Source organism: Ceratotherium simum, chromosome 7 (genome assembly GCF_057802395.1).
Source record: "Ceratotherium simum simum isolate JZ-2026a chromosome 7, ASM5780239v1, whole genome shotgun sequence".
Taxonomy (NCBI): Eukaryota; Metazoa; Chordata; class Mammalia; order Perissodactyla; family Rhinocerotidae; genus Ceratotherium; species Ceratotherium simum.
The window spans coordinates 4,982,694-5,126,872 of record NC_141906.1 but is presented as its reverse complement, the minus strand read 5'-3'; the positions used below and the strand labels follow the sequence as shown (position 1 = coordinate 5,126,872).

At 41.6% G+C, this 144,179-nt stretch overlaps 3 protein-coding genes across 5 annotated transcripts; all 3 read left to right on the top strand.

Moving 5' to 3' along the window:
- The first annotated feature begins 4,129 nt into the window (after positions 1–4,129).
- Positions 4,130–5,219, top strand: FIBIN (fin bud initiation factor homolog). Its single transcript, XM_004418537.3, has one exon. The coding sequence runs from the start codon at positions 4,541–4,543 to the stop codon at positions 5,174–5,176; it is 636 nt and encodes a 211-aa protein (XP_004418594.1). The 5' UTR covers positions 4,130–4,540; the 3' UTR covers positions 5,177–5,219.
- An 18,984-nt stretch (positions 5,220–24,203) lies between these two features.
- LOC147916534 (uncharacterized) lies at positions 24,204–28,803 on the top strand. Its single transcript, XM_087433076.1, has 2 exons — positions 24,204–25,776; positions 26,081–28,803. Exons 1-2 carry the CDS (start codon positions 24,628–24,630, stop codon positions 26,087–26,089), a joined length of 1,158 nt encoding a protein of 385 aa, XP_087289202.1. The 5' UTR covers positions 24,204–24,627; the 3' UTR covers positions 26,090–28,803.
- A 21,732-nt stretch (positions 28,804–50,535) lies between these two features.
- Positions 50,536–107,659, top strand: BBOX1 (gamma-butyrobetaine hydroxylase 1). 3 transcript variants are annotated; one of them, XM_014783651.2, is made up of 9 exons: positions 50,536–50,665; positions 50,813–51,094; positions 60,302–60,555; positions 61,768–61,882; positions 79,328–79,526; positions 95,731–95,836; positions 101,634–101,830; positions 105,377–105,543; positions 107,128–107,659. In XM_014783651.2, exons 3-9 carry the CDS (start codon positions 60,337–60,339, stop codon positions 107,280–107,282), a joined length of 1,158 nt encoding a protein of 385 aa, XP_014639137.1. In that variant the 5' UTR covers positions 50,536–50,665; positions 50,813–51,094; positions 60,302–60,336; the 3' UTR covers positions 107,283–107,659. The 3 variants fall into 3 exon arrangements, with proteins under 3 accessions (XP_014639137.1, XP_087289201.1, XP_087289200.1); XM_087433074.1 differs by lacking the exon at positions 50,536–50,665 and adding an exon at positions 58,879–59,009 and having other exon boundaries at positions 50,672–51,094; XM_087433075.1 differs by lacking the exon at positions 50,813–51,094 and having other exon boundaries at positions 50,608–50,665.
- The last annotated feature ends 36,520 nt before the right edge of the window (positions 107,660–144,179 follow it).

Below are 144,179 nucleotides of genomic sequence, written 5' to 3'. Positions count from 1 at the left end.
AAGGCTAAAGGATACGCAGGTTTTAAGCTAGCCAACCCTGCCAGCAGTGTATGGCAAGGATTACGTATAATCAGCTGGGCATGGGCAACAGTGTTTATCTACTTACGTACGCGACTCTGGCCACTGCTCCTGAGGGGCTCCTCTATTCTTAAGTTTACCCAGTCTCTCTCCCTGGACTTTGTCTCTAGTTTTCAGCCCTGGACTGGCTGTTGTCCCTCTTGGCAGAGGGTGCTTCTTGATTTCACTCTTCAAAGTCCTCTGTCTGGTATGTCTGTGTTTGGACAATTCCTCTGGCTCCATTTACTTTAGGCCAATCCTCAGAAGCCCACCTTAACTCTGACTCTAGCAGGCCAGCCAAAGACGGAATTGGGCACATATGAAGTGCAAATAAATACCTTTTAAAAGTGAACTAGATGAAGTACTTAGTGCAGAAGGACTGGCATGCTGGAGCTGGCTAGCACTGGCCCACGAGAGCCAGTTGTCAGGTTTCCAAGAATTTTGCAAGTCAGTTGTTAAACACAGCCATTATTAAAAATTAAGTTATTGAAACTTATAACTAAATTTAAAAAATTGCATTAACATAAAGGGAATGCATGTGTAAAACTCATCACTTCTTAATTATGTGACTACATTTTCCGATTGTCTATGCTCTCGGGGTTATCTGTACGTAATGTATCTGTATGGTGGGAATGCCACAGACTGGTGTGCCATTGCACCTCTTCCTAATTCTGCATTCACAGACGTCGGTCTTGGTGAAAGCATTTACACCACGGAAACTAGCAAATGCCACAAAGGGAGCTTTTTCTCCATAGAGCCTGCTGTTAAATACTTACCAGCACACAACTGCAAAAGAGTTGCCAGTGTCTTACAGAAGTGGTTAATGAAAACAAAGCACAGGGTAGGGGGAATATTTCTAGTTACTTCCCCAGAACCTAGTCTCATACTATCCCCTTCCCAAACAGGACCCTAAATTTCCCAGCCATGTAGTACACACGGGACCTCGCCTCCAGCTGGAGAACTTATTGTCAAGAGTCCAGTGGCTTATCCCAAACCTCTGACTACACTCAGCCTGGTTCGAGGATGAATTAATGATCCAAATTAGGCCAACTGTGGCTACTGAGGCTGATTTGAAGGACTAAGCTGTCATTCCTGCTAGGCATAAACAAGGAAGTTTGTAGCCATGGAAGACACTGGCAGCCATCTCGGAACCGCAAAGGAAAGAATGAATGCCCAAGAATGAATATAAGCTGAGGAAGTAAAACAAAAAAATGGTGAAAGAAAAACTAGATTCTGGACCAGGCACAGGCTGAAAATCTAATCAGAGACTTTCTGTAAGTCAGTGATTTCTTCTACCTTTAGTCTGATTGAATTAGACTTTCAGTTTCTTGCACCAAAATGATTTCTTCCTGATATATGACATGGGATTCATATCTTTAGATGAGGTAACTGCAGGAAAAATAAATACTCTTAGCCATTCTTATTATGACTGTGTATGTATATTTACCTGACTCTCCAATCAGAGAGCAAGCTCTTTGTAAGCTGAAACTTCTTATTGCATGTCTTTGTATCTGTAGCTAACTTAACACTGCACCCTGCACATAGCAGGGGGCAAGTACAGTCAGGTGTCACTTAACCAGGCAAATAGGGATACGTTCTGAGAAATACGTCATCAGGCGATTCCTCATTGTGCAAACATAGAGAGTACTGAAGGGGAACAAAATTTGCCAACCCAAAATGTGTCTCTTTGACATGAGGATTATTTTAGGCTGATTATTTTTAAGAAAGAAAAGACTCAGAAAGTTTTTCTTATTACTCTCCCTTGACTGCCTAAAAGAAATCATATAAGAAAACTTGTCCCACGAAGCAAGCTAGCGTAACGTGAACTAGGTGGGAGACAGGGAGGAATCCAGAAAAGCCTGTTTGCTGGGCTCCCCTCTGTGTGCTTCTGTTTTTGTGGGGCCAAACACTTATTTTCAAACATTTGCTCCTTTTCACCTACCTGTGAATTGCCTCCCTTCCTTTGAAGTCCCTGACTCTCTCCACCCCCAATATCCTCTTTTGTCTTTAGCTGAGGATGGTATTTAAGGTGAGGGTTTTGACCATTTTGGCAAGTTACTCAGTTTTCCTGGGTTTCTCCCGTGTATACACGTTATTAAAATTTTGTGTGGTTTTCTCCTGTTTATGTGTCTCATGTCAACTTAATTTGTAGAGCAGCCAAAAGAACCTGGAAAGGTAGAGTAAAATTTTTTCCTCCCCTATAGTACTTACACAAACCTAGATGGTATAGCCACACACCTAGGCTATATGGCACTAATCTTAAGGGACCATCATCATATACGCAGTCCGTCATTAACCATAATGTTGTTATGTGGTGCATGACTGTAGTAGTAAGTGCTTCATTTAGGTTTGCTTAACTGAATTGGTTAGTAAGTCAGGGAGGGATTGTGCAAGAAGTGGAGTGAATCAGAGTAAATTCCTCTTCTCTTCTTTGGCCAAGTGGCCAATTTGAATCCATCTGTTGTCATTTGTGAAGGTCCCAGGGAAAAAGGAATGAAGCAATATGGCTCTTGAGTCCAACAGGCCGGTCTCTCAACTGGAGAAGGTCGTCGTTTTCTGCTGGAATACAATGAAAATAAGCCCTAGTCTTTTAGTTAGCAAAAACACTAAGAAAACTCCTTTGGTCTATGTTTTCATGATGCCAAATACCTGGACAAGAATTAAAATGTGCAGTCAACATGTCTCAAAACGTCTACGCATGTGACACCACATCGACAAAATATCCAGTTATTTAATCAGACTTATTGTCTATCCAGAATTCTGGGTTGTTTATGTCAGTGAAAATGATGGCAACAAGTGTGACAGTCCCAGAACTGTACAGCAGTGTGGCTCTGAATGACAACAGTCCCTTAAGACTTGGAGAGGGAGATAAGTATAAACACAGGCAACTCACATGAGTGTTTCAGTTACTTTTCAAGGCAGAAAGAGGAAATAACCATGGAAATAGGACTGCTGCCTCCATTTTCCCGTTCCTTCCTGTCTTTTCTCCACAACCCTATCTCTGTCCAACGTACCATATGTCTTATTTATTTATATTGATCTAATTCTCTCTCCACTTCCCAGAATGTAAGCTCCTATTTGCAGTATCTAAAACAGACCCTAGCATATAGTAAATGCTCAACAAACAATTGTTGAACAAATGAGATAGCCTGAAGGATGGCAATTTGCTAATCAATTCTTAAATTGGAAACTAAAATGGCCTGGTGAAAAAAAAATACATTTTTTTCTAAATTAAATTAAAAGACCCTATGACAATGAGTGCCAGCTCGACTATAGTCTAACTCTGTGACTATAAACAATTTGCTTTACATTAGGCCCCTTGGTTTCTCCATCTGGAAAATGGGGATAACAGTACCAGCCCCAAATGCTTCAAAAACTTTCAAGTGCCCCAAAAAAGGCATAGCTGTAAATGTGTTAGGAAGATGCAGTGCAGGAGCTTAGCACGGAAGGTTTTTCATAAAATTAAACAATTTTCTCAGTTGTCCATTTACTTATTAAACTGGCAAAATTCCATTTTTCAGCTTTTGTTCTTATATATCCTTGCAACCATGTATTAGTCAGTTTTCCATATTCCTGTTGCTTCCAAAGTATTGTTATTATAAACTTTAATCAACTAACCCTTTCTACACAAAACTGCCATTTCCTACACTTCAAATTTGCCTTCAAAGTCACAAACTTTTTAATGATAAAAATAGACACACTCAACAAATCCAGTCAAACTGATACTTACATAAGAGTGCGAAATGGCATTGCTCCAGGATAATCACCCTTCTCCCCAGTATGTTAATAGCAAACTAGTCTTTCTGTTGTGAGAATTCTGTTATCCTCTTTCCATTTTCTCCTTCAAGCTAAAGTCTATTTTGTAAGGTCTTCCTTCCAATCTTTAAAAAGAGACCCTGTACCTTTAATAACAGAGACCTGGTGAGAGGTTTCTTTCCAAACTTGTTCCCTGGCTTCCAAGTGACGAAACCAGCTGTAATTTGAGAGCAGAGAGATCCTCAGGATATCATTAGCCAAAGGAAAAACTCGCATTCCCACCCAGTCCAGGAGTTGAAATAGTATCAGAGGGCAAGCGCCTTTCTCTCCAGCTACAGGCTCCATCTCCCAGGAGCAAGGGGGACCCTGAGAGTAAGAGTGGGGCAACAGAGCCAGCGGCCTGCCAGAGCCCTGGAGGAGGGGTCCCCCCTCCGCCCCGCGATCCCGCCGGGAAAGAGCCGGCTGAGTTCCAGCCACCGAGCCCGAGCCCGCGCGCAGGAGCGCAGAGCCAGGGTGCATCCTGCGCTGCCGCCGGCCGGCTGTGCTACCCAGCGCTGGTGCCACAGCCACATGAAGCCTGCTGGGGAGGCGGGGCCAGGGTGCAGCGAGCCGGCTGGGGCTGAGGCTGCCGCCGTCTCAGGGAGGCACTGACTCCCCAGGGGACCCCCTTCCTCTTGCGTGGCGAAAAGTCTTCTCCAGGGGCCCCCGGTCAACCTGAATATCCAGGATGGTGTTTCTGAAGTTCCTCTGGATGGGTTTCCTCTGCCACCTGTGTCAGGGCTACTTCGATGGCCCTCTCTACCCGGAGATGTCCAATGGGACTCTGCACCACTACTTTGTGCCTGACGGGGACTATGAGGAGAACGATGACCCTGAGAAGTGCCAGCTGCTCTTCAGGGTGAGTGACCACCGGCGCTGCTCCCAGGGGGAGGGCAGCCAGGCCAGCAGTCTGCTGAGCCTCACCCTGCGGGAGGAGTTCACCGTGCTGGGCCGCCAGGTGGAGGACGCTGGGCGCGTCCTGGAGGGCATCAGTAAGAGCATCTCCTACGACCTGGACGGGGAAGAGAGCTATGGCAAGTACCTGCGGCGGGAGTCGCACCAGATCGGGGACGCCTACTCCAACTCGGACAAGTCCCTCACCGAGCTGGAAAGCAAGTTCAAGCAGGGCCAGGAGCAGGACAGCCGGCAGGAGAGCAGGCTCAACGAGGACTTCTTGGCGATGCTGGTCCACACCAGGTCCCTGCTAAAGGAAACGCTCGACATCTCTGTGGGGCTCAGGGACAAATACGAGCTGCTGGCCCTCACCATCAGGAGCCACGGGACCCGGCTAGGTCGGCTGAAAAATGATTATCTTAAAGTGTAGGTGGAAGGACACCCTGCCGGGAAAGGGCACCACACCAGCCCATGGGGAGGGGGGCGGGGGTGGGACAGAAGAGGGGCTGACCGCTCCCTTCTACTTATTATTTTTTTATATCCAGATTTGCACTTGGAGAGTGATTTGAAGTCATCTTTAAAAAGGAAGAAGTGAGAGTTGAGTGGTTTTGTTTTTGTACATTATTTATGTGATTGCTATTGATTTGTCACCTGGAAAGAACAGTTGAAAGCCATGCTTCCCGCCTTCCCTAGAGGGCTTCACAGCTCTGCAGAGACACCTGTTTCAGCCACATCTAAAAGGACACAGCTTATGCATAGGGACTGATGGAACTCCCCCATCCTGGAGACGACGTGGAAGCACCCAGAGAGCACAGTGCACGGCTCCTTGCCGCCTTCGGGCTTCTCTCCTGGGCCCTGACGGTTGTGGGAGTCACCCGTTTTCAGATGAGGTCCGAGGTGCTGCTCTGCATGCCTGCCAGGGGGTGGAAGTTGCCAGATTCTTCTTCTCTTTTTCTCTCTTATTTATTAACCATGGTCTCCAAGGTTTTATTTTTAGTTTGGGTGTTTTTTTGTTTTTGTTTTTGTTTTTTTGGTAAAAGTATTGGCTAGAAACTATATGCAAATTTTCCTCTGCAGGGAGATGTCTGCGGTGCCCTGTGGGCGTGTGTAAGTTACAGTGGCCACATTTAAGAAGCCTAAGCTTTGTAGTGGTTACGTACTCGTGTTGATATGCTGGCTCTCGTTGTATGTCTGTGCCGTCAGTGCTACAGTCCACTACAAAGCAGTACACAGACTGTTGGAACTCACCCCCAAATGCCTATGACTTAGGTTACCCATGTATTCTTTCTCGTTTGGGGGTTTTGCTTCTGTTTGCTCATTGGAAACTTGTACTTCAAGTAGGGAGAATTCTAATTCTAATAACTCCTTAACTAAGTTTTTATTATTCAGCCAATAAATATGTTCTCGTACAATACTGGCTTATTTTCTAATTTATATTCATAACTTTCAAATTGCAAAGAGGGGCTGGTGCAAAAGCAAAGAGAAGGATGAGATTTAAGCCAGCTTACTTAGAGTGTATGATAAAGAAGGCAGAAGGACAGCTACATGTCTGGCAATCCTCCCTTCCCTGGCCACCCTTACCATCCTCAAGAGAAAAAAAAAATCTAGGCTGTGCCAGTACTTGATCTCTGCTGGTCTGCCTAAAAACTCCAGTTTTTCCCAAAGAATCAACTGGAAAAATTTATGACAAGGTTCATACCTTATGTGCCCTCCTAATGCAGAGGAAGTGTTCCATTCTAAGTTACAGATGTTTAATACAATGACATTTAATAATTTTGAAGCCAGGTCTATGTTATTTAGTTAACGGTTTAAAGTGTTGGAAATGCATTTTATTTCATGTCTTTCCCTGGCCAATCCTCACCCTCACTTTAAATGTACTTTCCTTTCACTCACACACACACACACACACACACACGAGAAAATAAATGTTCACAATCTACTCTTCAACAGTGAGCCATTTTTCTCTCCCACGCACGAGGAACCCAGTTTTCTATTCCTATGAAGTGTTCAAAATCCTCCTATTACCGTAGGGGAAACTGAGTTCCAGAGAGTGACTGATCCTCAGCTAGTGGTAACAGCTCCCGGTCTCTTAGATTTAAGTACAGTAGTCCTCCCTTTTCCTTGGCTTCACTTTCTGTGGTTTCAGTTACCCACAGTGAACCTCCGTCTGAAAATATTAAATGGAAAATTCCAGAAATAAACAATTCATAAGTTTTAAATCTCACACTTTGCAGGATAGTGTGATGAAATCTCGTGCTGTCCCACTCTGTCCTACCCGCTGTGTGACTCATCCCTTTGTCCAGCGGATCCTTGCTGTGTATGCCACCCTACCGTTAGACACTTAGTAGTTAGTTGGTTATCAGATCAACTAACATGGTATCAAGGGGCTTGTGTTCAAGGAATCCTTCTTTTCCTTAATAATGGCCCCAAAGCCAACTCTATTATTAGTTACTGTTGTTAATCCTTTATTGTGCCTAATTTATTAATTAAACTTTATCATAGGTATGACGTATAGGAGAAAACACAGCATATATAGAGTTTGGTACTATCCACAATTTCAGGCATCCACTGAAGGTCTTGGAAGTACCCACCAGGATAAGGGGGACTACTGTACAGGACTTTCCCACAATGCTGAGAGATGAGAGGGAGTGGCCTGAAGCCTGAACCTTTGCATAACTATCTCACTGTTTAAAATAAAAAAGAATGACATATGGAATAATACTTAAAATAATCATTTGTAGTTTCTTCCCATCACCCAGGGGCCTGCTTTCAGCTGCCTCTAGACTGGTGTGTGGGAAGAAGGGAAATGATCATTTAAAAGGGTTTCCTTCTTTATTCTATGAAAGATGAGGAAAAATAATGGCAGAGGCAAAGGAGATGATATTGGTACTCAAATGATTGTAGTTTGTAGTCATAACCCTTCATATCTCAAAACTTTCACATCGCCCACTTCACAGTGCTCAAGTCTAATCCAGAGACACAGTAAATGCCACCTCCTCGACTTTCCCCACTATAAGAGGAGGATACAGACACATGACACGAATGGAAATCTGGCTTCCTCTGCATGCTAATTTCAATCAATTGCTAGTGGTTGCATACAATATTATGCTAAGAAGGATTGTAAAGATACAGATGTAAAGACGTAAACTGTCTCCAATTCGAGATGTTTTGCATGGGTGCAGGAAGAGGAACGGTGACACATCTGCTACAAATTTGAAAATCCTGAAATAGACTCTGTGTGAGGCTCTTTCCAGTGCTAGCATTCTGATTCCCCAAAACCAGAACAAAATTATCTGACGTTGAATCATCCATTCAAGGCTAGATGTACAGCCAGTAACCCCAGAGTCTTATGTAAATGACCCCAGAGGGCAATGAGAATTTCCAGGCAGAGAGACGGAGCCGTCCGGGACTGCCAACCCAGAGGCTAGCGTCACAAGGCTCTTCCAAATCTACGGTGGAGAGCCAGCCCTGCTCAGATCTTTCCTCCCCACTTCCTCCTTATTCTTGTTAGGATTTTGTTACCCACATGGTGACAAATTCTCCTTTAAAGTCATGGTTCTTTATTTCTTAGACCATGAATTATTTTGAGCATCTGAAGAAAACTACATACTTTCTTCCCTGAGAAATCTACTTATAAAATCATCCTTACAATTTAGGATATGCGTAATTTTTATAAATATTTGTCAATCACTTAATGTGTGTCAGGCACTGAGTTAGGCTGTAGGTAATTCTGGGATCTTACAAAGCCTTGGGACTCCATCTAACCAAAAGTTTAGAAAGCCTCTCAGAGTTGAATTTGGAGTAGGAGGCATTTAGTAGTGGTAGTAGTAGTTACAATAACAACAAAATAGCTAACTTTTTTGAGAACTCAGTATTATTGGCCAGGGCCTCTGCTAAGAACTTTTGCCAGTGTTATTTCCCTTAATTCTAACAACAAACTGCGAGGAAAGTATTATCTAAACGGAATTAATATATGCCAAGAGCTTAGAATAGTGCCTGGCATAGAGTGAATGCTCAATAAATGTTACTTGTTACTTGTTAGTGCGCTCAAGTGGATCCCAAATCCTAACAACCCTGTGCACAGCAGAGCGGAACCCTGCCCTGTCTTTCTGCGCCACCTTGTCTCCTTCCAGTGCTGTATCAGACAAGGCTTCCTGCTGTTCTTAGGGTTTTCATGGCCAAGTTTTTCGGCAGTAGGTGGCCAGGGCCTTCTTCCTAATCTGTTATTATTATAACATATTATATTATATTATATTATAATTATTATTATAACTATTATAATTATTATTATTATCAATATTTTTATAACCGAGGCCTAGAAAGCCTAGGTAATTTTCCCAAGGTTAAAACTCTGTGATATCTTATATACTTCACTATGTTCTCACTTTTTAAACTAATGATTATCTAGTGGGATATATGATCAAACAAAAGAAGAACGTGGAGGGTAGGGGTCCACTGGGGCCACCAGTTGCCCACTCCAAACTTTGTCCCCTAGAAGCCAATCAGCCTCCATCCTACAGCAGTTCAGGTGTCTGACAGCTGTCAGTCACAAGCCCAGTAGCTCCTCTGGTTACAGAATTCCTCACCGACACCTTCTCTGTGTGACGCACTGTGCAACACCACTAATCCTCACCCTTCCAATCTGACCATGTGAACACTTCCATATTCCTACTTCGAAGCATTCCATAGGTATTTGTCTATCTAGAGTCTGTGGATAAATGACACCAGGCCATGTTAGCCTCTGCGGCAACCCAAGCCACGCTCGCAGACGCCAGCAGAAGCCAACAGGTGTAGGTGTTACGGACAGCCCCAGAAACTATCCCGTACTTTTTTTCATACTTTTCATTGCCTTTGAAACTCTCATTTACAACTCTGCTAAGGAAATAGGCTCAAAACTTTCTGAGAGAAACCTTGAAACTTAGATTATAAACTATTTTGACAAGTAATAAAAATGTGCGTGAAAACCGCTCAAGATACGAAGGGTAGCGTGGTCAAATTTCCTTGCGGCATTTTCCAGAAAATGATTATTAAAATCTTCTTGATAAAGAATAATACTTCGGTGTGAAATATAAATACTAAATGTGATATAAATGTTTTAATATAAAAGGGAAAACAACTGGAAACATCAGAAGTCTTGGTTAGAAATAGAATACAGACATGCAAGAAAAATTCACCAGTATAGAGAATGAGAACCTGCGAATCATTTTAGCAATTTTGGAATTGGGGTGGTCCTTAGGAATACTATTTCCAGAGTCAGGATCCTGACAGATATGTCATTCATCAAACATTTTTAAAGTGCCACCATATAGATTACCCAGGACAGAACTGGAATACAGACGTGCGGGAGCTGACGCCCAAAGAAAGAACGAGCCTGCGCGCAGCACGGGGAATTCGTGCACGTACTACGTTCTACCGGAGCTCAACGCGAGTCTACACCGCAACTGTCTGGAAAATGTAAAGCTGAGTAAATAAAATAAGGTGTTGGTATAATCACACATTCAAGAGATATAGGGGTTTCATTGTTGCTGTTATTATTGTTGTTGTTTTGCCTTTTTAATCACATTTTTTCTGACTATATAAGCCATACCTGCTGAATTCTAATAACATGGCAAACAGCAAAACACAAGGAAAATAAAGTCGTCCGTATTCTCAAAATCCCCCCACCATATGCCTACTGCTTGCACTCTGGCCTACCTTCTTTCAGTACTTTCCATAGTATCTACATACACACATTCTTCCTTAGAAAAAAGTGATATAATGATACATGGTTTTGTAGCCAATGTTTATTTTAGATGTTAAATATGCTTACTTGCATAACCCTTTTAAAATGCTTACATCTACCCGCCGTGCTTCAGGAGGCAGAAGTTCTGGGGTCTAGATCTTGCTCCACCTCGTATTAGCTGTGCAACTTTGCAACTTTGCAAAAGTCCCTTAAATGTTCTGAAATTCAGTCACTTTGTTGCAAAATGAAGCTAACAATAGCTAATATTTATTGAACAGGTACTGATCAAAATGTTTTCCATATATTATTTTATATAATCCTCCCAGGATTATAATTCAGGTAGATATCATATTTTCTGAACTTTTTGGATAAGAAACTGAGGCACAGAGGTTAAGGGACTTACCCAAGGTCTCCCAGCCAGACAGATGTGGGGGCAGGAGTCAGACACAGGCAGTCTGACTCCCGTACTGTAACCCCCAGGGATGCTTTTCCATTCTGAGGGCAGGAGCCTGGGCACAGGATTTCTTAACTCTCTTCCTATTCTAGGATCTATGATGAATGGCCTGTGAAATGAACATTTTCCTGATATGATTTCCTTAACTGAAAAAGTTCAAACCCAATTTCTCTCAAAGAACTATTTTCTCTGCTTGATTTTGTGTTGCATGAAGTATAAATTCCTTATACCTGCATGTGTCCCTCTGATTCTTTGTCTAAGAGCGGTTGGCTTCTTGCTAAATATTGCATTTTCCAAGCACTTTCACATGTATTATCACATTCGATTGTAACACATGTTTAGAGATGCTGAACTGGTCAGGATGGTTCACGGTATTCACCATTTGGAGACAGTAGCCCGACGTTCACAACTAGAAAATTATTCAGTAGAACTCTTGCATCCAGAAATAAAGATTCCTTGCCAGGCACCACTTATCTTGCAGGTCTGCCTTTCACTCAGATATTCATTCATTCAAAAAACATTCATTGAGGGGCCGGCTGGGTGGGTGGCGTAGTGGTTAGGTTAACATGCTCCGCTTCGCTGGCCCAGGGTTCAGTGGTTCAGATCCCAGGTGTGGACCTACACCACTCATCAGCCATACTCTGGAGGCATCCCACATACAAAATAGAGAAAGATTGGTGCAGATGTTAGCCCAGGGTCAATGTTCCTCACCAAAAAGAAAAAAAAATTCATTGAATGCCTATGCATCAGGTACTATTCCAGGATACAGCAGGCAGACAAAATCCGTGCCCTCCTTGATCTTCCATTGAAATGTGAAAGTTTCATGAAGTCATTAGGACTCCTCTAGTGGGGGAAGAAGTGACAAATAAACTGAAGTATAGGTAATAGAATGTGAGGCACTGATATGTACTATTTCAGATACCTCTCTGGAGAGGTATCTGAACTGAGCCTTAAATCTTGAGTAGAAGCCAAGGATGTACATATTAGAGGAAAGAGTGTTCCCGGTAGAAGAAAAGCAAGTGCAAATTCCTTCAGGCAGAGATAATTTTAAATGTTTGAGAAGAGAAAAAAAAAATGCCAGTGGGACTGCAGCAGAGTAAATCGGAGAAAGAATTAAAGAGCTTGAAGTCGGAGAGAAGAAGTGGGGCCAGGTAATGGGGGACCTAGAGGGCCATCATAAGAAATTGGATGTTATTCTAATTTCAATGCACTGGAGATCTAAGGAGAGAATATATTTGGGTATTAACTATGTAATTAATATATTTGGGTACTAATGAATAATATTTGGATGTTATTCAAATTTCGATTAATTCCTATTTGGATATTATTCAAATGTCAATGCACTAGAGGTCTAAGGAGAGGAGTGATATGACCTGATTTACACAAAAAGACCACTCTGGGAGGAGACCGTCTGTAGGCAGAAGAGTGGAGGCATGGAAGCCACTTAGTTAGGTGGCTACTGGGTCATGCCGATGAGATGGCAGAGGCTTAATCTAAGGTGGCAGTGGTCAAAATGGTAGGAACTGGCCTTGATCCTCTACCAGTATGTCCCATTATTGCTTTTGTTCCAGAAGAATGTGTCTCCCTTCCCAACCTTCTTCTGCGTGGATCCAATCCCCAACTCTTGGCTCCATTTCTTCTCTCCCTCCCCCTTTGGGTTTGATGTTAGCATTTCCTCCCTCAGATTCTTGACCATCTTCCCCACCCACAAGGAGGCTGGATATGTAAGAATGGGATTCAGCTGCTCTCTTGATTACATCAGGCAATACATGGACCCCAGCTGACCCCTCTGACTCAAAGTCCCGACACTGGCCCACCAGCCCAAGCTCTGACTACCCTACTTGATGGGCTGGAACAGACAGACCTGTGAAGGTGGAGATTCGCACTCAACCACAGGAATGCCTCATACGATCAACTATTACACACAAAAACTGTGATCGCACTAAAGTTTGGACATAGCACTCAAGTTTGGACACTAATAAACTGGACTTTGCCAGGGTCCCCAGGGTCCCCAGGATCATTTTATTAGTGATCTTAGCATGAGCATTGCATCTCTATTTATTCTGCATTTTTCTTCACAGGAGCTGTAAGTAGATAAGCTGCATCTAAATATAATACTTTTCTCTTGAGGTTTCCAGTGACTTCAGAATTTCACATTGCCTTTTATTCATAGTCAGTAAGGGCACAGAGCATCCTATTTTGACTCTAACAAGCATTTACTCAGATGGCTTGGACATTTCACCACCTCCCCTTGCTTTTCTACAAAAAACGGAAGACATTTTGTGTGTCAACAGCTTGCTGTTTACAGAGAGGAACCTGACGGCCATGATTAATGGGGTACAGCCTCCGTGCTCCAGGGTTGGCAGGAATGGCTTGCATTTTCCAGTTGTGAAGTTTCCTCCTGCAGGCAGTTAAAGAAATCTGTTTCCTGAGCTTCTTCTCTTGCTTTGATCTTTGCCCAGCTCTCATTCCAAGACCAAGCAAACGCGGGCACTCCACTCAACTTTCAAAATGCGTGCTTTGCTGGCAGTCCACTGAGTCAACCACTAACACTTTCCACATGATTCTACTACGGATTAAATTATAAAGAGCAGAAAACCTAGTGGGTTCACTTTGCTCTGAGGTGTATTTGTTCCTACCCTCCAAGTGTCAGTTTCTTCCTGCTCCGGGGTTCCCCTCCCCCTGCCTCAGCCTATCTCTCTCCCCTCCCGTTTCAGCCTCTGCTCTCCCTCTCGCTGTTGGGAGCATGGGAAGTAGAGACAGAACTCTGATTCACCTCGTGCAACTCCAATTTATTAGCTGCAGAACATAAGCAAATTCTGTAACCCCTCGGAGCCTCTGTTTCCTCCGCTGCACGGTGGGGATTATGACACAGTTGGCAGGGTTCTTGTGAGGATCTGATAAGCTGATGTATGGAGAGGACCTACTATAATACTGAGCAAAAGTAAGTGCCACCATTCCCAGCCAGTCTGGCCACGTGCAGCTCATTGAAGACCCTCTTCTAAGAAAGGACACCTGTGCGTTCTCAGGTTGAAATGAAAAGATGTATTTGAAATAAGCCTTAGTCATTCTATGTACATCCTACGAACCAGTATTGACCTCCCCACTCAGGAAGGCTCCTCAGAAGCCAAAGATATGTTCATTCCCTTTCATAGAAGGGAAATTCCTCTGCACGTGTTTACACCGCAAGCATTCCTCCCCATTCGGGCCAAGAGAATGAATGCTGTAGCAGGAAATAACAGCTAGAAACCTTGCTTACCCTTCGCTCCCAGATGTTAACAGTGCCTTCGCTTTGCACCCTGAGCTTGGGTGATGCACATGAAAGACGCAGGAGCTTCAGGATAGAGGCAGCTACCGTGAGAGAGCTCAAAACTTGGCAATGCAGCTACCAGAGAGAGAATGTTAATTCCTAATATGTAACGAGCACTAACTGCATATTTGGTCCTGGGAACCCTGGCAAAGTCCAGTTTTTAGGCTTACAAGACTGAAGGCCAGACCCCGGTTGTGATCTCAACATGGAAAGCCTTAGGGTGACAGCATGAGCCTCTTCATTAACCCCAGATGCTCACTGTGTGATTTGCTATCCCTAACTGCCTGGTTGTCCCCTATAGTCTCCAGGTCATGAGCTGGTCAATTGGACTGATCCGAGCCCTGTTTCAGCTAGGACGTAAGAGTCCCTGGGGACAGTCACATGAAGCTTGGCAGCCTTCCCGAAGTGAGAAGGCAGCTTGGTAATTCCCCAGCTGCCTGCTTCTCCCCGTGCAAACTCTATCCAGGGTCAGGGGAAGAGGCCCGGGCTCAGGTGAACAAGAACTCAAGATGGGACATGGTGACCCCTGCACACTTGCCCAGAGAAGGCTTGAATCTACCCCCTCTTCAGTACAAAAGCAGACAGTCTGGCCCAGTGAACACTACCACGTTCATATATTTAGCAAGAAACATAAAGAATAAATAAGCAATATTTCTTTTCTAATTAGGGGCATTTGGTCACTTGGAAAACTTCAGAAATAGAACAATTTTTAACTGTTTGGCTCAAACAAAAACTCATTCAGGCTTAGTAATTGGCAAAGGCCATACTAATGATAAATACTTATCCTATAATCACATTTTCCATAGACCCTCTAATTTCCAAGAGTTCTACCATGAAAAGAATCACAGTGAAAAATCTAGACTGACAGTTTACCAAAACAACATAATATTAACAGGATGTCAGAATTTATAGGGCTTTCCCATTTCCTGTGTAAAAATCTTACCATTACCAAGACACACAGCCACCACTTTGCCTTTCAATCATTGTTAACAAACTATTTTCAAAGGGGCTATTCATTTACGTTTCTGTTCATTCAACAAACATTTATTGAGTACCTAATATGTGCAGTCGCTGTACTGGATTCAAGGATAAAGATTGTAATAGTAATGATATAATAATAACAATAAAACAGTAGACAATATTTTTATACTACATGTGTGCCCAGCACGCTATTCTGAGCATGTCACATATATTTAATACAGGTCATCCTTGCAACAAGCCTTCACAAGGGTTGCTTGTAAACTGCTCAATGACCTTTTTAGAATGTCACCTAATGCCTATGCAAACCCATCTTGTTGCCTCCTCTCTGATCTCCAGTCTCACCACAGTCCTGTCTCTGGTTACCAGCCTCTCTTGATCTGGCCCATCTTGTCCTCTAATGGAACCCTAGTTCTAGAAGGACCAGGAAGTTTTTAAATGAGGAGATCAGGAGTCTTTGGAGAAAGTTCTTCCTCAATGACCCAGGGAGCTAAATAAAACAAACTTTGGATTTAACTGAGAAAGAAATGAGAGAAAATTAGCAAGAAAAAACTTTGACCCTAGGCTTAAGTTTCCAGAATTGAGCCAGCCAACCTGAGAATGAAGCCTGAGATTTCAACATTATGTTAACCTCTGCCAGGCTACAATGGTAAGAAACCTGTACTTGTAGTTACTTCCCTAGATATAGTTTGGGCCCTGAGAGCTACACAGTCTGAGAACATCAGAGCTAGAAATAACATTCACAAATGGAGAATCTGAGGTCTAGACAGGTGAAGACACTTATTCCAGGTCATATAAACTCCAGGTATTAAGGCCAGGACGTCACAGAATCACAACCCAGGGGGCCAAGCTCATCCCATTCACCTGGTCATCCGCTGCCTGAATCTGCCCTATAATGTTACAGCCCTGCCAACTGAGTAGACAGCCCATGCTTGCACTCCTCAGATTATGGGGCACTCCCTTCTCCCTGGAGGAGTGCACTCATTTGTTGGAGAGTTCCAATTCTTAGAAAGTCCTTTCATATTTTGAACTGAAATCTGTCTCCATGTGGCCTCCACCATTCAGGGACCCACAGCCCCCATTTATCTCTCCTCCATGTCAAGCTAATCAAAGACCTGGCAGCCCCTTTGGCCAAGCTCAATATCCCCAGTTCCCCTAAGGCTTTCTTCTATAACGTAAACACTAACCAAGGTCTCCCAGCTCTACTGTAGTACCAGGAAACAGGGACTTAGAGTAATTAAAAGCATGGATTTTTCAAACAGACGCACCTCTGGGTTGAATCTCAGTTCTACACTCACAACATTAATGTCCAAGGGCAGTTTACTTATTCTGACCTTGGGTTCATGTAAATTGGTGATGATGACACTCACCACATAGGGTTATTGGGTGAATAAATGAATAATACACATAAAATTCCAAGCACCACGTCTAGCACCTTGTAGGAATTCAACAAACATGTTTGAATGGATAAATGAATGAACCCCTTGTTGGATGCTTTGTATAAACTTAGCACTAATAAGGGAGTTTTATAGAATAAATAGCCAACCTGTAGAAGAACCTGTGGGGAGAGGGTCAAAGGAAGAATGAAGGGGAAAGGCCCAAATGAGAACCCAACTCTGCCACAGCTGACGGGCTTTCTGGACAGGGCAGCCTCCGCCCATCCGGTCACAAGTTTACCAGCCATCTGATGAGCAGTGTGCTCCATGCTCGTGGCACTGCTCAGTAAGGGGAGAAGAAGGAAGAGTCTTAAATTCAAATCTTTTTCAATTAATTCTGGACTTTCTCATAAAGGTCTGACCACATGCTAATTTGAAAGTCCAAACACTAAGTTATTTTGGGAAAGGGAGAAAAGGTACTTTGTATCTTTTTCCCCCCTCTACAAAAACAGCTGACCAGACTTTCCTAATTCTTTCCCAAAAGTTTCATGTTTGGGCTGAGCTCAGCCCTGGAAGGTCTCACCCTCAAGAGAAAGGCCTGAGAAAGTCATTAAAGGCAAATGAAAGCCCTGGAATGGAAATACACAGGGAAGATGGGAATTCACTTGGCTTTTTCTCCCAGGTATCCATCTTTCAATAGCAAGAAGATGAAACCAAAGGAAACCGTCTCAAGGATAACATCTCTGAAACCACTATAAACTTTAACATAGGATTAAGGAGGGACACTTGGACACAGCCTGCCTTGCATTGAATCATGGCTCCTCCGTTTGTTATCTGGGCTATCTGTGGCAAGTAACTGAAACTCCCCGGGCCTCAGTTTTCTTCTCTGTAAAATGGATATAATGGCACTATCTCATAGGATTTTGAAGAGGACCAAACGAGAGAATCCAGCTGGGTGTATGGTCTGGACTATTTCATCAGGTGTAAAGCGACGTATAGCAAGCAGTCCTCGTCCTATTAATGTGATGGGCTCAAAACCATTACCACCTTGAGTCCACACTCTTTCTCCTGTCCCTTGGCGATTTGGCCCCTCCTCCTCCTATCTTCCTCCTGGCTCTTGGTCGAAAGGAAAAAACTGCACTAACACCTTATCCACCCCACTTCTCAACAAAAAGGTTATCAAGGAGGAAGAACCACATGCGTTAGGGGATAGAGCGTGACATGAAAGGAGCAGAGTGGAGACCAGGGATGCCAAAAAGCATCCTACAGTGCGTAGGACAGCTCCCATGACAAAGAATTGGCTGGCCCACAGTGTCAGTAGTGCCAAGGTTGAGAAACCCTGCTCTATACTATGTACAACATAAGGGAGTAGTGGGACAAGAGGAGGTGGTAGTTAGATTGAGGATCCTAACTATCAGGCTAAAATTCTTCCCAAAGGCAATGGGTCTGTTATAGAACTCAAGGCACGAAGAAAGTAGAATTTTAGGAAGATTTGTATTATAAAGGTTGTCTAATGTATTAGAACAAAGAGATATCATAGAGTTCCAGGCAACCTGATGCAAAGTCACATATTTTATGTAGTATTATGGTTATAATGCTACAACATCTGGCTGAAAAGTGAAAGCATCTATCAACAGGCTAATTTTATCTCCTTGGCTTCAACACACTGGATTTCTAGTCTTTCCTTTGATTAGGGCTTCCTCTACATTTTGGCAAGCCAATTAAAGGGGATGAAGGTGTTGATTTAGTCTAACTAATAGTTTGGCATGATGTAGACAAAACATGTGGTTGATTGGTGCTTTCATTTTCCACTTGGTGGTTTTGACATGAAGGAAACATAATCATTGTTGGATGCCTGCTAGTCATCTTTGCAAACCCAGTTGATCGCAGGGTAAAATCAACTGGTCCCAAATAAAGAATTGTAGGGATGAATCTTCAACCTGAAAGGCCATTGCCGATAAGGAAAAGGAGGTCTAGAGACGAAAATGAAGAACTCAAGCATAACCTTCATTTATGTCTCCCTGTGATGACTGCTCATATCCAAATACCCTCTCAAAGTCATCTTATACTCCTGGGAAGTCTGTGCAATCCATCAAAGCATTGGATCAAGCCACATTCCCTGGACCAGGAGTTTATCTGCCTGGAAACAGGGGCTCCTTTTCCTTCATACACAAGTTACCGTCTGCTCACAAACTCAAGGGGATGCATCCACCTGAAGAGGAGGGTGGTTTTTTCATTTTTTGTTTCTTTTTTATTCATCTGCCAAGAGGGGACAGGTTATTCTAATTCATCTAAAGGAACAATATAGGCCAGTGAAGCCCTTAGTCCCTTTTATCTGCCTTTCCAAATCTTACATATCTTTCCAAACCCAGCTCATTCTATCTTCCTAAAGCCTTCTCTGGGGCTCTTGTCGATGGTGATATAATGCATAGCAACTTTGATTGGTGAAGACTACCCGGATCACTGTGTCAAGCAGGATACTAAAGTCTTATCCAACTCCAAGAAGAAAGAATTCTATGACCCATTAGCAATGCCTTTCATGATTACAAGATGGGAAGGAGGTAATATGTAAACCAAGTATTTGCTTTCCTCATCCTTTCCTGACATTTATTGACATTATCATTCATTTTTGGTACCAGTGCTAGACACTAGTGTAACGAGAGTGAGCAACAATATTACACCTGCTTTCTTAGAGCTTAAAATCTAGTGAAAAGAGTCAGTAATCAAATTACTGTCTGATGAATTAGAGATAGCCTCAATTCTTTGCTACTTCACCCATCAGAAGGTGGTATTTACTTCCCTCCCTTTGAATTTGGTTGGCCTTGTGACTTGCTTGACCAACACGCTGTGGTGGAAGTGACACTGTACCAGTTCTGGAACCAAACTTGAAAACATTTGGCAGCTCCCACCCTTGCTCCTTGGAAGCTAGCCACCAAGGCATAAAGAACATTGGGCTAGACCACTGACTGAAGGGCCTACAGGAAGAGAGACTCGGGAAGGTAAGAGGCCATGTTGGACACGCCAGAGCCACCTGAGCTCCCAGCTGAATGCAGCCACCTGAGTGACCTCCTGTCATGATGTGGAACAGGAAAACTACTAGTTGAACCCAGTAAACCCAAAGAATTGTGAGAAATTTAAATTGTCATCGTCTAAGCCACAAAGTAAGGAGGTCATTTGTTACACAGCAATAGAAAGCTAAAACACATCACATCTAAGGTAGACCTCCACTACATCCTCTTTCTATCACATTACCCTGTTTTGCTTTCTTTCTAGCTCTCATCACTACCTAAAATTATTTTATTTACTTTTCCATTGTCTGTCTCCCCCACAGGAGAAAAACTGTGAGAGCAGAGACCTTGTCTGGCCTGTTTCCTGCTGTACCCTTGGGCCTAGAACAGTGCCTGACACCGAGCAGAAAGCTCAATAAATACTTGTGGATTAAGTGAATAGACGGATAGTTACAACTGGGATCGATGAGATAACTGCGAAGCAGATGTTGCTATAGCAGTTTGTAATAAGGGATTAGACCTGGTGAGGGAAACCAGGGAGGAGAAGACTTGTTTTGATAAAATCTTCACGTGTTATTTCCAGGAGGAAAGTGGAGGAGGGACCATCTTCTTTCTAGTTATTGTTCAATCAATCATTCTCTTACGAGTGACGTGATCACTTGAAACTTTCTGTGATGACAGAGTACAGAATTGTTTTCAAATATTTTTAAAGCAACCTTATGAGGATTGAGCTACTAATTAACTAAATAGATAGGGAAGAAAATTAATTTTACAAAAATTGCTCAAGAAGGGGCTGGCCTGGTGACGTAGTGAAGGAAATAAATTATATTAAAAATTTAAAAGTTAATACCTTAGAGACAGGCACCTCCACACCCTAAGGATTCCTGGTATAAGGGGGAACGTTTATCGATCCTGACTGACTCTATTCATAGAAGACTCGCCCTAAACTGTTCGGGGAAAATTGAGAACAAGAGAGTGCTCCAGAGGGATAAGTTTGGGAGGGTCGGGGTGGAGGGGGTCCAGATGGGGACGCGTGTGTGTAACCTGATAATTGCTTCGCGCCATAGCAATTCGCGCCATAAAATGTAACTGTTTAAATGTTTTAAATTAGCCAATCATGTAAGACCGCGCCAACCTTTTCCCGCTTTATGCTTCCGAATCCTATAAAAGAGCTTGCCCCTTAAGGTTCGGGGTCGACCCCTCTGTCTCCCAAGTAGAGATACGTGTCGACCCGGAGCTCCGCTTTAATTAAAACCTCGTGCATTTGCATCAAGCTCGGTCTCCTGTGTCTGTGGGTCCGCGCTTCCCGAGACTGGAGTTGGATTTCCTTTTGGAATCCTACATTTGGGGGCTCGTCCGGGATCTGCGCGGTCACCCCAGACTCAAGACCCCTTGGAGGTAAGCCTGAGTGACTGGGTGTGCGAGTGTGTGCGGCGCCGCGAAGCATTGCTTTGGTCTCGGTATCTGGGCAGCCGCCGCTTCGGGCCGAGAGGGCCCAGCGGCTGCAGTGGCAGACGTGCTGGGAACTGCAGGCTGCAACCCTGGGGGACGCCCCAAGGGACAAGGGAGTCAGGAAAGCCTGACTACCACCTTTCAGGTAGAAAAAGAAACGGCACTCTTTTTCCCAGGGAGGACACGAAAACCCCTCCCGTCTGAAACCGCCTTCGGTTGGCTTGTACAGACACCAACCGGGCAAAGTTGTTTTTGTCTTGCTGTGTTTTTGATGTTCATTGTTCTGTTTTTGTTCGTTACGTGGACCTCATTTGACGGGATGGGACAGACTATGACGACCCCCCTCTCTTTGACCTTAGACCACTGGACTGAAGTGAGAGCGAGAGCGCACGATTTGTCGGTAGAAATAAAAAAAGGGCGTTGGCAGACTTGTTGCGCCTCTGAGTGGCCCTCCCTCAATGTGGGTTGGCCCCTGAGGGGACGTTTAATCTAACTGTTATCCTCGCGGTGAGGGCTATTGTTTTCCAGGAGAAACCGGGGTCCCATCCTGACCAACGACCATATATTACAGTGTGGCAGGATCTGGTGCAGAACCCACTCCCGTGGGTTAAGCCATGGGTAAAAGCAGAAAAACTAAGCCCCCGAGTCCTGGCGCTGCAGGATGCGGAGACACGGCAAAAATCGAAATCAACTCGAACAGCGGAGTCGGAGACCCCTTCGCCCCCGGGTCTACCCTGAGATTGAGCCTCCTCCCGAATGGCCCCTTTCTCGCCTCCCCTTACCCCTCCCCCGGTTCCAGGATCGCAATCAGGACGGAGGGCGACTGGCTCGGGTCCCTCCGCTGGAACCCGAAGCCGCCGCGGAGCCACTCCGGACGGGCCTGATACCACGGTGGCGCTCCCGCTAAGAGAGTATGGAGCTCCTGCGGGGCCCAACCAGCTGTCACCCCTCCAGTACTGGCCTTTCTCTTCCTCAGACCTATATAACTGGAAAAATAACCATCCCCCCTTTTCAGAAAACCCCGCCGGATTAACCGCCCTGATAGAGTCCCTAATGTTTTCCCATCAGCCCACTTGGGATGACTGTCAACAGCTCTTACAGGCACTCTTCACCACGGAGGAGAAAAAAAGAATCACACAGGAAACAAGAAAGAATATCCGAGGCACCAACGGGCAGCCGGCAACGATAGCTGAGGCGGAAAAAGGGTTTCCGCACAACCGACCCAACTGGGACTATAACACGGCTGAAGGTAGGGGGTCGCTGTCCGCTTACCGCCGGGCTCTAGTGGCGGGTCTCCGGGGAGCCGCAAGGCGGCCCACCAATTTGGCTAAGGTAAGAGAGATTCAGCAAGGACCCACTGAACCCCCTCCGTTTTCTAGAACGATTGATGGAGGCTTACCGCAGGTACACGCCCTTTGATCCGTCCTCGGAAGGGCAGAAGGCCTCTGTCATTATGGCCTTTATTGGACAGTCAGCCCCAGATATAAAGAGGAGATTACAAAGGCTAGAGGGGCTGCAAGACTACGACCTGCGGGACGTAATAAAGGAGGCTGAAAAGGTGTATCATAAAAGGGAGAGTGAAGAGGAAAAGCGAGAGAGAGAGAGAAGGGAGGCTGAGGAGAGGGAAGACAGGAGAGACAGGAGACGAGAAAAAAAACTAACTAAAATACTGGCCGCAGTGATAAAAGCGACAGGGCCAGATCACAGACAGTCAGGGAACCTGGGCAACGCCCCACGACCAGGCTCACGCAGACGGCAACCCTTGGACAAGGACCAATGTGCCTATTGTAAGGAGAGAGGACACTGGGCAAGGGAATGCCCCAAGAAAAGGGCCACACCCAAGGTGTTGTCTTTAGGAGAGGACGAAGAATAGCGCGGACGGGGCTCGGGCCCTACCCGAGCCTAGGGTAACCCTACCTGTTGAGGGGACCCCTATGAGTTTTCTGATTGATACTGGGGCTGAATATTCAGTACTGAAGCAACCTTTGGGGAAATTAAAAACTAAAAAGACTCTGGTTGTTGGAGCCACTGGGCAGAAACAATACTCATGGACTACTTCCCAGACAGTGGACTTGGGGAAAGGAAGGGTGTCCCATTCCTTCCTAGTGATTCCTGAATGCCCGACCCCGTTGCTAGGTCGAGACCTTTTAACCAAACTGAAAGCTCAAATAGATTTTGTTCAACCTCGGCCTACAGTATCCTGGTCCGCACCTACCACCATGATATTGGCCCTGGAGCTAGAAGAAAAATATCGGCTCCATCAGCAGCCTAAGCCTAGAGCTCGGCTCAATACCGATAAGTGGCTGATCGAATTTCCAACGGCATGGGCTGAAACCGGGGGACTAGGGACGGCTATGAGAATTCCCCCAGTCGTGATAGATCTTAAGGCCGGAGCCCTCCCGATAAGGGTGCGTCAATACCCAATAAGCAAAGAGGCCAGAGAAAGAATCCGCCCCCATATCCAGAGGCTGCTCCAACAAGGAATCCTGGTTCCTTGCCAGTCTCCTTGGAACACCCCCCTCCTGCCTGTAAAAAAGCCTGGAACTAATGATTATAGGCCGGTCCAGGATTTGAGAAAAGTAAATAAGAGAGTGCAGGATTTACACCCTACCGTGCCAAACCCATATAACCTACTCAGCTCCCTCCCCCCATCACGAAAATGGTACACTGTCTTGGACCTGAAAGATGCATTCTTCTCTCTACGGCTTCACCCAAAAAGCCAATTACTTTTTGCTTTCGAGTGGCGCGACCCTGATATGGGGATCGTTGGACAACTGACTTGGACGAGACTACCTCAAGGTTTTAAAAACTCCCCTACCCTGTTTAATGAAGCCCTCCACAGGGACTTGACTGATTATAGGGTTAAAAACCCTCAAGTGACTCTTTTACAGTATGTAGATGATCTACTGTTGGCGGCGGAAACCCCGGGAGACTGTGAAGAAGGGACCAAGCGCCTCCTGGCCGAGTTGGGTGAGTTGGGATACCGGGCGTCGAAAAAAAAGACACAGTTGTGCCAGGAAAAAGTAGTCTACTTAGGCTACACACTAAAAGACGGCCAAAGGTGGTTAACCGACGCACGGAAAAAGACTGTGACCCAGATTCCGGCCCCAACCTCCGCTCGCCAGGTAAGGAAATTCCTGGGGACAGCCGGCTTCTGCCGATTGTGGATCCCTGGGTTTGCTACCCTGGCTGCTCCACTGTACCCATTGACTAAAGAAAGTGGGAACTTTGTCTGGACTCTAGAGCACCAGAAGGCTTTTGAGACTCTAAAACGGGCATTATTAGAGGCACCCGCGTTGGCCCTACCAGATTTGACCAAGCCCTTCACCTTGTATGTAGATGAAAGAAAGGGAATCGCCCGGGGAGTCCTAACTCAAGCCCTTGGGCCCTGGAAGCGCCCAGTCGCATATCTATCAAAAAAACTGGATCCGGTAGCCAGTGGATGGCCCTCCTGCTTAAGGGCAATCGCCGCCACTGCCCAGCTGGTAAAAGATGCAGATAAGTTAACTCTGGGCCAACAGATAACCGTAGTAGCCCCCCATGCCTTAAAAAACATTATCAGACAGCCTCCAGATCGATAGATGACTAACGCCCAGATGACTCACTACCAAAGTCTGCTCCTAACTGAGAAAATTACCTTCGCCCCACCGGCCATCTTAAACCCGGCCACACTACTGCCCGAAGCAGATGATGAAATACCTGTTCACCAATGCGGCGACATCTTGGCATCAGAAACGGGGACCCGACCCGATCTGCCGGATGAGCCATGGGCTGGGGCCCCTAATTGGTACACCGACGGCAGCAGCTTTATGGCAGAAGGTAAGAGGATGGCTGGGGCTGCTGTGGTAGACGGGAAAAAGACTCTGTGGGCAAGCAGCTTGCCGGAAGGGACTTCTGCACAAAAGGCTGAGCTTATCGCCCTGACACAGGCGTTAAGGTTAGCTGAAAATAAGACTGTGAATATATACACGGACAGCAGGTATGCCTTTGCTACTGCCCATGTTCATGGGGCTATTTATAAACAAAGAGGGCTGCTTACCTCGGCCGGAAAAGATATCAAAAATAAAAAAGAGATTCTGGGCCTCCTAGAGGCTATACATTTGCCTAAAAAGGTGGCAATCATCCATTGCCCAGGTCATCAGAAAGGCACCGACCCCATAGCTCAAGGGAACCGCTTAGCAGATTTGGAAGCCAAGCGGGCGGCACTAGGACCTATGGTCCTGACTCTCCAGGGAGCTAAGGTCAACAAAACTGTCTCCGGTGGGGAACTAACTAAAAAAGAGAAAGTCCTTTCCGTTGCAGAAGGGCGAGAATATCTATCACATCTACACCGGCTAACCCACTTGAGCCCTCAGAAACTAATTAAAATTATTGAGGCCTCCCCGTACCAGGTACCAGATTTGAGAAAGGCGGCTGAGGAAATTTATAAGGATTGTAGAGCTTGCGCTCTAACAAATGCTGCAGTTACCAAATACCGCACTGGACATAGACTCCGGGGAGACAGGCCCGGAACCTTTTGGGAGATAGACTTTACTGAAATCAAACCGGCCCGGTATGGGAATAAATATCTTCTAGTATTTGTAGATACCTTCTCGGGATGGGTAGAGGCTTTCCCCACCCGAAAAGAGACTGCCTCTGTAGTAGCCAAAAAGATATTGGAAGAAATCCTCCCGAGATTCGGGATCCCAAAGGTAATTGGATCTGACAACGGTCCTGCATTCGTTGCCCAGGTAAGTCAGGGACTGGCCAGTCAACTGGGGATCAATTGGAAATTACATTGTGCTTATAGACCCCAGAGCTCAGGCCAGGTAAAAAAGATGAATAAAACAATTAAAGAGACCCTAACTAAATTGTCCATAGAGACCGGCGATAGTGACTGGACAGCCCTCCTGCCCTTTGCCCTGTTCCGCGCCCGGAACACCCCACAGGGACCCTTAAAACTTACACCCTTTAAAATCCTCTATGGAACCCCTCCCCCTTTGGCACAAATAGGGATACATGACCCTGACATTATACCTTCTATACCTTTGTCAGCCCGCTTGAAAGCACTCGAGGCCGTCAGGCGCGACATCTGGAACCAGCTAAAAGAGGCCTACCAGCCTGGTGATCTGCTCATCCCGCACCAATTCCAGGTTGGGGACTCTGTCCTTGTGAGACGACATCGGACGGGGTCATTAGAGCCACGTTGGAAGGGGCCCTACGTGGTGCTCCTCACTACGCCCACAGCAGTCAAGGTGGACGGTATAACCTCTTGGGTTCACGCCACACACGTAAAGAAGGCACCCCAGAATGCAGCAGATCTCTGGAAGGTGGAAAAGACTGATAACCCTCTTAAGCTGCGTTTGCGTCATGGGAACGGCGAGCAAGTCGTCCAATCCTAATCCCCACGCTCCTCAACTGCTCACGTGGCAAGTCGTCTCCCAGGTAAGAGATATAACCTGGTCAATCCAAAAAACTGCTTCCCCTTGGACATGGTGGCCAGACTTACACCCTGACCTTTGTAAACTGGCTATAGGAACCCCCGACTGGGATTTCATGGGTCGACGAAGGGGGGCAAAACAAGCCGGAGGATGCCACTCCCCCCATCGCAAGGGTAAACTAAAGGCATACCCCTTTTACGTGTGCCCCGGTCACCACAGACCTCGTTCAATTGACTCCTGGTGCGGGGGCAAAGAAGACTTCTACTGTAAAAACTGGGGATGTAAAACCAGTGGGACTACTTATTGAGAACCCTCCTCTTCTTGAGATTTAATCAGGGTTAGAGCAAATTATAGCCACCAGATGAGTCGGGGCTCAAAATGCAATACCTGGTGCCACCCCTTAACCATTCAGTTCACAGGGAAGGGAAAAACAATTAAAACCTGGATCAGGAATGGTCATTCATGGAGAATAAGATTGTACAAAGAACGGTACGATGATGGCCTGACCTTCTCTATTAGATTAAAAATAGAACCCCCCGCCAGCAGACCAATAGGGCCAAACGGGATCCTAGCCGATCAGAGGCCCCCTCTGTCCCAAAAATCCCCCGCCAGCAGACCGATAGGGTTAAATAGCCCCAAACCCCCCCAGGTAAAATCCATAACCCTAAATGGGGCCGTAGATATGGTCACCAGATCTGCTCTGCGACCACCATCTACACCACCTCCCGCAGTACCTACTGAGCAAAGATGGCACAGACTGTTTAACTTAGTATGGAGAGCTTACTACGCCTTGAATGATTCCAACCCTGAAATGACTGAATCATGCTGGCTATGCCTAGCGGTCAGCCCCCCTTATTATGAAAGAATTGCCACCATGGGGGTCTATAATAACACCCCAGACCACACGACTTGTCTTTGGGGCAAAGAAGGGCGGCTAACCCTAACGGATGTGTCGGGGACCGGTTCAGGACTATGCTTAGAAAAAATTCCCCCAGGCTACCAAGCTCTATGTAATAAGATTGAAGTCAGCCTTCCGACTACTCCTGGTCATTTTTTGGTACCAGGACCCAATAGGTGGTGGGCCTGCACCACGGGCCTAACCCCCTGCATCTCAACTAGCGTATTCAATTCGTCACAAGATTTTTGCGTGCTTGTGCAGTTGGTGCCTAGAATTTATTATCATACTACCAATAGTTTCGAGGATGAATTTGACCAGAGATCCAGATTATGGAAAAGAGAACCAGTATCCCTCACCCTGGCTGTACTCCTGGGACTGGGAGTTGCCGCGGGCGTAGGGACTGGCACTACGGCCTTAGTCACAAGAGAAAGGGGATTAACTGCCTTGAGCAATGCTATAGATGAAGACCTCAGGACTTTAGAACAGTCCATCTCTAAATTAGAAGAGTCCCTCACCTCCCTGTCTGAAATAGTGCTCCAGAATAGAAGAAGATTAGATCTGCTGTTTTTAAGAGAGGGAGGACTTTGTGCGGCCCTTAAAAAAGACTGCTGTTTCTATGCAGATCACACAGGGGTAGTCCGAAATTCAATGCAAAGATTAAAGAAAAGATTAGACATGAGGCAGCAAAGCAGGGAGGCGCAACAGAGCTGGTTTAAATCCTGGTTCACTAAGTCCCCCTGGATGACGACCTTACTATCCTCCCTAGCAGGACCCTTGCTGATTCTTTGTCTACTTTTGGTCTTCGGACCGTGTGTTTTCAATAGAATTACTGCTTTCATAAGAAAAAGAGTCAATGCAGTGCATGCTATGATGCTCCAACGCCATTACCAAGCTCTCCCACACAATGAGCCACTGATAGTAGACACCGAAAACTAAGTTCTAAGATTAGAACTAGGGACAAAAGAAGAAGTGGGGAATGAAGGAAATAAATTATATTAAAAATTTAAAAGTTAATACCTTAGAGACAGGCACCTCCACACCCTAAGGATTCCTGGTATAAGGGGGAACGTTTATCGATCCTGACTGACTCTATTCATAGAAGACTCGCCCTAAACTGTTCGGGGAAAAATTGAGAACAAGAGAGTGCTCCAGAGGGATAAGTTTGGGAGGGTCGGGGTGGAGGGGGTCCAGATGGGGACGCGTGTGTGTAACCTGATAATTGCTTCGCGCCATAGCAATTCGCGCCATAAAATGTAACTGTTTAAATGTTTTAAATTAGCCAATCATGTAAGACCGCGCCAACCTTTTCCCGCTTTATGCTTCCGAATCCTATAAAAGAGCTTGCCCCTTAAGGTTCGGGGTCGACCCCTCTGTCTCCTGCGAGAGATACGTGTCGACCCGGAGCTCCGCTTAATTAAAACCTCGTGCATTTGCATCAAGCTCGGTCTCCTGTGTCTGTGGGTCCGCGCCTTCCCGAGACTGGAGTTGGATTTCCTTTTTGGAATCCTACAGTAGTGGTTTAAGTTTGCATGCTCCGCTTCGGTGGCCGTGGATTCGCAGGTTCGAATCCGGGTGCAGACCTACACACTGATACCAAACCAAGTGGGCTCGCCTCCCAGTGAGTTAAATAAGACTTTACACCAGTGGAAGTTGTCTCACAAAGTACAGTGTATTTGCAGCAAATAGGAGGCCATGAGGAATCATTTCCAAAGTCATGGCATCCCCAAAGGAAAGGAGAAACTTTTATTTGGTTGGGGAATGAATATTCAAAAGGGAGAAGTGGGTATTCGTTTGCACAGGCTCAGTTGGAAAACATGCTTCCACATAATGAGGCCTAAGCTCCTCCTGGAGAGATCTTTGCTTTAAAAATAAGGCAAAGGTCATGGGCATAGCTCTTGTAGGAGGCTTCATTAGTTTCAGGATGGCTGGTGGTTGCATCTCCTTAACATACAAAAGGAAAAGAAACAACCTGGAAAAACAGTTAATTGCTTCCAAACCCACCTTTGAGTTTCTGGAGGCCCCTAGTTGGTGACAACACCACTCATAAAGCCACACTGTGGCAGCGTCCCACACACAAAATGGAGGAGGATTGGCACAGATGTTAACTCAGGGCCAATCTTCCTCACAAAAAAAAAAAAATTGCTCAAGAAAAGGTGTGAAATCTGCTCTATTCCTCTGCTGGAAATCAACAATAATGGGAAAATCTTTCTTTCTCAATTTGAAGAAATACCTCCTTCTAAATGTGAGGAAAATTTTTAGAGGTGTTGTGTTTCCTAAGCGCAGAGTCCATTTGAGAATTTCTTTACGTAGAGAAAGAAAGAGAAAGACTCCCTCTTAAAGGAGGGAGTCAATGAGAGAGAAACATGGAAAGATCTTTGTTCTCCTTCTTCCTGGAAAATGTTTCCGTGCTGGGAAAGAGGAAAGCAGAAAAGATCTAAGTTGAGTGGCCCAAAGGCCAGAGTGCTGTAGACATGTTGTTCCAGGCATGAGCGGGGTGGCGAGTACACAGCACAGACCCTTCCTTTAAAGCCAAAAAGTAAAGATAAGAAAATGAAAATCAGAAAGAGAAAAGAATAAAAACAAAAACAGTTAGGAAATAATGAAGCTGATGTCAATTTTTATGTGTGTGTAAAATATATATGGGGGTGTGGTAGAATTAAATAATTCTATTTTCTTCCTTATACTTTTATGTATTTCATAAATGTTGGTTTTATACACACACACATACAATACATATATATAAATATAGACATATATAGATACATAAGTATCTGTGTATATATATTTATAGAGGTAAATATAAATATATACACAAATAAATATATACATATATAAAGATATATGTACATACATACATGTATCTAGATACATACATATCTACGCGTATATATATGTATATATATATATTTGCATCTTGGGTCTCTATTTGTTTTTAAATTTTTCTTTAAATCATTGTTTTAATCTTTGTTTAAAGCTTAGTTTTGGCTATCTTAACAGAGAGAGAGAAATTGTTAGCATGAAAGGAGTGGAAATTCATGGTTATAAAACTCTGAGATGAGTTTGAAAAATACTATCACTCGGTATACAGAGAGACAACAGGATGCAGATCAACAAGGAAGCACAGACTCTGGATTCATTTGGGCCTTGGTTTGAGTCTTTGATCCACCACTTACAATCTCCAGAAATTGGGAACCTTATTTAACCATCTATCTCTAAAGGATAAGTTCTTTCCATTCAATTCAAAAAATATCCTGGAACCCCTTCTATGCTGGGCTCTGAGACTACAGCATTGGACAAGACAGCTAGCTGTTGCCCTCATGGAGTTTATAGTTTATCCAGGGAAAGAGACATTGGAAAATAAATTATAAGTGAGCTGAGAGGCCTCTCAAAAGATTTTCATTCAGCAAAGTTCCCTTGTAAAGTGGTTGAGAGGATTTTGTGAAATAATGCATGTAAAGTCCCTGGGACTCTGCACAGTCATAGACATTCCAGAATTTGGAGTTCCGAGCCCCCTGACCTTGAAGCAAACAGAACGTAGACACCAACACCTTCCAGACTTTAAAGGTTGATCAGAGCAACTATCATATCCACCTATTCTCCATTATAGTTCTGGTGTTCCCATTGGATTAATGACTGAACTGATCCCTCTTAAAGCTTGAATAGAAAATAAATTACATAAGTGTGTAGTTTTGCAGCACTGCCTGCTCTCTGAAGGCCAGAACAGTGTCCCCCTCACCTTTTGCAATCCCGTGGTTATCAGCACAATGCTTAAGAAATTATAAGTAGTGTAGACTGAGGAGAAAACACTGGAATGGTAGAAGTTCTCTCTCTGCCACTTCTCACCTGTAAATCACATGAGCTCTAAATGTCAGCATCCCTACTTTCAAGTGGGTTTTGAAATCTTTGCTTCTCTCACAAAACAATCAAATGAGATAACATAAGTGAAAATGCTCTGTAAACTCTGAGACACTACACAAGTTTAAAGGGGTGTTATTATGAAGACACTTTCACGCTTTAACCCCCTACAGTCTGGCTTCTTCCCACCATCTCTTCACGGAGACTCATTTCTCAAAAATTACGCATCAACTTGGCCTTAGCAGCTTTTCAGAGTTGACTATATTTGGGATGATGCTTTGTGCTGATTTGGATATATAAACCAGGATACGTATTAAAAAAGAGAACTAGAACCATTGGACAATCTCTTTCTGTTGCACATCCTCTGTCTGTAGAAAAGCCACGTGGGAGCCAATTTATCAGAAGGTACCTTGGTGGGCAAAGAACTGGATCTCTGGTAGTCCACTCTGGTGACTGGAATGTTTAATGACACCAGTGTGTCTGTTTCTAGGATAAGGATGCATCTGCCTGTGAGAAATGGATGTTTATACCATCTAATCAGGACACTCTCTCCTCTGGCTTGTGTCTCTCTGCATCTCCTTTGCTGGCCAACATCCCTTCTGAATGACACATTCTTTCTTTAGATAAGGTAATGCCTTCCATCAGGTTTTGGTCCTGTCTTACCGGCCTGGGCAGCACTCCATCTCTTTTATGTAGCTTTGCCTCTCCCTGACCCATCAAATCTACAGTGTTCGTTTTATAGTTTAATTCTAATGTGGCCATCTTATTTCACTTTTTGTGTGTTCTTAGGGGCACTTCATGGCTACCTCATCTATAACCAACAATAACGGCCTTCTAACTCAACTCTGAATTCAGCGGCCCCTTCTTGATCCTCATTCTCCTCATCTCTATGCAGCATGGCAATGTCCGCCTTGCCTGCAGCAGGCAGTTCCCAGAACCATTCCTCTTCTCAATAGTCCCTCAATTTCTTTTTGGGTAATTAGCTTCCCCCTTTGTTTTTGAAGTTAGTAGAAGGGTAATTCCTGGCTTGCAGATGCCCACCTCCCGGTATGGATCAGACTCTGGTTCATCCAGGATAGATCTGCGACCAAATCTCAACCAACCAGATGCTTTTGGGACTTTGCGGGGCAGTCATTCTCATCACAGGGGAGGAGAGAGTGGCAGTCACTACAGTACCAGCACACAGAATGCTAGTTCCTGCTGGAGATATTTGCCAAATGGCTTACGCTTCCCGGGTTTTGGGCTTCTGGATTGACATATGTGGATTGATATATGTATTTTATATACATAAAGTATATAATATATAATGCATTATGTATTATATAGTAATTTATATAATTTATTATAAGTTACATGCTATATACCACATTATATTATATTACATTATATTATATTATATTATATTATATTATATTATATTATATTATATATTGGTTTTATAAACCTTGCCTTGCTACTATCTTTCTTTTTATGGTATAATGTTTTCATTGCATTTGAGGATTTTTTTTTTTTTTTTTGGTGAGAAAGATTGTCCCTGAGCTAAGATCTGTGCACTCTTCCTCTGTTTTGTATGTGGGACACTGCCACGGCACGGCTTGATGAATGGCGCGTAGGTCTGCACCCGGGATCTGGGCCCATGAACCCTAGGCCACCAAAGCGGAGCGTGAGAACTTAACCACTATGCCACTGGGCTGGTCCCTGAGGACATTTTTAATAAATAGCTTGAGTTTGAAGCCTTGGCTTGGTAATCCTTTTGAAATCAGATTTCTCTAACACGGCTCCATTGCCAGCTATGGGATTTATCAAAACTACAAACTCCAGCATATTAACTATTTCAATACGTTATTCAGTTGTTCATATCTAACCATTTTATTAGGTCTGAGACAAACCAAATGTTAATGCTTAATACACAGTACAAATCAACAGATTCTTTGCACAAGAAAACAATAAAAGACTAATTTTCTACATCATGTCCCCTGCTCGTTAGTTCTTCAATAATATTACTTAAATTCAAGGATAATAACACTTATGCACCATTACCCATGTTTTCTCAAATTTTTTATCTAGCTTCTAAAAGGCATAAACAGGGATGCATATAATCATAACTGTTTTTATAACCTTTGATGTTTATTTTGTCATATGTCTCACAAAAATGAATATATGGCAATAAGGACAAATGTACAATGAGAAGTGTACATTTAAATCATTAGTGGTTGTATGAAATTTGCTTGTATGGCTATTTGCTTATAGGGGTGTATAAATGACAAGATAAAATAATTCCATGATTCTATGACCCCCTGAAATCCCTCCACTAAATCCATTCGCTTAAAGTAGCCAGAGGGATTTTTATTGCTTGCTACTGAGAAGTTTTAGTCTCTTCATGAAAGCAGCACAAATGGCCTTTCATCCCCCGCCCAGCACAATGTCTTTACTGAGCACAACGATATGTGCTCAGTAAAGTTCGTATGATCGACCTACTGTGTGTTAGCTATTCAGTAACCAGAGTTGAACTGAACTGAATTCAAATGAATTGAATGGGCTTTTCTCAGACCAGTAGCAACTATGAAATTAGAATATTTCACCACCATTCAGAAAATTGTGCTCACAAGATTACATTCTGGAATCTTGACAGATAAGATTTCAGCAGCTCCTTATTTAAACACTTTTTAGACAAAGTATGTGTCACCCCGTGTTACGAGGAGCTCTGGCAAGGATCTGTGAGTGAAATGCTGTTCCAAAGCGGCGGCCTGTGTTGTAGGTGGCATGTAATCGTGAAGTGACTGCAGCGATGGCAGTCCCTATTCGGACCTCTGGTTTAACCACAGACTCTGACTCAACAGCAACATTGGTTTGCAGAATCAGATGGAGGAATGTACACTGAACAGAAATTGCAGATAATAGTGTGGATTGAGTTTTTCCCTTCTGAAGCTCAGAAAAACAAAATGTTTTCTCTCTGTGTCACTGGGTTTCTATAGTACCTCCCTTATCCAGCCTTAGATCAAATCTATTTGACATTAAATCTCTCATAAAAATGAGAGATTGCAGCTGTGTTCCTGGGAAAGTCTTCTTCTGAAGCACCTTATTCAATAAGATACATTTTAAAATAATAAGAATAGGCTTTAATTTTTACAAAAATGGCCAGTATTTACGTAGCTCAAAAGTTTACCAAAACAAGACTACACGCTGACTTTGTCGAGTAGTATTTTCACTTGTTCCTGAGAATGAACCTCTCCCCTAGGGAGAACTGTCGTTGAACGCCACTAGTTCTTGCTAAACACAGAGATCTGGATTCCATCAACGAGGCCACGGAACTCGCTAAACACCGCCCCACGCTTCCACCGGGCACACATGTGCCATGCAGACAACAGCACCTCAGCAGCTTTTCCCTCCTGACCCAGTGTGTCCTTCCCCAACTTTGCAGAACACCCCAAACCTATGCTTTCTTCAAAGTGACCCTTGTATGTCCTTGAGGAAACCTCCACTGAGGGAGACAAGACACTCAAGGCACACAGGTTTCCTCTTCAGTCACTGATTACGATCAGGCAGGGAGGCTTTGGGGGCAATAATATATGGACCAGTCCAGGAAAATCACCCTGAAACAACATCTTTAAGAGAAATGGCGGGGCCAGCCCCCTGGCGTAGCGGTTAAGTGCGCGCTCTGCTGCTGGCAGCCGGGGTTCGGATCCCCGGTGTGTGCCTATGCACCGCTTGTCTGGCCATGCTGAGGCAGTGTCCCACATAATGTGGAGGAAGATGGGGACCGATGTTAGCTCAGGGCCAGTCTTCCTCAGCAAAAACAAGAGGATTGGCATGGATGTTAGCTCAGGGCTGATCTTCCTCACAAAAAAAAAAAGAGAGAGAGAAATGGCTTAGAGCAAAGCAAATCAAATCATTTCGCCACTAAGAAAAATATAAGAAACAAAGTTCAATTGACTTGACTAAAAAAACTCCAAAAAACTAGCATTGGTGAGAAGAGAACCTTTCCACCACCCCAGTTAGAGTAATGGTGGGGAGACTCCGTGTGTTTAATGGAAGAAAGGATGTGGTCTACTCTGTACCATGCATGAGTTTAACCCAGGTAGAATGTCAACCTCAAATTCCAGGAATTACAAGTGATGTAACAGAAAGACCATCACAAATTCGTTATCCATATAGGAAAAAAAATAAAGTTGGATTTCTGCCTGCCCCACAAAAATCGATTCCAGATGGATTACAGACTTAAATGTCAAAAGTAAAGATTTTAGTGGAAAATATAGGTGAATTTCTTTATGACCTTAAGGTAGAAAAGGATTTCTTAAAACACAAAATGTGCCAATGTAAGTGAAAAAATTGATGAATTTAACTCTATTAAAATTAAGACCACTTGCTAATCTGAAGACACATTAAAGAAAATGAAGATACATGGTATGAACTGGAAGAAGATAATTTCAACATGTACAACCAATAAAAGATTAATAACAATATATAAAGAACGTTTGGAAATCATAAAGAAAGTACAAACAGCACAATAACGAACAATCACAGGCCTGAGCAAACACTTGGAGGTAAAGGAAATGCGTGTGGCCAACACACATACAAAGAAAGATCCATTGCATCAGATTCTGGAAAATACAAATTACATCATAAGATACGATTTTAGACCCTTTCAATTGGAAAAATAATAAAAATTATAACAATAATGTTTGAAAATTACCAAGTGTTGGAAAGAATTTAGATGAATAGGATTGAGAGGTAAAGAAGAACTTTCCAAGACCAATCCACTGCAGGCTGATCTCCTAGGAGAAGAGCTGGCCTCCTGCAAAGCTCCATGAAAACAGCAGTGGTCAAATACTGAAATAAATTCTAGTTAACCTCAGGATTTAGACCCCAACACCCTGATTACGCCCCATGATGGACTGGTGCTTCCGCAAACATGAATACCCATGTCATGTGCAAATTCTGGTACCCTCTACTAAGAAACTTCAACTAGCAGGATAGGGCTGGACTAAAAGTTATGCTATGTCACTTTGCTGTTTTACTCTGGGCTGTGATCACATCAGGAGAGAAGCTGGAATATCCTTAATCATACAGATTAAAAGCCCACAAACCAAGAACCAGGGTCTTCTTCTGTAGTCTGACATCTGGCTATGCTAGATAACTGTGACCTACCCCATAATGGGGTGGATGAAGAGAAATTTCAAGCAATATTCTAGTTCTTATACTGGGTGGTGAGTCCTCAAGTGTTTGCTGCATTATCGAAAATAAATAATTATAAACAAATAAAAAAACAACAAAACAAATATGACCATTCATGAGCCTGTAATAAGGGTGCATCATGGCTAAAGACTATGATTAATCCAATCCTGTGCTCCTGGGTCCAAAACAAAAGGAAAAATGGCTTTATAGCTTTAACTTAGGTGGTTTACATACCTTATCTAAAATCCTAACAATAATTTGTGATGTGGCTATTTTCATATCCATATTTCACACAAAATAACAGGCTAAGAGATAATAAGTGAATAGCCCAACACTAAGCATCTAATAAAAATTAAATATCAGATTTGAACCTAAGTCTATCTGATTATGTATTAGTTTGATTAAGCTGCAGTGACGCTAGCCCCTACACTCTCAGTGGCTTAACACAATAGAAGTTTACTTCTCATTCACATAAGGGTCCCAGGAGCATCACTTGAGTCAGTGGATTAACTGTCCTCTCTGTGGACACGCAGTGGCCTAAACTCCTTCCATCTTGTGGCTCTATAACTCTCTAGATCCTCATCATTGAGTATAGGAAAGAACATGGAAGAAGACTTTAGGAGAGTTGTATAGGCCAGGTTCAGAATGACACTCATTATTCCTACTCAAATTGCATTAGAAAAATCGAAGTCACATGAGCATACTTAACCATGAAGGTGGCCGGGAAATGTGGGAAGAATGAATCTGGGTGGACAGATGGTGACTTCCACCATGGGCTCCAAATCTCATGCTCTTTCCAATGTAACAGGTTGCTTCCTGTGAAGACAAATGCCAAAGATCAAAAATGAGTTTGGAATATGACATAATGGTAGGCCATGAGCAACAAGTTCTGTGATGCTAGGGCACAAGTGCTCCCTGGTCTGATTTTGCTGGAGCATAAAAAACATATCCCAACCAAAGCCATATGAGATGCTTCCTCATTATACTCGAATCCATGGATGCCCACTAAACGACTACATTATACAAAGAGCTGGCCAACCTTCAATTGGTAACTATGGAGGAGAAACTACACTGACTGGTGTAGTGTGTGTGTTTGTGCACATGTGTGTGTCTATTTGTGCGTGTGCATGTGCATTGGAACCGATGCAGGGAAATAATGGAAACAATCATAACGTTGGAAATCAGTACATGTTGGTTGTCATCCAAGACCACCTTTCCTAAGTCTTGCTTCACAAAATATAGCTTTTTTCTTTTCTTTATTTTTGATTTTGGCCAGATAGTCAATTAGAGTCTAATATATTCAAGAATAATCAATATCTGTAGATTCTTCAAACTGAGGACTTGTAAAAGGAGGGTTTTTTAAACAAAATTAAAACTTTCTGCCAAGTGTGACTAAGTTATCAGGAGACAGTAGCAGATATTCTCTAGCCAACCATGCATGTGTCACACTAACTCAATCGGTTACCTGCTTTCATACTTTTGTAAACAATGGTGACCATTTATTAGCCACATACTGTGTGCCAATTGCTTTATATACGTTATATCATTTAATTCCAATGATGTCATCAGCAAGTTATTAGAATTCCCAATTTTCAGATGAAGACACTGAACTTATAGAGTTTAACTGCCTGAGGTCACACAGCTAGGAAGCAGCAGATCAGGATGAGAATGCAGATCTCTATGATTCCAACACCCTTTTTCTTTCCCATCAAAATAAGCAGCCAGAAGTCTATAATGTTATTCAGAGTCAATAATGTTATTCACAATGTGTCAAAAAGAATGAGGACTTCCTTATTTTGATTACTGTATCTACCTGGAGGGCTACAGCTGGTACGTATGGTAAGCATAAGTGATATCCCTGCACCCTGTACCTCAGGATGGTTCCAATTATCCACCCAGTGCTGGCCCACCAGGACACGGGGTGCCGGAAAGCTGAACAGATAATAGAAGAGATTAAGATATTCCCTTGGTTTAGTCCTCGTGGAAATAATGGTTATCCCCAGGCTCCCACCAGTTTAGAATTTTAAAGTGTGCATTTTAACCAAGACAGGATCTTTGGAACCAATCCTTAGAATTGACTCTTAGGACCCAATGCTGATGAGAAAGAAGTGACGAGTATGGTCATCCCTCAGTATCTCGGGGGGCTTGGTTCCAGGACCTCCCCTCATTCCAAAATCAGCAGATGCTCAAGTCCTTTATGTAAAGTGGTACAGTATTTGCACATAACCTAGGCACATCCTCCCATATACTTTGAATCATCTCTAGATAATACCTAATACAACGTAAATGCTATATAAATAGTTGCTATACTGTGTTGTTTAGGGAATAATGACAAGAAAAAAAAAAGGTCTGTACATATTCAGTACAGACATAACCATTGTAGGCCTTTCCATCTGCAGTTGGTCAAATCCACAGATGTGGAACCCGTGGATACCAAGAACCAACTGTACCCCATATTTTAAAAAGAGCAAAAAACAAAGGTGAGCCAGACTCTGCAAGGCGTATTTAGAAGCAGTAGACTTGGCTCTTCCAAACCCAACTGTTCTTAGCTACCTGGATCACCTTCCTTCCCCTCCCCACTACAACCTCCAGCCTAAATAAAGAGAAAGTTATAGAGCTAGAGGTGTGTAGGAGTAGGGAGTCATTGACCCTAGCAAGAGTGCTATACCTCCTCCCCAACTCGGGCTTCCTGTGGAGAAGGGAAAGAGGCCCCGAACTTCACCCCAGCTGAGTGAGGAGGGCACTCAGAGAACCACTTGCAAGCCTCGGTGTGCCTGCAACAGCGTGGACTTGCCATCTCATTCCCTGGTTAGATCTTTGCTTAGGTAATATACATGCTGATCTGCCTATTTAAGCATGGGGAAGGCACAAGAGAGAGATGGCAGCCTGGAGATGGGGGCATTGATGGTAAGACTTGGCAAAGGCGTGTGAAATTTTCAAGGTTAAGTAAACATTGCAAAAGGTAGTTGAACAGGAAATATCTTGCTGGTAACACACCCAAGAAGGCTGGGCACCCAGTGAATTGTCAAGAGCATCAAGAAGCTGTGGGATAAACTGCCAAGAGTACAAAGTGAATGGGTTCAAGAAAGTTACACTAGGGGGCCGGCCCGGAGGTGTAGCAGATAAGTTCCTGTGTTCGGCTTCGGTTCCTGCGTTCGGCTTCGGTGGCCTAGGGTTCTCCAGTTCGGATCCTGGGCCCGGACATACTCACTGCTCATCAAGCCACGATGAGGTGGCATCCCATATAGAAGCTCTACTACTCTACAACTATGATACACAACTATGTACTGGGGCTTTGGGGAGAAAAAAAAAAAAAGAGGAAGATTGGCAACTGATGTTAGCGCAGGGCCAATCTTCCTCAAAAAAAAAGTTACACTAGAAAGAATCTCCTATTAGAAAACTAGGTAGTTAGGAAACCTTGAAGTACTCTCTTTCATCCCACAATAGAGCCAGCTTGTGCAAGTTTCCACGCAGGGGCAGCAGCAGCCAGTCATTCTCAGCCAGAGACACAAAGACTACCAAGAGACGTGTAGAACTGCTGAGAACTGCTAACTTAGAGATGCTTCCTCCATACTCGAGAGACCAAGAAAAGGAAAAGAAAGATCTTTGCAGGTGCCCCAGCCCTGGGTCAAGCTGAAGTTTGATGCAGAAGAGTCAGACATAAGCAGTAAACTGAATATGACAATGAAGCTTTAAATTCAACTAGACCAGACTGGACTTCTTTGTCCCTAAAATTTACTGGAAACCTATGGAATCTGTCTAAAATAGTTTAGATTACTATATATTAGATGTCATTAGATTATTTGCAAATGGTCACTCCCTCCCCCTTGACCTCCTCCGTAGACTGGAGGAGAACGGCATGAGCCCTGCCCATCCGTGTTGGGCTCGGCTATGGGACTTGCTTCAGCATATAGGATGTCCGCAGACCTGATATAAGCAAGGACTTAAACAGCACTCGTGTGGATTGGCTGTCCCTTTTGCACTCGCAGCTTTCACCATGAGAAGAACATGTCTTAGGTGGTCACTGGTCCAAAGAGGATGGGAGACACACGGAGAGGACATGAACATGACTCATGAACTACAGCCAAGCCCAGACCAGAACAGCTGGAGCCCAGCCAACTGTCACAACAAGAGAAATAAATGGATAGGTACGAGTTAATTTAGCCGTTCTACTGTATTGATAGGTATTAGGTTGTTAACCTTTCCGGATTTTTAAATTCAGAGAGCGCTGCAATGAACATGTCTTTGCATATATCGTTGTGAGTATGAGAAATTATTTCTAAAGCTAGAAAACTAGAAGAGGAATTTCTGGGCCAAAGATATTGCACATTAAAATCCCATTATATATTGCCTAAATTCCCTGGAAAGTAACCATTTATGTGGTCACTATTTACATTCCTGTCTACTAGACACGAGGACCTGTTTATCCTTGTCCTCCTAAAGACAGGCCTTAACAATCTTTTCTAATTTTACCAAACTGAAAATAAAAAACGGAATCTCATTGTTTTAACGTCAGTGGTTGAAAATAGTAACTATTACTATATATGAATTCACGGAAATGTTTCTACAATATAAGAGAAAAAGTTGTGAACTGTATGTAATATGATCTCATTTCGTGTGCATGCGTATGAACTCACAAAAGTTTCATGTATAAATGTGTGTGTGTGTGAGTGTGTGTGTGTAGGCAAACTTTTATGCAAGTCTATACAAACATTAAAAATCTGGAAAGATATTCTCCAAACTGTTACCCCGATTCTCTCTGACAAATTTGTTTGGAGACAGGGGAGTAAGGAGAGAACTTTAGTTGTGTACTTTATACAGTTCTATTGTTTAAAATTTTATGATCATGTAAGATTTTGTAATAAAAGAAAGTGATACAGATAAAAATATTTCTTTAAATATAAAACAAAGATCTTCATTATCCAGAATTATGTAGCCATAATCTTCCTTTAATGATTTATTTGCAACCTCACTGAGAAATAAATAAATTAGTACATTCATGGCATATGTCACAATTCTTGTGTGCCTGACATTTATCATTAATGTTAACTTAGTAATATATCAAATATGGTAAGTTTAAATAAAAAATATTTTAAATATCATTTATTGATAAGGCAGTCAATAATAGTAATCTTGTTATTAATTAAAGAGGGATGAAATTTTTTAAAAAATCTCATTCTACATATATCCGTGATTGGGCTCATGAAACTAACCAAGTAATGCTAATGTACTACAAAACAAATGAGTTCCAGATTTCCATTTGTATTACATGAGGCTTTCCATCTCAATGCTCTGTGTTTACCAATTTTTTTAAGCCGTTAATGGGCCAGCCTAACTCTTTTAAGTAATCTAGCAGAAGGGTAAAGTAACTTTTCCATTGAGATGTTTTTATATCTCCAGTTTATCTAAAGCATCTCAAAATTAAAATTCACTCCTACATTTGCAAATCAAGTACACATGTCTGGATGAAGCATTTTTTAGTGGCTTTTGATATTCAAGGTGACATATTTTCTGAAGTAGGAAAAAAAGAGCATTTTGAGGAATTGAGATTTGGCTAGACAAATAATGAGCCCACAAATTATTGTTTCTCAAATGCTTTATATAAACGGTGTATTAACTCTCTTCTCCCACTGTTCAAATCATGTCGTGACTAAGGAGTTACTCTCTTTATGCCAAAAGTAGAATCAGAAACTTGTGAGCTAATTGGAAAAATAATCATGAAAGAAAAACAAAGAATGTTATAGAACCCCATAAAGCTAAGAACAAATAAAAAGTATTGTAAATACATCTGGATAAGAAAGGAATGTGAGATTTAGGATCTAGTTTCAAGTGAGCAAAATACGTTAGTATACTTTCCCAAATGCAAGTTTGCCCACAAACTGCACAAAATGCGCCATGATCTTGAAAAGATTTCAGTGTAGCACATATTTTCTTCCAGTCACATTCTAAATTCATCTTCCACAGCATGTTATCAAATCCTAAACCCACTTGCCCAGGCATATGTTTAAGTCTTTTGTTGAGTTATTCAAACAGCCTGGAGAGCACTTCATTTGTTAAACTACAAATCAGCAAACAGAATTATCTGTTACTTTTTTGAAGTAATTTGATCACTGGCTTGGTGACAAGGTTCAGGCAAGAGAAACACTCACAAGAAAACAGCCAGGAGGGTTCTCTTGACTCCCACTGAATGTCCTAGAATTTAGCCAAAGAAAATCTTCCGTCTTTGCAATCTCTTGAACCTTTGCCTTGAGACTCAGAAGAAACCCAGGATTTCAAGGTGGACCTATAGGATTCAGTGTTGATTTGAAAACCACTTGATAATCTTAGGAAAGCATCAGTTAGTTTATATCCTCAAATCCACAGGTAACATTCATTTAGTCCCATTTCCAGCTGTTTGAGTTAACCTCAGCCACCATCAGTTTGTTATACATCTTTCTAAATGTAAACACTAACTTCTGGTGGGGGCGGAGGTGGCAGAGGCCCAGCCTTTTGTAATAATGCGTGTTTGACATAACTGAGGTTAGTGCTATAGACCACCTCGTGTCTTGTGTTCAACAGGTGCTTGAAGGAATACAATGGTGTGCACACCTGTAACCAAATCGGTAGTACATGTCACCGGGTCTTGGAGGTTAAAGCTAGGAATTACTGGGAGCAGGGCTGGCCACTGGAAAGAAATATGTATATAAAAAAGCTTCTGTCTTCCTAGATGCCTCAACTTTTCCAAAACTCTAGTTACTCTCATCCAAGAGTAGATGTTGCGCCCCGCTTTTCATGTTCTGCTCTGAATGACTCCTGCCCATCTGTCTCACCTCGTCTCCTCCCTTCTCCCCTTATCCCGTGGACATCCCAGGGCCTGTCTGTTCCTCAAGTGAACCACACTCACCCCTCTCTCACACATTTTTGCCTTGCTCTTCTCCCTGCCTGGAATGTTCTTACACTGTCTCCGGTCCTTCTGTTTTCTCTGCCTGGAATGTTTCTCACCCTCTCCCAAAGGCTGGCTCTGTCTCACCATGCAGGTCTCAGCTGGAGCATTTTCTCCATAAAATTTTTTAAAAAATGAGCTTTTCCTGACCAACACAACTATCCTTTCACTCAATTTCTCTCCATCTTGTTACCCTGTGTAGTGTTTTTCACAGCACTTACCAATAACTGAAATTATCTCATTAACATATTTATTTGTTGTCTGTGTGCCTCAAAGGAATAATAGCTCATTGAGGAGCATCTTAAAGAGTTCATAGTGGGCCCTTAAAAATGCTTGTTGAATAAATGAGTAAATGCAGTCACTTTTGGTCTCTTCATTGCTACTTAGTGATGAGGAGCTCAGGTTTTGAAGTCAGAACTGCATCTGAACCCCAGCTTTGCTATCTACTAGCTTAGTAAACTTGGGCAACTTACTGTACTTCTCTGAGCTTCGGTTTCCTCATCTGTAAAGTAGGAATGATAGTATCTACTTCATTGGGTTTTGTGAAGATTAAACAAAATAAAGCAGAAAACACTGATTAGAGTGTCTGCTCCATAAGAAATGCTCAGTAATCCTTAGTGACAAAGTAGTGCTTCTCTCAAAGGACATTTACATTTTAAAAGGTCTCAGGAAGATACTAAATGTTAACCAGGAGATGCTGTGTCTCGCAATCAAGGGGACACCTACCACTGGTGTACTTTCTTTGGGCAGAGAAGAGGTCATACTAAGAAGGGAAGTGAACTAGCACCCTTCACATCACACTTTGAAGATAACGTTCCCAATGGAGAAGCCAAGAACTGTCTTTTGGATGGTGAGAGATGGTTGAGACAGGAGGTCAGATAATGCCAGAAGGTATTCTGACTGATGAGTTAAAAGTCTTCTCCAGAAGCATTTACCTGGGTGAATTTACCACAGTCAAGTATTGGCCATGCAGACCCAGAAAATGTCAGTCTCCCAGAGTTGATAACTCAGTCAGGTTGCCTTGCAAAGTCCAAACTGAAGCATAGAAACTGGAGACTAATTTGTTGAATTAGTATAAGAACTTTTAACTTTCAAATGTCAAATATTCATATTAGCCTGAGCAGTCTATTCTCTCCCACTAAGAAAAAAAAAAAATGCATGGAAGCCAAATTTTGATGTGAAAACGGCTTGGTGAGCAAGGAGAACTATTTGTGGTTCTCAAATGTTATTGGATATGTGCTATCAAACACGAGTGCATCCGTCTGTCTGCCAAATCCTTGGATGGAGCTGGAGGGATGCTACCAGCTTTCTTCTTCTAACCGCTGTTTTCTAATGTTTCTTCGCCTTCCAGCTGATTCTTTCCTTAGATATCTTGATATCATTTATCCTGTAGCTGCTGGGGTCCTACTAATTCAGCCAGGTGAGAGATGGAAGAAACTTCAGCCACTCAATTCCATGATCACTTTCTAGTACGAATTTTCTGTAATTGCATTCTCAAAACATCTTATTTTTAAGGTCTTATTACGCCTTAGTATATTCCATGTTTACTTTCTGTGTCTATTCCATGTTTACTATCTATGTCTGTGAGTTTACGCATTGAAAATTGTTAATGACTGTAGGAGTAATAAGGATTTGCACACATTGGGACTGTTCAAAAATATTCTAGTTTCCTCCTTCCAATAACATGATTGGATTGCAGTTTCCTGACTCCATGAAGGGACGCATGACATTGACTTGCTTGACTAATGAAATGAGTGGAAGTGATATGTGGTGTTTACAGATGGGGTCTTTAAATTCCAGGCATGATTAGCCATGCTTACTTTCCTCTGCCACAGCATCTGGAAATGTTCCAAGCAGTAGAGACTTCATCAGTCTTGAGCCCCAAGCTCATGGAGTAGATCCCACTGCCCACACATGATAGGCATACCATGTGTGTGAGAAATACCCCTCAGCTGTCTTAAACCACTAAGCTTCTGCCGTTATTTATATATGCACCAGAACCCAAACTGTTCTCACTGGTATAGAAATGAAAATCTCTAGAGTGTCCCTGGATGATATTTGGTTTTTCTTCAGTTTGGAAGTATTCCATATTCACCATCTATGAAATTAGATTGTTGGATCAGAAGATGTCTAAGTTTCTTCCAAACTGCAACTTACACTTCTACGTTTACTGCTAATTTTCCTGAGCTCTGACCTCAACTTGATGTCCATATCGATGAATCTGTGTTTTCACTCAGCAGCCTGTTCAGATGAGTTTTCAACACTTTTATGATGTGATCATAGGATACTCCTTTTTGGAGATCTTTTGGAGAAAGAACTGTTTTTTGATAGTATAAAGGAAGATTCCTAGACAAGATCTTTGCTATGTTTACAAGAGATTTCTACCCTAGGGCTTTGATTTTATGGAAACTAAGCTTGGCCATGCAGCTTTTTCTTAGAAATTGGTAGGTAAAACAGAGAGCTATGTGGCACTGTGAGGAGAAATGTTTCTCACTGCTGAAAAGATATTGAGGAGGGAAAAAATGGCTCATTGAGCACATGGTAGTAACATTGAAATACTTTGGGAGAAAGAAACATGGTCATGAGAAGTAAAATATCTGCTATTAGGAATTACTGAGGAAAAACAACGCTTATACTAAGTGTATCAGTTACCCACCAACGGAATATGTTTGTAAGTAACAACTATCTCGAGCAGAAATTATCACTCAGCACCAAGCTTTATTCAATTAGCCAAGCAAATGAGAGGGAGAATGCCACAGCTGAATCTTTTATACTTCCATATTTCTCACGTGTTCATCTTGAAAACTCAACACATTCCTCACAGAGGGTAACATATGGAATGACTAAATCTCAAGTATTAATTCAAAGCCATTTTTCTCTCCACTGTCCCAGGATACAAAATACAGCTGAGAACAAAGTTGGAGCATAAAACACAGCCTTTCCTCCCCTAGGCTCAGATAACAGACTTGCAGCCAAATGGAATTTTACCAAACTTTCTAAAATGAGTAACATTGTGTGAGCACTGTTCCCTTGGGAACTGAATGAAAATGAGATGTCTATCACAAAGGGTCCTCCAGGAAAAATTCTAAAAGAAATGGGCATTTGTCTTTACCTAGAGACAACTGCAGAAACATACAAACACCTAAGAATGGCTTAAACTAAAAACTTGAATTTTTCCCAAATATAATAAAAGATATTCAAATTTGTTGAATGTCTATTGTTCATTCTTTCAAGAACATTTACTGATTGTATATAAGGTGCCAATAACTGTGCTCTAGCTTTCACACAAACTGTGTCATTTGGTCAAGAACTCTGTAAAGTACAGATTAATTTCTAGATGAATGACTTACCCAAAGTCATGTAACTAGTAGGGGTTTTTATTCAAGAGGTATTTATTAAGGGTCTACTACATGCCAGCGCTTTTCTACACACTAGGGTATGCGTCATGAACCTCAGGGGGCCAAGAATGAGAGTACAAATTAAGGCCCCTATATGACATGTCTCAATATTTAAAATTATAAACAATGGTGTGCTGGATCCAGCTGTTACCAGCTCAGGAGAGCCAACTGTATGCATCTCTTCCCAAATTCACATTCAGTAATGTTGCACTGTTGGCTTGAAATTGGCCATGGTGGGAGCATTTACACCACTGCGAATGGCAAACACTACAAACTGGGCCGTTGTTGTTGCTGTTGTTTTTTCAGAGAGCCTCTTGTTAAATATTTACCAGCACACCAGTGCTTATAACAACCTGACTGTTGAATAAAATATGTTCTATCCCCCAACCTTGAAAAGTATACCTTCATAATAACCTAGAAGGCCAAGTTTGAATTTAGAATTCCCAGCTTCCTTGCTGTTCTACACCAGAATTTGGCAGGGAAGGGAGAGCCAGAACCTAGACTCCAGCCCCCAGCTTGCAGCTCGAGACCCACAGCTCTCTCCACTTCTCATCCCACCCATGTTTCATCCTGCACTGGGAGGGAGACCATGTGGACACTCCAGAACACACCTCTAAGCTTCATCTTTTTACATTCCACACACACATCAAGAGCTACCCCTGGACCACCCCTTGGGCCTACGGGTGTACGTACCGGGGGTGCAGCACAACCTCAGTGTCCTGGAGGAAGGAAAGAGAACATGCACAGACCCTGGAAGCAGACACAAGTCTCTGCCGGTCTGAGATGTCTGAAATGTCAGGGTCTGGGCTCGAGGGCATTATCCAGAGTGGAGGGACGGCATAGGCTCTGGGTGGGTGCCTCGGTCGCATAGATAAATCTCCCATGGGGGTGGCACAGATGGAGGATGGCCAGAGTAGAGCCCCTAAAATGCAGGGCTCAGGAGACCAGCCTCCACTGCCTATTCTAAGAACAGCACACAATGCAGAAGCCCCAAAGCCCTTACGGAGCTCACATTCCACTAAGAGGAGATACAATAGTTTATATATTAAATGTTTAAAACAAATTATTTTCAAGATTACATGGGCTATATTACCACCCCTCTTTTCAGCCTAAGTAAAATAATATTAATAATTACTGTTTATTGACAGCTTGTTATTTACTCAGAAATTACTAAGTTCTTGGAGACTGAATGACAATATTCAGAGTTTGACTATTGATTTTAGCTAGCAAAATGACTACTCATATTTATTTGTCATCACAACATTTGCTATCAGAAGGACTCAGGCCAGCTTCCCGCTAATGCAAGTGCTCCTTCTATACCCAGACAAATCCTTTTGCAAATTCTGGACTGGTTCGCTCCTTGCTCATGGGTCCTGCCGCCATGGGTAATAAAAGCACTTTCATGATTTACCTGAGAATTAGAAACTCATGGGCACAGAGAGCTGGTTGTTCAACATTTATCAGCACACCACCGAGTTGCACATGTGTATAGTAAATACTTCAGTATAGGCAAAAAAAAATTACTAATGACAATCACCTTTGGGAAAAGGAATTCAAAAGAGGGAGGAGAAAGACTTACTTTTCATTTAATATCTTTCTATATTATTTCTGATAATATGAGGGCAGTGAGATTATGGGCTATTTCGTTTTTCTTCTTAGTATAGAGGTATGTATAAATTATAGTCTTTTTAATATCATTAAAAAATTTTTTTGTATTTTTTAAACCTTTGTAAAATTACTAAAATTTAAACAAAAAGAGTACTACTGTCTATCAACTGTTTGTATATGGCAAGTATCCTTTGCAAATCCTATTTTTCCGTCTTCAAACTAGGAAATGGTGTAAGCAGCAGATCTTTCCATAGGTACTAGATTTCACTCAAGCTAAACAGTCCTGCCGTCTGAATATCTTCTTAGCCCAGGACAACCCTGAGCATCACCGTGAGCTAAACACGATGCAATACAAACGCACTGCCCCTGGAGTCAGCAGGTTCCAACAGCCTCCTGCTCTGGAAACACAGCCCACCTTCAGATCTCGGAGTGAGATCTTGCTCAATCTCTCCAGATCCTGCTGTTCAGACAGTACGGAAGAAGTCTCGCGCGTGATCCAGAGCATCTTTCATTCGTGCATGCTCACCCAGAATGAGGGTATCACTATATTTCTGTTTAAAATGAAAACTGAGTTTCAATGTGTTTCTAATGTCTAACGCATCGGCTGTACTTAAGTTCAATTAGCTGTATTTAACACGGAATTATTTTTGGGAACAAATTTGTCTTAAACCAAAAAAAAAAAAAAAAAAGAAACACACTGGCAGAATGTCAACATTTCTGGCTCTGGTACTGACGCCTTCTGTCATTCATGCACCACTATGGTCTCCTTTGCTCCATCTGACATCCAGAATACCACAATGTTTGTCACGTCCAGGACAGGGCACTGAGAGGCCGCTGGTGAAGGCAAGCCGAACCTGTGAGGGGCTAACAGACAGCAGAGGACCCTCAGGGAAAGGCCTATTTATTTTCAATCTTAAAAAGGCTTCTCAAAGTCAAGAGTAGGATTTGTTTGTCTGTTGTTTGTTTTCAATGTGAGAATTAATTCCTTATGTGCAGGTTTTTAAGCTTTAACTATTGACAGGTTTGTTTGTTCTCGTTTTGTTTCACTCTTCTATTAGAAACCATGTACATGCAACACATTTTTTTAACAACTTTCTTAAAATTGAAGCAGAATTTACTTAATTTATTCCAGTACTTGTGACTAAAGCACAAGGTGTGAAATAAAAATTAGTTGAGTGCATTTCTGCTATGTCCTCTGAATTTCTTAAGTATAATTAACTGACTACTTCTGGAATACCTATAACCTTAGTTACTGTGAGTTTAAAATGCCGGCAACATTCCTGAGGGCACCCGGCATACACACACCAGCCCCCACACATGGGAAACAAAACCTGGTGCTATTGTCCCTGGACACTGGGTGTCAGTAATTTGACCTGGGAACTTGGAGGAAGGAAGGTGGAAGATGGAGGAGGGGACCACAGATGAAGGGACATGGTTTAAATTTTACTGTGAAAGGAGCTGATGGGCCTCATGGAGGGAGGGGCCGAAGCAGTTCTGGAAGGGAGAGTTGTCCTGGGCAAGAACCCTGGAGGCCGCAGGAGAATCAGGCTGCATTTCTCTCCACGGTCAGCTCTTCTGCTCCTGCCTGTCTGAGCCTCACAGCTGTGCGAGTCCTTGCGGCAAGAAGTAACAAGTTGCAGGCCGAGGCCGCATCTGTGTCTTCCCAGGAAGGGTGGTGTGGGCGGGAAGAGGCCGGAGGGCTCAGGCATCTCTTTCCTGGGCTTTAGTTGCCACCTGCAGACTTTCTTTTAACGGGATCTAGACCCTGTTAGGAACTAGGACTTGAGCCTTGTCCACCAGCCCTGCCCCTGTGCTGGGCACTCCCCAGCAGAGTGCCAGGCAGCCAGGCTCTGGGGCCCTGGCACACGGCCCACCCTGGTCTTTCCCTTTTGTCGCCCTGAGGGCTGTGTGTTGTGAGTCAAGTCACTGGGCAACCAGGGGCCTTCCGAAAAGCCCCACACTCTCTGGCAGCTTCTGTGTATTCCAGCCAAAGCTGCAGAGAAAGGAGGGCACTGGGCTCAGGGGAACCCATCCCAACCTTCCTACCAGCCCCTGACAACTAGGCAAGCTCCCTCCAAAGAGGCTCACATGGAATATTCTATGGGCAAGTAGATCCCAGCTCACCTCTGCTCAGGTGGGAGCTGGTAGCTCCTCCCTGTTAAATGCGCATCTCAACGCATTTTCTCCAAGTGAGACTTGAAGGAAAATAGCCAGGGCTGTGAACAGGTGGGACAGGAGGGAACGAGCTCCTTCACTTGCTTCTGTTGCTCTGCTGGCTCAGGGACAGGGGATGGGACAGGGGAAGACTGGCCTTCCTTCCATCAGGAAAGATTCTGCACTAAGGTAGTGCCTTGCAGTGAGTCCTGGGGTTTCGTGGCTCCAGGCGCTTGTAGTAGGTCAAGTATTTTCTCTTTCTAACTGCTTCTCCTCTAGGCCATAAAAGCTCTTTTCTTTTCTTTTTTTTTTCTTTTCTTTTCTTTAACCTCCAAGCTCCCTTCAGGAACGGCTACACCTTCAGGTTGGGACATCCTTCCTCATTTGCAAACCTCAGCTGTGTGTGGGGGCAGGGCTGCAGTGGAGCTGCCAGGAGCAGAAAGAAAGGCTTCTGAGTAATAGCACTACAACAGCCGAAGGGAACCGGGGGCAGGTCGATCTGGGATGTGACGGGCACCAGGAGGCACCTTCCCCTAAGGACATTTAAGATCAAAGCCAACGTTTTCTTTCCTTGGTGTATTTTGCGTGGTTTGGAGACTAAAGCACATCTGAGAACAGGTATGATTGATCTCGATTTTCCCTTATTGGAAGAGCTTGTGGATTCAGGTCTATGGATCGGGAGTGGGTAGCATCCCATTGGAAATCCAGTCGCATGTATCTCACAGCCATGTGGGCTGCGACGGGGATGGCCCATCAGGCATTTGGAAGAGGCTTGATTTTGGAATGCAGTGGATCTGATTTCTTCTTGGCAGCTTCCCTTTCCCAATTATGCTTGGCTTAATCTAGTAGTCAAATTACTTTGCAGTCCCTCAGCTGATCCTGAAAGCATACAGAAAGGACGGAGAGGATACTGTCTAAAAAGGAGCCTGGGTGGTGGGGGAGGGAGGGTTCTGGCTGGATTCTGGAAATGTTCCCTGAATAATCCACAACCCAATCCAATACACATTGGCCCTTTGTTCAGCCCAAAACTGAAGGGAACAGGCTCTTTAGAACACTGGTCAATTAAGACCATGTGCACCCTTTCAGTTGTTTTGCTCCCTGAATGTAGCTCAAGAAGAGATATGACAGGTATTTTGAATTGATTTTATTAAAAATATAGGATTTCTTGTAATGAATATAGGTTCTGATTCAAAGATACAGAAATCTTAAAATCTAGACCCAGTACTCTGTATTACCTCAGTAAACAAATGTCTTGATCATTTGAGTTCCAATCTGAATGTGGTAATTCCATCAGAGTGAAGTTGTTTTCCTTTTTGTAATGTAGGAAGAAAGTATTTGACAAAATTTGATACTTTTTTTTTTTTGGTGAGGAAGATTAACCCTGAGCTAACATCTGTTGCCAATCCTCCTCTTTTTGCTCAGGAAGACTGGCCCTGGGCTAACATCTGCGCCCATCCTTCTCTACTTTACATGAGACGCCGCCACAGCATGGCTTGACAAGCGGTGCGTAGGTCTGCGCTTGGGATCTGAACCTGTGAACCCCGGGGCTGCCAAAGTGGAACTGGCAAACTTAACCACTACACCACCAGGCTGGCCCCTGATACTTTAAACAAGACAGCAGACGGAATAGTGAAACTGTTCAAGAGATTAGACTGGTTTTTCTAACGGTTTTATAGAATTCATTGTTCACATGAGAATATATTCATGAATTATTAAGCAGCTCAGCCAAGTTTTTTTAACTTTAAATCAAGTTAAAAAAAGAAAAAACAACCTCTAAGTTGAAGGGCCTTGGGTAGATAGGGTAGTGAGTAGAGTGTGTATGTATTCAGACGATATTAAAGTTCAGACACTACAAATACAGTCTGGCCAACCTCTACCTTACCAAGTGGAAATTAATTGATTTTTATGATTTAAAGTTTGAAATATAAAAGAATAGTAATTTTTTAATCGTGTATGGTGTAATGTCTGGAAAACTTCTTCCTGTCCTCTCCCTCCAACGACGAAATGTCAGATGGTGAAGTCAATTTACCGCCAACAATCTTGAGATTTAGCTGCTAGGTTAATCGTATGTTTTTGGTAAATTGAAATTACTGCCTAGAAAATTATTCAGCCATAGATTCTCCACGATGTAGTACTATATACTGGTCAAGATTCCTATTTCCTCTGCTTCCAAGTCAGGTACTTCACCTGTCCAAGCTCAAGATCATTTGTAAAATGGAAGTGATAGCATTGCTCTCTTAGAGTTTTCTAGAGGATTAAATATGGTTAGCATGATAGAAAGCACTAACAAAATGGCTAGAACATCGTCAGTGCTCAATAAATGGTTTTATACATACCTCGCACACATGCAGCCACACAATTTGCATTTTTCTTGTATTTTGATTGTTTTCTGACCCCACCATCTAAAAGCAGGAGGTCAAACACAGTAGAGGGCCCTGCTGTGTGACAGTGGGCTGATGGCTCACCTAAGGAGAAGACAACGGGAACCAACAGGTCCTGACATTCTCTAGTGTGAGTCCACTCTATTCTTGTCTTCCATTACAAAAAAACAGTTAAGAAATGACAGCCTTTTGTTTTGAGATGTGAGTAATCCAGTAGGTGAATAAGCCTTCTCAGGTGTATATTATTAATCTCCATCAATTTTAATTTAATATATAATAACTACGAAGTTTCCACATCAACTTCCTAAGAATCTCATCCGAAACCTATGATTCAGATTTGTTGTAATTAGCATTTGAGGAATTTTTGCACTCTCTTTTATTAGAACTAGCAAATATTCACTTTATATGCATGCACTGGACTGGTAAACCTAGCTTTGGGGCTACCTCTCCCGCTAACCAGCAAAGTGGGTTTGGCCAAGTCACACCCACCCGCTCTGAGCTTCCCTTTCCTTGCACATCAGATAAGGGTACTGAACCCAGTGATACTGTAGCTTGTTTCTTTCTGGCTCTGAGAGTTCTAGTTCTAAGTTCTTTTTATTTCCAAGATCAATGCATAAACTAACTTTCAGAGCCACTTTCTTGATTTTCCAAACACTGCTGGAGAAACCAACTGACAAAATTTGAATTTATAAAATTTTAAAAAGACAAAAACCAAACCACACTCATCACTGAAGCAGGATAATTTCTAAAACAGTTTAGCTGTGCCAAACAGGAGTCCTAAACAAACTTCTGTAACTTTGAAGGGGAAAAATGCGGTGAGTGAGCTAGGAAGGACACACACACACACACACACACACACACAGGAGTGATGGGATTAAATTAAAAGAAATCGATCCCATCAGATAGGAATCCTCCCCATCCACAGTCTGTTTTTCAGGACAGGCAAAACTCCTCCCTCCCACCAAAACCAATCTGATATTTTATAAACTAAGTTATAATTGTGGCTAAGGAGAAGCAAAATTATTAGTGTAAAGTAAATAAACATTTCCATTTTATATGTGCTTTTTAATTGAGCAAAAAGGTCCCACTGATATATACATATACATATATATATATATAGCTAGGAGTATTTACTTTTTTCTTTTTCTTTTTTTTTCTTTTCTTCAGAGAAACACAATAGTTTATCAAATAACGAAATGGCTATGATGCTTCAACAGGGCTCAATTTTAACAAGTCAAGTGGGCTAAATTGAAAAACAGACTCAACAAATCATAGTCATGTACAAGCCTATAAGTTTTCAGAAAGCATTTGCTTTCAAATACTGATGGTCCTTGATGTTTTTCTTTTTAAATTTTTATCACATTTGCCCCAGTAGAGCTTTAAATAAACCAAGAAAATTTGAAGAGGGGAACTCTTTTCCTGTTTCTCCATGGTTTAGTTTGGAGTCTGTTTATGTTTGTCATAAAGCTGAGAAAAGATTGTGGAGAGTAGAAAGGCTCCTCCCCATTCCTTCCTAGATACCCAAACAATTTAACCTCAGCAACACCCAGTCTTTCCAGTTCTTCCACGCTCTCCCAGGGCCCTTGGGCAGCCTTCCCCTGGCCAGGTCCTGACATCACCGCCTGTCTCAGAATACCCTCCTCAGGATGTCCATTTGGCCAGGCAGGTTGGGAGCAAGAGTCTCAAGTTGCCCTAATAGTGGAAATGTGCTTTCTCTCTCCAGTTCAAATCTGCTAGGTAGAGGAAGGGGAAAAAAGAGAGTAATGGAAAACTTAAAATGGCAGGTTGGAATGTAATTAGTGTTTGTTGGTGTAGACATCTGTAGGTGTGGCCACTTCAACAGTAAGTGGGACAGAGGCACAGTGCCATCATTAAGTACAGGAACACTGTTTAATGGCGGTGGAAGTGCACCCTTCAAACAATGTATCAATTAAGAATCAATGTGTCCAATTTCAAGTTTTATAAAAATCCTTTCAACCAAAACAATTTCAAACCCATTAAAGAATACATTATTGAACAGTTTCAAACCCTTTAATAAAGACATTATTGAAAATGAGTTGAGCTTAGAATATACACTGACACACATGGAACTTTGATGATAAAAATAAATGGGGGACCGGCAGGCAGCGTAGTAGTTAAGTTTGCCCAATCTGCTTTGGTGGCCCGGGGTTCAAGGGTTTGGATCCCAGGCACGGACCTGCTCACCACTTATCAAGCCACACTGTGGTGGCGTCCCACATACACAGTAGAGGAACACTGGCACAGATGTTAGCTCAGGCCCAATCTCCCTCACCAACAAATAAGTAAATAAATCAATAGATAAGAAGGATTTAGTTTTTCTTCATTGTCTTACTCCCTTGGAAAACTTAAGATGGATCCTACTATCATCTTTATTCTGGTCTCCCCTAGCCTCTCTTGTCTGCTGCTTATTTGGGTAATTGCCGTAGATTTTTCACTGAGTTGCAATGAAGATTCAATGCGTTACTGTGTATGAAGCACTTAGAACAGTGAGTGGCATGAAGAAGGCATTCGGTAAATGTAAACTCGCACTATTACTACACTTCTACTACCACTACTACTCACCTTACCGTCAAGGTAATTAAAACCAATGTTCTGATTTTAGAACCAAACCAGTTGCTCTTTCACAAGATCCCATAAGCAGGTACCACTATTCTTCCAAACTCTCAAGCTAAAAAAAAAAAAAGTCAAAAATCTAGATATTCTTTACTTTTCCTTCATATAAGGTACTAATTTTTCTGTTTTTTATACTAGAAATATTACATCTATGGTATCATATAATTCAGAGCCTCATGTTTTGAAAGGTACTTGTAAACTGGGAAGTAACCATGCATTCTGAAAAGTGCAGAATCTAGAGGTCACATCTCATGAAGAATAGTCAAAAAAACTGGGTAATTTAGAGCAGAGAGAGAATGAAGGGGACACATGATTATGTCTACAATAACTGAAGGACCAGTATCGTGGGATAAATCATCCTATGTTCATTTGAAAAGTCAAGCCAGGACCAATATGTAAATTGTATTTTAAAAGGTAGATATGGGCCCACCCCGTGGCTTAGCATTTAAGTGCGCGCGCTCCGATGCTGGCAGCCCTGGTTCGGATCCCTGGCGCGCACCGACGCACCGCTTCTCCGGCCATGCTGAGGCCGCGTCCCACGTACAGCAACTAGAAGGATGTGCAGCCATGACATACAACTATCTACTGGGGCTTTGGGGGAAAAAAAAAAAGGAGAAGGATTGGCAATAGATGTTAGCTCAGAGCCGGTCTTCTTTAGCAAAGAGAGGAGGATTAGCATGGATGTTAGCTCAGGGATGATCTTCCTCACAAAAAATAAATAAATAAATAAAAATAATAATAATAAATTAAAAAATAAAAGGTAGATATGTTCTCAGCAGAAAGAAGACGAGCTTTCAAGCTTCATATGTTTATTTTGTGTGTTGATATTTTGAGGCATCTTTTGCCTTTGATTCTTGGCAAGTAGTTTTAGCAAGTGAATAATCCATCAGTTTATAAATAGATCTAGTCAAGTACCACAAAGAATAACAAGATGAACAAAATGGGATACATGTATATAATTTTTTCTTGCTTCTATTTTGCTTGTGGGCTGTCCATCATCTGTGATGACATTTATTTGCGTTGAAAGCAGAATCTTCCCTATCTCTCTGTCTGCTTGCCACCCACTGAAAAAGCATAGCCTTGTACTAAGAGGAAAACTTGGTTGAGCTGCATGCCTGGTAAACACATCCGCACTCCCATATGGGTGTCCATATGAGCAACTGCGTTCTGTACGGCATCGCCTGATTATCTTTAATAGAGTACAGTAATTGCTCTTTTTAAGTAAGCTCATAAAAGAATTGGTTTTTTGTGAAAACAGGGAACAAAGTCATTCTCTTTCATAAAATGGTCTTTACTGAAGGAGCCAAAGAAAACTGAGGGAAATCTCAAATACGTCTTTGCAGCATTGCTCACTCCCTCTCTTCTCCCACCTCTCCTTCCGCACTTCACTCCCACTGATCCTCTCAACTAGATTACTACAAAAACTCCACACAGTGTCTCTAATCCCAGTCCTTTCACCCGCTTCCAATACCCCATACACACTGTCAGTACCATCTTCCTGGTTAATCTCCTGCCTAAAAAAAAAAATAAAAAATATCCCATTTATAGCAGAGGGAAGCCCAAACCCCTTATCCTGCTATGCAGGGTGCTTCCTGATCTGGTCTCAACATGCCTTCTAACTTCTCTCAACCAGTATCCTCCCTCATAGCCTTTACTCCAGCCAAACCAAATATCTTCTCTTGTTCACATTCCATGCGTTCAAAGCGGAGTTCCTTGGCTCGTTCCGCCCCCTCTCCTTGGAATGACCTTTCACAACATTTTCTTCCTGTGATCTAACCTATCTGTACCCAGATGAGCTGGCAAATAGAGGTTTAAGGGGCTTACTCTTCTCATGTAGAAAGAAGTCCCAACATCACTGTCCAGTACTGGCAGTGAGATCCCACAGAAGCATGGGGAGCCCAGCCTTCTTTTAGATTTTATCCTTCTGCTCGTTGCCAAATGTTTGCAAAATGACTGCTCCATCGCCATTACCACCTCTACGTTCCAGGAAGGCAGAAAAGAAAAGGCAAAATGTCATGTGGCAGCTAAGTCTACCTCCTTTTTGAAAATCTCCCCATCTAGCAATTTCCAAATATATTTCATTGGCCAGGGTTATATCACACTCTAATCTTAGCTACAAGTAAAGCTGGAAGACATAGCTGTTTACTAGTCACATGCTTGCTCTGAAGAGATCAGTGTTGTATTAGTGAGGAAGGAAAATAAGATGGAATCAATACACATTCAGCAGCATTGATCACATCCTTTAAGACTTCTTCAAATAGCCATCTTCTCTAAGGAGGTCCCCAGAGCCTCCCAGGCAGCTATCAATGCCGTTCTTGCACAGCCTTATTCCTGGTTCACTTTTAGAATTATCTCACTTTTCACCGAAGTCTGGAACTTCACAGTGATCTCTGTACCCTCCAGTGCAGCAGGCACGAAGAAGATCCTTAGTATATATTTGAATGACAACCTGATACACCAGGAGGAACAGGAGAACGACCTTCTGTGTTTAGGTGTGATTGTGCTCCACTGTAGCACAGCGTGTCCCAGATAACCTGATCCAGGCAAGAAAACTACTGCCAAGGGGCCGGGTATGGCCCACAGCCGGCTTCTGTGCAGCCCAGAAAGCGAGCATAGTTTTTACATTCTTATAGGGTTAAAAAAAATAAAACAAGAATATATGACAGGGGCTATATATAGCCTGCAAAGCCTAAAATAGGTACTGTCTGCCCTTTTACAGAAAATATTTGCCAACCCCTGACTTAGATAAAAACTTAGTACCTTTGTGCTGTCGGTCCTTGCGTGCCATGTTATTTAGGGTCTGGTTGTATTATCCCAGACTTCCTGGAACCATCACTGTCCTTTGAAGCCACACACACAAGAAACCCTGGCAGCATCGGTCCTCCTGTCAGGAAGACGGAGTGCCCGCCCCACCCCGCAGACGTCCTGGGGCCCCTCCCTGGGGCCCCGACTCGAATCTGCCAGCTAGATGCCCAGCTTGGAACTAAATTATATTCTGGGTGATTTTTTTTAGGTAATAGTGCTCTCTCATTGCTATGTAAATTATTAGGACAAAATAGATGGGAGTTCCCAAGTAGAAATAAGCATGAGGCCCAGTGATTTGTATTTCTCCTCTCTTCAGTAGATAACTTGCGCGCGATTGAGCGAAATGGAGAAAGCGATCTTTTTTTTCTTGACTCTGCTTCATAACGTGACTAAATCATCCAAGCTGATGATTTGAGCAAGTGTGTGCAAAACAGTCACCTAAAAGCTATTTTCTTTTAATGTTGTGTCAAGTATATTTTAAAGTTATTATAACAACGTATAAAATCTTCCTACCTATAAGTGCAAGAAAGGCAGGAAGCTGTTTTGTCTTGCTCGTCACTGAATGCTGCATGCCTGTTGCAGGGCCTCCTACGGAGATGGGATTTGTCAGCAGTCACTGTGCGTGCGTGTGTCTGCGCGCGTGCGCACCTGCCTCCTCTTCACCCCAAGACAATTAGGTCTTGTTTCTATTCACACGTCACCTTCTATTAACGGTGAGCTAATCTTTATATAGAAGAAGTTAAGAAGTTCTACTGCTTCCATATAAATTCTACTTTTTCCATATAAGTTCTACTTCTTCCATATAAGTTCAGAGTCCTGCAAAATGATATATGAAGAAAGTAAGATTTACAACATTGACACGATTTCTGAAGGTCAAATAGACAGTCATTAGTGGAATCAAAATCGACACTGAAGTGCTCGGTCAGTAACACCAAGGTGCCTCTCTTCACTCGATTCCTGTCCTATAAACATAGCAGGTCCTCACATTTCATGGATTTCTTAACAAAAAGACGTCATGTATTCCCAAGTAAAGTGAAGTTTCATAAAAGTACTCGGTAAAGGTTTAGAGCAAACTAACTGAAATATCAAAGCACACTCTATTAAAACAGAAAAGCTCAGAGAAAGAACCCGACAAGTTCCTCGCAGAGCCCGGAAACTTTTATATAGCCTGGAGCAAATGCACTGTATATGTAAAACAGTAAATGGTAGAATAGAAATAGCCCAAGGTACAGTACCTCTTAAAATGAAGAAATTGCATTAGTATTCCTCTCACTAGAGCAAGTTTACTAACCGAGTGTCGTGGAAGCATTTTTTTTTCCAACAGGCGCGTGCAGTTGGGCACCAGCTAAAACAGCACAGGTGTGACTGTTATACTTTCAATTGGTAGAGCATTTTTCTCCCTCAAAAAATTCCAGAGCTGGGGCCCACCCAGTGGCATAGCAGTTAAGTGTGCACGCTCTGCTTCCGCGGCCCCAGGTTCACAGGTTCGGATCCCGGGTGCGCATCAACGCACCGCTTGTCAGGCCATGCTGTGGCGGCGTCCCATATAAAGTGGAGGAAGATGGGCATGGATGTTAGCCCAGGGCCAGTCTTCCTCAGCAAAAAAGAGGAGAATTGGTGACAGATGTTGTTAGCTTAGGGCTGATCTTCCTCACACACACAAAAAAAATTACAGAGCTTTCATGCAAGCATAATTATAAAAGTGCTTATGTCATTGGCTCTGAACTTAGTATGGAAAATTTCTGTGAGAAAGACAAGGAATTCTTTTCCTCTGGATCCTGGCGCAGCACATTTGTCTTATGTACCTTTAGTCACTGTGTTTCTGTTTACAGCATTTGAAACACTCTCACCAGAGCAAAGGTCCCAGCGCTGATAAATCAGACGGCAGACTGGCAGCTCCGGGAACAGCAGAAGCCAGAGTCCACTTGAATCGCTCACACTCCTAGAGGTCAAGTTCAGGCCCGATCTGCCTGAGGCTCCTTTTAACGCTGGTTTGTCGTGGCAGGTGGCTGACAAGACTTACCTGCGAGGACCGGAAACATGCACTGTGCCATCCAAAAGGCAGAAGCGCTGGACGGGGCTCACTTGATGCGAGTCCTCTGGCAGGACGGCGCAGAGTCGCTCTACCCCGCCGTGTGGCTCAGGGACAATTGCCAGTGCCCTGATTGCTACCTGGATTCTGCAAAAGCACGGAAACTTCTCGTGGAAGCGCTGGATGTGAACATTGGTATCAAAAGCTTGGAGTTTGACAGAAAAAAGGTAATTATCTCCAAAGTCTCTCTCCCTTCTCTCTCAAGTTACATAAAGGGCTGGTCTCCAATAATTTACATAATGAATGATTTTTCATTTGATCATATACAACTATATATATATATATATATATATAACCATGCGTGTAGAGTGCTTGGTGCAAAGTAAGCGTGCTCAGCAGACGGAAGCTTCTGCTGTTATTATTACTATTTTTATTACCATTCCTACTATTTTTAGTAAAATACACAGTGTTGTTCATTATTCCCTCAGAGAGTGGCAGCCCTGGAGACACAATCAAACTGTTTCTATAATAAAAGGAATGTTCTGGGCCTCAGTTTACTCATCTGTGAAGTAGGGCTGCTACAGAACTTGTTCAAAGAGATGATGTGAGGATTCAATGAGATACTCTGGGTAAAAAGGTTTAACGTGGTGCCAGCCATGCAGTGAGCATTCAAAAACTCGTATTGATTAATATTTTTTAGTCAAATTATGAGTAGATGTGCAAAGCTTTTTCTGGGATTCCCAAAAGTGTAGCTCTCAAAACCAGACCAGATGTGGCCTCCGCCCTGTGCTTCTCTCTTCTGAATTTGCTAGGATAGTTATCAGAAGAGCAAGGTCATCCTCTCCCCACTCTTTGGTCTTCTCGACTCCAGGACTTTACTCCTGGGGACAGCTTGCTAGCTGTGTGACCTTAGAAATGGTGTTTATTCTTCCATTCCTCACCTGGAAAATGTGAATGTTAGGAGTACCTTCTCCCTAGAGCTGTGTGGGGCCTAAATGAGCTGTGTTTGTAGGGCTTGTTATACAGTATACTCTCAAAATGGCATTATTTTTATTATTATCCACCTCTTCATCATCATTACTGTTTCTGATACTCTTGGCAGGAATCTTAATTGACAGGTAACTTCAAGTCATCACAGAAAGTTTGGGGACCACAGGTTTTGAGGATATAGAACAAGAACTACAGATCTAGTAAGATTTTCTTTCTTGTGTGAAATTTGAGGGGCCTCAGACCTCAGATGGATCCCCTTGGCTTTCAATTTCCTTGTTTTCCAAAAACTTATTCTATGCTTGTGAGTATGTAAGTGAAAAAAAAAAAGCAGTTACTAATAGGATTCCCTGATTATCTTAAATAACATTCAGAAACTGAGCAACAGTGGATAACTGAAGTATATAAAAGCATATATACATATAGGTGATGTTTGCTTTCTGTGTTATAAGGTTCATATCACGTGGCCAAATGAACATTACAGTGAATTCGAAGCTGATTGGCTGAAGAAAAGATGTTTTTCGCAGCAAGCCAGAGAAAGTCTCCAAAGAGAATTGTTTTTGCCAGGTAACTTTGCCGTGGTCTTCAATGTCTTTTAAAACTCCTATGGTAAGAAATTTGCTCAGAAGCAAATTCAAACCCTTGTGCGTTGGTTAAAATATTACTGTAATTTGTGTGTAATGTTTAATGATTTACCAACACAGATCATTTGGGTGGAGATGAAAAGAAATATAGAGCAGTTCTAGACATTCTAAAGAGATAGGAAGAAAAGAAGTGCATCAAAAGAAATGTGTCCTTGTCATCTGACGTGAAACCTGGCACACGGCAGACACTCCAGAAGTGTTCGCTGCAAAAGAGCAGGTCAAACCAGAGGCAGACCAGCCCTGCTTAATGGTTTTCTCTGAGGCCACAACAACACCCAGTCAACACAGCAGGAATTCCTAACCTGGCATCCACAGATTAAATTATGTGATCCATGAACCCCACGAAACGATATACACAGCACTGAGAGTGCATGGGTGTATGTGTGTGCCCGTGCGTGCGCATGTGTGTGCATATGCATGTGTGCGTGCATGTGTGTGCATGTGCATGTGTGTGCACGTGCACACGAGCACATTTGCTTGGGGAGAGTTTATATGGATCTTTAGGAAATCTGTGACCACAAAAATGTTCAGAAAATCTGCAATAGATGGATTCGGCAGAAAAAGAAGAGTCTATTCTTGAGCTGAGAGACAAAATAAAATGAATACTAGAGACAGGTAGAAAGCTATTTTTAAAATATGACTTTTAGGAGCTAGGCAATAACAGAGCCCAAGTGGAGGTGCTGGGGAAAAGTGGGAAGTGTTCATTGTTCCCGTGTGCAGTTTGAAGATTTGTAACGTAATATTATGTGGGTCGAATGTAAATTCTAAAAAACAAGATGATTCTTATGCATTTATTCGAACCTGGACTTCTGTAAACACACCCACAAAGCAAGTTTCCCTGAATTTTCTTGTCTGTTAACCAGACATCCTGGACCACTGTCCCTTTGAGCAACTGGGCAACCTTGTTGAATTTCGTCACACCTCTTCTGAGAATTCTGGGTCATACAGCAAGACAGAGATTTACCTTACTTCTTTCAAATCTGAAATTCTCAAACACGTGTAGTAACTCTGCACGGTTTTAAATGCTAGATGTACAGCAGTTCACTGGGTGTGGAGATGTTACTAGTTAATCAGCTTGAACCACACAGGTGCACCGTGTCCTACAGCTGTCAACAGGGTATGATATTGCCCCCTTCCTGCCCAAGCAGAGGCCAGTCTCGTCAAGAACTGGGTTCCCCCACTCCCTTACTCTTACCGTTCTGACAGGGACAAGGTTTTGTTCCAGTGCTTTCTGTCTAAACCGCCAGCACCCATTTTCCTCTTTCTCTAGCCCCGTGAGCTGGTGGGATCCAGAGGGGTATCCAGGGAAGACATTTTCCCTGCCTTCCCCCCATGAATGATTGCTAGATTCTTGAAGGAGTCTCCAATTACATGACTGAGTAGCAACTGTCCAGGTCAAAAAGTGGTATCATGAATGTATTATTATTTTTTATTTATTTTAGATTTCTTCTGATACTCAAAATATTTTTCCTTAGCTCTGCCCTAATTTTGTAATCCTGTTGGATTTTACTTTAATCTCCTTCAGTTTCTTCTTTTGATTATTTCAGGGAATAAAAGCCAACTTTTTAGTATTACAGCTTAAGCTTTTAAGCATTGTAAAAGGATATGGCCACCCCTCCATTAACATTTCTCGATGATTGCAGTTTATAGCTTACATTGCTCAGTACTATCAGGCAGTAGCAAAACGGCAGTGGTACCACATTCAGTTAAGTAGTGGAAAAATCTGGTCACACTCCTAAGCAGCAGGCATGAAGAACATGAGGAGAACTGGCTGCTATTTAGACACTGGAAAATATTTTAATGGTTTAAAACAAGATCAGATTTTTAAAATATATTCTCAAGCTGTGCAGTTGGTGGGTTAAAGAAGAGATTAATGGGCCATTTTTGGAATATTGTTTTTATGGCTTTTTGCCTGCAGAATTTGATACCTTCTTTCACTGCCATTGCATATTTTCAAATATTTATACTCCAGAACATGTAAATAAACTCAGTCACATTTGTGAAAGGGTTTTGTTTTTAGTCCTCAGTGGCAATATTTCCTTTTCTGCTCTTTCCTGAGAGCGAGGAAAGCCTTTTAAAACCTGGTGTCGAGAGGCAGGCCACTTTCCCTGGATCTTCCCTTGGCACTACATGTTGAACTCAGAGATGAACGGACAAATGATAATCAGCCAGAAGAAACTCTTGTCATGGGACGGTCACAGCTGGAAGGAAGACATGGGCAATAATCACACCCTCATAAATTTCTATTCAGTTGCACATATAGTGGGCACCCATTTTGTGCTGGAAAGTCTGTAAGAAAATACCATGTTAAAAAAAAAAGACATGGATTCTGTCAGCAAGGATTTATCAAGTCTAGGAGGGGACATTAACCATGAAAACAAATAAGCATAATACGTTATTCTAAGTACATTAACGCATGCCTAGAAGGTTAATTATAACACGGAGGAGGGAGTCTGAGGAGATCAGGAAAATGTCCTCAGAAGGGAGGTAACACTTGAGCTGGGTTTTGAAGAATCAGTTTGTCAGGCAAAGAGAAAGTAAGGAAATTCTCAACAGAGAAAAAAGTTGGTAGAAAGTCATAGAAGTGTAAAATAGTGGGGTGGGTTCGGGAAGCTGCAGGTGGTTAATATTGCTGAGGATAAACTGGTTAGGCAACAGAGGAGAAGGAAGGGGCCAAAGCAGGAAGGGGCTGGAGGGCCATCCTAGGAGGCTCAGTTCTGCAGCCTTGGGCAAGGAAGCCTCCTCAGCCCAGAGCTCAGGGCTGATGGACGGTCCCGGCCATCAGATCCCGGGCTGAGTCTGCAAGGCCAGGGAAACGAGTTTAAGATCATTATGCGTTTAGGAAGAAGATTGCTTTATTTTTTTTAGAGTGCATTTTGCATTTTCAGAGTTGTGTCTTTCTGATTTTGACCAAATGCATGTAATTTCTCAAATGACTACAAGTTTGTGAATGTCTCCTTAGCTTTGTTTTTCTCTTGTTGCATTCCCTCCTCCTCCAGCACACTCCTTTGGCTCTTAGTTTGTATTTATTTTACAAAAGAGAGTGAAGTGACTGGTCTGTGTTGTAGGAAGGGCTTGGTCACGGCCATCTGTGTTGGATGGACTGGCTGGCGTTCAGAGTGGCTGGGAGCAGGGTGACCGTAGCGTGGCCTAGAAATTGTCCTGCAAGAGACACTAAACGCGTGAACCGGGAAAGGAGCAGAGAGGGTGGGAATAGAAGTCATATTCAAGGGAAACATCTATTTACAGTAGGACAGGAGGTTGCTGGCCCTGCTCTCCAACCTCTACCAACCTAAGACCTGCCCATTGAAGACTAGCATGCGAACGTTTCCAAACATATGGATGAAAATTGCAGACTTTCAAAAATATTGGAAATATGAAGATTTTTTATGTAATTGCATTTTAATTTCCATGTGAAACTGATATAATTATACACTCATTTTTGTGACTAACTTCAAGATGAATAATTCCCATAACATAACAAATAGGACTAAAATGGAAAAAAATCAACACACAATATGATCTTGTACATATGAACCTAAATATGGTTCTTTTTATTAACACTCAGTCTCAGAATGAATGCTTGTTTTTCTCTCTGTCTCTTTGAATTGGTACTGACATATTTCTATACTATTCTCTGACTTTAGTAGTATTTGTTATTGCAAATTAAGATTTCATGGTTGTACTTTGAAGAAAATCTTTTTTCCACGGAAGCAGTCTGCTTGGTTTTCTCAGCAATTCAGGGTCTGAGAAATTGCACAGTCAGAAAAGAACATCTCCCCTCAATTCAATATACCCTTCCTATAGAGGAGCAAGTCTTCACCTGTCTCCTAATCGGATATGCGACCCTTCAGTCCAGGGCTATAACCCCCTCCTTTGTTTCAAAAGGAACATGGCACGAGAGGGAGAAAAACTCTCCAGTGACCATCAGGGCCGTCTAAGTCTCTGTGCCCTGCACACGGCAAGAAAAAAGAGAGCTCCCCCTTTCTTGCAGAGGGCCATGTGTTTACTTGAAGATGGAGATTTTGTTATAGTGCAAAGAACAGAACTGGTTTGGCATAGAGGTTATTTTTACAGAGATTTATCAAAAAGAAAAAAAATCACTATTTTTTTTTAATTAGCAAGTAATGCACACAATAAATATGCCTCACTCCCATGAATATTTCGGCCCTGTCTCTAAGCCGTGCCCCATCCCTCAGCCATTCTTGAACCCCCAGAGGTGGCAGTCTGCAATGCACGTCAGGGATGGAGTCAGGGTGTCTGTTTCGCATATTAAATGGTAATTATAAATGGGCTGGGATGTCGTTTTCTTCAGGCTGCCTTAGAATGTCCCAACTGTATCGGGGCTGCCAGGTCAAATAGCTTCAGAACAGCTCTGTCAAAACAGCTGCATCAGAGCAATCAAGCTACCACATCATGCACCCAAATGTTTTCCCTTCCCAAGAAAGACCTAATCAAGATTCCTTCCCTGAGGTCAGCCAGGCTCACACTCTGATGCACAGGTGGGAGAAAAGCTCAAAGCATGTTTAAGAAGCAAGTCTATTCTGTTTTGCCTATCGTATGTGAAACAGACCTATCGACTTTCAGAGAAATGTCTTTGGGGTTTTGACGAAATGAAGACGGGTATCTTAAATGCCTGTGAGTTTATGAGTGCATATTTTGCTTCATTTTTCCTCTGTGTCGTATTCCATGTCCTATTCTTTTCTGAATTATATATCATTTATTATCCCACTCAATTTCTGTTTTGTACTTGGTAGACTCATAACCACATACTCAAAGGTAAATATTAAAGCTAAGTCTAATTTACAACTGGATACACTATAGAAATTAAAAAAAAAAGCCTGTATACTACATCTATTACTTTAAAAAATTCTTAGGTTAGAGACATTAATTATATTCTTTTTTAAAAATAATTTTTTATTACTTAACAACTTCATGAAACAAAGTATCATAGCATCATCCAATGTTAGTGCTAAATAGGACTTTGAAAATCTGGTGTCTTTAAAAAGCTGGCATCTTTAAAAGCCTTGAAAAAGTTTGAGGATATTTTTGAGAACCTAAAGCAAATCTACTTCAAGGAAAAATTATTATAGCCCATTCTCTTTTCATATTTTTTTCAGTATGCTTGCCACATCAAAAATTAGGGAAAATATACTAACTTTTCTTTACTCTTGGAAAGCAATTTTCTGTAGATACACTAAAGTAAATTTATTTCTTTTCTATTTTTTTTTTTCCAAATAGGATAAAAGCAGAGAGAACTTTCTTCAATGAGTAAAAGCTTCCGTTTCTCACAGACTAGGCTTACTTTTTCTTACAGCCCAGGAATGAGTTTTATAACATTGGCAGTTGGACTGCAAATTTAGAATTTATAAATTTAGAAAATTCCAAAGTGTGGCAATTTCAAAAAGTAAAGTTGGATTGCTCCATATGCTGGCTTCATTGTCCCCAAACCTACAGATAAGTTATAAATTTAGCCTGCCATTGTTGCTAGTGCCTACACATCAGGAGATTCACCAGCCAAAGACAGAAGACAGCTGACTAAAACATTATCACTTCTCACTTCTGGTTCCACTGGGCTTCTTCGACATGGCAGAACGTAGAACTACACAACTTTAGTTTTGGGGAAGTAAATATCTTCAGCATACTTAAATTTCTTCTTTTAAATTCCAGTCCCCAACTTTCAAATGTGCCCATGGAAAAAAATTGATTTTTTTTTTCCAATTTTCAGAAACTTTTTATATGCTTGTCGAAAAAAATTATTTAAAAAAAAAAAATGTTGACGTTGCTATTTTCACATTCTGTTGATTTCCCTAATTTCTAGCTGAGCAAGTTACATAAATAATGTTTAAACTCTATTCCATTCAAGGAATTCTCTAACTTTACTGTATTCTTTTGCTCAAAATGCTGTATTTTTCTCAATCTGTAACTTTGCTCTTAATCAAAAGAGCAGTATAGCACCGAAATTGAGTGCTCTTGACCCTAAGCCTTGCAACGTCTGTGATCTTGAGCAACTTACTTACTCCTATATGCCCCCAAATTCTTCATCTGCGCAATAGAGACAGTATCTACTTACCTTCTGGAGGAGGGCCATGTTGGGTGAAGAGCAATGTCACGTCACGTATTAACTCACTTCATCGTCACAAGGTTCCCTTGCAAGTAGTTGTCAATAAACATAGAGAACAGCACCGAGAGGCTTCTTGACCTTCTGGAACAGTATATCAGTTTAAACCAATAGGCACAATCCCTTCTCCTTGTTTCCCACTGGCTGTCAAGCTTCCATGCACATCGTCGGTTTGCCCAGAGAAGACTGGTATTCAACAGGTTATAGGGGGAAGAGACTGCACAGATTGTCCCTCTTGCCAACACCCTAGTTGGAGCCTTTTATCATCTCCTGTCTAGATTTCTGAAATAACATGGCCTCTGTTCACACACAGCTTGTACAGCTCTGCGGGGTGATCTTCCCAATGCCCACTGTCATCTCTCTTCCCCCTTGCTTTTGGTGTCTCGCTGCAGCATGATAAAGTCCCAAGTCTTCACTGGGCTTTCCAATCATCCCACGACCTGGTGCCCCATCCACAAGCAGGTGGATTCCTACTTTTGTCCAAGCTCTGCCTTTTCCCAGATCACTCATTCTATTCTCTCTGTCTGGCCAAACTTCACCTATGCATCCTGCAAGATCCAACTCACATCCCAGTGAAGCCCTTTACCAACAATTTCACCCCATAGTTATATTTATCTCTAAGCCAAACTACAAAATACAGGCAAGAAAGAAAGTAAGCCCAGGAAATAGACACAATTTCACTGGTAACACTAAAATGCAAGGTTGTAATACAACAATGGGCGCATATACATTTTTCAAAAAGGATTTTGTTGGAATTTGTCAGGAGAGAAAGTGGAAGAGTGTGGTATGTCAAGGAAGCTCTTTACCTGTGCCACAGCATCGTGTTATGAAAGGAGAACAGGCTTCGAGTCAGCAGAGCTGGCTTCGACGCTCTGCTCTGTGAACCTGACTTCCTTTCATAAGTGATCTGAGCCTGACTTTTTCCATATGTAAAAGAGGCAGTGCCTCTCAGCTGTGGGATGAAGAATAAATGGTAAATCGTAAGCGCTGTGCTTGGCACAGTGCCTGGCCCTCTGTGGACGCTCGAAGCCTGTTGGATCCTTTCTCCTCCCCTTTTCCTCCTGTTCAGAGAGCTGTGAACACAGGAGCAGAGGCATAGTGAAGAACATGTGGTAAAGACAGAAGGAGAGAGACAGCAGCATACCTTGTGCTTGAGTTCCCCTTACACAGAGAGTAATCATGTTATATTCCTGGCTGAAAACACAAGAGTGGCTTAGAGGTGAATTATTGCCATGAAAAGGATTTTAGCCACTCAGACATTGGTTTGAAGTCTGGGCCAAAATTTGACCTACCTGGCAGTTAGTTTCATTTAAATAAAATTAAGGAAGGCAGTGAAGAGACTGGTCAACTATGAACCCAATTCCAATCAGCAACTTGGAAATGTTTGCTGAAGCTGAGGTAATCAGCACGCCAGGGCAGAAGTGGCTACGCTATTACTCTGTTAAGGGTCACTACAGATGAAAATACCAGCAACCAGCACACATGTTAGATTTCATGGATGAGCTAGATACTTGGGTGAAAAAAACTCCAGACCCCAGCTAGGTACAATCTCATGACCATATAAAAGCAGATAATCCCAATAAGGAAGATAAAGTTAAGGTATCTAAAGAGATCAGTGTGCTCATACAAGGAGGAAGCAGAGTCTCTAACCTCTAACTTCAATAGGGCATAATGGAAGTTTCTAGCCCAGAGTAAATTATCAAGCAAAATACATAATGGACAACCAAAAAAAGAATTTATAAAATGACTTACTTGGAGCAGTAAGAAAAAATGAGGAAAACCAGAGGAAAGATGAACCCTCTGATGGAAGCAGACAGTCTTAGATAATCCCGCTCCACACACAGTCTTTCCCATCTTAGTTGATGACAACTCCATCTCTCCGGCATCAGAATCATCCTTGACTCCTCTTTATCTCTCAGACTACACATCCAGTGTATCAAGAAAATCGATTAGCACTGTTGTCAGAAGAACCTAGAATCCATCCACATCTCACCACCTCCATCACCCCTCTGTCTGCACGGCCAACGTCAGGTACCCCCTTCTCCCTCTATCTCTTCTTCTGCTCCTTCTCCAATCTTCCTTCTTCACGTCTTTTAAAGCATTGCTTTCTGCCAGGCACTGAGCTCAGTGCTGAATATTTATTGCTCTATTTAATCCTAACAACAACATCACAAAGGCAGCATTATTTATTATTATAACCATTCTACACATGAGGAAAATGAGGCTGATAGAAATTAAGTAACTGGTTCAAAATCAAAGAGACAAGAAGTAGCAGAGCCAAGATTTGACTAAAGAGCATCTGCTCCGTTAAACATGATTCTGCCGTCCTCCCCCTCCCCTATGTGGTCGCAGCAATGTGTGTGGGCTCCTTTCTCTGTCACTGCAATTAGCACACTGAATAGTCAGTGTTGTGTATTTGACTGTCTTGCCCACTAGACAGCTGGAATCTAGGGAAATTACTTAAATTAGTAACAGATATCATTTATTGGTCATCTACCATGCACTATGAATTCATTCAGCAAATGCTTAACGAGTGTCTGCTATGGACCAGGCACTCTTCTAGGTGTGGGGGTGCAGTGGTGAACAAAATAGAGAAAGACTCTGTCCCTAAGGAGTTTACATTTTGGTGGGGAAAGGAAGCAATACATTTACAAATATATCTACCATACATTGAGTGGCGAAAAGAACACTGACACAGGTAGGCTGGGAGATGTGGTGGAAGGGTATGGAATTTCTCTTCTGAGTCCTTCTATTTTTTCACTGAAATAAGAAGCAAAGTCGTCAGCTGAGCATGAGTAGGAGGAGGCAATGTGGGAGGCGTGAGGACAGAATGTGAGACAGTCACCGGTGGGTAAAGGACAGAGTTCACTGGAGACCAGTGCACGTGCAGCAAGATCAGCCATCACAGTGTGTTTTCCTCCAGCCACGTTCAGTTGCCTTCTTCAAGTGCAGATGTCAAGTTCTTTACAGATATCACCTCATCTAAATTTCACGGCAACCCTGCAGGTTGTTTTCATCCTGTGTTTTCCAGATAAAGACACTGAACTGAGAGAACGTGCCACTTTCTGAAGGTCACACGGGTGGGAAGTATCAGAATTCACATGTGAATCCAGATCTGTCACCTTCAAACCTTGAGTTATTAATTTTGACACAATGTCTCTATCAAATTGGACCTGCATCCTCATCTCTATATGTGCTTAATACGTTCTCAATGAACTAGCTTCGGAAATGAAGGCTTGGGTGACAGGCAATTCTTACATATTTTGGTTGATTGAAAAGTTAATATGAGTCAACAGAGTTGAGACTGCCAAAAAAGATTAATTAGATTTGGGCCGCATGAATAAAAATGTAGTAGCGAGCCCACGGTGCAGGCATAGGCCAGACCACACCTAGAGTATTATGTCTGATGCAAGCCATCAGTGCTGTTCTGGGGCATCAGCAAACTTAAACACATCACCCGAAGGAGAGCAGAGAGGGTCGCGCAGGGCTTGGGAGCCGTAAAACATGAAAAATGTGGGGAAGAAAGAGGCTATTTAGCCTTAGAAAGAAACACTTAGCAGGGTAGCTGTCTTTATACATATCTCCAAGACTGTCACATTCTGTGTGATTCTGGAGCACAGAATCAGGCCTAAAAGAAGGGTGACAAAGGTTGATTGTGCCTTAGCATCAGAAAGAAGCTTGTGACAATTGGAGGGTTAAGATACAACCCTCTTAAACAGTATGGGCCGCTCCACAGTGAGACATGTGCTGTGCAGTTGAGGGTGATGATGAAGCTGTTCTGTGACCTTTTCATGGGTGTCACAGGGGACAGTCACAGCAAGGACAGAGGGAAAACTGAATCTTAGGTTTGCCCTGCCAACTCTAAGGAAGTCTGAGGTAATAATCACCCTTCCTGACATCCTTTCTTGCTTGTTTTCCTCCAACATACAACGTTTTTTCCTGAATATCTGGAGTCAAGTTATTTGAGTGGGTATCCCAGCTCTGACACGTATTAGCTGTGTGACGTTGCGCAAATTTTCCGAGACCCTTGTGCCTATCTCCTCATCTCTAAAATGGAAACAATAGAACCTCTGTTATGGAGTTATCATGAGGATTACATGAATTAATCCCTATACAGTGCTCAGAAGAGTGCCTGGAATCATAAGTGCTCAATAAACATTACCTCTTATTTTTTCGACATTTATCACACACCACCATTTAGCATCGCTTCACTGTTTCAGGCGTTCTTGTTTTCTCCAACTAGATGTTCATTCTCGTCATGGGGCTGAGCATTTAGAACATACCAGGTGCCTACCAGTCCAAGATGAAAATGGGTTTCTCTCCTTTCAAGCAACTTGAACTTGTTTAGAAATGTCTTTTACACAATCTCAGGGAGACTTTTTGAGTTTGGTGGGATTATCACCCAGAGAAAATGTTTTAAGGATTTCTCCATCTTTTAAAATACGAAGTGTGCTCAGACACAACCTCTTTTTTCAGGCATTGCTTCTAGTCTATAGTCATTAGGAAATAAGCAAAGATTTGTTTAGGATACAGGACATATTAGTTCTATTAATCTACTACTAATGTACTAACCTACTGGTGCCCACCCTGGGCTATATACCCAGGCAAGGGAGAGAAAGGGGCAGTATTGTTGAGGAAATAAAGACAAATGTCACACTCTCCATAGTTTGCAAGGAACTTACAGTCCAGTGGAAGGGCGAGAGGAGGCACTGCTGACCCACCCTTGCTCACTTTTCCCCTTCGTCTGCTACACACCCTCTTTGCCTCAGTGACTTTGAGTTCCTCCAACAAATGAGAGTCCCCCTCTTCCTATTGTCTCTCCTCCATGGACACTCTTCTCCCTGCCCTTTGCATGACTGGCTATTCTCTTCCCCCGGGAGTTGGCTTCAATAGCATCTCTTCAGCTAGACTTTTCCTAACTGCCATGTCTAAACGGGTTCCCCATCCCACTTCCAATAATTGTTTGTCAATACAACCTATTTGTTACCCCTATAGCATTTGCTACAATGTTTATTTTTATGTATTTATTTGTTTGCTTCCTTCTTTATTCACTTTTTCCTTCACGAGGGCAGCAATCACATCTATTTTGATTCACTAATGTGATCTCTCTTGCATAGCAAGGCTTTCACCAAGTGTGTGTTGAATAAGTGAAAGATCCTTTCACATAATGTGGTAAGCACTGCCACTTAGGTGTGTATGGGTGCTGGGGGACCAGAGGACAGCCATCTCACCCACTCTTGCAGATCCTGAAGGAGGGCATTGCAGAGGCTGTCGGCGCCCCCCAGAGCCCTCAGCACTCCTCCCATACGTGCCAGCAGCTTCCTGTTGCAAGACTGCCACTCCGCTGGAGGGCCTCCCTGCCTGAGGGAGCAGGCTTGGCCAACACACAGGGCTGAATGCCCAGAGAAGCAGCCCTCAACCAATGAGGGCGCGGGTGGCCTGTGCGTCTCAGCATCCTTGCCCTTGGCTGGGACAACTCTGGAGGAGTCTACAGTGCTGCTGCACGGTCTAGCAGTGCTGAGCCCCTGCTGCCAAAAGCAGTCACCGGTTCGTTAAAACACCTCCCAGAGGCTTTCGTCCCCCCCTCCTGTGAGTGCTTCCGGGGACACCTCCTTCATAAACTGCTTGCGTTCAAATCCTCGTCTCAGGGTCAGCTTCTGGAAGATCTCAGTCTCAGCGAGGACAAGTGACCAGAATCTTGAAAGACATGTCGAGTTCACTAGACAAGAAGTAAGGGAATATCCAAGAGGGCAGGTCCCCTCAGTGCAGAAGAGGCAATCAGGCTTTATTTCCACCCAGGTGTCTTTCGTTTACTAGGGGTCAGATTTTGGTTTGGGCTGGGCCCCTGCAGGTGTTTACAGGAAAACACAGTAAGAGCCTGGCTGATCCTAAGCACATTTGATGACTATTTCAGAGCCCCAGCAAGCTCCATGCAGGTGGACAGAAGGCCTAAACTCTTGAAATAACATTGCAACCCAGCATGCTGCCCCCATGAAGCCTTCACTGAAGAGCTTCTTTGTGTCTTTTCCTTTTTTGAAATACAAGTCAGGATCCAGGAATGTGATGCTTAACCCTGAAAAGGAGACCTTGTACAAATGGTTCCTTGAAAGCCAGCATGTAGCCTGTTCATAAATTTTATGGTGTGTGAAGCACATGTTCAAGGATGTATTTATTAGTAAGGCTGTAAGTTAAATTAGAAAGGGTGGTTCATGCCTTAAATATTCCATCATTTTCCATACTGTTTATGTATCCAGACGCTAGTGTGAAATTTAGATTTTCTTTTAATGTATCCATCTGACAAATGATTTACTCTGGTCAACGTGTTTTCTTTGGGGCCCCCAGTAGTTGTGTTTTGCACCCGGATGAGACTTGGGAAAATGCTTTTAAATTACTTTTCCAGCGTTAAAGTTTCTATGCGGGTGTCATAGAATGATTTTACTTGTGGATTTATTGAAACGTAGTTTATTTCTCCCCGAAAATTAGAGTATTTTATACTCAGGATGTTATGATGAAGTTGGAAACTGGTTAGTCACAGCGTTGTCTTTGAAAGTCACACACAGAACAACCGAGTGTACGAGGAGCTTGTGTTGGGACACAGGTGCTGCGATGGGCCGTGGACCTTGGTGGCTGATTTTTGCAAAGCTCCTGCCAGGGCACACCAAATGCAAGCTATAGTTGGAAAATTGTAAACTTGGCAGAACTTAAAAGGCGTTGTAACCACCCTCTGATAGTAAAATCTTGTAAATTTGAAATGATTTATAGTATAGATTATGCTGTCTATAGTATTGACAGCCTTGCCTTACACTGGAATCTCTGTGTGAATGTAGTTAATTTTACACCTGTAAAGAGTAACACATTTATTGAAAGAATCTAACTCATTCTGTATTTTTAAAACAAAAAGTAGTGTGTGTGTGCATGTGTATGCATTATTCTATAATGGGAAAATGACTCACGTAAAAACAAAAATTCACTAAAACATGCTATAAATGCATATAGCTGTATGTAGTGTGTGCCCTAAGCAGATCCGTCTTGAATCCACAAAATAGTCAAAACACGAACTCAAAGTTTGCAAACATTTACATCTCATGAAAATGTTTTTTCAATCTCTATTTATTATATTTCCCTGCCACACAGTCACCAAAACTCTGTGGAAAGTGATAATGGCCTTAAGTAAAACCAAACAATCATGGATCACTGAAATACACCGGCGTAGATTAAAGAAGAGAAGCTAGCCAATTGTTAAGCCTTGGTTCATCTCACAAAAGGTGAATAGCCGTGTTGTTGGAGTGTTGTGCAGTGAAATACATCACAGTGTTTCTCCTGCATTTACAGTCCTGACTGGGAGCCGAGGTTACCTTGAACAATTCCAGACAAAGTGTTCCTAATTGTAACTCGCCCTGCCTTCTCTTTTATCTGGTAGATTTCCTTTATAAGGGACAGAATATGCTATGGACATTCAGACATGGGACGTAAAAATACATGTGACAACAGTCTTCCAAGGCCTCAAATGTTTATTTTATGTGTAGTTGTTAAAATTACAGACTTTGGAATCAGTTGCCTGGGTTGGACTAACCGGCTCTGCAAACTGTGAGCTGCGTGACTCGGCTCTCTGTTCCCTTCTCTATAACACGGGAGCGCTGAAGGCCTCTGTCGCACATATTTATTGTGAGTGTGAAAAGGAATAATATATGGAAAGCACCTAGCACTGCGCCTGACACCTAGAAAGTGTCAGCAAATTTTGACTATTATTATATTATTATTGGTCTACTGTGTGCAGGCACTGTACTACTAGCAGGCACTGTACTAGATTACTCACCATAATCTCATTGCAAGGTCAACAAATAACCTGCAAGGTAACCATAATTATGCCTATTTTACAAATTAAGAGATGGAGGCTCAGAGAGGAGACCAAGAAACTAGCTGGTGAGAGGCAGGACAGCGATTCACACTCGGCCTCTCTGCCTCTGTGTTCTTTATTCATGTCCTGTTTCATACAGTACCAGTTACATGTGGCTATTTAAATTTTTTTTTTTTTTTTTTTTTTTTTTTTAAAGATTTTATTTATTTTATTTTTCCCCCCAAAGCCTCAGTGGATAGTTGTGTGTCGTAGCTGCACATCCTTCTAGTTGCTGTATGTGGGACTCGGCCTCAGGATGAACGGAGAAGTGGTGCCTCGATGTGCACCCGGGATCCGAACCCGGGCCACCAGCATCGCAGCGCGCGCACTTAACCACCAAGCCACAGGGCCGGCCCTGGCTATTTAAATTTAAGTTGAAATTAAATGAAGTGAAAAATGTACTACCTCGGTTCCACTAGCCACATGCCAAGTCTCAATAGCCACATGTTGCTAGGAACTATGGTACTGGATGTGCAGACAGAATATTTCCATCACCTCTGAAAGCTCAATTTGACAATATTGTGGTTTAGATCACACTATCTCTCCAGGCTGGTGTGCTCTCAACAGGATATAAGATTTTTCTTTTAAATACTGTAACAGGGGTTCATCAATAAATTACTTAACCTTTGTAATAAAGACAACATTTGCTGTAGATGGCCGTGTAGACAATGGCTAATCCATCTGACAGTCTCTACAGAAACAAAAAACACGGCCTTGGCCAGATCACCACAGTGCCCAAGACCTAGGAGAATCTTCAGCTGTGGTTTAGACAATCTTTTTACTCAATAATAAGAACTGAAGCTGTTGGGAAATCCTAAAGCCGATGTGAAAATGCCAGACGAGTCTCTAACATCGCATCCACCTCTAATTCTCAATGGGCTGATAAGTTTCATTTGGGGCTCAATAAGCTTAAAGCTGTTTTCAATAATTTTTGAGTTTCTGGATGTAGTCTACTTAGGCGTAAGCTTTGGAAAGAGGAGACAGTGACTTGTTAGTTATGACCTTAACATTGATATTTTGCCGAGGAAATTTTTTTCCTAACTGGAAGCCAAATGACTTTTCTAGTTAGGGAGCCAATCAGCAATCTTTATGGCCCTTATCCTTTCTTTGTGCAGATCTTTTTGGTTGGTATCAGATATTACAATCTGGAGGTTTTAAATGCAAAGAGCAAAGAGGAGTGATAAATGGGAGTGGCAAAGCAAACAACCACATCACCCAATATTCTAAACACAGCCAAGCGGATTGCCTCTCAGAAAAGAGGCTCTTGCATATGAAACCAATCCTGCTTGACTTGAGAAGAAATAGTCAAGACATGAGGGACAGACCTGGGGAACTGCAGGCAAGAGAAAGAGTAGCTGGCGTCGTCAGAGGATCATTAGATAAGGGATCAGAAGTTCTGCTACCTCATGGTACCCTGCGTGTACTTCAACACTGGCATCTATCATATTGTGTTTTAGTTGTCTGCTTCCTGGGCCAATTCTCCAAAGACTATGAGCTCTTTAAAACCTACTGCCTACTACAGTGCCTTGCGACATGGTGAAATATTAGGCTTATTGAAAAAATAAACCAGCAAATAATTATTGGGTAGCTACTATATCAAATAATACCACGAACAAGTATCTTACACCATTCCCCCCTGCAAAAAAAAAAACTATAATTGTATCCCAAAACCTTCACATCTCATTGTCTGTCCTGGCTTTAGCCACTTGCTCTGGCATAACACAATATGGTCCGTATGCTGAGCTGCTTCCCTTTGCCAAGGTGGCTTGGTTGATATTAAATTCTAAGGTTTTCTCAAATGTAGAGAGCACTTAATAAGCAGTGCCAGAAAAAAGGAGCAGGAAAGGCTATAGTTTTTTCCAGTTCTGGTTAGTCCCACAGAGAGAGAAGAGTTAAGATGAGAAATTAGGAGCCAGTCGCTGAATGTAAGCTCGACTTCCTGAGAAGGTACAATAAGTCACTTGGGCTTGTGGAATGTATTCAACACTAAAGAATATTAACCTAGTCCAAAGGAATTAATGCAGCCACTAGGGAGGCCTAATTTACAGTTTGCAATTTAGGCCCTGGAAATTCTGCCTCATTATGCAAGCTGTTATGCTTAATAACCCAGAAACTTGGGCAATATATGCATTTATAGCCTGATTAGATCTTCCGACACACACACACACCTACTCACTTCTGCAAATGTCCTTATGCAACAAGCTGGTGAAAAGGAGGACATGGCTTCCTGCAGCACACGTACCTTTCTACCACTAAAGCCACTATCTGACTGCTAAGAAATCTTTTTCCACAGAAACAGCCATGTTGACATCCAAGAGGGAATGATTTCCAGTCTACAAATACTACAAGGGAACATTGACCCATTCCTCATTCTAAAACTGGGGGATCTGGGGTTGTTTTCTGTAACACGACATCTATTCCCCAGTTAGAAAGGTGGGCATTGCTCAGGATGCTATTGGGGTCGTAAGACCTCCTTCTGTCAGTTGTTAGGAAGGTTTGCCTTCCTAAGGCAAATTCTTTCCCAAAATAAGAAGAAATGAAATGGATTAGCTAGAGTTAGGTCTTTCCTGAACGCAGTTGTTAATATCGGAGTTATTGCCCTTGGCAAAATTATATTTCCTCTGTGTTCCATCTCCTTTGGAAGACCCTGGTTTGCAAGCAAATTGTTTTTTACATTTGTTTTCCTTTCTGTTTTCTCAAATGAAGGTTTTTATGAGCATTTAATCATGAGGAATCAGAGCCAAGGAAGGCATTTGACTTGATCTGCTGTGGCATTGTCACCAAAGGGTCTACACCTCCCAGGACCATGCCTTTCATCTTTTCTTTCCCATAGACAGCTTTTGCTGATTCCAGAGAACGATTTGACCCCAGAGAAAGCTTCTTATCGGGAGAAATAAGAGAAAGAAGGAGCTGTACCTGCCACGGCAGACACGGCCCCCCCCCCAACAGGCATATGCTGTTCTAGTCCACCATTCTGATTGCATCATCTGTTCGGAGTTGAGCAATATAACTTGGCTGTTAAAACACACAAGGTCTCGGCCTCGTTTCTAAGCAGTGTCCAGGCAGAGAAGCCCTAAAACGTACAGGTCAAGAGCCATCCATAATCTAAACAGCATTCTCTCAACAAACACGGGGTATCAAATAGCTGTCGCGGGTCAGGCACAGGTGTAGGCAGGAAGCAGACTGGCTTGGCTCCAGGGAAGAAAAGCCAGTAACATGGGCAGTTCTAATATTGCTGAATTCTGTGATAAATCAAAGGTCAGCTTCACCGAATTTGCCCCTTCTCTGAGGTTTTCATTGCATGTGAAAACACCGTAACCCACTCTGGTTTCTCCTTTCTTGATTCACAGAATGTCAGTACTGGGGTTCGGAGCTCCAGCTCCCGACGCTGGATTTTGAGGATGTTTTAATAAATGATGAGCACGCGTATAAGTGGCTCTCCAGCCTCAAGAAAGTCGGCATAGTGCGACTCACGGGAGCTGCTGACAGACGTGGAGAAGTTCTCAAACTAGGGAAAAGAATCGGTTTCCTTTATCTCACATTTTACGGGTGAGTCACCAAGTAGTTTGTGTTCTGCCATTATATACACAGTTTGATATGTTTCCCAGAAGGGGGACTCTTTTGACTGGAGATACAGAAATTTCTATCATGTCTTAAGCAGGAAGTCAGATGGGAAGATGAGGTTAAAAGTGGGATTTCTCTGAGAATGACTGGAATTTTTAAGGAACCTAAAAGCCCCGAGACATCAGACACAAAAGACAGGCTAGTTATAGGTGTTATGTGGGTTTGCTAGGGCTGCCATAACAGAATACTGCAGACTGGGCAGCTTCAACAATAGACATTTACTTCCTCACAGTTCTGAGGGCCAGAAGTCCAAGACCAAGGTGCCAGCAGGTTTGGTTTCTGGGGAGAGCTGTTCCTGACTTGCAGATGGCCACCCTCTCACTGTGTCCTCACACCACGTTTCCGCTGGGTACCTGCACTCCTGGTATCTCGTCCTTTTCTTATAAGGACACCAGTGCTGTTAGATTAGGGCCCCACCCTTATGACTATTTAACCCTAATTACTTCCTTAAAGGCCCCTTCTCCAAATACAGTCATGTTGGGGGTTAGTGCTTTATCATATGAATTTGGGGGTACACAAGACAGTTGATAACAGGTAGGATGGAAGACTGTGTTTCCCCAAGACTTTTATAACATATTCAGGTTTACAAACGTTAAAGTTCGTTAAAGATTTACCTCCCAAGAGTTGGCGCAAAATAAAGTTGGGCCCTGGGGAATTGAAACCAGGCACTAGATGTGTTAAAAAAGATAAAACTAACATGCAGAAAATTAAATCTGTGCACTTTAGCAAGTAACAGGAAATGCAATTGATTTTAACTTTGGAAAGAAGCTGTTTGCATAAGAATTGCCTGGAGGTAACATTAATTATGAATAATGAAACACTAACAACAGGAAACACTTACCCGGCAGTGGAGCTATGACTACATTTCTAGTCTTTAGGGTGAGGCCCTCCTGCGAGATGGATACAATTATTCTCAGGCTCATAGAGTAGAAGGCACTGGAGGTGAAAAAGACCTTCAAAACCCAAAGGTTGCAAACTGGTGACACAAAGGCTACATTCAGATATGTTTTGTTTGGCCCACATGGTGTAGAAAGAAAATGGGATTAGTTGTCAACACTTAAAAACTGGAAGATCTTCCATTAAATGTGGATCTGACTTTTCTTGAAAAATCAAATCTGGCAACAACTGAGCCTGAATCTAGCCTGCATGCTAACAGTCTGCTGGACGTAAGCAGTGGCTGCCCCGGGAAGAGAGCATATTCTCCATCTCTGCTCCACAAATCCCACCCCCACCCCTGCCTCACACCTGCAACGCCCTGCTCGCCTCTGGGTTCGCCACCCCTAATCCAGAGTAAGACGTGTCTCTAGATAATGAGAGAATCAGAAATATCGAGTCACTTGCCCCCAGTGATTTGAGCAAGTTTATTCAGGGCGGAAGACTCCTTCCTGTTTAGGCTAGGATGACCCAGCTCCCCCCTAACACCCCAAGAACTTACTTTCACCATTGGCAAATTTGTGTTGTACAAAATTTTTATCTCCCCTATGTCTGTAAGAATTTAAGCTGCCTTAGAGATTACAGCAGTAACAACAAAGGAAAAAGGAGGAAAAATCTTGAAATTCTTAAGAGCCTTAACTGTATTATTAGTTCTTTATTTAATTTTCACAGCTTTCTGAAATAGATATTATCCCCCAGTTCTGATAAGGAATCTGAAGCCCAGAGAACTGACTATAACTCAAGTTCCCACAGGTAGTGAAACTTGGAATCTGGGTCTGTCTCCTTGGTGGGCTTCCTAATCCCCCTCACTATCAGTGATATGAAGGAGGAACATGGAGAAGATTCCTTCAGGCACCAGAGGAAAACAGGAGACTTCAACTAAATCTCCTCTACGATGTTTTACTTAGTTTTTACTTGCTGACAACAGACTTTTTGTATCTATGCCCGCACATTTCACAATTTATACTGGTGGCCAAATTTGGGGGCTCTTTGTTGTAATTCCCTAACTCCCACCGCCATCCATCACATTAAAGGTCACAATCTTTGTCCTGATTTATGACTTGTGTTTTGTAGTGTTTTGTTTTCTCAAGTCCTAAAAAGGCTAACAATTTGGCCATGGATCTAATATTGTGAAATTTATTGGAATAAATACTAAAGGTTTGTTGTTAAAACAAATCAGATGCCCTATTGCTGTTCCATTGTCTTTGTCCTATACCTTTGCATCTGACCAGGAGGTTTAACCCACCCAACTCACCGTCCTCAGACGATCCCATTTCTTCCCTAAATCTCTCAAACTATCCACTGCTGCTTGCACCACTGATTACCAAGAGCTCTCCTTTATTTTGGTAATTTTTAACTCCCTACCTCAAGAACTTCCAGAAGAGAACAGTTTTGTTGTTGTTGTTGCTTTATTTTCATTTGTCTGCTGATTTGGTTTGTTGTTTGTTTGTTTGTTAAGGAAAGAGAAAAGTGAATCTTTTCCCTGATGTTATTTTCCTTTTCTGCTCCTTTCCACAGTAATGTGGAAAAGTGATATTAAAGTTTGGGTAACGTGAGATTTAAAAGAAAAAAGCATATTTAGAACAATGCTTCTCAACCTAGGCTGCACACTGGAATAGCCAATTTAAAAAATACTGACATCTGGGTCCCATCTTCAGAGATTTTTTTTTTAACAGGACTTGGATTTGGCCTGAGGATCAGGACCTTGAAAAACTGCAGGTGATTCTCCCCTGCGGCTCTGGTTGAGAGGAACGGGTAGTTCCAGACAAGGCAGGTCTTGACTGGCGTAGAACTTGGGTGCTTTACATCCTCTGAACCCTCACTATCACGTGAACTAAATGCTCCTCTTTGTGCTGTGCTAAAGCCTGGCTGTGACAGCTTCACAACAGAACCAGTCGCTGCCTTCAACAGGGTCCGTCTCATTCATAGCTTTGTTTCTCCACTGGCAAAGCGCCTTACTCTTGTTTGAAAATAATTGGTTGGTGAGTGAGTGAATGGAATGAATAAATGAAGGCCATAAATAATGGAGAAGAGGGACTGCCAAAACAGGAGGGGGATAGAGAAAGGAGAGTGGGGGAGGTTAAAGGGAAGCTTTGCTGACCATGTAGATTTTTCAAGCAGCCTGGCTTCCGCTCCTGCTTAGTGAGATGCCAAAAACAATAATAGCTTGGGGCTGCTTTACACATGACTCCCCTGGGAAACTAATCCCCACCTAGTACTTTTCCATTCAAATAGAGTCACTAGTTTGGAGAATTTGAATTGCATGAGTCTAAAATGAGAATTATAATATCTACTTTTGGTTCTTGGCTGTCATCTCCATTGTTAAACAGTTGGTTGGATAAACAAAAACAGTCGATTCCAGCACTGTGTGTAGTCTTGGTATATAGGAGGCAAGGAATAAATGTTTGATGAATAAATGCACACCTAGATGTTTTTAAAGGACGATAAGGCAGCAGATGAATGTAATAATCATTAGAGCATTTCATAACTATAAAATTATGCTCAGCTACTAAATCAAAATGGTAATAGCTTTGAGGACAAAAGTACACATCGTTTTCCACATCTGTATTTTCTCAGATGCTTGTCATTATTTTGTTGGTAAATCATCTAGATGATATTTTTTCACGCAATCAAGGCTTTCACGCAAGCCTTACTGCCTTGATGGTGAAAGATTTCCTGGGAGAAAAGAATAAGAGTTGGCAAAGAAACTCGTATTGTCAATTTTGTCAAATGTACATACATGTGGAGCAGTATGTAAAAAGATAACCTTTTCAGGAAGATTTAAACCTCTGATATGGAGCAATGTAGTTTTTACAGAGTGGGGCCAAAAGCCTCATCCTGTATCTCTGAACCCCCCACACAAAATCCATAAAAATAGCTTTCTGTCTTTTTTTTTTTTTTTTTTTTTGAGAAAGATTAGCCCTGAGCTAACATTTGTTGCCAATCCTTCTCTTTTTGCTGAGGAAGATTGGCCCTGGGCTAACATCCATGCCCATCTTCCTCTACCTTATATGTGGGGTGCCGCCACAGCATGGCTTGATAAGCAGTGGGTAGGTCTGCGCCCAAGATCTGAACTCGCGAACCCTGGGCTGCCGAAGCAGAGCACACGAACTTAATGACTATGCCACCGGGCCGGCCCCCGGATCATTCCTTTATTAAAGAAATTATCTGAATTTTATGGCATAATTAACCCAATGGGAAATAGTCATTGTAAACTATACTCTACCTGTATACTGCCATCTTTAATGATTGTCCCATATTAGGATGTTTTCAAGCATGCCTCCCACAGAGTAAATATGAAAGAAAGTGCAATCGCTGTGCATCAAACAGAAGGTCTTGATTGATGGAATCATGGCTTTACTCAGCTATGCGACAACTGTTCCTTCAATTCTACTCGGTGCAAAGCACCCTGCTGGGCATTTTGTTCTGAACTAGATGTAGGTTTCTACTTTACGGAAAACTATCTTTGGTGATTTTTGTATATGGGTGAATGTAAATACTCGAGTTGACTTCATCTAAATAATCTGGACCAATAAAAATTTCATGAAACCAAGAACAAACTAAAAGTAAGTCTGGATTTTTGGCATTGCAAATAGGGCAACATGACAGTTAATACATACCAACAGCAGTGAAAGAGCCAGTGCATACCGGAAGGGTGATGCTCTCCACATGGTGACAGCATGGTCAAGAGGGGGCCATATCCAGCTAACAATATGGCCACCAGAGAGAACGAAACCAGACTGCTCAAAATTTACGCAGGTTGCCACTGTGCAAATAGATGTGGCATTAATCAATACATATTTAATTAAGACTACGTATGCCATGCAGCCCCTCCTCCCCATCCCAAGCTAATCCAACTGAAACACAAGGCATTTTATCCCCCCAAGAGGGCTGGTATGGGACACCCACAGCTCAGTTGCTTTCTCAGTTGCTGCTCAGGGTTGCTTCCCTCCCTTCCTACTCAACACCTTCTTTCCTGCAAGCATCTCCCCTGCTTTTCCATCTCCCAGGCTTTATTCGGCCTACAGACAGCCCGACCCAAGTCCTCCTCTCCTTTTGGCTGCTTTTTGGCCTTTCTTGCCCTTCTCACTTGACCTACTAACCGCTTTCCTCCTCCCTTGCAACCCTCACCCCTACTGTATCCTCCCTCCATTTGGCAGCCTCTGCCTCTCGGGAGGAGAACCCCCTCCCAGCCTGTGCTCTGTGAGATCACCACCGGCACCTCATCCGCAAGCTCAGGCACTACAGCAAAACAACCTAAGTATTTGACTCCTCACCCAAACGAGCCAGTTTTGCATTCTGAATGGCCTATCCAGAAAGAGGTGGAAATTCTCCTCTCTCCCACATATTCATAATATCTAGTAAGGCAATTTCATTTTCTGAGGAAGATTCTGCTTTTACTGGTAATGCATGCAGTGTGGAAGAAAATGCACAGCTCTGCACAACTGTTTGTTGCTGTGTCGTGGTCATGTTTGCTGGTCTTGGTCCTGTCAGACTGCAATTATAGGACAACACTGAGAATTCAGATGGTCTTCCCTAAAAAGGCAAAATCATACTCTAAGAATTCCTTTTCTAATTTATTGGACAACTAAATAAACTGGCTAGGTTAGGATATTATTAGTTATATGAGCTCCTTTGTATGTGTGTGTGTGTGTGTGTGTGTGTGTGTGTGTGTGTGTGACACAGAGGGCGGGAGAGGGAGGAAGATTCAGCAGCATATTTTTTAAAAAATGTTTAGCTCTGGTATTGTGTATTAACTAGTTATCCTGCTAACTAGTAACTACCAGCCAGAATAACCTTTGAAAATAAGGCACGTGTATCTCATTGCCATTGCCACTGTCACACTGAGCTCCGTGCAGGCAGAAACGGTGGCCTAATCGGGATGGTATCTTCAGTACCAGCTCACTGCCTCCCACGCAGTGACCTCTCAGGAAATTTTAACGAAAAAGAATACATGCTAAGATATTGAGGACTTCCATTTGGTCAAGACACCAAAAATCCTTTCTTAGCGTTGTCGACATTTATCAGTCTTTAGTTAGAAAATTAACCTCATGGGCACCTCTAAGTGACGTTTCTTCATCAGAAAGTCAAAGAGAAGAGAGTACAGATTTCAACATTGGCTAGAAAGACGGCCTGCTTTCTAGAACAGAGCCCAGAAGTTCGGGTTTTCATCTTTCTAAGAATGTTTCATTTGCTGGCATAAGCAAGTTGCATTAATACATATAGCAAGAATTAAACTAGTAAAAATAATGAAGTGAAAATGAAAAAATATACTTTTCTGAAACAATAACATCAGAAATAAAATAAAGATGGTGAGAGACAATGAGGAAAAGAGGTAAAAGAAAAGAAACTTATGGATTTTGGTGCCAGGCAAATTTTATCCTGTGGAGATAAGCATGGAAGCTGTATAATTGCTGAATAAAACTTATACGGCTATAAACTGTAGTGAAAAAATCTAGATAAATACTGTAGAACACTTCGTTACAAAGAGTTGAGAAGAGAATTGAGGACCCAACGCCCCAGAGCATCCGTACTGCATTACTGCCCAGAGAGCTGCCCTCAGGACCAACAGGGAAACAGAGTTTAACCCTGGCTGCACCATCAGCTCTTTGGAGGTGACACGTGGGTCTAAATTTTCAAGTAATTTCACGGAGTTCTGTGGTTCTCCTCTACGAGGACTGGCTTCCCTCTTTCTACAGGAGTGTTTTAATACTCATCATGTCCTTTGAGGCCTTTGGAGGAAAATTTGCTGGAAAAATGTAAAATGCTACTACTACTGCCCAGTTTTGCATCTGCCTGAGTGCCTTGCATGCAGCTTCGTTGCATGAATAAAATAATGTCAAACAGAAAATGTTTCTAGCGGGCTGTTTGTCAAATACACCAGCCAGGCCAGTTAGGAATTAACAATATTGAAATGGCCTCTGGGGAGCTCAAGTATATGTCCGTTCCAGCATTCCCTGGATTTCTGCTCGCATTTCTGTAAGCCAGCCCAGCAGCATTTCACACATTAGATTGTATTAGAGATTGAGAGTATATGAGTGAACAATATTATTATTCTTTGGCATCTGGCCCACTAGAAATTGCTCCTACCATTAGCACTGCCTCCAAATCTGACTTTGAAACAGCTACTCGCTTGATGTACACATTACCAGAAAACATTTGTGACATGTGGGGACTGAACAGGGAAAGAAAAACAAGTTTACCCGTTTCGTTGAAGTTTCTAGCCAAGAAATTGCTGGAGAAACCCCACAGCACTTCTTAAATAAAAATGGCTTCTGAGTTATGAAAAACCAACATAGAAGCAATTCAGACTTGGGAAGAAAACAAAGAAAACTTGTCTGAGTTCTGAATTTAGTTGTAATTCCATCCTGCTTTGTAAAAAATCACACTGGTATCTCTTAATGAGTTGTTTTCGATTTAGTACTGATCACAGTGTTCGGGGGGGGGGGGAACCTTTAAAATGTGTGTTCTTGTGAGTGTTAGGGTTTCCTGAGCAGAGTAACAAGCCATGTTCTTTGGGCCATTGTGAACCCCAGCTTGTTATCAGCCAAGATCCGGTCCCTGGGGTTCCCTTTGTAATATTAACTTTCATAGTAATTAAAGTTGCTGCCAACAAAACCACTTGAGTCTGAGGTCATCTCATGAATGAAAGGAAAAATAATTTCTGTCTCATGCTCCTCTAGAAATCCCTTGAGGAAATTTATGAGACCCTAAACAGTCGGTTGCTTCTCCACAAGCCCCCTGATCCCCTTGTCTCCTTGGCTGTGCTCTGTACAGCCATGACAGGCAGCTGTTATCATAGGGATGGGAGGAGGTAATTCTCTATTCAGCACGTTTTATGTGCTAAATATTGAGCTCAGGGCTTTACAGTCGTTCTCTTGAATCTTCACAATTCTGATAAGAATCATTATCCCCATTTTAAAGGTAAGGAAAGTGAGGCAGAAATCAGGCTATGAAACCAGGTCTGCTGGACCAGCAGTTTGCAGTCTCCCTTGCACATGAGCTACTGTGGCCATGTGTTGTTCCCTGATGTCTCCCCATAGCTCCTAAGGCCATCACAACTGTCAATTGTCAAATGTGCTTCTGTTCATATTTATAGCTCAGACGCAACAGAGTGATTTGACAGGATTCTACGGAAATTTCTCCAACTCAATCATAACAACAGCACCAGAATATTCATTCCCTTCCCCTCCATTAATTTCAAATCATAGCCAACTGTTTATGCAAAGGCAAAATGACATTTGACAAAGAATCAGATAACTTGTCACAAAAGAAAATAATGTTTCACATTAAAAATCTAAACTAGCATCCAATTCCTGTTCTGATGAAATAAATTAAGCACAATTTGACCTCCCACCCAAAAAAACTACTAAATACGTTTAATGTGGAATTCTTATAAATTACTTTTTTTATTACTGTACAAAGCACTGCATTCTTAGTTTTTCATGATGAAGGTCTTTGGGACTTTGGAGCAAATCGCTATAACTTTCTTCTTTATGCTTTTAGAGGTAGTTGTCATCTTTCTGTCACTACTTGTCTTTATTTTTATTATTGGGAGTATTATTAACCTTTGAAAATAAATGGAAAAAAAAGCAGTTCTCATGGTAAATCATAATACAGATACAGAGAAATCACATAAATAGCTTAATGAATTCTTGTAAGGCAAACACTCTTCATCACCATCCAGGTCAAGAAACGGAAACTGGCCAGCAGCTCCAGAACCCACACACATATTGTAACCAATCACAAAGCTCTCTTTCCTCCCCAATGTAACATCTCTCCAGAATTTCATAATATTCACTACCTTATTTTCCTGGTTCAAAGTATCATCCCCCCAAGTGTGCACCCCTTAGCACTACAGTTTGGTTTCCCAACTTTTTAGTTTTTCGATGTCCTTTTTTCTCCCCTACGATTAGTTCTATAAGTAAATATAAATTTACTACTCAGCAGCAGTGCTGTGTTAATATATCTATTCATTTTGGTTGTCTGAAGCCCTTTCTCTTGTAAATTCCTCAGGAAGGACTCGTGGGAACAATATTCTCTGAATTGTTGCATGTTGACAGCAATTTAAGGCCTTTATACTTGAAAATCAGCTTGGCTAAATAGAAAATTCTTGGATCACAGCATCTTTAATGTCACTCCAGTTCCATTGGTAATCTGATTTTCTCCTCCTTGTAAGTAATTTGGTATTTTTACCTGGATGCCAGAAGATTTTTTCTTTCCAGACCAGTAATTTTACAGACTGTCTTGGTGTTGGTTCTTTTGGGGCAGCTTTTCGGGGAGTATATGGTTCGGTCTTTCGCTGCACTTTCAAATTTTTTTTTTAATTTCAAAAAATTTTTTCAGTTGTAATTTTTGGTATTTGTTCTGCTCTTTGAGTTTCTTCTTTTGAGGACCCCCTATTATGCATACATTAAATCTTCTTTACCTACTCTCTTAATTTGCTACTTCCTCTCAAATCCTTCTTATCTCTTGCTTTTTTTGATATTTAAATTTTTTCCTTTTTATTTTCTAGTTATCTAAAGGCATACAAATAACGTTTATTGGATCTTGCATTCTTTCTAGCTTAGTCTTCATTTTTTAATAATTTTCTTGTTTTTTTCTTTCCTGAAGATATCACCCAATTTTTTAGTATCGAATTCTGATGTAAGTTATTCGTTCATACATTGTATCATTTCATTAAAGTCTTTTGGATTCATTAGAAGTAGCTAAAACAGAAGTTTTAAATAGAAACAGAAGTTAGAAATAGAAAAATAGAATATTTTTCATCTTTTGGGGGCACGTCCTTCTGGAATGTAATGTCTGTAAGTGTGCTCTTTTGCTATTTATTCTCTTTTTTTTTATGAGACTAAACTCTAATCATTTTATGTTGCTAACTTCTATGTGCAATTTATTTTCTTAACTATTAAAGGAGGATATGATTCAGAAACCTGTTGTAACTTATGGTTTTAAGCTATATTTCAAAACCGTGGCTGAGAACATTCTAAGACCTCCTGGTTCCTCTCCTTCCCTTTCATCTAGACCTTCATTTTCCTTTGTCCTTGTAATGCTCAGTCTAAGTCTTTTCTCAGAAGGAAGCTTTCTTGTGGAAGGGAGTTTGCCCGGTAAGTTTTGGGAGTTCATGGGACCCAGACTATTCCAATCCCTTACCATGGACCTCTTGTACTCAGCTATATCGGAATGTGAAAATCCCCTCCCAGGTTTAACTGCCATTCTCAAATTGCCCTGATGCACTTTCCAGTGGATATCTGTTAGTGATGTGGGAATTTTCCAGCTCCATAAGGTACCTACTCGCTTCCCTCTACTTCTTCCTGTGCAGTTCTGATACCACATACTATGGCTTTGGAAGGTCTATCTCTATATTCACTCATTTTGGGGGCTTCGTGGACATATCTTATCACCTAATTTTGATTAGATGTTGTCCCTGAGTTTTTGGGTTTGCACTTTAGATGTCCTGCGGGGAGAATTCAGAGAGATTAAAAACTATGTCGCCGCCATCATCTCAGAATCCTCCTTGTTTACTTCATACCCTTATGCCTCACAGAGATCTCCATATTAGTTTGGTGGGCTAAGTAAGAGCAATACTAGATGTCAGAAAGATTACTACGGTCTTTCTAGTTTGTGTTTGGGGATATTAATTCTCACCAAAAAATGATATGAAATTTTTCATTTTCAGGAATGAATGCAATATAAATGAGTGTCTATAATACAAGTAAACTTGAAAAGATAATGACTTTTTAAAACACAACTCCAGCAATTTTGCAAAGTATTGTCTTCAGATAACTGTAACACTTCCCCTAGAAATAAGACGACAACAATGATTGATGACTAAAGTGTTTGTGATTTAAATATACCTAAACTATATAGCTTAGGCCAGGACTAAAGTTAACAGACAATCAGGAAACAAACACAGGTTACTATTCTAGGGTCCATGTCCTCATTCAACAAACATTTTTGGCAGTGGGTTAAATGCTACAAGATAAAGAATATGTTTTAACTCTGTTCCCTAATGTGATAAGATTTTTTTGTAAGACTTTACAAGACAATAAGGGAAGCAGAAATTTGAAGGGAAGCCAAGAAGAGTCATAGGGCAAACCTTCCCCACTCCAGCCCAGACTAGACTTCTCTCATGGCTTCTGATGGGCCATGTTCTCTCCCTCCACTGGGCCTTCTCATATGCTACTTCTTCTGCTTACAATGACCTTTACCCTTCTAGGTAAATCCTACTCAATCTTCAATTCTCCATTTAATCTTCACTTCTTTACTCTTATAACACCTTGTACTTTAGCTTTGGAAGATAAATCACACTAATTGGTCTTCCCCATAGACTGTAAGTTCCACAAGGTGCAAGTACCTTGTCTATTCTATTCACTTCTGCATCCTCAGCTGCTGGCCCATTGTATGTGTTGAACAAGAGATAATGGAAAAATAAATATCTGGCACTCTGGTGAGTGATGGCCTCTGGGAAGTCATATGTGGAAGTGTCACAACTATAGTTAGAAATAATATGCAATATAATATTCATTTGGATGGTTAACTGTAGAATTTGTTTATATTAGCTAGCAGATCATTTTCCATGTTAAAATTTAAAAAATAAAAATAACATATGAGCACTGTGTTTTGGATCCAATAAGGCAAGTAATGCTATTCAAAAGAAGGCATTCTTCCATAATCTGATGAGAAAAGTTTGCAGCAGATTGGAGATTGTAGCTGCTGGAGATAATAAATCCAGTCTGCAGTAGTGGATCATCTTTATATAAAGTAGAACTTCAAAAAAGAAAAAGATTACAGATAAATCCAGCATGATTTTCCAAGTGCGAGCCACTAACTAAAAGAGTATAAAAACTATCACCAAGAGTATAAAGAACAAATCTAGCAAAAACAATATTTAAGCATTCCATAAACACTGAAGGATTCAAATTTGTCACAAAACACTATTGATATCATGAAATATCATGAATATCTATGACTGGCTATCTAGATTTGGGTGGATCTAGTGAATTAGCATTCAAACCAAGCTCATAAAATATCTCTACAAGTCATGATCTTAATCCACAGGAGCTTTTGACAAAACCCTTAAATAGAAAAAAATATACAAGGGAAAGTTCTAATTAAATGTTGAGGATGACACGAATAGCTCAGTGGAAATACTTAGGTTGGTTTAAAATAGCGTCTTTGGCAAAAGCAGGATTATTTGTACAGTTTCAATTACCTACTCCAGCACAATACCTGGCAAGCCTCTACCACTGGGTTCAGACGCTGTGCTGAGCCGGCCTCTTCAGTTTTAGAAGAATCTGGTCCTGCAGCTCTGCTGCAGTCATGACAGTTCTCGATAATCTGCTTGAGTCGTTGCCTTACTTAGAACAACATTAGAATACGTCTCTAAGGAGAAGTGCATGTAAATACACCCTCATCTCACTAAGGCTCCACAAGTGGGCTTTTAAAAAATAGTTCCTACACAAGCCAATGGATCACATTTGCATTTATTTCTGCTGTGCTTTATTGGAGGTTTGGATTTGAGAATGACAAATGAAAGCTTAGAATCATAGACAATCAGCAGCAGCCTTCTTGGCATGATTCATTTCTATAAGGAGGTGGAAAGGTAAACCAGATGACATTTCTAGGATTTTTCCAGACTTATGCTATAACTATTAGGAGAATGTTTTATGAGTAAAATTGGCGAGCTGCTTTCCTGGGATTTATCATGATGTGTGAGCACAGACTTTTAGGCTACACATCCCATACCATGCCTAAGACACTTTAGGGCTAAAAAATGTTTATCATCCCCTGCCAGTTAGCTCAGAGGGTCAGAGACCTGCTCTGATGAAGCCAAGTCATAGGCCCCATCCCTGTAGAAGCCAGTTAATGTCAAACAAAGAAAAGATCTGTTCCCCGGCTACAGCTTGCACCTTAGAGCTCAGCCAGCTCTTGGCTGCAGCAAAACTCAGCTAGTTTACCCTGGATCAGAGGAGGAACCAGGAAAAGGAATGTAGGTGGATCCATGAAAAACCATCAGCATTCTTGAGAAGAAAATCGGAATGTATTCATTTCCTACTGACAGTGTCAACAGCACCATCTTCTTAGTCAGAAGATAATATTCAACAACTTGATAGAATTCCTTTTTTTCTCCTTAAATCCGTTCCTACATATCGATTATTCTTGGAATGCCGATGTTGACAATCATCTGAATCTGTACTATATATGGGCCATGGAGTGACGTGAACTTCACAGAGAACATGTATTTCTTGGCCTCAGTCGCTACAATATAATGGATTGCCTGACTCATACTTGAAATGGGTTGCAGCGGGCTTTATATACTTCTCGTCTCCTTTCACTGGCTCTCTTTCCAGTTCATGGCCACCTACGGATGGCTTTTTAACTTTTAGTGAAATATATGCCAGGCTTTCCGTCCTGAATTCAAATGAGAAAAAAACAGAGCAAAATAGATAGTTTCATCCTCAATCCCAGAGAACAGGGAAGAAGCCCTACCTTTTCACTTTTAGATTCCTCTGCCTAAAGTACATCTCCCAGTAATTCACATTTCTCCTTCTCTTATTTTATTCAGGTTTTTATGAAAAATCCCAGCTCTTTCTAGAGCACTTCCCACAGCATCGTCTCTGCCACGATATTCCCATGGCCCCCAATCCTTATCTGTTACCGGGCTTTATTTTCTTTACAGCACTTCTCTCTAGCTGAGATTGGATTTGGTAATTACTTATTGGTTTGTCTTTTTTGTTCTCTACTATATCTATAATGCTAAAACAATGCCTGGAATAGAATCGATGTTCAATATATAATTATTGAAAAATGACCTGGTGAACTTGAACTTTAATTAACACACAGACATTGTAACAGCAATCAAATGACATGCGTATCTAGTGACATTTTTTCACACTGGCTTTGGTTTATTAGGAAACACGGCTTCCTTCCAATTACCCATTGTCTCAGTCTTCTGAGGGAAAAGCCTTACAGAATCTGAGTAATGGTTTCTTTTCTTGCCACAGAGTTACAAGTAATCCCTAGTTCTTTTTTTAATTAACTTTTGTTAATGTTTAAGCCAAGATTTTTTTTTGGTAATGGAGGTAAAATTGACATAACAAAATTAACCATTTTAAAGTGAACAATTCTGTGTCACTTGGTGCACTGACAATGTTGTGAAACCATCACCTCTATCTAGTTTTAATAAATTTTCATCAATAACATTATTTCTTAAAAAACTACTCATCTTGGAATGGTAGAAAACTAGTCCATTGCATTGCAAAATGGTAAATGAAGGATCAAGAATTTATCTCAGCATCCCTATGTAAGCTATTATATGGAGTAATCAAATAATAGATGAGAGAAAGTGGATCTTTTTAAAAATATTCCAAATGATAAATAAAAAAGAAATTATTAATATGGTATTTCACTATTTGGAACCCCCAATAATTAGTGGATCTAACCATTGAGCATGAACAAGTACAAACCTCACAAAAAGAAAGACATCTAGACATTCTGTGTCCTGTAATAAAAAAACAATGTCATCTATAGTTTTGCCAAAGAGAGGAAATAGAGTTTGTCCAAACCTCCACATTCAGCTGCCAATTTTCCAGAAACACAGAGGGCAAAGAAACACGTAGAACTACACCCTAAGTATGCAATCGGCAAAGTCCAGACTGTGAGGAACACTACAGGTCAAATTCCCGAAGTTCTTCAAACAACAAATTGTAAGAAGGACAGGTTGGAAGCGATACCTGTAGATTAAGAGACTTAGAAGATATAACAGTTGTTTTTATTTTTATTTTTATTTTTTTTTATTGCAGTAACATTGGTTTATAACATTGCAAAAATTTCAGGTGTACATCATTGTATATCAGTTGTTTTTAATGGGCGAGATTAAACATGGTGTCTAAGGCTGCACCTTAAAGGGTAAAAAGATAAAGAAACGCAAGGAAATGATAAATATAGAAGCCATGGTCATGGTCACCTTGGAGAAGAGACAAGGGATTGTGACTGGGATAGGGCATGTGTATGAGCTTAAAGTTTTATTTCTTGACCTCAATAATAGTTACAAGAGTATAATTGAAAAATTCATTGAGTTCCCCCTAAGATCAGGAACAAGTCAAGACTGCTGGTTTTCACTGGTGCTACTCAACATTGTACTGGAAGTTCCAGCCAGAGCAGTTCGGCAAGAAATAGAAATAAAGGCATCCAAATAAGAGAGGAAGAAGTAAATCTTTCTCTATTCACAGATGGCATGATCCTATGTACAGAAAACCCATAGAATACACAAAAAAGCTACTAGAGCTAATAAATGAATTCAGCAAAGTTGCAGGATACAACATCAATACACAAAAATCAGTTGTGTTTATATACACCAGCAATGAACAATCTGAAAAGGAAATTAAGAAAACAAATCCATTTATAACAGCATCCAGAAGAATAAAATACTTAGGAATAAATTTAACCAAGAAAGTGAAAACTTGTAAAGTGAAAACTATAAAACATCGCTGAAAGAAATTAAAGACCTAACAAATGGAAGGACATCCTGTGTTCATGGATTGGAAGACTTAATATTGTTAAGATGTCAATACTACCCAAAGTGCTCCACAGATTCAATGCAAAACTCCAACGGCATTTTTGTAGAAATGGAAAAGCCAATCCTCAAATTCATATGAAATTGCAGGGGCCTCTGAAGAGCCAAAACAATACTGAAAAAGAAGGACAAAGTTGGAAGAGTCACGCTTCCTGAGGTTTTAATTTGGAGTGATGAAAATATTTTGAAACTAGATCGATGGAGGTAGTGGTTACCAACATTGTGAATGTACTAAATACCACTGAATTGTTGACTTTAAAATGGTTCATTTTATGTTACATGAATTTCACTTTAATAAATCATTTTTTAAAAACACACTAAGCTATTAAAAATATAACCTACAATCCGATATACACCTCTCTATAAACTCTGTAGCATAGACTAATGTGTGATTGTAAATGTACTCTTTTCTGGAGAGAAGAAGAGAAATGAGGAGCTACTGATTCTGAAATGTTACTTTGGACAAAGAAAGGTCAAATTCTCTTCCTGGCTCGTAATCATTATGGTAATTATTTCATAAAATGAAAAGTCTCTATTTCCCCCATGTATCAAGTTCATTCTAACACATTTCTTCTGGCTTAGTGACAGCCCGTTTAAACATATGTTTCTTGTATTCTACAGACATACTTGGCAAGTGCAAGACAAAATTGATGCAAACAATGTGGCCTACACAACGGGGAAGCTAAGCTTCCACACTGATTATCCAGCCCTCCATCATCCACCTGGGGTAAGGTGAGCCTCAACATATTTTCCACAAGGCAGGCCAAGGACCAATATCCTCCTCTATTTTGAGTCTAGAAAACTATATGTTTCCTTAGCTAATTTTATGTAGATCTTCTTTCTCCAAACACAATTCAAACACAAAATCTCTGTACCTAAATCCTGAATAGCTTCACATTCTCAAGGAATAGAAGATTTTCATTGTTTTTTTTTTAAACATTTCTTTGTTTCTTTCTAGAAATAACTATTGGCACTTTTTGCTTTGCCAAGACAGATTTTACAATAGCAGTGCATTTTGAGGTCTTTTTGCACATTTCCCATTTCCAAGAGAGTTAAAAGAGAAAATGAAACCAGAGAATATAATGTAGGGTTTTTCCCACAAAGTCACATGGCCATGACTTATGTCAGTTAGCTGTTGCTGCATAAAAACCCGCTCCACAACTTAATGGCTTAAAAGAATAGCCGTGTACTTAGCACATGTTTTCACACTTTGTGCTGTGTTCAGCTGGGAAGTTCCTCTGCTGCTGAGTCGGCTAGGGACTGGTTGACCTAGGTGGACTTCTGCTAAGATGGCTTTTCTCTGCTCCACTTGACCTATCATCCCCCAGCAGGCTAGACCAGGCTTGTGCACATGGCAGCTGGCAGAATTTCCAGAGAACAAGCCAAAACATACAAGGCCTCTTGAGACCTAGGCTAGTGACCCACACAATGTCACTTCTACCATGTTTTATTGGTCAAAGCAAGTCATAAGTTTAGCCCAGATTCAAGAGGTAAGGAAGTAAACTCCACCTTTTATGGGAGAAGATGCCAAGGTGCACTACAAAGGGTGGGAATGCAAGGAGCAGATAACCTTGGCTGTTTTTGGAAACCATCTACTTTCCATCCTAATCAAGGAGGAAGATGCTCAGCATGGAGCCACAAATCCTCCATGAGAATTTCTGCGAGGACTCTCTTCCATCACATTATTACAAAATTGTCATTTTACTAAAATAGCCATATTTTTACAAAAGCATTATTTGCTAAACCAAGAAATAAATGGTCAGGACATTACCTTCAAAAAGATATTCTGTTCCTATTTTTAGAGCTAAACAGGACTAAATGAAAAGTCACACAGAAGTCTGTATCTTCAAAGGTAAACGGGAGTGTAAATTTTGAGCAACTCTCTAGTTAATGAAGGTGAAATAGTCCAAAATCAAAATTAGTCTGTTTTTTTCATCATGTTGACGTCTTCTCCGCGCCCTCCTTGTTACCCATTGTCCTTGCCAGTGGTAACTAAGCTAGTCTAACATTTGACTTCACATGGTTTAAATTATTTTGTTGATTGTAAAATACCACATGATTTCTTTGAACTAAATGATGACAGTGAAGTGACCCCTATAGTCACCTTTTTGGGTGGGGATTGGGACGAAGAGAAACGATGTGATTTGCTCTAAATGTGGTCCAGAAATTTTCTAAAACCCTGGGGGTTAAAAGCCAAATTAATCAGCTCAGTTCATCTGCCAAAGATGGGTTGGAGAAGTTAGATGAAATAAAGCTTAAAAAATTAGACTAGAAAACTAAAGATTCTATTTGAATTTTAAAATTATCTGCTGTTTGTTATGAGTTTAGGTTTGGGTTCTGGGTTAAAATTGAAAACCTATGGAAAAGTGATTAAATGACATCATAAATATTCCTGAAGTGTAGTATAAAGCTTGACATTTTCATAGCATTTTACATTCTTTCAAAGCATTTTTACTTATATTACTTTATTTGATCTCTCTTAACATTCCTTTAAGGTAGACAGGAGTGATCGTGTCTTTTTATGTTAGATGAGGAAACAGCACACAGCAAGGTTAAATACTTTCACAGGATGATATTTGATTAACGGGGAACTTGAACTTGAAACCAGGCCTCCAGGTAGTTTTTTCACCACACCATACCCTGGTCTTGAGTTGGACTTTCTAATTACTGTAATTTATATAATGTAATGATTATTTATTGACATTGTCATACATTACCAACTCTTTAAACACAGGTACTGAATCTTATATTTCTCTGTATTTCAAGACTTAACCCAGCACCTTGCATGTAATAGAGACTTAACAGATATGCTATAAAGAGGCAAAGGCCAACAGGTACATGAAAAAATGCTCTGCATCGCTAATCATCAGGGAAATGCAAGTCAAAATCACAGTGAGATATCACCTCACACCTGTTAGAATGGCTATTACCAGAAAGACTAGAAATAACAAGCGTTGACGAGGATGTGGAGAAAAGGGAACACTTACTCACTGCTGGTGGGAATGTAAATTGGTGTAGTCACTATGGAAAACAGTATGAAGGTTCCTCAAAAAATCAAAAACAGAATTACCATTTGATCCAGCAATTCCACTTCTGGGTATTTATTCAAAGAAAACAAAAACACTAACTCGAAAAGATACGCGCACCTCTATGTTCATTGCAGCATTATTTACAATAGCCGAGATATGGAAACAATCTAAGTGTCCACTGATGGATGAATGGATAAAGAAAAAGTGTTATGTATACACAATGGTATGAATTCACACAAATGGTATGAATATACAATTATTCAGCCATAAACTAAGAATGAAATTTTGCCATTTGCAACAATATGGATGGACCTCAAGAGCATTACACTAAATGAAATAAGTCAGACAGAGAAAGACACATACCTCACAATCTCTCTTATATGTGGAATTTAGAAAATAAATAAATAAATAAACCAAGCTCATAGATACAGAGAACAGATTAGTAGTTACCAGAAGGAGGGAGTAAGAGTGTGGGAGAAATGGGTGAACTGTTTTTGTGTTGTTTTTGCTTTTAGTTTAAATAAATTGAATTAAAAAAAGAAAATAATCATGACTTAATGAAGACAAGTTATATAACCACTAAAACACTTCCAAATTGTCAGTTCCTGTATGCATTGTTAAACTACACATGCGGTTATGTATATGTGTAAATTTATGCACACTAATTAAATTACTTCTGTGACAATTTATTTAAAATCCAGATACTATCCCACGTATAGATAACATAACTGAAAATGCTCTTTAGATTAATAAAAGTCTGTAAAGAGTCAGAAAAAAAGAGGCAAGGAAATTCCACAAAGTTGTACCTATCTCCATCCAATCCGCAAATGAAATATGCGAGGGTACATGACCTGGAAGGAGATTTTTAAATAAAGGATGATTCTTGAAATGTCTAGGTTCTGGTAGAAGAATAATGAAAATGTAGGCACCTGTTTGTGCTATTGTTCAAGTTTCTATTCTGAATTATTCAGGGGTTTTTGAACCAAAGTTTGAACTTTTTTATAACAAAGAGAATAAGTCAGTGTTCTTTGCAGCACAGATGGAATGATCTGGATAATGAGTTACCTGGTGGGAGTTCGGTGTGATCCAGTGGGATCCTGTGGGGCAGAGTTAAGGAGACACATTCATCTTTAATGAAACACAGACGCTGCTTTACTTGCTGTCTTTGTCTGGGCCAGATGTCACGTGCTGCCATAAAGGAACACTCAGAAAGAACATATTTTTGGTTCCGAATGACTTAACATGAAATAAAATTGGGTTTTATACACATCGGGCAAGTATTTACTTTTTGAGTTAGCGGTGAAAGCGTCGTCTGGCTCCATCATCTCTTTTTCTTTCATAAGATTACACTAAAATGTAAATTAATAAAAGGAGATTATTACTTGGCCTTGCCATATGCAAAAGACATCAGTTATCTCTTTTAAAGATTTATATTTGAAATATTCTGTGACTTCATCGTGGTAAAATCTAAAAGGGTTTAAAGAACACTTCAATTCTCCCACAGACAAAGTTATGCTATTGTTTTGCCTTCTTGGAGTTTGGTAAATTGGAGATTGACGTCTTTATCACAGCTTCTTTCTAATCATGCTTCTTCACCCTTCATTGCCCTGGCGATGAGATGATTTTCTACAATGACTTGGTCAGCTTATGCAAATATTTTTTCGAGCTTAAAAAAAACTGGCATCAATTTAATTATCGAGTCATTATTAATTTAGACCAGTTGTCTCCTAACATCAGAAAACAAGGCATCATCAACCTGAAATGGAAGTGTAAGATTACAAAGCACATACACACACACCACACAACACTGAATTAGTAAGAGCACTGTAAAGGGATTTCTCCCTTTAGAGGAAAGGAACTTGCTTATGAAGATTTCGAGGCAAACAGGTCAAGGTTTGAATATCAGTTTTACCATGTTTTAGATGAGTTCTTACTAGCCGGCCAATTTTTTCACCTCTGGGTCTCAGTTTCTTCATCTATAAAATAGAGATGAAAACATCATTTTCTAAGGACTGCAGTAAGAAATCAATACATGTACATGACACAATCATAATTTGAGAGCAAGTATGTATAAGATTTAAAATATTGAGAAAATTTGTGCGGTTTTGGGAGGGAGGCAGGATTTGTGTTCTAGACCTGCACTACCCAACATAGTAGTCACTAGCCACAAATGATTATTTAACTTTTAATTTAAATTAATTAAGATTATGTAAAATTTAATATTCAGTTCCTCAGTCACACTAGCCACATTTGGAGTGCACAGTAGCCATGGGGGACTAGTGGCTACTATACTGGGCAGCATAGGAGAACATTTCCGTCATCGCAGAAAGTTCTAACAGACAGCACTGTTCTACGCCATCTACGGAGATAACTAAGCTAAACGGATAGTTTTCCCACTCATTGATATCCCCCTAGGCTCGGTATTTGATATTTGCCTCTTTCTTTCTATAAGAATTGTCAGACATTGGTTTTTATTTTTATTTAACTCTGTAAGAATGAAGTTTTGACAGCAAAAAATCAGGGTCTAAATTTAGGTATTCAAAATCACCCACCCATGCTGACTTACCAAAAGGAGTCACATAACCAAGGAGAACAAACAAACTCCATTCAAAAGAATGTTTTTTAAATTTTACCATGTTTTGCTTTTCAAAATGAAATAATGTTATTTCATTTTTCTCTAAATCTTAGTAAAAATAACTAATACTTACTATCCTTTTGGTTTCTCATTCCCAGTGTCTCTTGGGTTATCCACTCTCATGGCCCTGCCCAACATCATTCCCTTCTTATCCTCACACATGACCCATCCTTTTAGACTCCCAAGAAGTTACTTTCACTAGTTCCCTCCTTTAAAAAAAGTTATCCTCTATACCACCACTGGACTAATATTCTTCAACTCAGTCTTGACTACATTACTTCCATATTCAAAAGCCTTTAACGATTCCCCTCTGTGCACAAAAGGAAGGCCAATAGCCTTCATCTGACATTCAAGACTCTCCCTGACGAGGTCCCAAATTCCCTCTCCAGTTGGATCTGCTATTCTCATGTTGTGATCTTCTACTGCAGCCAGACTGTGTGACACCCAGTGAAGTGTGCATTTTGCACACTTTCTCACTGCCACCTGATTTGCTCTCTCCATTCTCTTCTACATATCCACAATCTTATCCGTCCTCCTTTGCCCAGATGAAGTCCCACCTCCTCCGTCAAGCCGACAGGAAGTTGTCACTCTCTGCAGCCCTGTGATCTGGGCCTTTGGTTCACTAATGTGCATCCTCATGCCTGTGCCCTGTCTTCAACAGTGACAACGTTTGAACAGTGAAGTATTGATTACAAGCAACCTTTTCTCCCCAACCCCTTTCTCTGCTGACACGAAAAAGACAGATAAAAAAAGGTTTCTTGATCTTAGTTCATTTATCTTTCTTAATCTCTCTTGCTCACAGTGTCAAAAAACGTAAGGGCATATCATTTTAAAAGATATTTCTCTACTTCTTTTTGTAGGTTCAGTTTCTGCATTGCATAAAACAAACAGTCACTGGGGGTGAATCAGAGATTGTAGATGGATTTAACGTGTGCCGAAAGCTCAAGGAACAGAATCCTCAGGCATTCCAGATTTTGTCCTCCACCTTTGTGGACTTTACAGACATTGGAGTGGATTACTGCGATTTCTCTGTACAATCCAAACACAAAATTATAGAGTAAGTACTATTTATAAATTTCTCATAGCAATAAACAGTTGACAGCAAAAGTTTCATTAACCTAAAGCTTAAACAGCAGAAAGCTTTAACTCCGGAGCTTTACTTTGAACTAACTGTTTAATCCAATTTCAGAGTGAAAGAGAAAAAAGAGCCCTTTCACCATAAAAAAATTCTTTATCAAATTCCATTAAATCTCTGTTCTTAATATAAGAGAAGTAACTAAGACTTCATGTACCCTTCATCTTTAAAATATAAGTTCTTGGGGCCGGCCCGGTGGCATAGTGGTTAAGTTCATGGGCTCTGCTTCAGCGGCCTGGGGTTTGCAGGTTCGGATCCTGGGTGCGGACATACACACCGCTAGTCAAGCCATGCTGTGATGGCGTCCCATATACAAAATAGAGCAAGATGGTACAGATGTTAGCTCAGGGCCAATCTTCCTCACCAGCAAAAAATACATATATAAGTTCTACATAGTTATAATCAGTGTGATTGTACCAGTCAGAATTCTTTCAGCCAGAAGTGAAAGAATCTAACTCAAATTAGGTAGATCCAAGAGTTAAACAATGTCGTCTGAAATTGATCTCTTTTTTCTTCATCTCTTAGCTTTGCTGTCCTCTCTGTTGGCTTCATTTTCAAAGATGATCAATAGAAGCTCCAAGTTTTTATTGTCCATAGAGCTGATAATCACAGCACACAAAAAGCATATATTTCCCAATGGCTACAACAAAGCTAAATGGCTCACTGCCCAATATGTGTCCAAGTCTATCCTTGGAGCAATCCCCATGGCCAGGAAGTCAGAGAATTCTGATTGGCCATTCCTGGGTCACATGTTCATCTCTGGAGCAAGGTCAGCCTCATCTGAACCAATGTTCTGAGAATGAAACAGGGATGTCTCCCCAAAATGATGCCAACAAAAATTGTATGTTCCCTACATAGAACATTTTGTGTTCTATCATTTAACATTATTTATCATAATTTTCCCAAGTACCTGCAAAGGCCACAAAGGATGTGGTTTATTTAATCAGACGTCAGTTAATGAACTTTTGAGTGCTTTCAGTTTTTTAGTTGAATTTGTATTCTCCTTTTAGAAGAATTACCCAAATAACATGAAAATAAATTCATTTACTAAATAAGCAAATCCCCAGTATCCTAACTCAGCTTTCTTATATACACATGTGGTTTTCATTCATTCACTCAACAAATATGTATTGAGGCAAGCCACTCTGCTTGGTGGTTGGGATATCAGCGGACAAAACAAAGACCTCTGCCCTCATGCAGCCTTCACTGTAACCAGGAAGGGGAGAATTAGAAATTTTAAAACAAATGAGTCAGTTACAGTGACTGCTAAAACATTTTTTAAGTGCTTAAGAGAAAAGGAAAAGCAAGTCAAGATGAAGGGACTCTGTGGATCAGAAGCCTTAGCGAAGACGAGACTGGTATTATTATATAGTGTGGGGAGGAAAAGCCTTATTGAGTAGGTGATGTTTTAGCAAAAACCTGAAGGACTGAAGGAGTTAGCCCAGAAGAGAAGCAGTTTCCAGACACAGCCAGAGCAAAGGTCCTGAGAAGACCCTGAGAACATGTCTGGTGTGTTCAAGGGGAAGCAAGGAGGCTAGTGTGGAGCAGGGTATTAAGAGAGGAGGTCAAACAGGGGACGTTCATGAGGAGGCTTGTTAGCCATCTAAGAACACTGGTCTTCACTTGCAGTGACACAGGGAGCTGCTGCAAGATTTTGACCAAAGGAGAGACATTTATATTTATATAGATTTATTTACATTTTAAATGGATCACCCTGGCTGCTGTGCTGAATAGAGCGTAGAAGAGCAAGTAGGAAGGTACTGCAGGACTGCAGGCTGGGGCCAGGTGCCTTGAACATGAGTGGCCAAGAGGTGGCAGTGGCAGTGTGGAGAAGGGTCTGTTTTTAGACATGATTGCAGGTAGAAACAGCATCCTTTCCTCATAGATTGTATGAGGGGTGTGAGAAAGACAGACATCAAAAATAAAAACTAGTTCAGAATAAACCGGAGACGTTCTCCGAGAGGTCAGTCATCGAGATGGGAAATAGAAGAAATGACTCCTGAGATTCCAAGTTTTAACATGACAATTTTAACTATTTAAAAGTTACCTTAAAACCCCAATTGCAATTTTGTTGTGGTGCGATATGATTGTAAATTCTGCAAAGCTAGTGAACAGAGGCCAAAACACCTTAGCTATTGAGAGAGACTAACAGAAAGTCCATCATCTGAATCATGATTTGGCTTTATTATTTTTTTGTAGTAAAATTCCAGAATTTGGCCATTTTCAAGGTCTCGAGGATATCCCTAGAGAATATCAAGCAGCTAACGTTAATCCACTTAAAAATTTACTTTTAACAACAGGAGATGAAACAAAGAAGGTTTTCAGTTAATTGAGGACCTCAGTCTCCTGAGTGTTTGAGTTAATTTAATTTTCCTCTTGGTTCAATTTTTTAACTCTTTTGAGATTAAATGTCTTTGTGTCCTATCTAGTGTAAAAAGATCTTGGAGGCTGATGGCAGAGTTAGGTATAATGCAGTACAATAAAAAATGAGCAAAGAAAGAAACTAGGACAAAAATAACAAGGGTGAGATTAAGCCATAGCAGTGCATCCTAGTGGTTACAAGTTCAATCACATGAAGACAGCTCCTTCGCTCGTTAGCAGGGCCATCTTGGTCAAGTGACTTAACACTTGCTAAGCCGTGGTAAAAAGGGAGCCAGTAAAAAGGGAGTAATAATAATGCCTACTACATACAGTTGAAGTGGGAACTGTAGAGAGGACATATGGATGCTCCTACCACAGTGCCTGGCTCAGAAAGAGCAGAATATATTTTAGCTAGCTATAATTTCCGTCAAGTCCAACACATTTACTGGTGATAGATTTCAATTTCAGCACTGAGGGTTTCTAGAGACCAAAGCAAGGAGGGAACATAATCAATTTGCAAGATTCAAGATGCTTCCAAAGTCTGCAATAAATTTTTCCTGTAGATCTTCATAAAATAAGATGTGGCAGGCAACACCACAGTGACATCCTCCCAACAAATTCAAAAAGTCTCATCACACTTCACATTTTTCAATGAGACATACTACTGAAACTAAGGAGGAGTATTCACGGCATCAACCCTGATTATAGGAGGCAGTTCCACAGTCCATTCCTTGGGTTCTTTTGTTCGCATCACTGATGATGTTTTGCTTTGGCTGATTTGCCAAAGATTTAAAGAATGAAGAATGAATTCATTTCCCTAAGCATAAGCATAAAAAAAAAACTGGAATCTCTCAGTAATATTTATCTTAAATTAAATTGAATCATTCTGGCACTTATGTAGTAAGATTTCAAAAAATATTTGCTAAATGAATGAATGAAAAACAAATGAATACCTTGTACCACAAATAACTTTAATATCTTCTGTATACGTGTTTGAATTCTTTAATACTGTATTTCGTGAACGTCTTCCAAGGTGAATTGACCCTTAGAAATGTAAATAGATATTTCATGACACATATTTTAACTTTTTCTCTTTAAAAAAAATAGATTGGATGATAAAGGCCAAGTGGTTCGCATCAACTTCAATAATGCAACTAGAGACACGCTGTTTGATGTACCTGTTGGAAGAGTGCAGCCCTTCTACGCTGCTCTGAGGGAGTTTGTTGACCTCATGAACTGTAAAGAATTCAAGTTTACTTTCAAGATGAATCCAGGTCAGTGAACACATTTTCTCAAACAACTAAAAGGGTGGGTTTTCCTCAACCTTAGCCACTTAGAGCAATATCGAGAGCAGTTTTTCTCAAGTACGGCATGTAGAGCCCTTACAACAGAATCTTGGGAAGCAGCCAATTTGCTTAAATAGCAGACTCCTGGCCCCCACCTCTCTTGACTCTCCAGACTTAAAAATATTCATTTTTAACAAGCTCCTAGGTAATCCTTCAGTACACCAAAATTTAATAACTTCCCATCTAGAGAATAAATACATGAAAGACAAGCTATAGGCCAAGTGAAATCTCACGTCTGATACCAAGACTGGTGACTTATATTTTCTGTCCTGATAGCCAATCTGTGTAAACTGAAGCTGGTACTTAATTCTTCTCTCCTAGTACCAAATAAAATCATCCCCACGATTCTCACTCTAAAACACAGGAGTAATGTTTACTCATTTAGTTTATCTGATCTGGCAGGCACAGTGCTACCTGAAATCAACCAGTACTTGAAGTATTCTAGCTACTTGGAATAAAGGGGCAGAAAGCACTGTGTTTTTTCTGGAGTATATCTACTTGGTAAAATGACATCAAACTCAAAATTTTTGATATATATAGTAAAAAGCAGAATTTCTCTTTGCTGCCGCTTTGACCAAGTGGAAGATTCTTTTCACTCGTGATTATTTTTTGAATTGATCTTTGACATAATAAAATCAGATAAAATCTAGAAATCAGATAAATCACTGCTATGCAGTCACAGAAGGTTGATTTTAAGAGCAGCAACATGTAAAACGGAAATACTATGAAAAAAAAGTACCAAACAAATAGGAGTTGGAGTCCAAGCTCCACCATTTCATGGCTGTGTAGCTTTAGGCACATCCCTTAACTTCTCAAAGACTCAGTTTTCTCGTGTACGAAAAGATGATATAATACTCTCTTTTCAGGATTTTTTTAAGTCTGAGAAATAATGTGCATAAAACACTAGACACATAGAAGAATGTCACTATCCTTATAGTTATTTGAAGTTGTTTAACGGGAAACAGACATTTCTAATTAAGAGATAAGTAACATCAGGAAGAACAATTCGAAAGTCTTACGCAGAGATAATTTTTGTGTGTGTGTGTGAGGAAGATCAGCCCTGTGCTGACGTCTGCCAATCCTCCTCGTTTTTTGCTGAGGAAGACCGGTCCTGGGCTAACATCTGTGCCCATCTTCCTCCACTTTATATGGGATGCCGCCACAGCATGGCTTGCCAAGTGGTGCATCAGTGGGCGCCCGGGAACCCAACCGGCGAACCGAGGGCGGCCGCAGCTGAGCGCGGCTTGTGCCACCAGGCTGGCCCCCAGAGATAAGTTTTTAAGCAAGAATTACAAAAGTGTCTATAGGAGCCTGTCAGGCTATGAGGTTTGAATGTCAATCGGTCTAAAGCAGTTTGTGTGAAAGAGTAAAGGTGCAGCTTTATGTCAAGAAACAGACGTACTGTTTTCTTGACGTGAACCACGTAGCAACAACTTTTTGCATTTTACACTTTCAAGCTCTGCAAATCATTTAAACACATGGTTATTCATACTGAAAAAGTCTTTTGTCTAGGTGATGTGATCACTTTTGATAACTGGCGCTTACTCCACGGCCGTCGGAGCTACGAAGCAGGAACTGAGATATCCCGCCATCTAGAAGGAGCTTATGCTGACTGGGATGTGGTTATGTCAAGGCTTCGTATCCTAAGGCAGAGTGTCCAGAACTGAAACTGAATCTCCTGTCCATAATTTCAGTGAGATTCCAGCGAGTGTATCTTGTAAGATAATTGCAAGGTTATTGTCTTCACAGACCATGATCCATGTCATTTACATATTAATTTCTTTAACATTGAACATGTCACCTTTCTCGCAAGAGTTTTCCTTTCTTTGTAATCACAAACAATGCCAACTTTTCAGATGTTGTAGCACTGTTCTATCCTTTCAACATAAAGCATCCTTTCTGTTCTATTGCACATATATGAGTCTCCAGAATGCCTACAAATAGTTTTGTATCAATAAAACCTTTCTTCAAATAGCCTTTTTTTAAATAAAGCTTTTGTTTCAAATAAAGCTTATGTTTCAAATAAAACTTGTCTCAAATAAAACATGTTTCTGCTCTGTTGCCTGTACAGTCTCACTTTTCATGACTGTATATGACTGTCTTTATCATGCTTGGGAAAAGCATTCATATTTTCAAAGATCTGTTTTATTCACTTTTATTGTAGCAACCCAAATTTCCAGACCTCAACAACCTGGTGATCTCAACATTCCCTTTAATGCATAAATTATGACAAGAAACTCAAGCAAGCCAAATTAAGAGAAAAATCTTAATTTTTCTCCTTAAGTTTGTCTTGCCCCAATTAAATACTCCCGAGGACAGCCAGCATACCTTACACCTGTCTATGAATCAGTTCTCATCAATCCTCGCCTTCAGTTAACAACTGGGAAAGGCAGAATGAAGATGCATGCACCACTCATAAACAGACACGATGTCTGCTAACCTCTGGACAGCTTCATCTGCTGGTCTTGGCTTCCTCTATGGCCACTGCCTTATCCCCAGTGGTGGAACACAGGTGTCACTGCTAGCCATGGAAGTCCCGCTCTTGCTGAGCCCCATCCTTCCCTACCCTTGGCAAAAAGGAGAGTCGCAGCATTATCATGTGCCAAAATCCTGGTAGGACCTAGATTTTCAGTCTGTATGCTTTGGGAGCTAAGCATGCCTCCTATGTTGAAGGTCTTAATCACTGCCACCACTGCAGAACTCTACCTGTTGCCTTAAGACCAAGTGAAAACACTGCTTCCACCCACGGAAGTGAAACCGCAGTGTGCCTGTGACATTGGGAATCTGGATCAAGAGTGCCCTAGCCCGTGTCAGCATACCCTTCTCATGCTCTGAACTCTGGTATTGGGTCTACACTACCAGCCAGACTCCACTGCCCCTTATACCACTACCACTTTCTGGGGACTTCCTCGTGCTTTCCTGTCATCCGGTCTTGATCAGGGCTACTGTGGTATATCACTCGTTTGATTCCTTTGAACTTAGGAGGAACAGGTTGGGTTCTCAACCTCATCGCTCCTAAGACAGTCCTAGAATGAAAACAAGTGAGTTCAATAGGGGCATGGTCTGGTTCGAAGAGGCAGCATTCAATACTTAAATAAATTGGTGGAGTGACCCTAGCTCCATCCATTCACAGCATCTAAACCCTAGGCACTTGCCAAGCTACAACGACTTCTTAAGCTTTCATTCATTCGGCAGATATTTATCACATAGGGGATATACGTCAGGCACTCTGCTAGACTAAGGACACAGAAGGGCTTGAGATGTGCCAGCTTACAGTCTGGTAGGGGAACAGATAAGAATATAGATAAAGATGTGTTTTGTTAACAGAATGGTTCAAAGGAAGGTGACCAAGCTAGACTGGGGAGGGTAATGAACACTCAGTCTGAGTTGAATGAGGAGTAATCATAGTTTTCCTGGCAAAGATGGGAAAATGATTTTCCAAGTCAAAGAGCAAAAGAAGAGAAATGAGAGTAAACACAGCACATGTGTTGACTTACAAGTAAGAGAGAGTAGAGCAGAGCAGTGCTGGAAATTCTGGCATTGGATGCCGAGGTTCAAATCATAATGACAGTCAGTTAACTGTGTGTCTTTGGACAAATAACTTCTTCCCTTAAGCCTCAGTTTTTCAATCTATAAATGAGACTAGTAACAGTTCTTATCTGATTAAATTTTTATGAGGATTAAATGCAAGTTCACGTAAAGCAGTGTTTTCCCAAACTTCTCAGATGACAAGAGTCACTATGGTGTTTCTGTGGGTGTTTTTTTTCTAATACAATTTCCCAGACATTCCCTGAAGATCATGATTCAACAGGTCTGGGATAAGAACCAGGAACCGTATTTTTAGCAAGGATCCCAGGTGATATGCATCATCAGAGCAGTCTGGAAAATATTGATGTAAAGCATTTAGCATAGTTCCTAGCTGAGGGTAAGTACTCAATAGATGTTAAGTCTTATTAGTTATAATAACAGAAGTTGCAGAGGGAGAGGGTGGATCAGGGTGAGAAGAGATATATGAGGCTGGAGATAGAGAAGGGGGCCAAGTCATGAAATGTTGAAATGTATGTTGCACTAAAGAGTTGATATTTTATCTTGAGAGCAATGAGGAGCATCTAAAGGTTTTTAAACAATAAAGTGCCTTGATCAGATATTCATTTTTTAAAGATCCGTCTGGCTACATTGTGGAGGGAATTGTAAATGAACAAGACTAGAGGCCATAAATCCACTTATGAGGTTGTAAATGTACTTACTGCAGGAAGCCAGATGGGAAATTAAGAAGGATTGGATTAGAATGCTGGGAGAGCAAGAGGAAATGGAGAGATACTTAAAAGGCTAAATCTAGAGGGCTTGATGCACGTAAAGACTGAGGGAGATGTCTAGGCTGTCTCCTGGGTTTCTAGTTAGAAGAAATGGATTAATGGTCATTCCATGCACGAGGAGAGAAGCCACAATAGCAGAAGCAAGCTTGTGAGCAAGAAAATGAATTCATTTTTGAGCAGACTGAACTTGAATTGCCCCTGAGCTAGTCCATTTGGCAGTTGGATATATGAACACATACAGCTCAGGACAGAGACCTGGATTGGAGATCTCCATTTGGAAAGTATATAGATAGCGGATGAAATCACCACGTGTTTTTCTGGAGACATTTAGTGATTGTGACCAAGGTCAAAAGCCTCGTGGTATAATGATAACCTAATGATATTGGCCTAGTTTGTGGAATCAGTTACACTCTGAACATAAAGAATCAGCAGTGGCTTATATTCAAAATCAGCTAGACCTCTTAAATATTGTATTTTGTCCCTAGAGGACAGCATTGCAAGCCAGCACCCCATGTCCTGGCTGTTTCCTTCTCGGTTAAAAAATTATGTCTGCCCTGGAGAGGAGGGACAGCAGGATTGGATGCAGTTGCAACAATTTCTGAGGTGTTATATAGGACATGACATATTGTGGGCCACAGCAGCGGGTGCCGACTGAAGATGATTAGGTTTCCTGGATGTAAGAGTCTCAAGATTTGACTTTCCCCCAAACTCATAATAGATCTGATGTAACTTGGATTGGAATTTACCCCTATTTGGCAGTGTGGACTCTTACTGTCTGTTCCACTTCTCTGATTTGACTTGGAGAATATTAGCTGCTTGGCTGGTTAAGCAGAATAACTCCACAGGTCACCAGAATGACATGTGTGTCACAAGGTGTCTTCCTTGGTCTCTATTTCTCCCCCTTGCCGACCAATAAAAGGTGAGCAAATGAGTATCGGTAGAGGGAATTGATGCAAAAGAAAGATTTCTATGGAGAAACCAAGTGACACTGAAGGTAATTTCTCTGTTCAGGAATTTAAGAATCAGGAGACATTTTATAAACAAAAATACTCCTTTATGTTAAATATCATCTTGAGGATAGATTTCAACTGAAAGTTCTTGTAATGAAAATGTGATTTGGTTGGACTCATGGCTAGCAGCTCACCTCTGGGTCTCTGCACATATTTTTCCAGCTGTCTTGAATACACTTCTCTACCACCTTTATGCCTGGAAAACTCCTTCTCCTCATCCTCCTCCTTCAAAATTCAGCGTAAGCCTCACCTATACTGTGAAACCTTCCTGATTCTCCCAGTCAGGCTGAAGCAGCCTTTCCTCTGGCTCCCACTGAGCCTTACCTACAAGTTTGTGTTCATCCATTCATTCCAGCAATATTCATGAGCACCTACTATGTGCCAGACGCTAGTCAGTGCTCTAGTAATATAGTAGTGAGCAAGACAGACAAGGGCCCTCACAGAGCTAGTGGGAATATCAGACATTGATCAAATAATCACAGAAATAAATAATTCTGAAGAGTAGTAAATGCAATAGAGAGAAAGTCCAGGAGGCTGCAAGAGCATAAAAGAAGAGGACAGGACTAATCTGTGGGGAGTGGGGCTCAAGGAAGGCTTCCCTGAGAAACTGACTTTTGAACTGTTTGATGAAGAATGATATACAGTGATGATACTTTTGGCCTTAATTAACAGAAACTCTGAATCTAACAATAAGAAAATTTTTTATCTAACAAAACATGAGGTCCAGGAATAAGGCAGGATCCCCACATCATGTATCCCCAGTCTTGCCTCTCTGTAGCTCTCTTGGTTCTGTCTTCCTTCACGTGTGTGTATCACCCTCAAGCTGGTGAAATGGCTGCAGAAGTTCCAGTATCACATCCAGACATGGCTACATAGGGAGGAAGAAAGAGATTGACTTTTCCTATGTCTCTTTTTGGAAACAGAGAAACCTTTCCTAGAATTCCTTCTACAGGCTTCCTCTCATGCCTCTTCATCCAGAATTATGTCAAATACAGTCTCCTAAACTAATAACTGGCAAAAGGAAATGAGATTTCCATCATTAACTTAAATGAGTCAGGATCTGCCCTCAGGTTGGGGAGGTGGTCTCTACTCCTGGTACACATGGCTGTGTGAAGAAGTGGATAACTAAAACATTAGGAGGAAGATGAATATTAGATGATATGTAGGCAGCCACTCGTGTCTGCTCTAGATAGGAGAGACCAGTCTAGGTGAAGGGGGGACACAAGCAGGGAGAGTGTGCCAGGCAGAACAAACAGAGAAAGGGCTCTGATGTGGAGGCGAGAGGGTGCCCTCGAAGAAATCAATGGAGGCCATGAGTCTAGAAGCAGGGTAGTCAACCAACAGTGTCTGAGAGATTGTGAACTCTTTAGGAAGAGATATTTTCATTTGTGTCTCCCCAGTGTCTAAATGTCTGTGGAATAAATGAGTGGATCTGGTGGCTGTTTCTTTGAGTACTCTCCATTTTATATCCTGGATGAAACCAGGTCACATCCCTAGGGTCTCGGTCATCTAGAAAAGTCCTAATTTCTGTGCCAGGCAGGACCTCATTTCTTTTCCCTCTTCCACTTGTATAACACATTTTATCTATGCATATACCCAATTTTTGCCTCAAAAGCTTCCCCATTGTCTACCAAGACCAGTCCATTCATTTATTCAAGACATTTTAGCAGGGAACTTCCAGTTTCCAGGCCACTATGTTAGGAGCTTCGAAGTCCTCACTCCATCCTAACAGCAAGTAAATACCTGAACAAACTGAAAAATCAACAACTCTTCTTAGATCCGTCAGATAAGTGAGGTCACTGGGCAAATTGCTGCTCCCAAAATTGTAGAGACAGAAAGGCAGACACAGAGAATCACAACTCCTCAGAGCAGAGTCTCCACGGGGACCACCATCAGGGTAGGAAAACCTGAATTATAATCGGCAAATTGCTGGAGGCTCAGTGTGGACAAGCCTGAGAGAAAACAACACCGGGGGGGACCCAGTCATAGGGAGGCCTCCACACTTCTGTGAGTGTTACCTCCAGGAGCTCTACCAGGTCCTCAAAGTGAGTATCAGAGAAAAATTCCCTGTGCTTCCAGCAGGGGAGGGGAAAAGGAGTTATTTTGAAACGTACCAGATTATTCTGTTCTTCTTAATAAGGCCTGCCCTCAGGAGAAACTACTTTACCAGAGCCTAATCTGCTTGAGTTATATCAGAGCCTAACCTACCTGGGGGAAGGGAGATACACAACTCCAGGCCCCTGCAGCCATCCTGTCCCACCTAGCGGGGCGGTGGGGAACAAACCGAGAAAGCACAATGAGGGGTGGTGTCAGCATCCTAGTGGCGTAAGACGTCCCTCAGTTTGTCCCCCGCTTCAACAACAAGCCTTCAGCATCCATTCATGAACAGAAGTGCCTCTGGGGGAGCTGTGGGACCCAGTACCAGAGGCCAAGGGACCTGGGAGGAGTCTTGCCCACCTGTGCATGGAGTAATAGGCCTGCAGACTTCAGTACCAGCTGTGGAACCTACAGAAGACTGTGAACAAGTTCTGACCCCATGTGTATGTGTATTCTGCTGCTGTTGGATGGCATGTTCTATATATGTCTGTTAGGTACATTTGGTCTAAAGTACGGTTCAAGCCCAATGTTTCATTGTTGATTTCTGTCTGAATGATCTATCCATTGCTGAAAGTGGGATATTGAAGTCCCCCACCATTATTTTTGTCTGTTTCTCCCCTCAAACCTTTTAGTATCTGCTTAATATTTTTTGGTGCTCTGAATCATATATCTGATAAGGGGTTAATATCCAAAATATATAAAGAACTCATACAACTCAATAAAAATAACACCAAAGAAATCTAATTAAAATATGGTTAGAGGAACTGAATAGACATTTTCCAAAGAAGACATACAAATGGCCAACAGGTACATGAAAAGGTGCTCAACATCACTAATCATCAGGGAAATGCAAACCAAAACCACAATGAGATATCACCTCACACCTGTTAGAATGGCTTTCATAAAAAAAACAAGAAACAAGTGGTGGTGAGGAAGTGGAGAAAAAGGAACACTTGTGCACTGTTGGTGGGAATATAAATTGGTATACACGTTATGGAAAATAGTATAGAGTTTCCTCAAAAAATTAAAAATAGAACTACCATATGATTCAGCAGTCTCATTTCTGGGTATATATCCAAAGGAAATAAAAACAGGATCTCAAGGAGATATCTGCACTCCTATGTTCATTCCAGCATTACTTACAATAGCCAAAATATGGAAATAAGTGCCTGTCCACAGATAAAAATATAAAGATGATGTGTTATATATATATAACACATGAAATATTATGGGATATCATTATCCCATAATATTAATGGAATATTATTAATGGAATATTATTCAGCATGAGAAAAAAAGAAGAAATCCTACCATTTGTGACAACATCGATGGACCATGAGAGCATTATGCTAAGTGAAATAAGTCAGAAAGAGAAGGAGAAATACTATGATCTCACTTATATGTGGAATCTAAAAAAGCCAAGCTCATAGAAACAGAGAGTAGAATGTTGGTTATCAAGGGCTGGGGGTGTGGGGGAAATGAGGAGATGCTGGTCAAAGGGTACAAACCTCTAGTTAGGAGATGAACAAGTTCTGGGGATGTAATGTACAGCATGGTGATTATAGATAACAATACCGTACTATATACTCAAAAGTTGCTAAGAAATTAGATCTTAAATGTTCTCACCACAAAAAGAAATGGTACCTATGTGACATGATGGAGGTGGTAGTTAACACTCTGGTAGTTATTGCATATTGGGACCATATTGCAATATGTAAGTATATCAAATCAACACATTGTACACCTTAAACTTACACGATGTTATATGTCAATTATATCTCAATAAAGCTGGGAAAAAATGATGCACAATAAGTATACTGTGAATAGATTTGGAATTTCATTTCTGCTAAAACTGTAATTTTTTTCTAATTCCTTTCTGGTTTTAATGATTTGAAAAAAGAAACAGATGAAGTTAGCAGATGTATTTAAGGAAAATAGAATTCTTGTCTTAATACTATATACCTGAAATAAACATTTAATTAAATATTTGAGTAGCATTAAATGCTTTTTTGGTTTTTCTTGAGGAAAAAATGTCATTGTTTTTTCATACCTTTTATTATGGAATTTTTGCCTAATAATATCCAAGGTTGATTTTTCAGAAATTGCTTCATAAATTTGGACTGTTTTTTCTCCCAGAAATAATGAAATAACCATTTGCGTGATACTCCAATAAATACTTAGATTTATAAAACAGAAAATGGTCATAAATAGCATTTAATTTCCTGTTTCCTAAAGTATGATAACAATATCATTAACAGTAGATAAGATTATTTTAGAGCTTCAGGGATAGACTTCTTAAATTTTTTAATTGTTATATATTTTATAGTTATGACTTTCTAATTATAGTAAGTGATGATTGGTTCTCCATTTATAGTAATGATATAAAGTTCCTTGTCAAATTAAACTCAGGTAACTATTAAAAGAAAAATATTTCTAATAGCACAGGTGATACAATTTTGAAGGTGGTACTCCATTGACTGAAGTTTGGAAAATGCTGGTTGTTTTATGAACAAGCAAACAACAAGAGAGGAAAAACTACTTTCCACAGCCATATATAGTGAGTGACTGAGCCAAATTCAAACACAAGCTTTGGTTTCCAGTTCAGTTCTCTTTCCACTTTGCCACACTGTGAGGGTTTCAATTTCACGTGGAATTAGGCTGGCTCCTTGCTGCTTCCAAATGCCTGACCAACGGCTTTAGTTTATATTCCCTGAGAAGTAACCCCAGATTTGATTCAGAGACAATAGTGAAAGCGCACAAAGGTCATTCGAAGGTCTAGTAAACACAAGATTCTAAATTAGTGCAAAAGTTCTCAAATTGTGGAGTGTGTAAAAATCGCCGGGAAGCTCATTTAGAATGCTGACTCCCAATCCACCCCCATTTGGATACAGTGGGCCTAAGTCTAGGAACCTTGATATCTAAGAAGCATCCACGGACTTCACTGTAGGTGGTGCATGGACCACACTTTAATAAACAATGTTCCGACCACATGGTCCAAGGAAGCATTGCATCCTGACGAAAAGGCCTCTGGGCTCTTAATAGCCACATGTTGTCCATGCCTGCTTCACTCTCCTCGAGCAAAGATCGCCCTTCTTTTCCTTTGGTGCCCCAGCAGCAAAAAGAGGCATCCCCAAGAGAGTCTTCTTACCCTGGTCTGTATTATTAGGGGTTCGCTACTAGATCCATCCGTCAGCTCCAGGAAGTCATATATATTCCTCAGCCGCTTGCCTGGCACACCCTGTCCTTATAAACTGAACATTTCCTTGGACACATTTACATAATTGTAATCAAAGGGTTTCTGCATAATTAACCATCCAGGGTTTTACTCCCTGGGCATTGTTATATTCACAATGCACAGCACACACGGGACCCAAGAGATACTCAATGAATAGTTGCTGAATAAACAAGCAAAGTATCACTTTTGGGTGCAGATGTCTTTTGAAAATGATCCAAATGTCACATTTGGTAGGTAGAAGAGAGGAAATTTTTCCCTCCCCTTTATTTTTGGAAAAAGAGGCATTTCCAATGGTCATCCTATGATGTGGCCAGGAAGATGCTGGTTATAAATGTTCCCAAATTGCTGAAATCAATATAATGAGAAAACATTAACAATGAGTGCAAAAAGGGTGCTTTTGGCTTGTTAATGTATGATGTAAGCAGTGGCCCTGAGCTAAGTTTTACATTCCCCGAAAGCCATATGGAAAATATCACTGTCAGTGATGCTTGATGAACCTAAATATTGCTATGGTTTCTCTCCAAGAAATATCAGTGTGCTGACCCAGCTGCTTAGTGTCCATTATATATTTAAAGACATAAATCAGAAGGCTTCCCTTTTAATACACTTATGCAAAATTACAGATCTTACCATTTAGTTGTTCTGGGTTAAGTCATACGCAGGGAGACCTAATTCTTCGACTGGTGGTGGGGAAGCAGGGTACAGAAGATGCAATGCAGATATATATGCGGTTTCATTTTAAGACGTAAATCACAGAATTTTATTTTTAATACACTTGGGCAAAATTGCAGTCTTAGTTGTTTTGAGTTAAGTCATACATAGCTTTCTATGTATGCCTAATTCTTGGACCAGTGGTGGGGCAGAGCCAGATGGGAAAAAAGATGCAATGAATATAAATATGCACATGAAAAGAAAACTTAGTTAGTGGTTTCTGCTTTTCCTCCTATACAATTTGCTTTCAAATTTTAAGCAGTATCTTTGAAATATTGCATTCAACCAGAATTAAAATGAAACCCCCGGGAAAATTAGCATTTAATGATCTCTGGAAAGTCCTGCGCTTTTTCTTGGAGACAATTGAAAGCATTGATAGTGACAAATAATGTACCTTCTCTCCCAGGAACGAAAGGAAGACCTGATCTCAAATTTGAAGCCCACATCGGAAGCCGTCACCAAGTTGTTCCCCACTGGAATTACCTGCTGAAGAAACTGAACCAGGATCCAACTGGAAAACCTCTTAAGTAAGACAATCTAAGATGCCATTTGCTTTCCCTTAGCAGCAACCACTAATTATGTAGCCTTTTAAATTAACTTTAAAAAACAATGTGGTATTTAAAAAGAAAAACAGGAAAAGGTATGATTTTCTTATTTAATAATCCAAGCAAACTAGATGACCCTTACATCAAATGCTGATTTTTGGCAAATTTTACCTTTTACATTTTGGCACACAAAAAAAAGTGATTCAGTAAGGATTTCCAATTAAAGTAGGGAGCCATAGCCAGCAGGTGACTCTGGACTCTGTTGACAGAACTGTCCTGAGAGTAACTTTAACCGAACCACTAATGATTCAAGAGCTTAATACAAAGTCACATTAATCCATTTATTATGGGATTGTTGATAAAACTGCCAAACAGATCAGTGAAAAGGAACAGAGAATCTAGAAATAAAACCCACTATGTAAAAGAATTTATTGTATGACAAAAAAGGACGTTCAATTCTGAAGTAAAAGAATGAATTATTTTTTAAATAATGATGACACAACTGGCTATCCTTCTGGAAAAATCAAAACAGACACTTCCTTATCCTGGTCTTACATCATCCACAAAAATAAAATACAAATGAAAGAATTACTTAAATTTTCTAAAAAGAATAAAATCTTGAAAACAAACTTAGGAGGCTGCATGTTCAATCTGCATTGAAACCCTGGAAGTTATGAAATAAAAACTATAGCCATTCGAGTGTATAGAAATTTTTTGCAAGTTTTTTGTCTGAAGAGCAAATCAGCAGGGGCTGTTGCTGGCTCCCTGCCAAATGTCAAATCTGATAAAATCACAGACACAAGAGGGAAATATGGATTCTCAGAACCATCAAGAAAATGTGAGAAACCCTTGAGAGAAGGATGACTGTGGACCAAGTTGAGCAGGAAATGGGTGAATGCAGCATGGGGCTGAAGATGGTCTGAAAAGCAGTGAGAAGACAAACTGGAGACAATCTTTCAAATGTTCTTCTTGTCTCAGGCTTGTTACCTTGGGGAAATCGTGGCCTGTCCCATCAGCACCCAAATCAACAGCAATATTCAGCGTCGCAGGCATCAGCGAGGTAAAACCAAGGCGGCTCAAAAGCCTTCACAAGAATTGTTGGAAATGGGTACAGCTGCCCAGATCCTACCCTTTTACTTCCAAAACTCCCGGGACTGGCAATATTACAACCTACAGCAATTCCCTCCTCACCATGCTATTTTTTCCTAAGAGTTAAAAGAGAGGTCACCATGTGGATTGACAGTAAACAAGACTGATCTTCAGTGGTGCTAGGCCTCATTCTTCTCTCCTCAAACTCACTGAGGTGGACAGAGACAAGGGCCTGGCCTTTGGCCCTTCATTGATACTCATTTCCAGAGTAACTGTTACCCATGGGGCAATGTGATCTCAAGACAAATTAACAAGTTACCTGAGGCTGTGGCCACTATAAAAGAAAGGCAGCCACTAAAGAACCAGCCAGAAAAGATGAGCCAATAGTGGAAAATATGTATTTAAGGAGATAAAGGAAGATAGTAGTAATACAAGGCAATAATAAAAATTCATAAAAAAGAAATTAGTGAAAATAACAGATATGAAAAACACAATAGCCGAAATAAAGAACATAATATATGAGATAAAAAGCAGGATGAATTCAGCTAAGAATGAATTAGAGAACTCATCATTAGGAAGATCAGATTAAAAAGAAACCAAAAGGGGGCCAGCCCCGTGGCTTAGCGATTAAGTGCACGTGCTCCACTACTGGCGGCCCAGGTTTGGATCCAGGCATTCACCAACGCACCGCTTGTCCGGCCATGCTGAGGCGGTGTCCCACATACAGCAACTAGAAGGATGTGCAACTATGACATACAACTATCTACTGGGGCTCTGGGGAGAAAAAAGGAAGAAAAAAAAAAGGAGGAGGATTGGCACTAGATGTTAGCTCAGGGCCGGTCTTCCTCAGCAAAAAGAGGAGGATTGGCATGGATGTTAGCTCAGAGCTGATCTTCCTCACAAAAAAAAAAGAAAAGAAAAGAAACAAAAAGACAACATGGTAAACTTTTTTTAAACTAATAGAATGGTAAATATAACTGCAATTACAATAAATATAAAGAGATTAAGCTCACAAATTAAAAGAAAGGGACTCTCAAAAGAGAATTTTAAAAGATTTTTTTTAACCTAACAGTATGCTATTTATCAAAGACACTTAAAAGGAAAAAATAGAGAAAGGATGAAAAAATACGTATGAAGAACATATGAGACAAAATAAAATGGGGCAGCAATCTGTCAAAATAGTATTTAAGACAAAAAAAATCACAAGACACTAAGAGAAACATTGTACTATACTCTACTATATATAATGGACACTGTGGACGGCCATTAATGTCCCCCTTCAGGAAAAAGGCATTCATTTGCCCAGTTACCAAGAGTATTGGCTGCTGACATCTCACAGCTGAGTACCATTATCCACTAAAAGGAATTAGGGATTCTAGGAAAAGCGGTTGATTACAGAGCCATCAAAAGAGGATCATTACAGATTCAGAGGGAAAGTACAGGTTAAGCTAGAATATCTTGTGCCAGACAGAAAGATGTGCCTTCAGAAGCATAGTCATGTCAGAGGACATAAGAGCCAGCTTGAAGAGGTTCCACTGGAACTGTCCCAAATATGGGACAATTGAGCATTAAATAAATGACTATGACAACAGATTGCATAAAGAGTACTTCTTGAGTCCAGATAGATGGAGGTGAATGGAAAGCTAGATCTTTCAGTAGAATGCCAATTTATAACATAGAAAGAAAAATGGAATTAAAAAAATACTGTGATAGTAATAACTGATTCAGATAAAAATCATCAATGAATATTGAAACTAGTGGGTGGAAGTTTATTGGGGAACTGGATATTTACACAGACTCAAAGTAGCTTCCCCTAAAATACTTATTAATTACTTATTAATATAATTACTTATTAATGAATAAGTACAAAGTACTTATAAGTGGATTTTAATGCAGAGAAATCTTACAGGCACCATCGCAACCAAGTACTAAAAGTTCAGATAGACACGATGTGCCTCCTTGTATGAAGAATTGAGAAGAACACAGCATCATTTTGTGCTATTCTTGCCAAAGGGAAAAAAATGCATAACAATAATCTAAACATAAGAAAATATCAGATAACCCAAACTGAGGAACATTCTACAAAGTAACTTGCCTTTACTTCTCAAAAGTGTCAAGGTCATGAATGACAAGGAAAAAATGAGAAACTCCTCCAGATTGAAAGGGACTAAAAAGATCACAACTAAGTTCAATAGGTGATCTTAGATCTAAAACTAGTACATTTTCTTCTACTTAGAATTAATGTTACCATATTATTCAGCATGACAGACTCTATTATGACTCAAACAAATTAGTTCCTCTGAGATGAGTAAAATCTTTCCAAAATAAGACTGGCCAATACCAGTTAGAGAAGGCAATTTAAAAAGAAACTTGGAATATACAAGAATAAGTAAATCTAGCAACAAATTTGAGAGATTTAGATGAAAAACAATGTTAACTTTACAAAAGCACTTACAGAGATCTAAACAATGTAGAGATACCACGGTCCTGGATGGAAAAGTTCAATGTTATAAAAACATCAGTTCTGTTCCAATTAATTCATACTAAAATGAAATTGGAACCATAATTCCAACTGGTTCACTTATGAACTATGACAAGCTAATTCCAATTTTCATGTAAAAGTCAAAATGTACAAGAATAGCCAAGAACATTGGACAGAAAGTAGAGGAAGGAGAACAAAGGGCTTCCACTCTACCAGCTGTCAAAGAAAACCAGGTCGTAGTCACAGAAACCATGGTATTGGCTCAAGAAGAGAAGACTCTTGTGGTATAAGATAGAGTCCAGAAACATATCTATAACTTTATTTATGATAAAAGTGACATTTTATATCATTGGGGAAAAGATATTCTTTCCAATAAATAGCATTGAAAACTATTGCCCATTCATTTTGAAAGCATTAAATTTAGATCCCCCCACCTCACTCCATATACAAAAATAGACTCCAGATAGATTATAGAGTTAAGACAAATGCACAAAATATGAAAATATAATAAGAACTCTAGGAGAATATTTTATAATCATGGAGTAGGGAAGACCTCCCTAGACAAGACACAAAAGCTAGAAGATAAGGGAGAGATTGGATCTCACAAAAGTGCAAAACTTCTATACATCAGGTAACTCACCAAAGACGAGATGTGACTGGCCAATAAATATATGAGAAGATGCTTTCTCTCACTAGCAATCAGGAAATTATAAGTTAAAAAACAATGAGACTCATAAGTAGAAGATAAAAGCAACAAAAAACAAACACATAGAGACAGAGATTGGATTGGTGGTTACCAGAGGGGAATGGGGGAAGGAGGAGGGTGAAAGGGATGATTAGACCCATGTGTGTGGTGATGGGTTGTAATTAGTCTTTGGGTAGTAAACATGATGTAATGTATGCAGAAATAGAAGTATAATGATGTACACCTGAAATTTATATGTTATAAACCAATGTTACCACAATAAAGATAAAATAAATTTAAAAAATAAAAATAAAAAACAATGAGATATTTTTATCTATCAGATTGGAAGAAATTTTTAAAAGACTGATATCAAATGATGAGGCAGAGGTGGGGAAAAGATCCTCTACCCGGAGGAGTCAGAAAGACCAGGTAGGTGAGACGAAGGAGGACAAGCAGAAGTTCTAGATGAGGAAAGATGAAGAAAAACAATCACTTCTCTTTTCCTGAAGCAAAGCCAAAATGAAATAGGGACAAAGCCTCAACTTTAAATCAAATCTAGATGTTTTTATTATTGCTTAGGACTTTATATGACATTAGTTCACTGAGATGGCATTTTGTGACTTGAAGTGGCTAGAGAGGGTATACGACCTAAAACTGTTTTCATGCAGGGTGGAGGAAGAATGAGCTCCCCACAAAAGACTAAGAGATAAAATTGCTTTATAATTATATCTATGAGCTATGCTTGGTAACCACTATATGTATATAAATACATATATGTAAACAATATATGTATGTATGTGTGTATATGTGTGTATGTGTGTATGTGTGTATATATATATTTATATATAGGACTAGAAAGATACACCTAAATTGTTGCCAGAGGGTTCCTCTGGAGAAGGAAGTAGACAGATGGGAATTCTCATAAATGGTACATCTCTTTCAAGAGTAGTTCTTACCCAATTGTTCCTAAACAGCAGCAACTTAATTCTGTGGCATCAGGGATCTGCATAATGAATTGACACCTACCTGAAAGGAAGAATGATCCTGAGACTAACAAAACCAGATCTTATTCAAAAACCAAAGAAAGAAAGATTCCATCCTGCTTCTGTCCTAATTCGTGCGCTCATCATTTCTCACCTGATCTGTTAGAGTCAAACAGAACTTCACTCAGCTCTTTACCCTGGTTTGTTATTGGCTGGGTGATCTTGGGCAAGTTACTTAGCATTTCTGAGCCTAAATTTCCTCATTTGGAAAATGAGGCTAAGATAGCCATATTGGCCTCTAGAGAGTATTATGATGATTAAATATAATGCAAGAAACAAATTATATTATGCTTAAAAACTAGCCCAGTGTCTTAATACTTATGATTAATGCAGATATTTAATACTTAATACTAAAGATTAATACAAATCTTTTATACATATATTAATATACTATACTTAATAATCAATGTATGGTAGCTATTGATACTATAAGAAATTCCTAACTGATATCCCTACTTCCAATCTCACCACCTAGAGTCTCACTATGACAAAATTATATTTCCAAAATAAGAGTTATGTCAATTCCATATTTTAAAATCTGATGGTTCTTTATTATATCTGAGATGAAGTCCAAAATCCTGAATGAGACATCCAAGCCACATTCTCTACTCCTGCCACCATATGACCTCTTTACTGTACCTACAACAATTTCCAGTCCCCCAAATATGTCATATGCTTTGGAACCTCTGTGCTTTTGAGCTTGTCCTTCCTACTCATCCTCTAGGGCTCATCTTGGACATTACCTCCTCCAGGAGGCTCTCCCATGTCTTTCCATATGTGAGAGATGGTCCTTCTTCATTGCTCCTCTGTATAACCCTCTGTGAAAAGCTGTTTCACTTTGCATCATATTTATCTAATATATATAATCTCCCTCAGTTAATGAAGCCACACAAAATGAGAGAAATTAGTGTATACTAAGTACCTCCAATACAAAAGGCACTGCTTAGCATTCCACATTATTCACTTATTCCTTAAGGGGTAAAGAAACAGATGCTAAAGTCTTGCCCAAGGTCATTGGGTAACTAAGGTGGAAAGCCATTATACAAACCCAGTCTTCCTACCCCAAAGTCCATATTTCAATTTCTATGCCTTGCGCATCATGGTGTTCCCAGAACCTGCTTCAGCATTTAGTAAGTACTTGAGGAAAGAAATAAAAAACATAATGTAGTCAAGATAGAGGGAGGAGACATTTCTGGATGGTGGAGTAAGCCCTTAACAAAATGATCCTCTAACGGATGACTATAAACACTGGAGAAAACAGAGAAAGAACAAAGGAAAAACTACCTGAGGTCTCTGGAGAGTGAACAAGATGGGCAAAATCTGAAGGGATATCAAAACTTGGGAGAAGAAACTGGAATAGGATGAGTTTTTCCATTTTTGCTCCTTTGGCCTGAGGTCCAGCTGCAGTCGTGATATGATGTGGGGTGGCTAGCCATCTGCTAGAAAGCCCTCCATCCCACTCCCCTGGGGAACTGAGCAGGGCGCCTGCAGAAGCCACCATCACCAGAAAGGGATGGGCAGTCTCAGATGGGGGAAATCTACAGAAGGAGGTCCCCAAATCATGGAGAAGATCCTGGAACTACGTGTGTTGGATACACTCAAACAACTCACCTAAAACTAAAAAAACTAATCTGAAATTTAAACTTCCACCACAGTTAAGACAGACCTTCCAGGTTGAGTTTAACCAAGTTAGTTGCCTGCTAGAACAAAAATGTCAACAGTCTTGGGAGGATTAAAACAAAATCCAGAGTCCTGACACATAAATTCCCAATATGCAAGGTACAATCCAAAATTATTCAAAATATCTAGACCCAGACATTGTGAGCCATTCTCAAGGGGACAGACAAACATCAGAAGTCAACCCCAAAACGACCCAGATTTGGAGATTGTTCAACAATGACTTTAAAGAAGCTATTATAACTATGCTCATAAGATAAAGGGAAGTACTTTAATGAATCAAAAGAGAGGAAATCTCAGCAGAGAAACAGAAAATAAAAAATGAACCAGACTGAAATTTTAGAAGTAAAATATATAATACCTGCAATAAAATTAGCTGAATGGGCTTATGATCATAACGGAAATAACAAAGGAAATATTCAGTAAGCTTGAAATTAAATCAATAGAAATTATCAAATCTGAAGAAGAGAAAGAGATTGGGGAAAAAAACACACAGAACCTCAGGAACTTGTAGAAAAATCTCAAAATATCTAGCATATGGGTAATTTTAGTCCAAAAGAAGAAAAGAGAGAATGGAGAGGAAAAAACTATTTAAAAAAGGATTCTGAAAAATTCCCAAAGATAGGGAAGGACGTGTACACTGATCCACAGATGCAAGACCCTCAGCAAACACCAAACAGGCGACACATGAATAAAACCACATCTTGCGTATCATAGTCAATCTGCTGAAACCAAACAGAAAGAGAACTCGAAAGCAACCAGAGATGGACACATTACATAAAGGAGAAAAGATTCAAATTACCATGAACTTCTTAACAAAAATCATGGAACCAAAAAACAACAGAACGACATCCTTAAATTTAATCCTTAAATCTAATGGAAAGACAGAAAGATAACTGTCAACCTAGAATTCTATGTTCAATAAACACATCCTGCAAAAATGAAAGTGAAAAAAGACACTTTTATATAAAATAAACAAAGACAATTGATTGCACGCCAATCCACATTAAAAGAAATGCTAAAGGAAGTTCTTCAGACTGAATGGATCTGATGGCATAGTAAACACAGCTCTTTAAGAATGAGCAAAAAGCATCCAAAATAGTAAAAAATGAGTAAATTAAAAAATGAGTTCCTTCCTTAATGTCTTTAAAATACATAGAAATATTTAAAGCAAATATTGTTGTGTTGGTTAATGGTGTGTGTCCACTTGACTGGGCTGCAGGATGCCCAGATAACTAGAAAGACAATACTTCTGGGTGAATCTGTGAAGGTGTTTCTGGAAGAGGATTTTTATGGCAGTGAAAGTTTTCCATACACTATGGTGGTGGATGTGTGTCGTTATACACTTGCCAAAATCCATGGAATGTACAGCACCAAGAGTGAGCCCTGATGTAACTATGGACTCTGCATGAGAACGATGAGTCCATGTAGGTTTATGGATTATAACAAATGTACCATTGTGGTGTGGGTGGTTGTTCATGTGTAAGGGAGTATACAGGAATTCTCTGTACTTTCTGCTCCATTTTGCTGTGAACCTAAAACTGCTCTAAACAATTTTTTTATTAATTTAAAAAATTAAAAATAAGAAAACTGTCTCTAAAAGCACATTTGCATGTTCAGCACATCTGTTCTCCTCTGACTATGGCTCTAATAGAAAGACAGAAACAGCAGGCTCCAGTAGTGTTAAATCACCAGAAGGATTTTTCTTTGTAATATTTTATTTTACCGTCCGAAGAAATCCTAAGTTGGATCCAAACACTTAAATGAAAAAGAATCTGGACTGAATCAGAAACTAAATTTTATTTGGAAAATTTTTGAGCTGTTTCCATCACTTGATTCTTTATAAATGCATCCCTTAACCTCTCCCTTACTTTCTATTTTGGGAATTCTAGGCAGGGAGGGTATTTAGGCTACTGTATGGTCATTGGTGCTTACTAATATGAGAAGAAGCAAAGGAGGAGGAGGAAGAACAGAGGGAGGAAGAGAAGGACAGGAGGGGGAAGGAGAGGGAAGAGAGGGGAAGAAGTCATTTGAAACACTTTATAACTTTATCCTCTGCTTCTACGGCAGCTTATGATTTGATAGCCTAAAAATGACCTCTTACTATTGTCAGATCCTGTCCTTATGGGAGATGGCTTTCTCATGATATTTGAGGTTAGAAAAAAATATAGGCCCAATGTCAATTTTGCCACATGCCTTATCTGTGTTGTCCTGTCAGGAAATCTCTCTCTACAAGTGCAGTAAATGGAACCAGCATGGGCTGTATTTTATGGAGTTTATAAAACTTATTTTGAAGGAAAAAAATAAAGAAAATATAACTCTTAATAGAACATAATGGAAAGGTTTTTTTGTGATTTTATGTGATCTTAAATGCCACATAGAACTATCTGGACCTAAAACAGAGGAGAAAGAGATCAGACTAGAGGGCTCCAAATTTAATAGATATCCACATACAGAAATGCTGGCAGGCTAACAGAAAGTGACTCAGTAAACATATATGTCCCCATCACAATATGCACCCTTATGCAAGAGCTGGGCTTGCACAAAACAGAATGGTTCCTGGATGCAGAGATGTTCTCCATTCCTGCCTAAGGGGACTTCTCTTTCCTGGGGTGCCTAAGCTGTTGACTAAGCAATTAAAAGAGACTCCTGAGGTTCAGCCCCCAGCCAAGTGAGTTCCACGTCTTCCTCGCTTCTCCACCCTGTCTCTTCACTCAGTGAAGGGCTCCGCCATCCATCCCATTGCCCCAGCCCATAACCTAGGAGCAATCCATGCCTCTCCCTCAGTCTCGGCATCCAATCGCTCACCTGAAGCCTTTGATTCTTCATGTAAAATAGAGTTAGATTCTGCACACTCCTCTCCATTCCCACTGTCACTTTCCAAGTAGAGGACCCATCATGTCTTTCCTAGACTAGCATAATACCCTCTTCCCTAGCCTCCCACTAATCTTGTGGGACGTCTCCCTTCTTTTCTGCCCTTGACAGCTAGACCAACTTCCAGCACACAGAACCAGCTGATCCTCAGCTGTTACGTACCCATATTGTCATAACAGTTGTTTAAGATTGAGCGGTCATTGCATTTACCAGCTGAGTGGTCGTTGCATATACCAGTTGTTAAATATGGAATAGCATCCTGATTGCTAATCCTGTCACTCTCTTCCTTAAAACCATTCTCTTACTTAAACTTTATTGCTTTCAGGATATAGTCCAAAATTGTTAGTAATGCAAATAAGGCAAGATAATTTCCTAAAATATCAATTTTTGTTTGTTATCACCATTTCTACCTAACGCCTACTCTAAACTGGTAACCCAGCTTTGTAGTTTCTTGTCTTAGGGATCCTGATAGGGAAAAATCAGAAGCTCAAGTATTCTGTAAATGTCTAAATCTTTTGAAGAAATTAGATTATGTTAGACTTCCTGAAGGTAAGAGAAAGAGAGAAGTGATGAGGTGATAGGAAACAACGTAGGACATTGAGGGAAAAGGGAGAAGTTTATGAACAGTAGGGATCCACGCCCTACACCTCAATGGTACAGCAGGAGGGTGGAGATACCTTGGAAGGGAAGGCTGAATGGCCTATCCAGGGAATCTAGATCCTAGACACTAGAGTTTCCACCTCAACAAAGATTCTCACAGGTGACTGGAAAACAGCAAACCTGCATGGGCCACAAAGACTGGAACAATGAGTTCTCCATGCAAGCACTGTTGACAGATAACTAATACCATATGGGGCCTCTCCAAAGACGTGACTGTGGGAGCATGGGAAGTTCCAAGGATAACCAGTGTTGCCTGCCTCTCTCATGTGCTCCTAAGGCATTCTATAGTATATTTCCTATCATAGATCTTATTATACTCAACACAGTCAACATTTATTTGTCAGTTCAGGGGATGGCCAACTTTTTCTGTAAAGTGCCAGATAGTAAATATCTTAGCCCCAAATTGCAGTCTGTCACAGCCATTCAACTCTGCCATTGTAGCACAAAACAGCCAAAGGCAATATGTAAATGAATGGGTATGAGCGTTCCAATAAAACTTTACTTACAAGCACAAGTGGTGGGCCAGATTTGGCCCAAGAGCTGGAATTTTCCAACCCTTAGTTCAGTATATTAAATTATAAGCTCACTGAGGTCAAAGATCATATCTTTCCCTAATTCAGCAAAAATTTATTGAGAATTTACCAACAACCCTGAAAAAGTGTGCATTAAGGGTTTAGTACGAATAAGACAAAATCTATGCTTTAATGTAGCTTAGATTCTATCAAATGGGAAGACAGTACATAAGCAAAATCAATAAAATCTGAGAGCAATCAGTCTTATTCACCAATGAGGTTCTGCTGCCCAACCTAGTGTTCAGTACCCAATAAGTACCAAGCATACATTTGTTCAATAAACATGTCTGGTACTATGAAATTTACACCCAACCTTCAGCTCCCTTCTTCCTAAAGAATCAGAGGCCTAAGCTGCTGAGAATTCCAACAGAAAGTGGAGTCCCAAGCCAGCCCTAACGCAGCTGGCTTACTCATTCATCATTTAATGAGTCCACAAGGCAGCACTTGCCTGCAGCTCCCACCAGGAGAGTGGTGAGGACCAGGAGCCGGAGAACAGGATCTCCAGGGTGAGTGATTCTGCAAGGACACTGTGCCATCTACTGAAAAGCTCCTGTGGTAGGCTGAATAATGGCCCCCCAAAGATGCCCACATCTTAATCCCCTGAATCTGTGCAAGTGTTATCTAGCATGGCAAAGGGGACTGTACAGACGTGATTAAGCTGAGGATTTTGAGATGGGGAGATTATCCTTGATTATCCAAGTGGGCCCAATATCATCACAAAGGCCCCTGTAAGAGTGATGCAGGAGAGTCAGAGTAGGAAGTAGACGTAGGAGAGAAAAGGCGCATCGAGAGAGCTGGGTGGCAGAGAGACGTGAAGATACTAGGTTGCTGGAAGATGGAGAAAGGAGCCAGGAGCCAAGGAATGCAGGCGGTCCCTAGAAGCTAGAAAAGGCAAGAAATATATTCTCCCCTAGAGCCTCCAGAAGGAACTCACCCTGCCAACACCTCGATTTTACTCCCATAAGACTCACTTCAGACTTCCGACCTCCAGAACTGTAAGATATAACATTTGTGCTGTTTTAAGCCACTAAGTTTGTGGTAATTTGTTACAGCGATAATAGAAAACTAACACAGGCCCTCACTCTAGAAGCGGCACAACTGAAGAGGCCTGCAGGCCCTTTGGGTATTTCCACAGATGCCTTGACTGGCACCAGCTCCATGCTTGGGGCCCCTTTTCCAGAGGCAGCTGTGCAGAGATTCCCAGACCATCTGAGAGTCGGAGCGAAGCTGGGGCCAGCCCAGGACCATGGGCTGCTCTGCATCTTTCTTCCCCCTTGGGGAGTTTTCTCCAGCTGCTCCACCAAACCCAGCCAAGGCTTCTGCAGGCCTGTCCTCCCCAGCTCCCGACCCCTGAATCAACTTTGGCTCACCAGGGCCAGCAGGGTTTCCTGTGTCCCTGACGAGAGACCACTGTTCTTGGACACGTCTCAGCAGCACAGCTCAGCTCAACACAAGCACACTAGACAGCCTGGGGAATAGACTCCAAGGGGGCTAACTGACCACTGGCAAACACACTTGTGTCCATTCCAAAATCTCAGGAACAAGAGAAACGGTTACTTAAGAAGATGCCCATCATGAGATCTTTAAATGGACAGGCTTTCTCATCAGACGGTGTTGCCCAGAAATCTTCCGTGACAACACCTCTCCACCCCCATCACTGGAGTTGCACTTCTTTCTTCAATATAGGCCTTAGTCCACAAATCTATAGGAAGGAGATCGGACCAGATGGTTTTTCTAAGGAACCATCCACTGCACTGTGGTCTGTGACCTAAATAGCCGAGCTTTCTCTTAATAGATTTAAGCCGCACTCCGGCCTCCACCGCCCAGCACCCAGGGCCCTCCGCCCTAGAGTTCTTCCCACAGTCCTGCGAGGCATCTAGAATTTACAAGTCTGCTTCACCAGTACGGCCAAGATTGTCCTCACCTGACGGGGTGAGACAAAGAACCCCGCATGCAGCTGAGCCCACACGCTCTTTGATTTCGTTTTTGTAAACCTAAACTTGTACTGACTTTCATCTCTTTTTAGCTCGATTTATTCTTTAAATCTTTTATTCTTTTCATTTTTACTCTTTTACTGTATTTTAATTGTTCTTGATCTACTTTGCCTTTTTGTTATTATTTACACTGCTTTCTTACCTTCATTCTTTTTAGGGTCTTACGTGATTCCATTTGATTTTATTGTTTTATCCTGTCTGTTTTTATTCTAACTTTAATTGCTTCAGCATGCTTTTTCATTTTCTAGTCAAGTGATGCTGTGTATTATCTTTCCTGGTTATCTAAGTTCTATAACTGGAAAGCACAGGCTGTCGTCTGTAGGAATGACTCAGAGTCAAGCAAGAAAAGGGGGTCTTTTCTCCTCCAGGGACCTGCCAGTTTGTTGTGTGGGTAACTTCTGAGATGTTAGTGAGAATTGCCAGCAGTCTGCTCTCAGGGCAGGGAACGGAGTATCCTACAGAGTCTCTCTGAGAACCGGGGGCTTCCTGCCCTGCTGGGCAGACGAAATGTCCACAGTGGGTAGAATCGGGGGCGTGTGGATGAGGAGCTATGTGCCCCCCATGGCTGCTGCTGGGGAGCTGAGAGTCAGCAGAGAGTACTTCAGAGCCTGACAGTCGCGGGGCCTTCTTGGGAAAAGTGAGTCTGAGTATTTTTTTAATAGTTATTTATGGATCAGCAAATTGGTTTTATTGTATATTTATTTACTGGATCTGTAAAATAGATTAATTTTTAAACTTCTTTTAATTTGTTTAAAAAAAGTTAAAATGACATATGGCTGTGTACGTTAAACAATTTTAAAGCTTCTTTAAATTGATAGTGTGAATACTAAAACAACAACTGAGCAGACTATCTTGGAACATGTACCTGGGTCTCCTACTGTGTCACTGGGATGCTTCTGAACACATTGTTTACATAATCTTATTTTGGATTTTTTAATAAAACTGTCTGCAAACTTCAAAGTTCGTTTTGTGGTTAATAAACTGTTGACACTTTTAATTGACTCTTTTCAATAGGCCACTACATATTTAATTAAAAAATACTTTCTTTCAGGTACTGAGTTTCCTAGAAAACTCAGAACAAAATCTTCTAAACGGAGGATATTAGCATTTTCTATATTTTTTGGATTAAATCTATAACAATTCCACCCAAATATGCCCCAAAACACTGTCTTTTTGACTCTATTTAAAATATCTTTATTTGATAAATATTTTATTACAAGGCAACAGCTATCAAGAAGGCCGTCTCTAGGATTCTTTTGAATGTGTCACCAAATTTTGATGCTACAAAATTGTAGGCCTTCTTGTTTTCCTTCCATTCTGGACCAGAATATAAACATACCCAATTAAAATTAGGAGCTCCATCAAAAGGCTCTTCCCTAAGTAGAAATATTCCTGAGCATCCCGCAGTTCCCCCTATGGTTTTGCCTTTTATTTGGAGTAGGTCGTCCTCGGCAGGCCCTGATTCCCACTTCTTGCCTCTCCAGCCCTGTGAGGCTGCCAGCTGTTCTGCTTCTCTCCCCATTCTCTTACATGCACCTTTCTCTTGCCTTCTCTACGTCTCCACCCGGCCACTTAGAGATCAGCGAATACCTCAAGGGGAAAGGCGTTGGAGAATGCTAGGCTACCTCATGAGTTTCCTTTCTCTCTGGGATCTGGGCTCCTTGGGTCCCGACCGCCTTAGTAACAATATGATGACTTCAAACAAACTTTTAAAACGTTTTCCACCCTTTCTAGTATTTTTGTAGGAAGTTTCATCTGTGGTAAGGGAACCCATCATCGTCTAGGAGAAATGGACCTCGGCCTGGGATAAAAAGCATGCATTTTTGATCAGCAGAGATTGAAGACTAGGGAAGTGCTTAAACTCAGACCCGGAGGCACAGTCCTCACCCTGTGCCTCTAGGAGACTAGGTTCTACTCAAGCTTAGAAATGTGGGTATGAGCACTGAGACTTTAAGGGGCCCCAAGACAGCACAAGGCATGTTCGAGAAACAGCGAGAGTTTCTTAACTGAAGGGAAGGACTCCTGAGAAGAGAAAAAGTCTTAAAAAGCTTAGTTGGAACTATGCCAGGAGCAGTCCCTCGATTAATTCTCACAGCTCTAATTACTGTCCCCACACAACAGATGAGGGACTTTAGATTCAGAATGATTCGACTACTTGTCTGGCGTCACACAGCTGATAAGCAGAACTGGAGTAAAAACCTGGGTCTCCGGTCTCCAGACTTCAGGTCCAGCACTATTTCCAGCACACGGTAGCTGCTCACCTTTATAAAGGCAACAAGAATTTCAGATTCTAAAAACAAGGTTGTCCTACTGTCCTGTCTTTACGCAACTAGTGTGACAGTGGATGACGAAGAGAAAGAGAAGGTGGCCTAGGACAGAACTCAAGGAAACACCATGTTTAGGGGCATGCAAGGAGCCAGAGAATATCAGGTCCCCAGTGGGACTAGGGTCAGAGGCAGCGTCAGTGGACAGACGGAGGGGCTAGAAAATGAACCCTGTCACAGGCTCCATGTCCTCCAGAGCTTGCAACCACGTGGGGAAGAGTCACATGTTTCCCTATCACACAGTGAGGCAAATCTTTTTTTGGGAGGGTGGGGAGAAAATATCCAAAGAAGCAAATAATCTACCCCTACGAGCTTAAAATAGAGGTCTGCAAACTACAGCCATGGGCCAAATCCCATCCACCTGTTTTTATAAAGAAATTTTTATTGGAACACAGCCACACTCATTCTCTTATAGTGGCAGAGGAGTAATTGCAACAGAGATATAGGGCCCGTAAAGCCAAAAATGCTCACTCTCAGACCTTTACAGAAAATGTTAGCCAGCACCTGGCTTAAAGCATACTTATTTAGAAGGAGGTAACACACACCCCCGATCACGGCATCTAACTCACCCATGTGACCCCCTCGTACCCTTCAGGTCACAAAGAGATCAGACTTGTTACGAGAATGAGGAGAAGGAAAAGAACACCATGGGCAAGGTCTGAGGGGAGACTCAAGGGAGAGGCTCTGTGCAGCGCGGGACAGAGGATCAAGGCGAGGATATGTAGTTTAGGGCTCAAAAAATGCCAAGTAACAAAATTGATTCAATTGACTCAAGAAGAATCTAGGTATATCTCACAGAAGCTAAGCAGGAAGTCAGACTATCTCAAGAGGGGGGAACCGTGACTCAGAACTTTAGAAACTGTGCTTACACAGTTTCTCCCTCCAGGACGGCATCATCTCCTCCTTCTGCTTCTCCGTCTGGGTCTGTTTCACTCTTCTCTCTCATCCTTTCTCCTCCTCCTCCTCCATCTCCATCCTTCTCCATGTCCACCTCCTTATTTTCCCCTTCCTCCTCCTCCTATCTCTATCTCTCTCGCCCATCCCCCAGCTCCTCCCTCTCTCCCCAGTCCCCCAACACCCCTGCCCCTCTCCCTCCTCCTCCCCCTCTCCCTCTCTCCTTCACTCCTTCCATACTGGTTTTCTCCTTTTTAGCAAAAACATAACAGGAAACCACAGCTCTTCTATATGACCTTCCAGTTACAACACCCAAAAGTAACCGACACTAGTTTCCTTAACCAATCCTAATCCCCCCACCACTCCCGGGCAGAGCAGGAGGGGGAAATACCCTGGTCTTTTCCTTCATTGGCTCTCCAATCTCCTAATAATGCCTCCCATTGGCTGAACTCACCAGAAACCAGCCCACGGGGATCAGGAAAATGTTCCCACAGGGGCAGGCCCTGGGCTACAGAGCAAAGCAGAGGAAGGGATTCATCCAAAGGCAAACAGGTCGAGGGAAAGCAGAATGGGTGAACTTCCTCACCAAGTAGAACTATCCAATGTTTTCTTCCAAGAATTAGGATGGGGTGGGGAGTGCATCTCGAGTAGGGAACGCTTCTTCCCCGTGGCTCCGGTTCCTACTGTCAGGCTTCCCCTGGTTCCAGGTTCTGACTGGTGATCCTAGCCCCCGGGCTCAGGTAACACCATCTTCCCCCTTTGTCCCTTCCCACCTAGGAGTAGCAAGGACTTCTTGCTAGTGTTAATCTTGGGTTGCCCTCCTGCCCTCTTAGGCTCCACAGCTCTTCCATCGCTTGAGTAAACAATTACCTCATTAAATTTCCCGTGTTCTAAATACTCAGAGTAGTTGAGGATACCCTGGTAGATCCTTTATGGAAGCTGGCTGGGGTGGTAGGATAATTTGCCCTCTTCCCAATCTTGGCCAAGGGTGGTGTAAGCAGCAAACTGGCAAACGTGGCCCTGCTACGGACTCAAGGGGTGCAGGGGGCAGGGGGCCAGAGAGCAGCAGGGACCCTCACTGAGCATTGACGACACTGGACAGGAACGTCTTCAGCCCCCAGTTTTCTTTCAGCCACCATGACCTCGGCCAGCCTAGCAAGAAGGAACTCAGAGGCTACTCAGTATCAAGATTTCCCAAAGGTAACATTAGTGTCGCCTAATTCTTCATCCGGCTGAGCTAGAAAACAAGTCACTCTTTGTCAGATGCAAAGCTTTCTTACTCGCAAAAAGGAAACAGGCAAACCCTATAAATTGTCAGCTCACTTATAAATCTCAAGTGTGAAGCTTTTTGTTGGAGAAAATGTCAAATATTTGTGAGTTTATAGCTTATTAAATCGATCTATAGTATGTTTAAATTAATGGAGTTTTACTTGCAGAATAAATGCACACTTGCCTCTAGTAATCCTCGCAATAAAAATAAAGTCTGCCAGGTTTCTTAGCTATGGGGTAATTGGTATCAGTCAGAAAAACTCAACACAACCCGCAGAAAGAGAGGGTAGTTGTCTAGGGTTTGTCTAGGGTTATTTACCGTCTTGCTTGCGCTCAAAATCCCATACTGGGAGAATTACCTGTGTTTGCAAGGTTTCCTTTCAAGGAACAAAGAACTCTTCACAGCACAGGCAGCACTAAAAGCCCATGAAATGGAGAATAAAAGACAAAGCTGGCCATCTGGCATTCACAGGAAGAGAGTAAACATTCCTGTAGCCATCTGGCTGGAATGAACCACGGGGCACCGATGACCGTATTGGGGGCAGTTCCCGAGGAAGACAGTTGCCGAAGCAGTTCGAGAGGGAGTGTGTTCCACAACAAGACAAGCTTACAGAGCCCTTTGGATAGACGGGGTCTCACCTGGTGCCCCCAATTCACATTTTCATCTAGAGGCAGAAACTTGTGGACTGGAGTGCTGGAGACTTCTAGCGTGTTCTTTAGGGAGGACCTCCATCTAGTGGTTTGTGCTGGAAATTATCCCACAGCCTTTGTTACACACACACACATTTCCTTAAACAAACTTTATGAAAATAGTAAAACAGAGTTTCCTCTTGCTGCCTGTCAGAGTCTCTCCCCCTCGAATCCGCTGAACCCTGTCCCTCTGTCCCCAAGAACTGCCAATTTCTTAACCTCTAGGTTTTGCCATGCCCTCTCCATTTGTGGAGATCTCATATCCAGTTTATCTCGTTGCTTATAGAAGAAAAATGATTTCCAATGACCAAAAGGAACCAAACTGTGTCTGTGGTGTGTAGTGTGTGTGTGTGTGTGTGTGTGTGTGTGTGTTGGGTGGGGGGTGCCGAGAAAGAGCCCGGTTGTGGAATAGAGTGGACAAAGGCAATTGCTAAAGGTGGGGACAGAGGATACATAGCAAGAACAACAGGAGAATGGATGAATGAGAACAAATGAATGGACAATGAGATAAAAGCAGATGCACAAACTCGCAAGAGAGGGACAGCATGCTGCCTCACAGGACTGGGAAGTAGAGTGTGGCCAAAATGAGGCAGATATCAACTGGACACACATAGTTCACGGCCCTGAACAAGTGACCTCAGGCTGCCGGGCTCCCTGCTCCTGCCAGCTTGTGACTTTGACCAAGTCCTCCCTCTGAGCTTCTGACATTCTTTTTTTTTTTTTTTTTTTGTGAGGGAGATCAGCCCTGAGCTAACATCCATGCCAATCCTTCTCTATTTTTGCTGGGAAAGATTGGCCCTGGGCTAACATCTGTGTCCATCTTCCTCCACTTTATGTGGGACACCGCCACAGCATGGCCTGAGAAGCGGTGCGTCGGTGCGCGCCCGGGATTCGAACCCAGGCTGCCAACAGCGGAGCACATGCACTTAACTGCTACGCCACGGGGCTGGCCCCCTGACATTCTTAATCAGAGTATTTTAAGGCTTCTCTGGCCACATACCCCTTTGCAGATCTGATAAGTTCTATGGACCCTCTTCTCTCATTTATCTAATTTGACACACAATTTTGATGGTTTAAGGATGTCCCCCAAACCCCTCCCTGATCTCTGGGTTCACCATTCCATAAAATAATAAGCCTGTGACAATTCCTAGCACCCGTGCAGAAATCCCCATTTGTAATATTTCCTTGCTTCCTCTCTTAGATGTGTTCCAGTCCCCTCTGGGTGCTGTCACACAATGCCACTGACTGTTTTCCCCATCATTGTTCACGCCCACTCGTGTTTTCCATTATTCGTTTGTGTATTTTCTCTTTATCTATGTGCTTCCTTTATTTGATATGTCTCCTTTCAGCCACACTGAAAACAGTGTTTTTAAAGGAAATCTTGATCTCCATCAAGGGAAAATCAGACAACACGACATGGGAAGCAGATGAATGCTGGTGGGTGGGAACGGGGCTCTATGAAGCCAGGAGAGTATGAAGAGAGAGGGAGAGATACAGAAAGACACCAGACAAAGACCTGTCGCTTTTAGGACAGCAGCTGTCAGCTTCTGTGAGTTCATGGCACATTTTCAAATGCTAGAAATCTCGGCAGCATAGCTGTGGCAATTGTGTGGCGGAATTTTTTTTTCCCAAAGATGATCGACACAATGTATCTCGTTCCACAGACTCTTCTTAAAATGTGACTTTGGCACTCCACCCCTTGAGAAGTGGGTCTGTCTCCCCTCTCCTTGAATCTGAGTGGTCTGTGGCTCACATAGCAGCAGGAGAATGCAGTGGAAGTAAATTCCCAAGCTCGGTCAGAAAGGGTGAGGGTTCCTCTGCCTTGTCCACTGAAATGCCTGCACTGGGGCCCTGGGCCACCGTGTGAGCAGCCCAACGGCTCTGAGGCCTCCATGCCATGAAGAAGTCAAACGAGTTTCCATGGAGAGAGCACATGGAGAAGCCCTGAGACCATGTGAAGGAGAGATACAAGAAAGAGAGACCCCTGGCTGGTCCCCAGCTGCTACAGACCCCTACTGCTCTGGATGCAGCCACCAATAGATGAAACCACGCAGCAGAGCTTTTCCCCAAATCACTAACCCACAGAAAGGAAGAGAAAGAATAAAATCATTGTCCTTTCAAACCACTAAGTTTGGAGGAATTTTTTGCACAGCAGTAGAGAGTTAGAACAGAATGAAAGACTTAAAACAATACTGAACAAATTAGGAATCACTAGAATTCAATCATCACTACAGAGTCATCTTGTCTCACACTGTCTGTAAAAACACACTCAAGTTCTCCTGCAGGCTCCCTCGGCAGGCTTCCCTTCAGGTGCACGAAAGCTCCAGCAAGCACTCTCTTTCTTTGAGTGGCCCTGGCTTGATACTACTATCTTACACCCTGCCTTCAGGGCCTCTCTGCCTAACTCAGTTCTGTCTCATCTAACAGACATTAGCTTACCAGCAGAAGTATTTGGACCAAAATCCAGTGGCTTGCCCAGCGCCCCCATCTTGGTTTCTAACAGCATTCTTCCATAAAAGAAACCAGGGATCCTTGAGGAACAGCCAATTCCAGAGCGGGGGCAGGGAAAACGCAGAGTGTGTCTGGAGAATCTTGCAGTGCCAGAAAGCAAGGAAGTGCTCAAAAAACAAAAGAATGGAGGCGTGACCAAGGGAAACTGGGGTCAACCTGAAAGAGCTCCCAACGGCCAAGGCCGGAACAATTCGAGCAACAAAATAACATAGTATTAGATTATTACCCAAAGTACAAAATGAATATTCATGAGCCCCCCTTTTATAGATAATAGTTACACAACAACTGTCATTAATAACAATAATAGCTTACATATATTACATACTATGTGACAGGTCCTGTTCCAAACACTTTGTAAATATTCATTATTTTAATCTTACAGCACCCTATGGGGTAGGACTATTATTATCAACACTTTACAGAGGAGGAACCCAAGGCTTGTCACGTCAGGGCACAAACAGAAAAGGAAACCATTTGTACAGCACACTGTGGGTACCGCAGCCCTAAAAAACCATCCAGCCACCCAGGAGTGGGGGCGTTAGTGAATCTTTCAGGCACACCAAGAGGCTCTGATATAATTTTCTCAGCGTCCCACAGCCTAGGACTTAAACCTAGGTCTATCTAACACCCTACAGTCTCTGTTTCTGCCCTACAATCACAATGATAGAGGCCAGCCCTGTGATAATAATAATATTGAGATTATACTAAGATCACACAATTATACTGAAATTCAGTGTCAAGTCTCAGAATTGTCCCAAATCTCTAAGGGCCCTGAGGAAAATGTCAGCGTCAACCTATTAAGTAGAGAGTAAGTAAATATCTGCCCCAGCGAGAGACCTTGACCTCGGGCTCCCTGGAGCAACACGGCGAAACCTCCCATGGGGGACCCAGCTCACCCGAACTCTCCGCTCCAGAACTTTAGCTGAGTTCCACTTCTAGAAGAAGAAACACACAAGGGAACAAGCTGAGTTACTTTTTCTTGAACAAAAATAAAAATCACAACAAGATCCAGGGGTTTTCTGGGGTCAGAACAAACTCAAGGTCTAGCCTCCAGCCCCTACCAATGCACACGTTATTAGAACCCAGAATAATGGCACCGTGGGGCACAGCAGAGAGCAGGCAGTGGAGAGTGGTGGACGTGAGGTACAAAGGCCCTGCTGTGTGCCAAGAACTGTGCCGGACACCACCGTGTATTGTTTCTCATAGCAACCTTCTGAGAAAGGTATTATTAACGTTATTTCATATGTGAACCCAAGGTTCAGAGAAGTGAATAATTTGCCTAAGTTCACACAGCTAATATGAGATGAAGATCATATTTAAGTCCAACTGTGACTGACTCCTAAGCCCTTGTCTCTCTTTATAAAACCATAACCAAGGAAGGGCAGCGAGGGTTATTGGCAGACCCCCAAGCTCTAGGGAAGGCTAGGCCCTAATGACAGACATCCAGAAAGGACCTCATGGCTCTGTAACAGAATGCAGGTTCCAAACTCCACGTTCGTCAGTAGGGATCAATCCAAAACTGGAAATGGATGCCACAGCCCTCTAGGTAGTGATGGAGAACCCGCGGGAAATAGGTAAATAGGAAGATCTCAGGGAACCTGTCATGGAAGGCCAGACTTCAGAGGCAGGTTTCCTGGCTCTGGGGACGCAGAGCGTGAGTTTCCTTGCCACGTTCTCCAGTCCTCCCCTGAGTGTAACCTAACATTTACTGGGTGCTTACTGTGGGCAGGGTACTTTCCTGCTTTTTCTCATTTAATTCTCACAGCAGCTCTATGAGGGAGATACCACTGTTACCGTCGATCATAATGAGAAACTGAGAACTAAATTGCTTATAACTCACCTAATGTCAGAAGGTCAAGGTAGAGCCAGGCAGTCGGATTCCAGAACCCAATTCTGCAACCACTAAGAGGAAAGGAACGAAGTTCAAATAAGGAGGAATATTGTTTGATTGCCATTACAATACTGAATTTTATTTTACTCTAGTAATGAATTTTACTAGCTTTGAGTTTTATTACCGTAGTTTTGAGTTTTAGTATAATAGTAACACTTGGCATATTATTAATACTATATTACATGTATTATTTTGGTACTGGGTTTTATGGTGATGATGATTATTGTTATAACAGTTCTAGATTTTATCATTGCCACCATATTTAGCATTTTAGTAATAGTTTCATGGCCTGGGTAGAAGTGGAAAAAAATGACAATCATGGTATGAAACCAATCCCCTATTTGCATGTATCAAGTGAAGAATGGGTGAATGGAGCACCATGTGGCGATGCTGCAAATTGGTTGACCCAAGATCTGTTCAAAAACCCTTCTTGTTTGCGTTTCTATACGGTAAGTGCTAGAAAGTGGGGAAAACAATGTTTCCCAGAATCCTTTGCACCTAGGCTACTCATATGACATACAATCTGTGAAGAGACACATCCACTCAGTCCTTGGAAAGCAGAAGTGCCACAGGTAGAATATCGTGATGTAGTGGCCACACTCCGTGAGACTGGATCTTCTGGAGCACTTGGTTCTTCTGGGTAACTATGACTAAGGGTCTGGCATCACAGCTGGTGAGAGCCGGACATCACTGGCAATGGGATTTCTTCTAGATGACTTCATATTGAAGTTGGGAGTTTCTCCTTGCTGTGTTCTTATAGCTGTGTAACATCAACACAATTTTCCTGGCCTTCACTTAAATTTAATAAACATACTAATGTCCTAAAATAAATCCCTTGCTAGGGTGGATTCTGTCATTTATAACTAAGAATCTTGACTGATATACACCCTTCCACTGACTGACCAACTGTTTTAGTAGGAAAGGATATTTAGAAGTTATTGACTTTGAACTATCTCCTAAGGGGAGAGAACTTTTTAGAGTAATCTTGACACTCAGCCTCCTTTTTATATCCCTTCTAGGGAAGGGTGATTTACTTCTGCTGCTGGAAATCCTTTGCAGTTCATGATGATTTCGTCTGGCATTCCCTAAAGTGTCTTTCATGGGAAATTTTTTGCATACTTGCATTTAGGGTTCTGTGGTTGAATAAATTTGGGGAATAAATGCTAAGTTAAATAAAGTTACATAGACTTCTTTACTGCAGAACTTCTCAGAGTCTTTCACATTCTGATGTTAATAGACAATCTTCAAAAAGTAGATAAACTGCACAATGATTTCCCAAACATTTAACCAAACATTTTTCTTTTGTGGTGGATCTCCAAGAATTACTGTTACGTGAGGTACCTTTTATGGTACTTGCCTTAAATTAATGGATTACCAGAAGAGTGGGAATTTCAGCTTCAAAATAGACCAGTGAAGATGTTGTTTGGAAACCAAAGGTCATTTGGTTAACATCACGGAAAAGGCCACCAACTCCCCAATCTTGAGAGCAGTCCTTTCCAAGAGCCCCACCTCAAGAGGAAACCTGCAGGGATTATCTGAGCTTCTACCTCTGTTCTGATGTTCCACATTTGATGCATTTCAAATCACCCTGAAATTTAGTGTTACAAAAATGATACAGAGAGTTCCTATTTACCCACTACCCAGGTTCCCCAGTGTTAACTTCCTACACAACCTTAATACATCATCAGAGCTAGGTTAACATGGTACAACACTATTCACTAAATTATAGACACTATTACACTTCACCAGTTGATCTAATAATGATCTTTTCTATCCCAAGATCCTCTACAGGAGCCCATATGGTATTCGGTTGTTATTTCTCCTAGTCTCTTCCAGTCCTTAACAGTTCATCAGCCTTGTCTTTCATGATCTTGACACTCAACAAGTACTAGTCAGTTATTTTGTAGAATGTCTCTCAATTTGGTTCTATCTGATGTTTTCTCATAATTGGAATGAGGTTATAGTCACACTACTTCCAGGATGTCTGGGGCCCAATAGAGAAGGGGGAAAGCCGCCTGCCCTCCAAAAGCCCCAAGAGCAACACTTCGGCTGTGTCCTCTGGGTCAAACCCAGCATAGGGCCGGCCCAGATTCAAGCGGAGGAGCGAGATTCCACCTCTGGGCGTGAGGGACAGATTGACCTACAGAATGGAAGAACTAGATGGGGGCCATCTGTGAAGACTATCATCTACCACAACTGGGTTTTCAACAACACTTTAAAAACCCACTTAACATGACAACCGTGAAGCCTGGGAATCTGCCACTATCACACTGAACATTTTTAATGATCTGAAACTTCTTTCGAATAGGGCCAATGGTGCCTGTTCTGCCTATTGCACAGTGTGCGGCAGCCATGACAGTGGCCGCTAAGATCCCCCTTAAAAGGGAAAACCTGCCCAGAGGAGTACAGCTGGCCAGCCACTCCCAGCTGCCACATTTCAGGATCTTCCAGAGCAACCATGCCAGGGCCACACCTCCTCAGGTTGCTTCTAGCCGGGGACCCAGGATTCCTCTAAGGGGGGGTGCTGCTCGGGAGCGCACCCCATCAGCCCGGTAGAGACTTCCTCACGCTACGCTGCAGTGTGAGGCTCTGCCCGCCCGTCTCCCGCCACCTCCTGTCCTTGCGTGACTGTCAGACCTGCCTTGACGCGAGGGCTGGCCCTGCCTGCTCCAGCTCCATCTCCTCTTTACCTGTCACAGGCGTGTCCCACAGTAGATCTCACGCACTTTTCATTTCATCTTAGCATCTGCTTCCAGGAGGACCTCGCTTGACACTCAGGATCAAGGGAGATCATGGACGCAAACATCCTTTGAAAACCACAACACAAGAAACAAGCATTAGGTATCATCATTTTTTTAAAAAATACAGGGGAAAATTGTTTTATAGAACTCAATAGCCTTTTGGAACTCATTGCATTGCTGCCCAGTTCATTAATTAATATTGACGCTCTTTTTCATTGTTCTTCATTCAATCAAAGAATATCGATACTCTTAACAGCGCTCACTAAAGGAAAAAAAGGTCATATTATATTTAATAGGCCCCAATGTAAGAAAGCATCTAAGTTTATATTAAATTAAAAGAGATTTTCATCCAAAAGAGAATTTAGCTCTTAAAGGGCTAAGTTTCAGTTATCTGGGATTTTCATTCAAGGTAAAATTTAGGAGCGTTTCTGTGTTTGATCTTCTCCCTGGGACACCACATTTTCCCGGGAATTGGAGGAGAGCTGACTACCCTGGATGAATAGTCTTTGCGGCTGAAGCCCCCACTAGGGTCTCCCCAGGTGAGGAGGACCATCCCTGTTCTTACTACGATAACCCCCAGAGCAGGAACCCTCCACGGCCTGCCTCTTCCCTGCATCCGCCAGGTCTTGTCTGGCTCCCACTCCGTTTCTTCTACGTTTGGCTGCAAGACTTAGCATTGTTCTGCTTGACGCCCTTAGTGGTTTAACTAACTTTTAGGATACAGTTGAAACAGCAGAAGATATTTGATCTGACCACAGGCTACCACTTGCCCACCTCGCCCTGCTCCTTGCAACACACACAGACACACAGACACACACCCCCCGCTCTGCTTCAGTCATATCTCATCATCCTTGGAGGCGCACGTCTTCCTCACATCATAACACCCCTACATCTGAACGTCGCTGTAGAGAAGGCAACAGTTGTTAGCTAATTGCTCTGGCCTGCACACACAAATATGGAGAGCACCAGCTTCAAAACTGTCTGGATGGGTGTTGGCCTGGAAGAAAATCCCAGAAACAGTAATGGCCACCCTTTTAACCCCCAGGCACCAAACGTGGAGGGGAGGTGCTGGGGGAGGTGGTGAATCAGAGGCACTTAGCAACGTTACCCAAGCTGGAATCAGAGTAGGCTAATCCCACACACTCACAGCCCTGCCTAAGATCCCGGCCACAGCAGCCGTCAGCTCACCCGTGAATTCTCTAAGAAACGCTGTGTCACCAATGCTCTTGATCATACTGTGTGGAAAAGCTTAAC

What these genes read in the sequence shown, in the direction of transcription:
- BBOX1 (XM_014783651.2), top strand. Translation starts at nt 60,337, where the DNA reads ATGCACTGTGCCATCCAAAAGGCAGAAGCGCTGGACGGGGCTCACTTG. An exon ending in AAGAGAATTGTTTTTGCCAG is followed by an intron (nt 61,883 to 79,327) that starts GTAACTTTGCCG and finishes CTTGATTCACAG; the next exon opens with AATGTCAGTACTGGGGTTCG. An exon ending in TCCAAACACAAAATTATAGA is followed by an intron (nt 101,831 to 105,376) that starts GTAAGTACTATT and finishes TAAAAAAAATAG; the next exon opens with ATTGGATGATAAAGGCCAAG.
- FIBIN (XM_004418537.3), top strand. Translation starts at nt 4,541, where the DNA reads ATGGTGTTTCTGAAGTTCCTCTGGATGGGTTTCCTCTGCCACCTGTGT.
- LOC147916534 (XM_087433076.1), top strand. Translation starts at nt 24,628, where the DNA reads ATGACTAACGCCCAGATGACTCACTACCAAAGTCTGCTCCTAACTGAG.